Genomic DNA, 144,179 nt, shown 5'->3' with positions numbered 1-144,179 from the left:
CACCTGGAAGTCGGGAGCAGAGAGCTGGATATCCTGCATGGCATGCGAGGCTCTCTGCGTATACGACAGGACGGCGTGCTGGAAGCACGCGTGGCCCCACAGGGCCATGCCAGATAGTGCACCATCTGGCCCCTGGCCATGTTGGAGACTACGGTGTGGCAAACGCACGCCCTGGCTCACTCTGGGGTGGGAAGAACAATAAGTCGCCTCCAGCTGACGTGGTACTGGCCCGGACTGACAACCACAGTCAGACGGCTCATCAAGTTGAGTTGTGAGGTGTGCCAGGCTACAAAGCATGGAGGGACAAAGGCGGCCGGAGGGAAAAGAAGGCTCTATGCTGGGTGACCTTTTCCGGTCACGCCTAAGGGGAACAAGTGGGTGCTGGTCTTCACTGACCACTTCACTCGATGGCAGGACGCACTGGCACTACGTGATGCCGCAGCCCTGGTGGTCGCAAACGCACTGGATGAGCGGGTCTTCTGCTACCTTGGGTTACGCGAGCAGATCCACACATACCAGGGGGAGCAGTTTGAGAGCCAAATGATGGCTGAACTGTGCCAACTCTGGAACGTAGGGAAAATCCATATGACTCCTTATCACCCACGGGCCAACGGAATCGTTGAACGGAACAATCGGGGACTCGGAAACTCCTTGAGAGCACTACTCCTGACCCGGGGACAGGATGAGTGGGACCTGCTGCTTCCCTAGTCGATGAGAGCATACCGAGACACCCCCCACTCCGCAACCGGAAAGACAGCCAACATGTTGATGTTGGATGGGAGCTGAGGTTGCCGAACCAGCTGGAAAACCGCCCACCTCGACCGAGTTCTTTCCTGTCCACGAGCACGCCCTTAAGGTGCAGCGGAGGCTGCAGACGATTCATGAGGCGCTACGACAAAGTCAGATGGAGGTGAGGCAGGAGGAGCCACCGTTGTACACCCCAGGCAACTGAGTATGGCTCACGAATAGACGCCGAAGTCGGGGAGAAAATCCCAAGCTGCAGGCAAAGTTCGTGGGACCATACTAGGTCCTGAAAGCCTGGGGGAACCACACATATCTGGTGGAATGACAGGGCCAGTCTTCCATTCAGAGAGAAGGCCAAAACCTTATCATGCTTGCCCAGAAAAGTTGGGGCAAGCCCCGGCCACCCTGGAGCCAAGGAGGGGGTCCTAACATGAAAGGAGCTCGACCCAGCAGGCCAGAGAGGAGGCAGGAGAAAGTCAGAATAGACCCTGTTCCCATAATGCTACCTCCAGCTGGAAAAAGTTGCTACTAGAAGCTGCAGAAAAATGAGGGCAGAAGATAACTCCGGGAGTAAATCCTTCCTCCGGCCAGACCGGAGGAAGGAGAAAGCCAAAGACGCCCTCTGAGCTCCGAGGAAATCAATCCGGCCACATGGGAAAAAGTTCTGGGAGAACCTGAAGCAAACCCGGTGGAGACCGAAGAGACCACAACACCAGATCCCATCAACCCCGCAATCCAATCAACTCCGGTCCGGCACAATTCGAGGCCAGCCCGGATAACTAGGAAGCCGGAACGGTACGGAGATGGTGTATGTTATTCTATGGAATTGCCGGAAAACGGTCCTGATGTTGCACTAAAAAGTTGTAAAACGGTTCTCACGAACGCAACCAAGGCTTTTCTTTTAAAGCACTCGTTTTCTCTGAACAACATCAGAGCGCTGGAAAGGATAGATAGCGAAGGCAACACATCAGTACAGGACTTACTGACTTGGGTCACAATTAGCTTGAAAGAAGCTGGAGAAGGAATGGAGAGGCCAACACCGGCAAACGTGGTGGCCTACGAGGGGGATGACACGGAGCTGGATATGACATGACAACCAGACTCTGCCGTATTGGAAATTACCGAAAAAGGAGCAGAGGCATTGTTAGATGCAACCCTAACCGAGGAAAGAGTGGAGGATCTGCTCAACGAGGCCATGCCAGAAGAGGTGGAAAAGGAGTGCCGGGTGGCTGCGGTGCGTACTAAGAGGAGATGAGTCAGCCTCCCCTCACCGGAGTTGTCCTCTTTTCCACCGGCTGTTACCGTTAGAGAAAGCACACCCATAAGAGAACCAGAGTCAGAGGAAACCAGGCCGCGGAAGAAGGCGATAGTAAGGACTATGAAATACCTGTCTTCCCAGACGGTCTCACGAGCAGAGGAACGGGTGAAGGATGGGAGTCGCCGGATTTGTCAGTTCACAACCAGCACTCGGTGGATCCACTTTTATGTCTTACAACACTACGCCGTGTTTGTGTGCCCCAGTGACTGGCAGCACGTGTCGAGGGACCAAATGCTATTACACCACGCTACTCACCAACAGGGAGGAGTGGAGCCGGTGCTGTACCTGGTCGACCAGGACTCCTGGGAGCAGTTCTGTCAGGAGAACGGGCGGGGATTTCTGACGATGGCTGCCTGCGCTCCCACTACTAGAGGAAGGAGGCACCGTAGCCCGCAAAGAGGAGTCGAGCAAGCCAGGGCTTCCCCCAGCCCGGGTCCGCCCGGCCTCGACCAGGAGGAGCCGGACGGCCTTGGATCCGCATCCTAGCCGAGCTGGTGGGACGGACTCCAGCTAGTCGGACCCTCCTGCAGACGCAGCGCAGCCGGGCCCGGTTGTTAGCACAAGACGCCCAGGAGTGGACGAGGGCTGTCGAAACAATGCAGACGGTGTTACGGCAGGGACCCTTGGAGGGCCGGAAGCGCCAGCTATTGCTGGAGCCCGCCAGCATGAGGCCCTGGCCCAACTAGTGCTCCCTCAGGACATAAATTGGAGACCTTAGTCGCCAATGGGGGAATGTGTAGTGGATGGTGTCCCCTTATGTTTAGCCAAAGCCAAGCCAGAGCCGTGCCGAGTCAAGACTGAGCCAAGCCGAGCCCAACCAAGTAGAACGGAGGCGCAGCTTACTAGCTATATAAGCTCGAACATTTGTGTAAAAGAGCAGAGCTGTTCTGGGCCTGTTCAATGCCTGTTACTTGAGCATTCTTGTACAACTTATGAACTAAGCAGAAAATATATGTATAAACTCATGCACCGAGTCTTGTACTAGTGGAGGAAAGTTAAGGTCACACAAAACCTTTGCAATATTGTACAATGTCCTCGCTTGGGCATATGTTCCTCACTCGATATTGTACAATGTACTCACTTGGACCTATGTTCCTTACTCGATATTGTACAATGTACTTGCTTGGGCCCATGTCCTTCACTCGATATTGCGCAATATACTCAAAGGGCTTATGTTCCTCCCTCAATAGGTATCTCAAAAGATCAGCAACAGAACCAAGTAGTTACATCTAGCCGCTAAAGGATGACATTGTCTAGTAATTTATTAAGCGGAAACTAATAAAAGACATCCTCATGTAATATTAGTACCATGAGATGCAACAATTGCTTGTGGGAAAAATTTTATATCTGAAGTAGCGCGCATGCGATTCAGAGCAGGTTGTCTACTACTCACACTGAGTAGCACACATGCGATTGGGAGCAGTTTGTCCACTACCTACTGAGTAGCATGCATGCGATTGAGAGCAGGTTGTCTACTACCCACTGAGTAGCACACATGCGATTCAGAGCAGGTTGTCTGCTACCCACTGAGTAGAGCGCATGCGATTGAGAGCAGGTTGTCTACTACCCACTGAGTAGCACGCATGCGATTGAGAGCAGGCAATGCTTAACTCATGTTTCAGCATGCGATCATTCACAAGCAATATCATGAGCGCATCAACTAAAACCTCATTTAAAACATGCTGACGAACTCTATTTGTCGTATCGACTAAAAACTTGTGAAAGCTGTATCTTTATTTTGGATAGCAACAATTGATACAGTTGTTTTAAAATATTCTGGAATAACGGGGTCGACTCATACTTGGGTAATCCTTATAATAATGCAATTTTTGTCTTAAAAATGCCTATCCACTCGTAAAGAATTGCCATTTATACTAATGTAAATGTCGATTTCATATATAATTTTGTCAGATTCTACTAATCAAATACGCTATGTAGAGCTAACCCTCCAGGCATAGAACTGCAATGATTACTATATATAGCATTAAACAACTTTTACTGTAGTTTGATTATTAATCAGTAGAATAATTTCCACTCTAGATTTGATCGTTAGTCCCATCACCACCATATTTCGGTAATCAGGCGTATTTGCTTTTAAATAACTTTGTAATAAACACAACTGCTGAATCGCTGATCAGCAGTTGTTCAAATGTTTATCATGTTAAGGCAGAATACATTTTCACTAAGGGATATTCAAATGAAATTAATAAACATATGTAACAATAAAAATCTTCATTGCAATAATTATACTAATTTAATACAATTTACTCAAATGCCCAACCACATGATGTGGCGGAAGGGATTTCATACTTGAATGTTTTTGTAAGATCTCTAGTACATCACAATCTTTCTTGCATGCCAATTTCAAATCAAGAGCTGCCACCTTTCAAGAAATACTCTGGGTGAAGTGGAAATAGCACTCACATATTTCTACATTGGACCATGCTGCTGTTATTGTTTCATGCAGACGGATCCATAGAGTTATCTCCCCCCTAGAGTGATAACTGTGCCTTCAACAACACGAGCGTTTCCGGTGCCAACAAGGAGCGTTTAGGCCACGCCCCTTTTTTGTGCTAGTCGGTCGTAGTGATTGACAGAACAATAACATCAGCCATGAGAATGATCATGAATTTCCACAGTTAAGATGGTAATTATTGCTCATATTAAAGAAATGATGATTATAGTTTATTACTCTAATATATGCTTATTATTTAAAGCAATTCAATACCTACATGCCTTGCAAAGGCACTGAATAGATAATGTTAAGTAAGTGAGTTAATGCAATCAGTTACTCCAATGATATACAGCCCCCACACATGGGGGCTGTATATTATTGGTTACTCATAGATAAGCTAGATAGTCATACTGGGGTTGTATTACATTGGTGTAATAGGAAGCTAATCGATTGCCATCAACTGAAAGTATTGACATTGTATGGTGATAGAGTGATTCATTGACACCACAGTTCACAAACAGCCCTTGCATGTAATATTAGATTTCAATACTTATCAATCAAATACATAGACTAGCTTGAAGCAAAGATGTCCACTAGTTAGTGAACATCTTTGCTTGATGTAAGCAAGCAAAAAGTTTGAAAGTTAGAGTGGCAAATGTTTTTATATGTTAAATAAAAATAAATTATACTTGATTATAACAAATTATAACAATTTAAAAATATAATAGACTTTTTTACTACCTTATTTATTAAATAATTTTTTATTGTAATCATAGCTAAACATTATATTCAGTCATTACTTGCTAATTATTTCACATTTACATTTAAACACATTTGGAGTTTCATTTTTCTTCCTAATTCATTTAAAAAAAAACTTCTTTCATGATATGAAATTTAAAGGTTGTAGTTGTTTGAAAAAGCTTGAAAACATTTACAGTTGTTTGTATTTTCTCTTTTCTTTATTTATTTCAATTACACAAAACACTTCTCATAGTATGTAGTTTGAAAGTTAAAGTGGCAAATGTTATTATATTTGAAATAAAAATAAATTATACTTAATCATACTAAATTATAATTATATAAAAATAAAATAGACTTTTTATTACCTTATTTATTAAATAATTTTTCATTGTAATCATAGCTAAACAGATTATATTTAGCCATTACTTGCTAATTATTTTACATTTAAACACATTTACAGTTTTATTTTTTTTCCTAATATATTTCAACAAAAAACTTCTTTCATGATATGAAATTTAAAAGTTGTAGTTGTTTGAAAAAGCTTGAAAACCTTTACAGTTGTTTTCTTTTTCCTCTTAATTCATTTGAACTGCTTAAAAATATTTTCTCATGATATGAAGTTCAAAAGTTAGAATGGTAAATGTTATATAAAAATAAAGTTTCTGTCCAAAGACTTTTTTATTACTCGGGCAACTCGGGTAGTACAGCTCATAGTTGATGGCAGTCAATTAGCTTCCCATCACACTAATGTAATATAACCCCAGTATGACTATTTATTTTATCTATGAGTAACTGATTGCATTAACTCACTTACGTAACACTATCTATTCAGTGCCTTTGCAAGTCATGTAGGTATCGGGGATTACGTGTATGTCACAATTTCCATTTCCATAATTCATTTCCATATTATTTCCATTTCCATAACATTTCCTTACTTCATTTCCATATTACTTCCATTTCCATAAAATTTCCATAATTTATTTCTATATTAATTCTATTTCCATAACATTTCCATAATTCATTTCCATATCATTTCCATTTCCATAACATTTCCATATTATTTCCATTTCAATAACATTTCCATAATTCATTTCCATTTCCATAACATTTCCATAATTCATTTCCATATTATTTCCATTTCCATAACATTTTCCTGCTTCATTTCCATATTATTTCCATTTCCATATTATTTCCATTTCCATAAAATTTCCATAATTCATTTCCATGTTAATTCCATTTCCATAACATTTCCCTAATTCATTTCCATATTATTTCCATTTCCATAACATTTCCATAATTCATTTCCATATTATTTCCATTTCCTTAAAATTTCCATAATTCATTTCCATGTTAATTCCATTTCCATAACATTTCCCTAATTCATTTCCATTTCCATAACATTTCCATACTTCATTTCCATAGTATTTCCATAACATTTCCATAATTCATTTCCATATTATTTCCATAACATTTCCCTACTTCATTTCCATATTATTGCCATTTCCATAGCATTTCCATAATTCATTTCCATATTATTTCCATTTCCATACCATTTCCATATTTCTAAAATAAAATTTCCATATCCATTTCCCTAAAATTATGGAAATATTTATGTTCATGGAAATGGATATGAAAAAGTAAACATTTCCATAATATGTTTAGCGATCCCTGGTAGGTATGGAATTGCTTTAAATAATAAGCATATATTAGAGTAATAAACTATAATCATCATTTCTTTAATATGAGCATTAATTACTAACTTAACTGGAAATTAATGATCCTTGTTGAACCCTTCTCATGGCTGATGTTATTGATCTAGTCAATCACTACGACTGACTAGCACAAAAAAGGGGCGTGGCCTAAACGCTCCTTGTTGGCACCGGAAACGCTCATGTAGTTATCACTCTAGGAGGAGATAACTCTATGGACGGATCTCAAAGTCGCAAACAACCTCAAGGGCACTGAAGAATTCAGTGCCCTTGACTACCTTGAGCATTTACAAATGCATAAAGCCTTAATGCTTTATTATTTTTACTTGCCATTTTATTTTAACTTGCAAAAAGACAATGTTTTGAGAAAACTTGACCTCATATAATGTCATTACTTTGTGTGTTGAGACAAACACTTAATAAAAATTTCATGGCATGTTAAAGATATTGTACATAGCGGTGAGGATAAATCGTATCCAAAAAGTTAATTTAAAGAACTTGAACATCTGACTTAAAGTATTAAGTCAGACAAACAAATGGAACAAATGTTTACGACTACATGTATATAAATGTGGCTGCAATAAGACAGTTTGCTGGCATACCTTCCAATAGCCTTAATTTTTATGAGCACAAATAATAATGTCACAACAAAACTCATGCTCAACTGACGTTGGGCATAAGGAAAACTAAAAAAGTGAATAACAATTTTCAGGTTGATAAGCTGGCAGTTGTCAGTCCTGAATTAGTGCCCAGAAACCTGATTTATTTTGCTGGCTACGTGTTCAGTGGGATGATCAGCAAAGGTGCTTTTATAAAAACACGATAGGCATAAAAAAACGGCCATCTACAGCCATCGCTTCTATTGATGGTCCCCGATGATCAGACTCAGAGTTACAGAATCTGAGTGAGTATAAGTTAGCTGAGACGTATGACATCTCCATTGTTGCTGCTAGCGTAACCTTCTGATATAAAATATGATCTTTCAGCTTCCATGAACACCACCCAAGGACCCTGCATAAGCAAAATTAAAATAGAGTAGAACGAGAAACAGGACTTCCTGAGTAACCTACATTTATAATATCTTTAAGCGAGGAACACAGGCCCCAAACATACTCGCCGGTAGTTGCAAGATAAACTGCACCTCTTTGATCAATGGAAAAGTTTTTCAAAGCTGCTTAAAATGTGCTGTTGCTGGCATGGTAGCATGTAAACCCAAATATATTATACATCGCTAAATTCAAAATCTCATCACTACTTGGAATATCTCATCAAGCTATGGTTAGAATGCAATAAAATTAAATTCCCTGCAAGTTCCCAAACCCAAGTTCCTAAGGGTTATTGATTGACTTAATCATCATAAGGTTTTACCACAGGTTTCTGTGTTCTAAAAGGAAGGAGTATAAATGTATTACCCCAAAAATTGAGTCTTGAGGTCATTTATAAAGACATGTTTCGGGTAATGCCAGACAAAAAGATTTTTTCTGTAAACAGTATACATATCTGAATTGTCAGTTTCAGCATGGCTCAGCAGTGAGCAACAACGAGTTGTTCTACGGGAGTATAAGCAAGAAACATCCGGATGGGCTAAGCCAGGCATAGTGTCACACACATAGGCAATTTTTTTGTGATCATAATTTTCTGTCAATTAGTGAGTAAACTTGTTCAGACATACAGAAACATTAAAATTTTTATAATGAAATAATCTCTCATGATAATTTGGGGCATGCAAGTAGATTTTTCTGGTATGGTGTGTGACGCGCGGGACAATAGGTCATCTTCTCTCAAACTTTGCCATTCATTCTGAAATAAATTTTGCTTTTGTTTTATAATCAATAAATTTATCATAAATCTCCCAAACAATCGCTTCACTCGTCTTTGATCGTGGGATTATTAATAATGGGAGAGTATTTTACTGCTTCGTCAGTCATTGGTAGTGGCAGCAACTTTAGCTAGTAAGATTCGCGGGATTATCGGTGTGCAATAAAATAGATTTGCACGATCCATTCTTATTGAGATGTTGTGCATGCATTAGACCTCATTTGATGTTTGCAAACATTCTAATGTCGAGAAAGCCTGAAACTGTTTAAGAGGTATTAAAGTCATCCGCTAGGAATTTCTAAGAGTATTTCTAAAATTAAAACGAATAGCGAAAGCTTCTTGTGACACTTGGTATGATATATAAGATCAATCTTGAATACGGTATGTTTTAGACAGGAAGGCCATCATAGACCAACATTCCGCCAAGGACTCTTCTAGGGAATTGGATGGCTCCTCTAAAAGAGACTCTTGGAAGCTGGTGAGAATGAAGGCAGGATTTGCTTTGAAAAAATCTACAAAAACCGTCAAATGTGGTGAGTACACTTGCAGAATAAAACACGGCGGAGAAAGCGCTGCTGCTGATCTCACGTTGTTCACGGGAAGAAGCGTAGAGCATTATCAGAGCCCTCCTGCTAGATCTCCTGAGGAATTGTGGGTGTTCCACAGCAGTGAGCCGCAGTGGATAAAGGCTCCTCTGCAGAATACATGGGACGGTTTGTTCAACTACTCTGTAACTTACCTGCATGGAAGCGAGGGGGCCCAACTTACATTTGCTAAAAAGCTGCTCCGAAAGGCAAATGTGGAGAGCGTAAACTTTGCTGCGTTTCGTAGACAAAGAAAATTCAATGCCCTTTGGCTAGTATCACATTGCACACAAAAACATCGACCTAAGATTACAAGTGCAAGGGCTATGTATGCTCTCGAACTGGCAAACTATATACAAATCAACGTTTTTACCACATCAGATTCTTGCCGTGAGCAGTTAGGAGCATTAGTTAAAAATGTTTCAAAGACTCAAGATCAGTCAATGAAGGGCTACACATTTTACCTGGCTTTTGAGAACTCACTCTGCGAAGATTATATTACGGAGAAGCTATGGAAGGTTTTAGAAGCCAAACCATATACAATACCCGTCGCGCTGGGAGGTCTCTCCATAGAGGAGTATAGGCAAGTCGCTCCACCAAACAGTTTCATACATGTTAAGAACTTCACTTCACCAAAGGCCTTAGCAGATCATCTTAAACATGTTGCGGAGAATGATGATGCCTTTAATTACTACATGCAATGGAGAAATGAATATCGAATCATCCGAAAAGGGTACCCATCAGGTAGGAATTATCTTTTCATGTTGTGAAAATGTTTTTATTACAAGAACACTGGTTGTTTGCAATTATATATATATTTATCCCACGACCAAACAAGAGTGAAGCGATTGATTGGGAGATTTATGATAAATGCACATGTGCACACAACTCCCAAAAAATTATCCGTTAACGGCCGTCATCAAACCCTTGCAACGAAATCCTATCAACAAATTTAACTATTTTTCAGTAAAGTCGTTTAAGTATAATAATGATACAAAACGAATATAAACCTATTTAAATATGTCACCAAGCCATTGAAAGGTTACCGCAAATTCCTAAAACTAACCCATCTGATCGGATTACACACAAATAGACAGATTAATTTGGACGAAAATTGCCACAAAACGGTTGAAAAGCTTGGTTTAATAAAAGTTAAGAACAGAAATTGAAATGCCGAGCGACAGAGAATAGAACGATAAAGTCTTGCCCATTTCACGAAAAAAACGTGAACTTTTCATCAGTCTATAGCATTGTCGAATTACCGAAGGTTTCGGCAATTAACATAGGAGTACAGAAATCGTTTCATTCTTGCCGATTTCAATTTTTTCATTTTCAATTTCATTTGCCGACGCATTTGAGTACTTTCGTATTCTAACTGATGTCCAACGCAGTATAAGTAAAGGAAATGACGATATTTTTTAACAGTTCTTATGAGATTAGTACAATAATTAATTATAAGTTTGGATGACTACAGAACAATGACTACGTAGTACAGATTTTTTAAAAACCTATATAAATATCACAACTTCGTGATCTTGTTAGCTATGACGTTTTGAAATGTAAACAAAATTAGGCATTGGTTTTATATTATTACTATATTAATAATACTGGTTATTCTAATAATATCAGTGCATTTTACTTCTAATATTGGCCAATATTGCATTTCTCTTTTTGCAGGAAGAGAGATATAAACATATAATCTTTTCCTTTCATTATTGCTATTTGTTGTATATAATAACACCCACACCCAGTACATCACAGCTACCATTGCAGTTATCCTATTTGACTGCTAATATTGCAAATTTCTCAACCATCAGTACCCTTTCTTTTTTTCCAATATCACTTTGGTCGTGGGCTGTATGACAGTGGAATTTCTAGTATATATATATATATATATATATATATATATATATATATATATATATATATATATATATATATATATATATATATACTAGCTGTGCTACCCGACATTGCCCAAGTAATAAAAAAGTCCTTGGTCAGAAAATTGATTTGTATTTAACATATAACAACATTTGCCATTTTAACTTTTAAACTATATATCATGAGAAAAGTGTTTTGTGTAATTGAAATAAATTAAGAGAGAAATAAAAACAACTGTAAAGGTTTTCAAACTTTGTCAAACAACTTTTAAACTTCATACCATGATGTAAACGTTTCGTGCAGGTCAAACAACTCAAAAAAAAATTAAACGACTTTAAAAAGGTTTAGATGTACATATAAATTAGAAGTAATCAGCAAGTAATAGCTAAATTAAGTCGGTTTTGCTACGATGACAATAAAAGATGATTCGGTATTAATACAATTAATACGAACTGAGAAAACAAAATAAACATCCTGAATATGTTTAATTAATAATAACAATTCTTGCATAGAAGTGAGTGTGTATAAAAAAAGGTTACTGTTCCAGCAGAAGCTATCTATCAGAACTCTGAATACGGAGATACTCCTACTTTACCGAGACTCCTCTTACGGAGACAACGTACGACAATTGTTCACGCGAAAAGAATTGGCCTTGACCCCAGATATATTCATTGAACCTTACGAGAAATATTTTTTAACAGGGACAACGTAACGCGTGGCCGCATTAGTAAAATAATCAGCGTGCCCTATAGCTATATCTATAGCTGGACGCACCTACTCACCAATACTTAGAAATATATACCGTATTATACTAGTTGTACAACCTGGCGTTGTCCGGGTAATAAAAAAGAATTTGGACAGAAAATTGATTTGTATTTAACATATAACAACATTTGCCATTCTAACTTTCAAACTACATATCAGGAGAAAAGTGTTTTGTGTAGTTGAAATAAATTAGAAGAGAAAACAAACAACTGTGAAGATTTTCAAACTTTTTCAATCGACTGTAGGGACAGATGCATTTTGTGCAGGACAACTAAATTGAAAATAAATAAAACAACTGTAAAGGTTTTCAAATTACGGTAAATTTAAAATTTGATAATTTCCAGCGACGTATATCTTTTAATAACGTACAGTGGAACCTCTATGGCGCCTTACAGTGCCTCGCGTTGCGTGTTCGCAACTCGAGCTGTACAACTCGAGTTGTGAACTCGCAACGCGAGGCACTGTAAGGCGCCATAAACCTCGGTTCTCGAACATATTCCGTGCCAGGAGGTAGTTCAAACCGATTTTTGCAAGATCCTAAACAATTTTTCTTATTGAAATAAATGTATGAACATTTTAATCTGTTCTAAGGCGAGAAAACAACATCGGTAAAGTATTTTTTCAACATTTTACATCATAAACTGTACTGCATACTATAAATAAAAACGGGTAGATATAGATCGTGTTTAACATTAATAAAGGGTTTTCTATTTATGATGATGGAAAAAGAAAACAAATGTGAACATTTCGAATGTTTTTATCTTAAACATAAAAAACATTAAAGGGTAAGATACCGTACCAAAAATGGCAGAAATGGATAGTGAAACAGCGAAAAATGCAACAGATCAGTTACATCAAAAATCGTTGAAAATTTTTTTTAAACAGTAATGGTCAAGAACCAAAGCATTCGAAAACCAAAGTTCCTCTGTATATAATCAGTACACAAATCGCCAAGTTTTAATTTCAGGAGAATCTATTGTTGATACCGTTTTGCTAAAAACAAATTAGCCCTAGTATGGCGAAGACGAAAAAGCATCGCGTTTCATGGAGCTAAAAGTGTTCGTAGAGTTTCAATTAATACGTCATTTTTGTGTGAAAACGGGAAACTAAGTATACGTTGTGTAGTATGCGCTATATATGGCAAGAGCTTTTGTGGTCTCATGGTTAGAGAGTTTGATTGCAAATCTGCGATCACATTCTTTGTGAGTTCATATCCAGCATAATGTGAATCTTTAATTCCAATATTTTAATAGCTAAAGCCTGACATACCGAAAACCGACTTTGAGAAATATATACATATATACTAGCTGTGCTACCCGGCGTTGCCTGGGGAATAGAAAAGTCTTTGGACAGAAAATTGATTTGTATTTAACATATAAAACAACATTTGCCATTCTAACTTTCAAACTACACATCATGAGAAAAGCATTTTGTCTTATAAACAATGAGAAGTGGTGAGAGTTTTTGCTATTGGCCTGTGCACTATTAGCCAGTACGTTTAATAATGTGAGCAACAGCTTCTCATGACGTTATGCTATGACCCGCGGCATACGCAAAGCAGTTAGGTAGCTGCTCTCATATAATGACTTATATTGGCAAGCTAGCTATTCGATTTCTGTAGTCTAGTGGGTAAGGCGTCAGACTGGTGAACGGCAGGGTCCGAGATTGAATCCTCTTTGGTACAGAATATTTATTCCAAGAGTTTTAAGATCTATAGCCGAACAATTAATCCTACAAACTTTGAGAAATATATAAATAGAAGATGGACATAAGAAACATAAGATATATGTATACATGTATATGAATCTCGGTGTTTGTTATTCGTGTGTCCAGTTGGAGTGATAAAGTTATAGGAACGAAAATCCACTTCATATTGAAATTGAACTCTTAACCTCCATTTTTCTATACATGTGAGCTAACCACTAAGCTACCTGGATTGTTTGCAATGGAATAATTGTGCACATACTTATTACACTTGCCAATCTTTAATGGCAATTGGTTAATACATGTATGCTTCCCGCTTGAACTAATTTACTAAAACACAAAGTTTACAAAAAAAATACATAACCAGATTTCCTCAAAATCATATACAGTCAAACATGGATAACTCGTCCACGGATAGTTCGAACACATGATTAATTCGAACGGTTTCTTTGGTCCGTTCCCACGTAATGATAAATTGCTATAGATAACTCGAACTCAGCACTGTTAATTCGAACTGTTTTTTTGCCCAACGGCTACCGAAACGGTTGTTATCGCTTTAGAAAATCACTTTATTCAAAGCCATAGAGGTAAACCTCATCTTTTCGTAATTCATAAGCGTTGTTATTACCACCATCGGCAAAATATTTTTGTCAACGACTTTTCTAAAGGTTTGGTCAAATTTGATTTATACTGCTATACGATGAATAGCACGGGCTTGCCGGGTCACGCGCGCAAGGATTTTCGCCACGCACATACAAAACAAAAACAGCATGTTGTTTTGTATGTGCGTGGCGAAAATCCTTGAGTGCGTGACCCGGCTAGCCCGTGACGAATAGTTTTCCGACGTTGATTCCGTGTTGAATCAACGTTGGAATGTTGAATGTTTAAAACGTCTTAAAAATTGTTGTAAGTAATTAAACGTATACGTTGTCTTAGCTAAAAAACTATTCATCGTTTGACCTAAACACAGAATACGTATGTACATTCAATAAGTATCCATTCAAAAAGCGCGAGTGATATACAATGTACCGTAAAACCTCGTAAAACTTCTAATTGAACTGCCTCGGAGTGTTGCTCTTAACGAATCCCAGTTAAAGTAAGGTAATCTTTGCATAAACTTCAAGAAAAATCGGCAAAATTGATCGTGGGTAAAACGCTCAAAAGAAAAAGATGTCTTTTCTTTTGAGCATTTCAACAACGATCAAGTTTTGTCAATGTCAATCTAAAAAACGTCCTGGCAATAACATCACCTCAAACAACAAACCAATCTCAAGTGATAGAAAAATCTCTATACTTTTTGATGAAAACGTTTTAAACTTTACATTAGAAGCATTTAATTTGAAACAAGCCATTTGTGCCTTTGATTTATATTATAGTTTGCATATGTACATGTATCTACTAATAATAAGTAAATACATGGACTTGTGACAGTGCTCTGATAACTTGAACGCTCTGATAATTCGAACACTTTTGCTCGGTCCCATGAAGTTCGAGTTATCCATGTTTGACTGTATATATATGCACTAGCTGCATTACCCGCCTATGGGAACAGATTCACGTGCAGCAAGAGGTTTATTGAGAGTTGTCTTTCATACTGTAAAACAACTCCAAATATGCAGTCTACTGAAATTGTTGCCCTGATCAGGGTATGCATACACATATACATGCCAATAATGTTGGGGGGAACAACAGAAATCTACAATTTGTTTTACAGCTAGATGAGTGTAAAATCTAGTAAATATTCTAGATTCATGCGTCTAGATTCATGCATCTGTTCATACCCGTCTATATTTGCAGTTGATGATCGCACACTTTTGCCGCCGAACCGCTGACTCGGCCGACCAGTCTTTACCCACCGAGCAGTTGACAATTGCGCTCTTGCACTCGCTTCGCAATCACCTTGCACTCGCCTCGCAATCAATCGCCTCGCACTCAGTCACCTTGCACTCGCCTCGCAAATAATCGCCTCACACTCAATCGCCTTGCAATCAATCGCCTCGCACTCAATCGCCTCGCACTCGCTTCGCAATCAATCGCCTCGCACTCGCCAACTTATTCATCCAGAGCGCCGCACCTGGAGACTCTCGCTGCACTCGGGGCAAAAAAGGTCTCACGCGCATCCCCAAGTGATGCCACGGCTCCAAATGCGAACCGCTAGCTGCATTACCTGTCCACGGGAACAGATTCACTTACAGCAAGAGGTTTATTGAAAGTTGTTTTTCATACTATAAAACCACTCCAAATATGTAGTCTACTGAAAGTTTTTGCTTTGATCAGACTATGCATACACATATGCAGTCATACATGTCAATAATGTTGGGGAAAACAATGGAAATCTGCAATATGTTTTACAGCTAGTCTACAATGCATCAGTCTCAAACCACTCAAATCGGAGTTGCCCTATTTGTGTACAGAGAACTGATAATGAAATTGACATTGCTAGGCAAACTGAAGTTCTTCAAACTGGCAGTATTGAAGAATTTTGCATCTTTTAAGAAATTATACAAAATATTTTGCTATCGCCAGCATTTATTGAATGGAGACTTCTACATGCTTAAAACACTAATCATGGCTCACAAGTTCTTCGTCCATAGCCTGTGTTTTGACATGGTATATACAAACAGTAATGAAGTTGTGTCGATAAAATTTATATGTTTAACAGCACAGATAGTATGATGTCAAGGCAGATACAGCATTAGCACCTTACAATAATAAAACGTAACGCCAACATGATAGCTTTTTTATGAGATACAATAAGGAAAACAAATGCATGAAAATATATATATACTGAAAAATATGTTAGAAAATGCTGCATGCGGATAATATGTAGGTATAGCAGAACATGAAAAACATAGTATGACATAACAATAACATAATGTTAATTCAATGCAAGCATGGCATAACAATAACACAATGTTGGTTCAACACAACACTTATGGATAGGTAACATTTTTTGTTTTTCTGCCTGGTGTATGAACATACAGTTTTCGGCTTGTGCCTACTTTTGAGCAGGCGACGTACAGCTGGTCATGGCTAAAGCAGGGTGACAGTAAGTCGATACCAGCAGCTCTCTTTCTTCTCACCATCACCTATCGCAACCCTCGGAGTACCCGTGCAAGTTCTGTAGTAGTAAGTTACAGTAGGCCTACTCGTAGCTGAAAAGAAAATTAGTAACTCAGCTGCTGAAGGAATTGAACATGATTACTATCACGAACAGTGGCAAATCCAACGTTATTAAGTAGTGGAGGTGTGGTAATTCGTAGACAAGAAAACATTGAATGAGAAGTACTTACCTTTTTGAAGTAGAAATTTAGTAAGTAAAACACAGTAACAGTACCCGTGCAAGTTCTGTAGTTCTGTAGTACTCGTAGCTGGAAAAAAATTGAAAGTAACTCGGCTGCGGAAGGAAATGAACATGTTTACTATCACAAACAGTGGCAAATCCCACGTTTTTAACCCTTCACTGAAGTAGACTCATTTATGCATTTTCTATGGTCGAACGCAGTAGACGCATTTTGGCGACGTTCCCAGCAATTGCTAGTGACTGAATTTTATTATTCGTTGATAACATAACCAATGATCTTATGTTGATGACATTATAACCGATTCAGATTTTTGTGATTACACAAATAATTAAAATAGCAATAGCAGCACTGACTCTGATGGTGGTGAAAGGTTTTGTGAGAATAAGGAACATTGTAGAGGATCGTTTTAGCTTCGTAGCTTCACATCGCTTTATCAAATTATGCACAAAATATACAATGTAGATACAAAGAAATTTTGGCATAGCAGTGTTTGTTAACATGTTGGCAAAATGAAATATATAACCAAAACAAACGTTCTAGATAGAGTTTAAAGGTTGACTTGCAACAAAATTCACATTACTTTTATTTGGTATCAAAAGATTTACCATGTCTTACTCTGCTGTGTTGTAGGTGCCAAATATGTGGAAATGGGATTACAAGCTCTTAAAAGCTCAAAAACGAAAAGCCGCCGTAGATTGGAATCTCTTTATTTCGATGACGTAGTCATGAAATTTGGTTATTGTCTTGTCACGTGATGTTATCACGTGAATTGAAAGGCCAATAAAAAGCTCAATATAAAACTTATCGTAGCACTAGTTTATGACAAACACTTCAGGTTTTACCGAAGACCCCGTATCAAATATAGATGCTCGCTACTTTACAGTTTTGTTTCGGTTTGGTCTAATCAGCAAGTCGTAATCTGATCATGTGACCCAATACTTCGCAATTAATTTCTGCAGCACTTTTCAATTATCACAAGTGACCAACAGGCTCGTCATGATTATCAGACAATGATATGTACTTCTTCAAGCTAAGGCTAAAAAATTAAACGAGTTTTTACGGTAAGTTATAAGGTATCACTGCTAAAAGCGACAGCATTACAATGACGATAAAACAGACACGTAAGAACAATAGACATGGTTTTATTGAATGCGTGAAGTATATTTGTGAAAATATTTTGACGAATGAGGTTGCATGAAAGTGTAAACAAAAATCATCCTGGAACAACTACGTCCCATTTGAGCCATTTTGGAAAGCGAATCCAAACTATGGCGGTCTCGTGTGGCTGCGATTAACTGTTCGTTTTTTAGCTTTTAAGAGCTTGTAATCACATTTCCACATATTTTGCACTTACAACACAACAGAGTAAGATATGGTGAATCTTTTCATATCAAATAACTGTAAAATGAATTTTGTTGCAAGTCAACCTTTAAAATTGAAAAAATATTGTATACATATCATGAGCAATATCGGCAAAATGGCTGGCAGTAGGTTGATAGCTAAATCTGTCCGTGGACGCAAGTGAAAGGGTTATGTAGTGGAGGTGTGGCAATTCATAGACAATACAACATTGAATAAGAAGTACTTACCTTTTTGATGTAGAAATTTAGTAAGTGAGAACAGTGTTTTTTCCAGTGGCTGCAAGAAACAAATGTTCACGTGACCTTCTCGGTACACGTTGGCAGTAAATATTAATTGCATGTAAATTACTACTCATTAATTTATTTTATTTAATGAATAGTACATTTGTATAGCTGTATAGGCACCTTTGCATAGGCCACAGAACTCAGGACGGTGCTTTTCAACACGGCAGCAACTTTGCTGTTTGAAACGGAACAGTGCCGTTGGGCACTGTAAAGAGGAGTGCTAACCGGAGATTTCGGTTAATGCGCCCTAGCGGTGAAAGAAAAACCACAGAATTGCCGCACCTTTAATAAGCCGCTTGGCTCAAATCATCAGAAAAAAGTAGCGGAGAATAGTCCGAAAGTATTTACAACTCATATTAATTCAGTTGGCTTCGTACGACCTAATGGAAAAAAGAAAGACCGCTCTATAATTTATTTACTACTCATATTAATTCAGTTGGCTTCGTACGACCGAAATTCGTACAGCGAAAAAAGAAAGACCGCTCTATAAGATGAGCAAACATCTACACACAAAGATTGCCGCTTGTATAGTAGATACTAGCTGTGCTACCCAGCGTTGTCCGGGTAATAAACATTTTTTTGGACAAAAATTGATTTGTATTCAAGTAAGCAAATAAGTGTGTGTGTGTATTTGTCTCAGTAAGAGAAATAAAAATGTTTGTATATATGCTCATAAAAAACTGATGCTGACTGAAAAATACATAAATAAAATACAAATATAAAAGCATAAAAATCATGTAACTTGTTACAACGATGATTAAGATATGATATACACTTAGATCTAAAGCAGTGTTTGCGTAGGTTCACTTTAAATTTTATCGTAAACTGACATTCTGAGGGTAGTTTTGTCAAACTAATAAGATTTGTGTGGCATCTGATGTTATTAACATATAACAACATTTACTATTCTAACTTTCAAACTACATATCATGAGAGAAGTGTTTTGTGTAATTGAAATAAATTGAGAAAAAATAAAAACAACTGTAAAGGTGTTCAAACTTTGTCAAACAACTGTAACCTTAAAACTTCATATCACGAGAAAAAGGTTTTGTACAGGACAACTAAATTAAAAATACAAAAACAACTGTAAAGGTTTTCAAACAACTGTCAGTTTAAAATTCTAATAACTAATATTCAATACGATATTTGCTTTACTAGGGACTGATGAATAATGTTAGATTTTGCAGTGACATAAATGAAAAGTGCAATGAAACCAAAAGTTAGAAAACAACTACACATATTTGGAAATGGAAACAATCTACTCCAAACTAAAAACACCAAAACAAACTACAGCTTAACACAAATGACTACAACAAACTGAAAATCTAACTCGAAGTTTCTACCATTACGAAAAGATTTTTTAGTGTTGCAGTATAAAGCCCTAGTTCCATTGCTGTCTTCAATCTCAATAAAAAACTTTGTCCCATCCGACAACTTTTTGCTGTCACGATTAATGTGTAGTGGCTACAGACCTGCCAACCCTGGAGTGGAGAAAGGAGTGAGAGTCTATTTTGGGGGCAATAAAAACGCGAGGATTTGATAAGTGGGGTAAATTTTCATAGCGTATAAAAACACCACAGCAAAAGATAATATAACTCCATATGGAAACCACATGTCGTGGAGGTGGGGGTTATTGATAGATGAGAATGCCACAAATATGTTTATACATAGTTGTTTATTAGTAGTGAGTATATGATTACTACTGGCACCTACTTGAAGATTGGGGCTATAAACAGGTTTTCTTGGGTAAAAGCGGCAATTGCGTGACACGGGCATCAGATGCGTGAGGCATGGGGCAATCGCGTGAGTCTCACGCCCAATGCGTGAGAGTTAGCAGGTATGAGTGGTATAACACTTCTGGCTGCACATCTAATTAGTTTTGACACTGCTATATTTACCTGTAATGGTATATGCGTAGTATTTGTAGTGGCAGCAGTAGTAATTATAGTAGTGTTATTTATATAGTGTGCACACACGGGCCCGTGACGTGTTTGACGAGTACTAAACCATTAATCATAAAGTTACTCTAAGAGTCGTGAAAGGCTTCTTGTTGATTGTCTTTTTTACATGTGGATGATTGATAGTTGATGCGCATGTGTGTAAGTCTGTACGCATCAGTGTTGATAACTGATATGATAATGTAGAAGTAGATAACCACTAACTATGTGTAACAATATAACGAGAAGATAATTGCTAACTGTGTATAAGAATAATCATGCTAATGATACTATATACATTACAGACAAGCTAGTGTAAGAGGCAGTTTGGTATTGTACGGTACTAACACCTTATCAGTAGAAAGAAGGTTTTTTACTTTGTTTGAAGGCATCTTCACGATGTTCAGACCACTCCCATGTTGTGCTCTTACTAGTTAACCTATGTAGAGGATGTAGTGCGCTGACTAGATTGGGCAAGAATTTCTGGTAATAGTTTGTTAGGCCTAGAAATGAGCTTAATTCACTGACATAATGAGGTGTAGGTGCGTTTTGAACAGCATTCACCAGTGTTTCTGTGGGGTGCGGGCCATCTTTGTCTATCCGGTGCCCAAGGTAAATAATTGAGCTTTGTAGAAAAGAACATTTCTCTTTGTTAACACCCAGTTTGTGATTGTGAAGTCTTTTTAGTACTATGTCCAGTGTCTTATGACGGTCTTGATAGTCTTTTCCGGTAATAAATATGTCATCCTGGTAACGCATGACATTGGGAATGTCTCGCAGGATACAGTCCATTGCATGCCGGTAAATAGCTGGAGCTGTAGATGTACCATGTGGTAAACGATTGTATTGGTAGAGTCCCATGTGTGTGGTAATGGCGACATATTTTCAGATTGATCGTTAAGCTTAATTTGAGCGAAAGCTCGAAATAAGTCAAGCTTAGAAAATAGTGTGCCTTCACTGATTTTCTCTTGTAAGTCGTCTACAGAAGGCATAGGATACGTATCAGTTACTAAATGTGGGTTGAGTGTAACTTTGAAATCTCCACAGAGTCTGATTGTTCTGCTTGGCTTAATCACGGATCCTATAGGTGTTGTCCATTCACTGTGTTCAACTGGTGAGATAACGTTTTCCTGTAACAGCAATGTTATCTCTTCCTCAACTTTACTTTTAATTGCAAAAGGCACAACACGGTATTTGTGATAGTATTGCATGGTATATAACATGTATTGGTGTATAACATTGCATGGTATATAACATGTATATAACATGGTATTGCATCCTTCTTGAGGTTGGTACTGGCCTGAAGTCCCTTAAATTCGCCTAGTGAATAGCTGAACAGCTGTGGATACTTCCCTGTTAGTTCTAAGATAATGCTATCGTCACTTGGACTTGCTGACACATGTATATGATGCGTCTGACTCCCTATCTATGACCAGTCTAAAGTGAAGTGCTTGAGCATGTCCCTCCCAAAAAGAGGTACTCCACTGTTTTCTCTTATAACATACAATAAGACCTCTGCTTTTTGGTCTAGATACTGGACAGTGGTTGTTAGCTTACCTTTAGACACAAGATATTTACTAATACCGTAAGGTGTGACGTTAGCTGGCTTGAGGTCAAGTTCAGGACAAACTTGTTTATACAAAGTGTACGGTATTGTTGAGACCCCAACTCCAGTATCCAATTCCATCTTCACTTCATGTCCATTTATGAGAGTGTTTACCATTATCGCTGGTATTCTTCCGGATATTGAACATATGTGTGCAATTTCAGCAGATTCCGCATCCCTATCTTGTAGAGCACTGGTTGTGGCTTGAAGAGTATGAGTGTTCCTAGCTTGCATAAAAACGGTCTTTTGCCTTGAAGTCTCTGTCTTGATTCTGGATTTGCTGCCTTCCTCTCACAGACAGCTTGTAGATGTCCGTTTAGACGACAGTTGAAACACTCGGATTACAGGTGTGGACAGCTCTTTCTCGTGTGCTGAGTACTACCACATGAACGACAAGGTCCTTGCAATGTCAAGGTGTCCGTGTTTTTGCTGAGTGATGATACATCCATGTTAAGAGAAGTTGAGTTAAGTGAGGACACCGGAACAGTTTGTGGTGAATGAGGCTTTCCATTCATACTTTGAAAACTTTGTCGGCTTGTTCCATACCTCCAGCTATTTCTAAAGCTTCATCTAGTGTCAATTCAGCCTCAGACAGAGGTTTTCGGTGTGTGCTGTCGGAAGAGATGCCACACACAAACCGATCTCTCAAGACACTTGGTCTAAAATATGCATGAAAGTTACAGTGCTCTGAAAGTGATCGGAGCTGCGCTATGAACTGGTTCATTGTTTCTTCTGGTAGCTGATTCCTCTGATGAAAACGGTACATCTTCGCAATTTCTAGAGGTAATCGAGACAAGTGATTAGTTGAAAGCTGAGTAACTGCATCAAGATCTCTGTTTTTGAGTATATCTGGTGCTGTGAGGCTGCGCAAAAGACTATGTTTTAGGCCCTATCACACTTAGGAAAGAAGCTTTCTTTTTAGCATATGTGATCCCATTTGCTACAGTAAACATTTCAAATCTTTCTAAATAGAGACCCTGAAGAGTCATCATACAGGTCCATGTGTCCTATGGATCATGCCATTGTAAAGGGTTTATTTTTAGTCAAAAAAGAGAATTAAATGAAATGCACCCAGTTATTTTGGTTGTGTCGTTGAATTGTGTCAAACTTTATTATTTTACTGCACAGAACATAATATGTTAGAACTGATACAGTTTGCATTCTTCCAGACTTGGTCTGTGTATATGTTCGCTTTGTTGATATTTACATTAATAGAAGGTGTGTGCTCGACCAAGTGAATCCCATCCTCGTCGCCATTTGTTATGTTTACCTGTTATGGTAGATGTAGTGGCAGTAGTAGATGTAGTATCTGTAGTGGCAGTAGTAGTAATTATAGTAGTGTTATTTATATAGTGTGCACACACTGGCCCGTGACGTGTTTGACGAGTACTAAACAGTTAATTGTAAAGTTACTCTAGTAGTCGTGAAAAGCTTCTTGTTGAGTAATTTTTTTACATGTGAATGATGATAGGGGATGCGCATGTGTGTAAGTCCGTACGCATGCGTGTTGATAACTGATATGATAATGTAGGAGTAAATAACCACTATGTGTAACAATATAATGAAAAGACAATTGCTAACTGTGTATAAGAAAAATAATGCTAATGATACTATATACATTACAGACACCAAAAGGAGTAAACCGCGCATTAACTGTGGTCAATATTTATTATCAGATTCCAAATAGTGTGTTAATATTAATATAAACGAATTGGCCATAAATATGTCTTATATCGATATAAGCTTAGCATTACGTGGCCATATCAGTATATCGCGCTGCTATATGTTATAGCATACGTTATAGTGTGTATGAGAACACCCGCAAATACGACGTTTGGTATGGTGCAGTGGTAAAGAGCTTGGATGTAACACTTGTGGGCGCCGCTTTGTGAGTTCAAGTGCTTGAGATAGCGGAATACTATTTCCAAGATTTTAATGGCTAAAGCTGGGAGCACACGCAAACATTGAGAAATAAATAGATACAGCATAAACTTTATGAAACTTACTGCACACAGAAAGTAACAACTACCTTCATTTGAATGTTAGGTGGAACATAAATGTTGATTTTCGGCGCAAAAACTTTTTCTATTACGTATTCAGCTAGTTCAAAGATGTTTTTATAAAGTGAATGATACAGTGAAAAACTAAAATCACTCTATTATGCCAGTGTCATTGAGAAGTACATCTAACAAATGAAAAAACCAATTGATTTACTGGTAATACAATTAACAAAATGCGAACGATAAGATGCAAGTAGAATTGCAACAAGCAACAATTCTTAGATGTCATTGATATCTTAGTAATAGTTAATTTTTATCTATGGCTCATTTTAGAATAAGATATGAGACTTCCTGTGGTTAACTTTAGAACAAGATATGACACCACCTGTGGTTCACTTTAGAATAAGATATGACACTACCTGTGGTTCACTTTAGAATAAGATATGACACTACCTGTGGTTAACTTTAAAATAAGATATGACACTACCTGTGGTTCACTTTAGAATAAGATATGACACTACTTGTGGTTTACTTTAGAATAAGATATGACACTACCTGTGGTTCACTTTAGAATAAGATATGACACTACCTGTGGTTCACTTTAGAATAAGATATGACACTACCTGTGGTTCACTTTAGAATAAGATATGACACTACCTGTGGTTCACTTTAGAATAAGATATGACACTACCTGTGGTTCACTTTAGAATAAGATATGAGACTACCTGTGGTTCACTTTAGAATAAGATATGAGACTACCTGTGGTTTACTTTAGAATAAGATATGACACTACCTGTGGTTCACTTTAGAATAAGATATGACACCACCTGTGGTTCACTTTAGAATAAGATATGACACTACCTGTGGTTCACTTTAGAATAAGATATGAGACTACCTGTGGTTCACTTTAGAATAAAATATGACACTACCTGTGGTTCACAATAGAATAAGATATGACACCACCTGTGGTTCACAATAGAATAAGATATGACACTACCTGTGGTTCACTTTAGAATAAGATATGAGACTACCTGTGGTTCACTTTAGAATAAGATATGACACCACCTGTGGTTCACAATAGAATAAGATATGACACCACCTGTGGTTCACAATAGAATAAGATATGACACTACCTGTGGTTCACTTTAGAATAAGATATGAGACTACCTGTGGTTCACTTTAGAATAAGATATGAGACTACCTTTGGTTCACTTTAGAATAAGATATGAGACTACCTGTGGTTCACTTTAGAATAAGACATGACACTACCTGTGGTTCACTTTAGAATAAGATATGACACTACCTGTGGTTCACTTTAGAATAAGATATGACACTACCTGTGGTTCACTTTAGAATAAGATATGACACTACCTGTGGTTCACTTTAGAATAAGATATGACACTACCTGTGGTTCACTTTAGAATAAGGTATGAGACTACCTGTGGTTCACAATAGAATAAGATATGACACTACCTGTGGTTCACTTTAGAATAAGATATGAGACTACCTGTGGTTCACTTTAGAATAAGATATGAGACCACCTTTGGTTCACTTTAGCATAAGATACGACACTACCTGTGGTTCACTTTAGAATAAGATATGAGACTACCTGTGGTTCACTTTAGAATAAGATATGACACTACCTGTGGTTCACTTTAGAATAAGGTATGAGACTACCTATGGTTCACTTTAGAATAAGATATGACACTACCTTTGGTTCACTTTAGAATAAGATATGAGACTACCTGTGGTTCACTTTAGAATAAGATATGAGACTACCTGTGGTTCACTTTAGAATAAGATGTGACACTACCTGTGGTTTACTTTAGAATGAGATATGAGACCACCTGTGGTTCACTTTAGAATAAGATATGACACTACCTGTGGTTCACTTTAGAATAAGATATGAGACTACCTGTGGTTCATGTTAGAATAAGATATGACACTACCTGTGGTTCACTTTAGAATAAGATATGAGACTACCTGTGGTTCACTATAGAATAAGATATGACACTACCTGTGGTTCACTTTAGAATAAGATATGACACTACCTGTGGTTCACTTTAGAATAAGGTATGAGACTACCTGTGGTTCACAATAGAATAAGATATGACACTACCTGTGGTTCCCTTTAGAATAAGATATGACACTACCTGTGGTTCACGTTAGAATATGATATGACACTACCTATGGTTCACTTTAGAACATCGATCTCCTATTTTTTTGAATGACAAGGGCAATGTTGCACAGTTAGTTGAGAATGAGACAAAAAGGGTCATATTATAATAAAAAACATACATATTCGCTATTTATGAAAACGATATGTTAGTAGAAGGGCATTCTACAAAGAGTCCAACGTTTTTACACAGCAACATTAAAAAACTCACCCAATGCTCTTTGAATTTTTCCTGTCTCTTCTTTACATTATCTGATCAAAACATGATTTCTTTTTGGGGAGTGAAATGCGCCGATAATTTTTAGAATAGCTACTGTCGCGATATTTATTTTTCATGTATAGAAAAGATGAAATCTGGATTCACATCGCCAAGTTGTCGTGAATGGAACAAAATCTTTTAGTGCTTTTCGAGAGATTTGGATAACCCAGCCTTCACGATTAATTCATCCATCCCTACCAACAACAGCTCGCACCCCTAATTGGGATGCCTTGCCTTAGAATAAGATATGACTCTACCTATGGTTCACGTCGAGGCGGGTGGTGGTAATCAGTAATGTTGGTAGGAAGATTGGATGTATGTGGCAGGCTCTATAAGAGTAACTCGCTATAGCTTTGACAAATTATGCAAAAGTAAAACATGCTATTTCCTATTTTCAGGTATTGACTGTTACCTTTGCAAGCTAGCTCATGAGAGACCTCGGAGCACGTGGGAAACATTCAGTAAGGACTATGGATCACAAAACTGTCTCAACATTTTCTCTCCTTCTAAATATTGTTCATACTACAACTTGTCATGTGACAGTCACCGATCACAATGACCTCTTTAGCGTTTACTTTTCTTTAGACGTTTCCTCTAAAACACATTATGGTCATCAGACACTCATCATAGCCCTTAATACCGCAGCATCTTTGTTTTATGGATAACAGGAAATCCTTTGGCGGAATATTATTACCTGGCTAAAGTCTGACTTTCGTGTGTGTGTGTTTTATTTCATCAATTAGTAGAAATATAACATTAAGCAAAATAAAGATATAGTTATAATATTAAGTTAAACAAAATAAATGAAAGCTTAGTTCCTACTCGTTAAGGCATGATGAGGCCCACATGCGCAGTAGCACTGCATCTAGTTGAGGTGCTGGGCCCACAGAAATTGGTAAACTCAAACAGCAGGTCTGAATTAATCTAGGCTTAACAAATGGCTTTTCACATTAACTCCAAAACTAATAAATGCAGAGGTTTTGCGTAGTCTATTGGAAGACTGTTCCATTGTGATGGTACTCTGTATTCGATTGTTTTTTGACCTGAAGCAGTATAAAATAATGGTAAAGGTTGGATTGGTTTCTAAAAATCTGGTGTTATAGTGTGAAACCCTTCTTGAAAGCATTGGTTTCTCATAGCAAAAATTTATAATCATGGTTCATTGGTGTGGTCCTCTAATAAAAGAGGCTGCCCAAATAGATGTTTGGCTTAGAATTTCCCTATGACAGTGTTTATTAGAATTATATTGTAACTCATAATTGCTGACATCACAGACCCTTTGCATTCTCACTGATTTATACACTCAGTGATGTATGCACTCAATGATGTATACACTCAGTAATGTATATACTTAGTGGTGTATACACTCGGTGATATACAATCAGCGGTTATACATTCAGTGATGCATACACTGTGGTGTGCATTCTGAGGTAAGAATGTGTTAATATGCTAGCTAGTTTTTATAGAAATACTGGTTCCTTCTCTTTGAATAAGCACTGAAAGAAACTCTTTTAAATGGTTGTACCTTGTAGGAAGAGAGATTATTTGTTTTCTGTTGGTCACACTTTGTATAACTTTTATATAGCTAGTGAAGGAGTACTATGAAATATGGGAACACCATTTTTTTTACCCATATCTTATTACATTACAATATGCCCGCTTTTTTCACCCAAGAATGTGTCATAAAATATATTATCTAATTTTGCACCAAAGGTACAAATATGCATTGTCATGTTTGGGAACAAATGCAGGCTTTAGAATAAAAATTCCTTGGACCACCTGCTTTATAAAACAAGACATATTGAGCTTTAGCAATATCTAGGAGAAGACTTCTTTCAATGAGTTGACAAAAAGCTTTGTTCATAACAGCTTCATTGAATTTTGTCAGGTAGTAAGACATCCAATAGGATTACAGCAGACATACGGGACGCATTTTTAAGACCTTACCAATAATACTATGAACATGTCTGATAAACCTCACTATGAAGAGGTGCTAAACATAAAAGATAAGTTAGTCTTATGAGTTAGTCATAAACACAACGTGGAAAACCAAATACATAGATGTAATTGATAAAACCAAATACATAGATGTATTTGATAACACCAAATACATAGATGCATTTGATAAAACCAAATACATAAATGTATTTGATAAAACCAAATACATAAATGCATTTGATAAAACCAAATACATAGATGTATTTGATAATACCAAATAATACCTGTACCAGCACAGGTGCCAAACATACTAGAAATATTAGCTGAACTTGCCAAGTGTCAAATGTATTAGACATTACAGTCAACACTAGTCAACACTTACCATAACTATCAAATGTATTAAACATGCTAGTCAACACCTACCAAAAGTGACAAATGTATTAAACATGTTAGTCAACACCTACCAAAACTGTCAAATGTATTAGACATGCTAGTCAACACCTACCAAAACTGGCAAATGTCAAACTGTCAAAATAGTTTCCTAGGCATTGATATGTCTATCAACACCAAGGAAACTATTTTGGACAAATACATACTTCTGCCAGGTTTCAAGAACAGCGCATCCAGGGGCACAGATTAGATATTTAATGTTCAAAGAATGTAAAAGATTTATTGGATATAGCAGGGTTAACGCCAATGTATTGCCAAGCTGACCACAATCAGATCCAAAAAATGCAATGAAACAACATGAGCGAGAGAAGATAATCAGAGAAAAACATTCTATGTCCAGAAATGCTTGTCCCTCTTGTACAAGCCCATCAGGGTAGTGTCAAGGGAAGAGTGCTCTCTGAACCGCTCTGCGACTGACTGCACGAGACCGGCTGCTGATTGGTCATACTCGCAGAGAGTAACTTCACCATCTGAATTTATACATACACCTCATGTTTCTCACATAAGTTTGATTTAGTGAAACGGAAGGATTAATGATTGATGTTTGCTTATATAGACAACAAGCTTGAAGCTACTTATAGTCTTAGAACAAAATACTTTTGAATAGATGCTTTGAGTATTGAGAGCACCAGCTAGTTACACACTTCGCCGTACAAACTTTGGTGTACGCACCTCAGCATACACAACTCGTTGCATAAATCTCTTTGTGTAAACCTCAGTGTACAAATCAATCTAGTCTCAACATATATAAGGAGATGTGTACATACCACTGACAAACGTATTGCACTGAACAAGCATCTTTCGGGGCACCTTCCTGTTGAGGACAATCTGCCTCCAATCAGTAAACTTGAGTGTATCTGTGTTTGTCATGGCTGACAGGTCGTCTTGATACCATTGCTTTCCTTTAGTGTAATCTGCTGTTGCTTTGTACACCTACAAATCATACAGCAATAAAACATTAAACTGGAACAAGTATGTAGTGAGACCTACTGTTGCTTTCAATCTGTAAACTAAAAACATCCCAAAAACCTTAAATCATGAGCAACACCAATAGCTTTACATTGACTTAGCATGAGGGTTGGCAAAAACATCGATATTTAAAAAAAAAATCATATCACTGACATATATCATGATATTTATTGATATTTATGAAACATAACATTTTTGAAAAAAAATTTGAAGCTAGGTTTAACTTGTATGGTGTTTACATTGTGATTGGCGTATTTTATAGGTTGTATGGGACCAGTCAGCAATGTTTAATACCAAATACTTGATTTATTGTAGGCCTAGCATAATAATAATATTTATAAATATAAAACCATTCGTCAAACATTGGATTGGAAATCATGACATGAATGCAAAGTGCAAACAAAATAGTGCAAATAGTAAATACAAACTATGATAGTCCAAGCATGCTTTAATGTCCTATTCTTGTCTAGTTTGGGTATTTGTAAACAAACACCAGCTTGCCAGCCTTCATCCCACCAAGACAATTTCTCAACTTGCTGTGAACCAGTCCACATGATGAAAACACACACTCAACACTAGCAGTCAGAGTTACATCATCATATTTATAGATTTCATACTGAGCCAGAATCCTTTGAAGCTATTCATTGAAAGATTTTTACAAAAAATGATGAGATACTCTGTCATCTCAGTGAGTCAGTGTAATGTGCTTACAATTCTGTTCCTGGGGGTCAGATTGTTCAATTCAAAATCATGGACTATGAAGTTCAAAGGGTTTTCAGCAGGCTGGTCTTCAAATAAGGCAATAAAATATAGTTTAACATGAGATGAGAAAATCAGGTAAGGGAGATAGTGCTGGGACAATGGAATACAATTTAGATCTGAAAAACTCTTCTCAACTCAAACACTAATTAATTGGTCTAGCCAATGTCACCTCCTTGGTCTGGCTGTCTTTGTTTGTCTGTGTTGGGTAAGCCTAATAGGCCCCTATGCAAGTTTTTTATGATTTTAGGTATTATTTAGCATTTTTAGACTGTTAGCAACAGTTGTAAGGTGAAAACGGAATGATAAAATGGATATTTTTCCAAAATATCGATTTTTTTGACTAAAAAATATCATATCTATCGGCGATATATATCGGCGATATATATCGATGATATATATCAAGTGATATATATCAAACCAACCCTGCTTAGCATACAAGGGTATCAGCTTTAACCAACAAAAGTATTGATGCTCAAAATTGCTGAAATATAAATTACTAAACTAGAGGAAACGTGTATTAGCATTTAATAAGGTGCATGAGAGGTAGATTGCTATAATGTTGTAACAAATACATACAGTCCCACCGGACACACCAAGTTAATCTGTTCCAGTATTTGCTTCATATGTCAAAAACCACCACATGTTGGTGTAAATATTCCTATAACAACACATCACATTGTTTAGCCCTTTGAACCCTAGCCATTTTTGTCAATGCGTGTCAGTAACCCAGGGCAATCTGTCAAACGATCCCAAGTTTTTAAACTTTTATTAAATAAATCTAAACGTGCTCATAATACAATGATATTTGGTAAAACACCAGTAAAAAGTCGGGCAACTCACAACAAATGTCATCAAACAGAAAAAAACAGTACTTCACCATTATTCAAGCTAAAACCATAAAAGTTCGAAAGATTTTATAAAATTCGTAAAAACATCTACTGCAGTAGCATCATATCCATTGTGCACTTGTTTATTATCATTTCATGACATAAAATATACTGGAAAACTATAATTAGTATCATAAAATTTTTTATTTACATCACAATCATTTATGACCTACCAACAAATGAGCCATATCAATCTTTTCACAACATCGTTCTAATAAAATTTGTTATTAAAATGAAAGAAGTGGGTAAATATATTTGAAAACTGTTACAAATAGAAGTAAAATTTCCGATCTAACATCCTGTGCAAGAATTAATTTGATTGATTTCTGCTGTTAAAAACTTATAAAAAGCTTTGTGTAAACAAAGCCATGTGAATGCCGGAAATCCGGCCTTGAGGGATTATATATATAGCATTAAAATAAAGGCATTTTATAAAATTGGCTACAAATCTAAAGTAATAATCCAAAAAGTGTTTTTTCAAGTTTCTTTATCATAGAGACACAGAACTGGAAGTGTAGACACAGCGATACATAAATTTGAGTTTGAGTGATCAAAATTAGTTCAGTTTAATTTGAGATATAAGTTTACTCATACATTTTATTATTTTAAAGCATTCTGAACGTAGGTTGAAAATTATATAGTACATTGAGACAAAGAATAGATATAACTTTACAATCCAACTGAAACATTAGCAAGTAATGGCTACCAAGCGATTATAAATATGAATTTACTAGGGTCCAGTCTGAACAAATTTGTAAGCAAATTTTTGCTTTTCTTGCCAGTTAGTGGTTATGTCCCCTGCTCAAAAACGAACAGTTAATCGCCACCATCACGAAACTCCCATAGATTAGAATCTCTTTCCAAAACGGCCCAAATGAGACGTACTTGAACAAGATGGCTTCTGTTTACACTTTCATGCAACCTTATTCGTCGAAATATTTTCACAAATATACTTCACGCATTCAATAAAACCATTGTTCTTACGCGTCTATTTCATCATCATTGTAATTCTGTCATTTTGAGCACTGATATCTCAAAACCTACCGTAAAAATTCGTTTAATTTGTTAACCTTAGCTTGAAGGAGTGCATATCATCCTCTAATAAACATGACGAGCCTGTTGGTCACTTGTGATAGTCAAAAAATGCTGCAAAAATTACTCCACTGTTTGGCAGGAAGCATGGGTCAGATGATCAGATTACGACTAGACGATTAGACCAAGCTAAAACAAAACTGTAAAGTGGCGAGCATCTATATTTGGTAAGGGCTCTTTGATAAAACCCGAAGTGTTTGTTATAAACTAGTGCTAAGAGAAGTTTGATATTGAGCCTTTTATTGGCCTTTCCATTCACATGAGAACGTTACATGTCAAAACAATAACCAAATGGATTGATTACATCAGAGATATAAACTGATTCCGATCTATGGCGGTTTCGTGATGGCGGCGATTAAATGTTCGTTTTTGAGCTTTTAAGAGCTTGTAAACACATTTCCACATATTTTGCACCTACGTACAACACAGCAGAATAAGACATGGTGAATTCTTTGACACCAACTAACTGTAATGTGAATTTTATTGCAAGTCAACCTTCGAGTTAATACAGTTCAATTCATATTCATCGATTCCATTAAAACAAACTGGAGTCACAGAAACAGCATTCGGGTGGTCTAGTTAAACGAGCTCATTGTTTAAAATTTATTTAATATAGTAATTCAGGCAATTTTTTGTGTAAATACGGATGACTAGAAGCTCCACACTGACCATTTATTCTGCTCTGAAGATAAAAACATAAACCTGTTCTAAAGTCAACATCCGCTTCAAAGAATAAAATGTGATGCAATGAAAAATATCATATAATTACCTGAAGTTTCATTAGCATGTCAACAATAGCCTGTTTTCCTACGGTTGCAATCTTAGTTTTATCGAGACTGAGCAGAAGGTCTTGCTTGCCATCTTTACCAGCGCACTCAGTGATGTTAACCAGCCCCTCAGCCTTTAACATCACCTGTAGTATGGCGTACCTCGCCTGCATATGCGCCTTCAAGTAATTGGGAGACAAGTTGTATGAGGGGACATAGAATTATGGGTAACAACATAAAGCAACCAGACTCGCGAGGAACACCATGAGACGATTTACATCAACTTGTAATAAAGCCTACTTTTAGTTGTTCTCTCTGAACAATAAATGACAGCTGATCTTTGTAACACTATACTGGCTATTTACACCTGCATTGTATGTCTGTTTAGGTCTGTTTGCAAAAATAATAATATCTTATCTAAAACAAGCTAACATGGTCATTAAAAACCATTGCTAGGCAAATTGAAGAAGATCAAAACGGCAGGGAGTAATAGAAGTAAAGCGAATACTTAAATCAAATTGCCAGAAAAGCTTATTTTGTCAATCAGAATACAGACTGGACATCATTGAAAATATTGTGTTGAACACAGATACTAGATACTATTCATTATGAGAATGAATTGTTACCAGAGGCAATAGTTACTATCATACATTACTGAAGTGAACTAGCGCCATTGCTAGGATCAGAACTATCAAATCATCTACTGCTAGCGTATTAAAACAATCTGCATACACACAAACTCCTGTCCGTAGTAAGAGATAGAGCAAAGATAAACAGGTCTAACTTTTCATTTCATATTTTACTCTGGATTGTGAATGTTGAAAACTTCTTGATAGCGATGTATCTAAATTGTTTGCTTTTTATTGAACAAAGACACCGTCTAATGAGGGTAAGTTGGAAGACTGACCACTGATCAAACAATAATATGCTCAGCCTTCAGACACACAAACATCCTGTATTAAAAAAATCACAAGTATACCCAAAGTTTTCTACTAATAGCTGCCAACATTAAACCAAATATTTGTTAAACGGAATCATCAAATCATTGGCTACCAATGACTTTCTTACTAACACAAGGAACAGTGACAGGAACAGTGACAAAAACAGTGACAGGATGCCTTTTATCAACAAATATAAGTTCAAAAAAGTTATTGTTTGATTTAGCCTAAATGTAAGAAGCTCTGTTATGGCTGTTGTAATTCATTTATCATGAATTTGTCATAACTGGTTGCAATGAAGCCTGATGCAGGAAATACAGAAAATACCCCGGAATCACCAGTTGTGTTAGTTATGGGACATTTTTCAGGTAAATAAAAAAATTAAGGGATAGTAATTACTAAGACAAACACATAAACGTGTGTGGCGAGTGGCTACCCTAACTTCAAACCTGCAAAATCAAAATTCTGGTTTGCAGTTCAATTATTTCATTTTTGTTTATTTCAACATGAATTTTAGAACAAGATGCCAATTACTATAGAACTTTATTCAGTAAAAAATTCTGCTCTGGAAGACACGGCCCAAAACAGATAATGGCCTTATTATGGATGATTGTATTGGGATATGCTATGCATGCGTATTACCTGTCTCCAAGACTGGGTGTCAGGAGAGAAAAACTCCAAAGCAAGAAGCCCTGCCCTCGCCATACTAAGCCAATTAATGTATATTACGTGCTCAGCCTCCTCACCACTGTATCCAAACACGCTGTAAAACATTAACACAGTATATAAACACTAACACCGTAAATAAACCCTAACGTCGTATATAAACACTAATATCGTATATAAAGACTAACATCAGATATAAACACTAACATCGTATATAAACACTAACATCGTATATAAACACTAATGTAAATAAACACTAATGTCGTATATAAACACTAATATCGTATATAAAGACTAACATCAGATATTAACACTAATATCGTATATAAACACTAATATCGTATATAAACACTAATATCGTATATAAACACTAATATCGTATATAAACACTAACATCGTATATAAACAATAATATTGTATATAAACACTAACATCTACTATACGAGGTCTGTTAATTAAGTAATGAGACTTTTATTGCAGTGCTAAATATTTACAATTTATTCACAATTTGACTCTATCCCCTTCAAAGTAGTTGCCTTGGCTAGCCACACATCGCATGAATCGGAGTTTCCACTCCTCATAGCAGTGCTGGAACTCAGAAAACGTCAGCGCCTTTAGTTGCTCCGTCACAGCTGCCCTTATGGTGTTCAAGTCACCAAAATTCTGTCCCTTGAGGTGTTTCTTGACTTTGGGGAGTAGAAAAAAGTCACAGGGACTTAAATCTGGAGAGTATGGAGGATGTGGTACAACTGGTATGCTTTTCTGAGCCAAGAATTCTCTTACAGAGAGCGCGGCGTGGGAAGGCGCATTGTCATGATGCAACATCCAGTTGTCCTTGATGGCTGGCCTTGCACGAGCAACTCGTTTTCATAACCTTTCCAGGACTGTTTGGTAGAATAGGGCATTGATAGTTTGTCCTTCAGGTACAAACTCTTTATGGATGATACCTTTGCTGTCAAAGAAGCAGATGAGCATGGTCTTCACTCTTAATTGGCTCATTCTTGCTTTTTTGGGTCGAGGTGAGGCTGAAGTGCGCTATTCGAGACTTTGACGTTTTGTTTCAGGATCATACTCAAAAATCCATGATTCATCCCCAGTAACAACATTGGAGAAAAAATTTGGGTCAGTGTCAATTCTCTCTAGAAGATCAGAGCAAATGGCTCGTCTGTTCTATTTCTGTTCGAAAGTCAGATTCTTGGGAACAAACTTTGCCGCAACCTTCTTCATTTCCAGATCAACAGTTAAAATTTGATGGACAGTCACAGGATTTAACTGCAACTGTTCAGCAATCATCCTGACAGTTAAACAGCGGTCTGAACGAACTAATTCTCTGATTCGCTCAACATTTGCATCATTGTGAACGGATGATGGCCTCTCTGGCCGAGTGTCATCTTCGACAGAGTCCCTGCCTTCAGAAAATGCCTTGAACCACCTAAAAACCTGTGCTCTTGACAGAGCTGTGTCTCCATAAGCTTGTTGAATCTTTGAGTAGGTTTCTGTGGCAGTGTGTTGAAGTTTGACACAAAACTTAATTGCACAGCGTTGCTCAACTCTGCTGTCGCTCATTTTTGGAACGCATGTAGCAAATGTCCCTTACACTGCTCTCAGAGCCCACCTGTTACGAACGAGTATAACTGGAGTGGCTCAGAAGCTGGTCACTTGACGGGGGGGAATTTTCTGTTTTAGTCACGTCTTGCACATGCCCAGTTGCATTTAATCATGTATCATGATTAATATTAGACACTGGCCACAATGCTATATTCTATCACAGCAATATTGCAATAACCCACTACTAATAACCCAATACTGTTAAGAAATATAAGATAAGATATTATGCAAAAATGTGCATAAATAGTTGCAGAATCTTGCATAAGATTATTGTACACAGAGGGGTATTTGGAAAATGTATAGAAAAATAGAGAAATGTATAAAAAAAATATAAATCTCGAAAAAATTGGTAAGATTTGGCATGAGATATTAAATATTAGACAAAAACAGAAAATTCCCCGTCACGTGACCAGGTTCTGAGCCACTCCAGTTATACTCGTCCACTTGTTACACCTATGAGTTTCCTAATTGCACTGCTGATAGATAAGCACCTGCACCATTATGGTGCAGGTAGTAGTATTATGATAGTAGTATAGCAGGGGAGTCCGCGGGGAATTCCCCATTCTAATGCTATCTGACTTGGCTCATTACTTGAAACATAAATCAGACATGCTGATTCCGATTTTGTACTCAAAATAAAGATTGGTCCACTAACCTTCAAAGTAATTTAGGCTTTTTTAAAGCGTTCTAATATCCGTTTCGAAAACAACACAATCGGCATTACAAGCTCCGCCCATAAATATGTGACGGAACCTAGCTTTTTCAGGAACGGAAGTTAGGAATGTTTAGTCCGATTTAGAATGATAGAGATGGGTGTCTTAAAACCCATTATTATCTAACTCCAGCCTGAAAAATAATTTCAGTTTTTTATGAAAAGTATATAAACTATTTAAAATTGCTCATAGCTTGTTACATGATGTTCAAATGGGCTGAACGCCGAGAAAAATGAGCTCAAAAAGCGCGGTTTTATCACAAGCTAGCGTTGTTATCGCGCTTTTTTAAATATGCAATGCTAAATAGCTTATCTACCTTTCAGAAAAGACTGATATTATTTTTAAGGCTGAGTTTAGATATTAATGCATTTTAAAACACCCATCTCTATTATTCTAAATCGGTCTAAACATCCCTACGTAACTTCTTTCATAAAAAGCTAGGTTACGTCACGTATTTATGGGCAGAGCTTGTTGTGCCGATCGTGTTGTTTTCGGGACCGATATTAAAACGCTATAAAAAAGCCTTCATTACTCTGAAAGTTAGTGGACTAATCTTTATTTTGAGTACAAAATCGGAATCAGCATGTCTGATTTACCTAAAAAATACGATGAAAGTTGTTCGTGACAGTTATGGTTTAATTAACAGACCTCGTATAAACACTAACATCGTATATAAACAATAACATAAGATATAAACACTAATATCGTATATAAACACTAACATTGTATATAAACACTAATATCGTATATAAACACTAATATCGTATATAAACACTAATATCATATATAAACACTAACATCGTATATAAATACTAACATCGTATATAAACACTAACATCATATATAAATACTAACATCATATATAAATACTAACATCATATATAAATACTAACATCATATATAAATACTAACATCATATATAAATACTAACATCATATATGTGTCATAATCACAGAAACCATGGTTAAGTTGGGATTATAAGATTTAGAGTTATCTACACTAGCAGGAGAAAATTCTCAGTTATTTTGCAAAAAAAATGTTGAATCTAGCTTAATTACAGCAGATTTTATGGTCAAAAAACTGAATGCAAGTTTACCATTAATGCGAAAACATAGTTCCGAGAAAACTGGTGTTAAAGGTTGAGAAACGGAAACCAATGCACAATTTTGTTTACATTTCAAAACGTCATAGCAACCAATATCAAGAAGTTGTGATATTTATTTAGATTTCTGTATTTGTATTCGAAAAAATTATGCTGAATTTAAAAATCTAAACAGATTTCAGCTGGTTGTCATAGAAATAGCTGTATATTTATAAGAAAATGTATTACTTAATTTTGCAGATATTAAAAACGGCTTGACAGTATCGCGATATTGGGCACAGCCAAATCATCAACCAAATCTTTAGAAAAATAACAACAGTAACATATTGCACACCATCGATCACTATATACTTCGATCTTGTAAATTCAAATAAGTATTCCCATAATTAAATCTGATAATAATCTTATAAAAATCGAATAACTATTCTTATAATTAAATATTGTAATAATCTTGTAAGAATCGTTAGGAAAATACCATCGTAATTCCCTTTACTTTTCCTGCTTTTGACATCAGTTGAGATACCAAAGTACTCACTATAAGTGTCCAAAATGTCAAAGTTATCTTTAAAATTGGCAGAAAAGAAATGATTATATTTATCGGACGCCATTTTTCAGTACTTCCTGTTTAGCATAGCAACGGTTAACTCTTTAAGGACGAAGCCCGTGAAAGCCCGTCAAACGGGCAATGTCTCAGAGGCCGAACCCCGTGAAATCATGTTAAAATTCAGTTTACGATAGGCATTTTTAAAAATATTTTATTCTTTAAAAAGATCGTTAAAAATTAAAATTAATAGTTCCATCAAATTCGGTAGGCTTTATACTACTTGTTTGAGGCTACAAATAATCACTAATACGCATGTGCAAGCAAAACACGTTGTAAAAGATTTTATCTTCCTTTTTGGAAAGTTATTCATCGTGTACGCACGCGATTGTTCAAGCTCTGCTAAAAAGTTTGTTTAGAGGAAGACATCGGCTGGTTTGGAAGTGAAGAAGAAGATACTAGGTCAGAAAAATGTGGACAAGACGATGGAATTAAAAAAGATCAACAGAGTGAATTGGATTGCGAAAGTGACAGTGAAACGGCCGGCGACGAAACCGGGAGTATTTACGGATTTCCAAGAGGAGCTGACTTAAAACCAAAATAATTACGTTTTGCTGACAGCTTGGCAGGAGTAAAAGTTTGAATTTTTAAACAGGTAAGTTTTTTTATCATTTAAAGCTTTTTATAACATCGGCCATTGTAAATGTTATAATTAACGAAACGAATAAATATGGCTTTCAAAAACATTGCGATGCTTCGGAGCCTGTTGATGGTAAATACATCTGGCGAGTTATTGGTTTAGCTATGCATATATATTCTCAAAAAGCCTACTCTGTTGTCTTACTGCTCCACAATCCTTTATTATCTACGCTGATTTTTAATAAAAATTAAAAATAAAACAAAACAGAAACAGGTTTTCTTTTTGCTGACTATTTTGAACAGCCTGCTGGTAATAAATTGTTCAAGTTAGAAGATGTTTTTGCCATGATATACGACCGGTTATATTATGTTTTGCTGTCTGGTAAATTTATATCTATAGATGAAAGCTGGCATATGGAAAGGATGGCTCAGCTTCAGGCAGTGTATTCCATCTAACAGATCTAGATTTGGAATAAAGTTATTTGCACTCTGCGATGCTGTCTCTCGCTATGTGCACAAGTTGTCTGTATACATCGGTGAGGAGCGAGAGCAAGCTGAAGGCGCAGTGGAGTCACTTGTAGAGTATCTTTGTGCGAGTCATGTTTTGATCCTTGTCATGCTAACTAGATTTATTTACAAATTGTATTTTGTTTAGTTTCTGCAAATACTTCATTGCTTCGTATTGCTAGCTTGTACATCGTTGCATTCGCTGAAATGTCATAATCTATTGTATTTGTTGTGCATTAGTATGTTGTATTTGTGGTTTGTTGCTCTCCTCAGGGCACTCACCTAATCAAAGAGTTCAGTTCTTATATTGTTTTGCAATGTAGCAGTCCATGATTTGCTGTTTCTGCTTATAATAAATGTTGCTTCCTGTCTTTTGTTGCTTCACCAAATGTGTGAATACAGGCTCCCCACTCAATTTTGCTTGTACACAACCAGCTAATCTTTTCTGCAGCACACATGAATCTGTGCAATGAGTTTATATGCAAAATTGTTACTGGTACATATATCTATAGTTTCAATAAATACATATAAATCTGACTGCAGAAAATCATAACTGCGAATAAATAGATCTCGAAATGAAAAGACTTGCAAGCTACTTGGAGGAAAAGATCTCAGTCTGTAGGAAAATATCTCAGCTTTCAGATGCATAATCATTTGCAGTTTCATACCAATTTACATGTAAGTTATAGCGAAGCTTAGGCGACCCTGTCAGGACTCAATTTTCTGCTGGTCTTTTGGGTTGGTCGCTGAGAATTTCGCATAGCCCTCCCGTAATGCTTCGGAGCTCATAACTCCACTTTCAAGGCTCTCCAACGACCACTTTCTTTTGCAAATTGTTGTGAACCTATGAATCCTTGCAACCAGTATTTATAAAATATTGTCATTTACCTTTAACAATTAGAAACATGCAATGGAAAATGAAGCATGAAAATAAAAAAATCAATGCTTCAACAATCTGAGATTTTTGCTGGTAAGCATTTGCAAGCTATCTGCATAGAGAAAATATCAGCCTGTAGAGAAATTTCTCAGCTTTCTTAAGCATAATAATTGATGTAATTACCACAATTGTGATGAAAGTTATTGCAGTTTTTATGCAGCCATGTCGAAAGCTCAAATCGCCCTAGTAATTGCCCCGTCCGCTGGTACTTTCCTAGCCATAAGCCTCGCTAAAGGGTTAAGGGGGTTTTTCCGAGGATTAAAGACTTCTATTGGCTGAACGGACTTCGAATTCAGAAAGATCACTCTTTGATTGGTCCAGATGCACGTGTTACAAAAATCGTTACCAATATTATAAGTTCAGTTAGTGCAACTTCAAAGTCGGATAACTCAACTTCGTGATTTGCAACTTAACCATGGTTTCTGTGACCGCGACCCATATAAACACTAACATCGTATATAAACACTAATATCGTATATAAACACTAATATCGTATATAAACACTAATATCGTATATAAACACTAATATCGTATATAAACACTAATATCGTATATAAACACTAATATCGTATATAAACACTAATATCGTATATAAACAATAATATCGTATAAAAACACTAATATCGTATATAAACACTAATATCGTATATAAATACTAACATCGTATATAAAAACTAATATCGTATATAAACACTAATATCATATATAAAAACTAATATCGTATATAAACACTAATATCGTATATAAACACTAATATCGTATATAAACAATAATATCGTATATAAACACTAATATCGTATATAAACACTAATATCGTATATAAACAATAATATCGTATATAAACAATAATATCGTATATAAACACTAATATCGTATATAAACAATAATATCGTATATAAACAATAATATCGTATATAAACACTAACATCGTATATAAACACTAATGTCGTATATAAACACTAATATCGTATATAAATACTAATATTGTATATAAACACTAATATCGTATATAAATACTAACATCGTATATAAAAACTAATATCGTATATAAACACTAATATCGTATATAAACACTAATATCGTATATAAATACTAATATTGTATATAAATACTAATATCGTATATAAACACTAATATCGTATATAAATACTAACATCGTATATAAAAACTAATATCGTATATAAATACTAATATTGTATATAAATACTAATATCGTATATAAACACTAATATCGTATATAAACACTAATATCGTATATAAATACTAATATTGTATATAAATACTAATATCGTATATAAACAATAATATCGTATATAAACACTAATATCGTATATAAACACTAATATCGTATATAAACACTAATATCGTATATAAATACTAATATTATACATAAACAAAATACTAAACAACTGCATATGAAGAGTTAGTGTTCGCTATACGACTAACCTGAGTACATCAGGATCCAGACAAAGCAAAAGGCCCACACACTCCGCTCGACATTCCTCATAGGAAGAGCTCATGCCTGGGAACTTGTTATAGAAGGTCTCACCGGGCATATACCACGAGCTGATGGGTTCATTCGACAAAGGATTCAGGATTGTTTGATCAAAATTAAAGGTACCGTCAGCTTCCTACGAAAAGAAATTACTCGCTGAATGTTACATTATAATCGCAGATTCTAGACACATAAACGGCTTATCATGGAGAAGGTGCAGATGAGACGAGAATAGTAGTCAGAAGCTGGTTGAGCGATTCCTTCACTATGTTTTCCGGTTCCGAAAGGGTTTGGAATAGCTTCAACTCCGAATAATAGACACGTTAAATCCGAACGCATGCGATGCCATTTCGTTTTACTAAGTTAGTGTGAAGGCATACGCCGTGAGAGTACACCATAGAAAATAGTACATTCAACACCATAGAAACGCTCACTGCTGATAGATTTGAATCCACGATACTCGGCTAAACTCTCCAGAGAAGGTAAAACAATTTCAGCTCACAACCACGCGGGTCTCTGCTTGCTACTCACTAATGTTTCTGCTTCAGTTTTTCTTTTTACATGAACATTTACATGCCAAGGATGGGTTGCCCCTTCAAATATGACGGAATAATTACTTTTTAGATCTGATAAGTGAGACCAGTGACCATGACCCGAAAGCGAGTCTACTTAAACATAATTTGTTTTGAGGCATACATCATTAACCTTAAAAAGAGCTATATACAGTAATACTTCAACTTACGAGTGCTCCAACGTACGAGAAACTTGAGATACGAGCCAGCTTTCAAGCAAGTTTTAGCACTAACATACAAGCCATGTTTGAGATACGAGCACTTCAGTCAGTTGCCAAGTATGCTGGAGGTGTTTTATGAGAACAGCATCACTCTGTATTTTTCAACTGCTCAGGTTATACTGTTGTACCGGGTTTTTTGTGCACGATTTTCTGTGCAGAATTATGTGAATTAAACGTACTGTGCGTAGACCGAACGTTTGCCAGTAAAATGAAAGATAATACAAAGAAAAAGCAAATGATAACAATTGACATTAAACGGAAAAACATTGAAAAATATACGAAATGTGTATGCGTGATTGAGCTAGCTCGGCAATATGACAGAAATACATTCATAATTATCAAACAGAAGGATTATATTCAGGGCATTTAGTTCGCAAAAGGACTAACCATAGTTTCTAAACGGTGCAGCGATCTTCACGACCGCTGATGGCATTGGACAAACAATTGGCCGGTGACAGCGTAACTGAAACGATGCTATGTGAAAAGGCCGGCGCTATCTATCCAAACTGTTTAATAGACATTCGGACAAGCTGGCTAGTGGTCGTGCATTAACCATTTGTGACGACACCTGTGTTCGTCCTAATCGCAACATGTTGCAAGGACGACAAAGGCAAACGTCCTTAGATAGGTTTATCTTAAAATGGCCAGCTAGTCGTGAAAGCGAAAAAAAGGAAAAATTTCTCGCTAACCAGCAAGAAACTTCAAACTATGAACGCCGATGAAATTTTAATTACGTTTAGTTGAAAAGGAAAGTTTGCTTTTAGGTTTGCTTCTAAGTTTGTCTTTTAACACTTTGATAAAATCCAAATTTATCAAAGTCAACTGTTGTAATGAAGGATAACTTTTATCTCCCTCCCCGGCAAACGCGAGTGTTAACTGCTATTGTATGTATTTAATTTTACATTTTAATTTATCAAATTTCCTTGCATTATTTTTTATTTGCTGCTTTTTAAAAGCATGTAGTACGTAAGGAGAATAATTAATATGTTCTTTCTGTTACAATATCTTGTTTTGAGTGTTTTATTTGCTTTTTTTAGAGTATGGAATCCAATCAATATATATTTAATTGTTCTATATATAAATAAATTGCACCAACATGCGAGTAAATTGACATACGAGCTCAGTCTCGGAACGCATTAAGCTCGTAAGTTGAAGTATGACTGTAGTGCAACTCTGCATCATTGAATTGGTAGGGTGCAAATTCATCAACAGCGGGCAACTCCGAATGCATTAGAAGCATGCACGCACAGAGAAACATATGGTAAAGTACTATAGACTAACCTTACAGAAGAGCTTTCCACTACCATGTCCGAGAAGCTCGTGAAGTCCGACCTGGACCTCAAAGGCCTTAGATTTCCAAGCAGAAAGCAGCTCCTAAATGATCACATATCACTTTCATTTAAAAAATTTCAAACTAGCAACATGCTATCAGATTAAGACAAAGCGTAGACAAGGACAAGAATACAACACGAGTAAAGTATAAGTGAATACAGCTAATCACCTTATCCTCTTCAGCCAAGAATGTTATGTTCTCGAGCTTATCCTTTTTGTAGCTTGAGGAGAGTACATTGCCAAGAGAGACATTCTTAAATCCCTCCGACTGTCGAATCTCATCGTCTGCATGTCGAAACAATTGAATACATCCGACATGTCTGAGTATTCACACCAATGAGTAGCCCAGTAAGTGTGCTGTATTATCGTCAAGTAACATTTTTTGCGATTCGTTAAACCAATCATTAGCAATTTTATTTGGGAACAGATTGTAAACAGAAGTTTGTACGCTAACAGTGACCTGATGGCCCTTTACATATTTCTTTCTTTACTGATAATTAAAAATTGCGACAAAGGCAATTAAACAATCATGTTAATTAAACCAGATGACCCTGAACTGGTTTAAAATTGATACGAATCCAGTCCAGTTTTTGCAGGTGGTTGATACTTTGTCATAGATGTTTTGCAAGCTGTCCAGTGCTACACGACTCATACAAATAAGGTTTGTCCTCTAGGAAGTGAACCTGCGCTCAACAATGCAGCGCGGTTTTAAAGATTTTTAAAACTGCTTGAAATGTTTTAAAGCATAAGATAAAAACGCTTCAGAAGCACATTCACCTCATGCTGCAAAAAATGCTTTTAAAGCATGACAGAAACTTAAATTGCAAAAATAATTTTAATGTAACACGTAAACTAAGTGTTAAAAACTTCTAAAAATTTTATACAAAAACAAATGAGACATACATGAGGCACGAGCTGCAAAATACAATCACATCTAGCTACCCTATCATGTTTAGACTACCAGCCTAGGCTAGAAAAAGGATGTTGTGTGGAACTAGCGATAATATAATGCCTGACTCACAGTTTGGAATATTGATACCGGCAGGAATTCCACTGCCAGAGAATGTAAGGACATCAAGAGAAGTAAAGTCTGGCTTGAGAAACTTATCCTTTTCCAGCTCTTTCGGCCATGGTAGCAAAGCCAAAAACTTTGTAGCATTATCGACTAAGTTTGAAAACTTAGCGGACATCTCTTTATTAACCATGGCAACAAATCCTATAAATATTTACCACATACAGTGTATTTACCAAAATCATAAATAATGTAATAAAAGTATAAATAGAATATCTATAACAAAGAAATATAAGTATAAAATATGAGGTATGTAATAAATAGACAATCTTTACTTAGAGCATCATAACAATCATCGATCACAAGTGACACCTGAGTGGCCTTCAGAGATTACTAAACATTTCTTGAAATGACGTACTACTCTACTCTTGAAACACTAATGAGCTTTTTTATGGAAAAAACGTTACTTCTCATACATTTACTACTGAGCACTGTCTGATTAACAAGATAAAGAAACCCATCAGCCCAAAAACCTTAAAGGGTTAGCAAAGTACCAACAGTTATATGGGTCATTGATATTCATATAGGTCATATGATATTCATATAGGTATATGATATTCATATAGGTCATATGATATTCATATAGGTCATATGATATTCATATAGGTCATATGATATTCATATAGGTCATATAATATTCATATAGGTCATATAATATTCATATAGGTCATATGATATTCATATACATTGTAGGTCATATGATATTCATATAGGTCGTATGATATTCATATAGGTCGTATGATATTCATACAGGTCATATGATATTCATGTAGGTCATATGATATTCATATAGGTCATATGATATTCATATAGGTCATATGATATTCATATAGGTCATATGATATTCATATAGGTCATATGATATTCGTTAGTAACATTTCTGTCTGTTAGACGAGGACACCTTAATATATCTAAAAATGACATCCTTCATAGACATTTGACATCCTGTTATTACAGTAATATTCGAATTTAGCCAAACATAATTGCTTACTATGGAATGCTAACCTATTATATATTGGGATTATAGCTGAATAACACTGATGATTTCACGATGTGCAATTCTTTGCTGTTTTCTCTCAAAGGCTGCACTTTGTATAAAAGTTTGAAGAGATTAAAAATGAATATAAGAACTTACTGCACATAAGGAAGCATATTTACCTATTTCATAGGTATATTGTTGCAACTATGAGCAAATTTTGAAAGTCTAGAGTTAAAATATATTTGTTATTTGAAGATAAGGATGACAAAACTACGTCACTATTTTACTAGCTACTAGAGCTCATGTTCACTAAATCAATTTCAAAACAATTCCCAAAGTAACATGCAAACATGTTGCAGAATGATGTAAATACTTTAGTAAAAATAGAAATTGAATCGAGTCTGTCATTAGCTAGCCACCGCGAGCTAGGACATTGAATTGAGTCTGTTATTAGCTAGCCACCGCGAGCTAGGACATTGAATTGAGTCTGTTATTAGCTAGCCACCGCGAGCTAGGACATTGAATTGAGTCTGTTATTAGCTAGCCACCACTAGCTAGGACATTGAATTGAGTCTGTTATTAGCTAGCCACCGCGAGCTAGGACATTGAATTGGGTCTGTTATTAGCTAGCCACCACTAGCTATGACATTGAATTGTGTCTGTCACTAGCTAGCAACCACTAGCTATGACATTGAATTGAGTCTGTTACTAGCAAACAACCACTAGCTATGACATTGAATTGTGTCTGTTACTAGCTAGCCACCACTAGCTATGACATTGAATTGAGTCTGTCACTAGCTGACCACCACTAGCTATGACATTGAATTGAGTCTGTTACTAGCTAGCCACCACTAGCTATGACATTGAATTGAGTCTGTTACTAGCAAACAACCACTAGCTATGACATTGAATTGTGTCTGTTACTAGCTGACCACCACTAGCTATGACATTGAATTGAGTCTGTTACAAGCTAGCCACCACTAGCTATGACATTGAATTGAGTCTGTTATTAGCTAGCCACCACTAGCTATGACATTGAATTGTGTCTGTTACTAGCTAGCCACCACTAGCTATGACATTGAATTGAGTCTGTTACTAGCTAGCCACCACTAGCTATGACATTGAATTGAGTCTGTTACAAGCTAGCCATATCTATACGGTATCTACAAGAATAGAATATGCAAAACATTTATTTTTATAAATCAAATGTTTAACAACACCTATGCAATAGCCATGTACTGATTGCTTGTAACTACAAATAGTCTACAAAGGATGTATTTTACAGAACCTTTCTGCAAAATTGCATAGCGTAATCATTTAGGTGTAAAAGTTAGCCTTAGTGACTTAACAAAATACTTTTGTAACAATGTATGTAGTTATAAGCTATTATCATTTTATGAGTCTAGTTGTAGGGAGTTCAAATTTTACAAGGTTGAGATGTAGCAAGACTACCTGAGGGTTCTGTGTTCTCTACTGGATGCCCATCTAATCAAGCAGCAAGATAACAAATGAATAAGGAAAAGCATTAATAAAATTATCTTACCTTCGAATTCACCACGAGCACTCACTGGATCTCGATATACTTCAATGAAACCGATGTAGCTAAAAAAGATTTAAAGCGTCTGGAAACTGCTGCCTTGTATATTTGAATATCGACCTATGATATCTTTTCATACAAATTTCCCAACATACGACATAAAATTGAGCAACATGTGGTCTCAACAGAAGAAGCAATTTTCGGCTCACAATGTACAAAATTGTTCAAAACTATGCAGTCTTGCAAAGGAAAGCAAACATAAACAATATTCCTCCAGATGGGTTGGTCATGCTAGACAGGGCCTGCCTCCAATGTTCCTTTTCAAGTTTTCAAATGACAGAACCCAAGAAGGCTGGTGCAGCGGTGTAAAAGAACAAGACAATGCATTCCTTAGAGGTAGAACAAGAAATTATAGAAACATCATCAGAATAAACCGTGAAAAGAAATCGTTAGACGAATGTGAAAGGAATGTAATGAAAAACTGTAACTGGTGAAAACGGAGAGGCTGTATATCATACTTAAAAAATAAATGTTAAACAATATTACATTTCAATACATAAACATCTAAATATGCTACAATATATTAAGTTCGTGTAGACCAGGTGCGCCGGCTCCATATCTATATCGAGACATCTGCCAATGCATCGTCTGTCTTCTACCTCTTCAAGGCAGAAGACAGACGATTAATTCAACTTGTTAATTCAACCTGTCTTCACCAAGCATCCAGCGAAAATAAGAACAACTTTGTTCATTATTATTAGACCCTTCATGTTCTTACATAGGCTTTCTTTTTATATTCATTTTTATATAATGCATTAGTTTTAATGCTTTATATGCTTACCTGATACATTTATTGTTAAGTTTTGAAGCCAAACACGAACTGAATAAAATATGTAGCATATCTCCCTATAAGAATACTTGCTCTGATATACAAATATGTAGCATATCTCCCTATAAGAATACTTGCTCTGACATACAAATATGTAGCATATCTCCCTATAAGAATACTTGCTCTGACATACAAATATGTAGCATATCACCCTATAAGAATACTTGCTCTGACATACAAATATGTAGCATATCTCCCTATAAAAATACTTGCTCTGGTATACAAATATGTAGCATATCTCCCTATAAGAATACTTGCTCTGACATACAAATATGTAGCATATCTCCCTATAAGAATACTTACTCTGACATACAAATATGTAGCATATCTCCCGATAAGAATACTTGCTCTGACATACAAATATGTAGCATATCACCCTATAAGAATACTTGCTCTGACATACAAATATGTAGCATATCACCCGATAAGAATACTTGCTCTGACATACAAATATGTAGCATATCTCCCTATAAGAATACTTGCTCTGACATACAAATATGTAGCATATCTCCCTATAACAATACTTTCTCTGGTATACAAATATGTAGCATATCTCCCTATAAGAATACTTGCTCTGACATACAAATATGTAGCATATCTCCCTATAAGAATACTTACTCTGACATACAAATACGTAGCATATCACCCTATAAGAATACTTGCTCTGACATACAAATATGTAGCATATCTCCCTATAAGAATACTTGCTCTGACATACAAATATGTGGCATATCTCCCTATAAGAATACTTGCTCTGGTATACAAATATGTAGCATATCTCCCTATAAGAATACTTGCTCTGACATACAAAGGTTTTTACAAAGAGAGCAATTTTTGAACACATTAACTTTGCATGTGGAAGCTTGACCACAAAAAATAAAGCTACAGCCATTAATGCAAGCCATAACTAAAATGCATAAGAGTTGAGGAAAGAATATGGAGGGCCATGTGATGATACCTGAATAGATAGGCAGGCTACTCAATTGCAACTGCTAACATGGTGAAAGGAAAACAAGCACTATGTTTCCATGATACAGATGTTGCGCAAGTTTATCATCATCCGCAAGATGAACATTGACAAAAACTCTCAAACCGATTGAGTTTTCTTACTCGCAGATCTTTATATGTTCTGAACACTGCTAAGCGTGACACGACTGTGTCATTAATTATTTACTTATGGCACAGAATTTCTTAACTTCTCTATCAAAGCACTGGCGTTAATCCGCAACATTTGTCGCATAGTGAAGGTTGTTGACGAGAGAGAATGAATGAAAATGGGGTAGCACTCACCTCTCAATGACCGGTCCTTTGTCTTTTATCCAAGACCTCGAGCCATCCTTATGGGCATCCAGCGAACCACTGGTGAAACTCTCCACGTATTTTGCCAACATACACTGCTGATTTTCATTGGCAGCAAACTCCTAAATAATTCATGTAGTTACATCAGAGTCATTAATTTAGCGACAAGTAACTGTGATAACTTGTGACACAAAATAGAGGACACTACTGCTTAGTTTCCATACAGCGATAGTGTAGCGAGACATCCTCATCCGTGCTGCAACGCCATCATGGAAACAGCCATGCTGGGCTCATTCTGTCGTGATTCAGGGTTACTGTTTGAAATGGAAAAACTCGTGTGATGCACCATCTTTGTGACATTGGAAATAACCGAAACAACAAACGGCGTCGCACTTGTGCATACACATATGGGTTGCTTTCCTGCTGCTTCAATGCTGACATATGCCTTGATATAAGACGTCATACAACCATCACTTTACTGTAGCATTCTATGGAAACATGATCTGCTTGTTGACCCAGGATAGAGTTTTGGCACAGGAGCACCCAAGTGTTGCTTCACTACGCTATCTGTATAGAAATTTAGTGTTTACTATACTGCTTAATTTTATTAATGCATATTATTACCACATATTTTTTGCCCAAGATCTTTATGGAACTTCATTCAAGATCTCCAAACATGCATCAAGAAAGCAAATCTTGTCACTAACATAATTATGGTTGCATCGGTCTCAAATTTGAAACTAAGAATAAGTTTGACTTAAAGCAGAGTTCTGACAAAAGGCTAAAAGTAACAGACATGGTACAGCATGGTAACAGCCAAAAGGTTAGAAGTAACAGACATGGTAACAGCTAAAAGTAACAGACATGGTACAGCATGGTAACAGCTAAAAGGCTAGAAGTACCAGACATGGTACAGCATGGAAACAGCTAAAAGGTTAGAAGTAACAGACATGGTAACAGCTAAAAGTAACAGACATGGTACAGCATGGTAACAGCTAAAAGTAACAGACATGGTACAGCATGGTAACAGCTAAAAGGCTAGAAGTAACAGACATGGTACAGCATGGTAACAGCTAAAAGTACCAGACATGGTACAGCATGGTAACAGCTAAAAGGCTAGAAGTAACAGACATGGTACAGCATGGTAACAGCTAAAAGGCTAGAAGTAACAGACATGGTACAGCATGGTAACAGCTAAAAGGCTAGAAGTAACAGACATGGTACAGCATGGTAACAGCTAAAAGTACCAGACATGGTACAGCATGGTAACAGCTAAAAGGCTAGAAGTAACAGACATGGTACAGCATGGTAACAGCTAAAAGGCTAGAAGTAACAGACATGGTACAGCACATTGCTCCAGCTTTGCAATTCATCTATTTGATTGATCTAATAACATTTAGTCAATATCTGTGTTTGGCATCTACAAGAATAGAACTTTCATAGTGGCATGATTCATAAAATGTTTAAGATTTTTAAATCATTTACGGTAACAATGCAAGCAGACAAGCATTCATCAGAAAGTTAAGAAATTGAAACAATGCCAGAGTAGAAACAGTGAAACACAGTAGACCAGTGATTTTTTAACCGATGCGCCGGGGGTACACTGGCGTGCCGTAAGAGATCGTCAGATGTGCCGTGGAAAATTATCAATAACATTTTCTGAACTTCATCTATATTATTATCGGCTGTTGTCTTTCGTTTTGCTTTTTTCATCATGAAGCATAGAGATTAAGTATTTGCACAATTATTTTAGTGTTGAGAAAAGTGGACAATTGGAGCAGCTGGTTAGAGAGTCAGTTACTAAGCTGAATATGATGAGTGCGAGCACTATATGAAGCAATTTCTGGACTGGTATAATTATTTTGAGGCGTTGTTGGAAGGTGGCCAAAAGCTTGAAGTCTTTTTACCTACCATTCCTGCAAGAATATCCATGTTGTGTTTGCAATAGGCTCAAGTTTGACATTAAGTAGGGGAAGGTGGGGCAAGTTGGGCTATGCCACATACCGTAAAACCCTTAATTGAACGCCATGGCGCTCTATTTTTCAACCCTTAACTATGTTGGAGGTCAAATAGAGTCTGGCATTGTATTTTTCAAATGGCTCCTCATCAGAATTTTGGAAAGATAAATTTAGCCCTTTTACGGGCAAAGTGAGTGTCGCATATATTTTGCCCTCTTCTTCCGGTGGAGCGACATTAACCCTTCTAGATGCAATAAATCTGCTAACATATCTCCAACTTGTCAAAGATCTCTTAATAAATATGCATTGGGAAGCTGAGAAATATCTCTACCAGTTGACATCTATTGCTTACAATTAACCCGCAATTATATTATAGCCTGAGTCTAGCTTTGAAACTTGTTAGAGATTTCAATTTTTATTTCATTCTAAATTTGACCTAACGTATCCCACAAGCGGGTAAATCGGGTCACGAGACAACCAGTTTTCAAATGAGTATTTTTTTCAGTTTGACCAAGGATTAACCGTTGTGCATTTTCAGTAGAATAGAACACACACTCCCCTACTTTTATGAGAAGATTTATAATCCTAGAGCTTCTACTTTGGTCATATTTCGCATTAATGTGATTTTTGACCCAACTTGCCTCACATTCCTCCATGTCTGGCGGTGTGGCCCAAGAGTTTGTCAATGTAAAAATGTGCCATGGCTCAAAAAATGTTGAAAATTACTGCAAGTAGACTGATGAATCAAACTACCTTAACTCCGATCTGATACGCATTACTGACCTGAAACACTCTTAGTTCCAGTGATATGTTTGGTGAGCCTAGTCATGTTAGTATTTATAACTATTGGTAGCATTCAAATCTGATATAATAGTATTAGGTGAAAAATCAATTATCAACCTGTACTTTTGCATCAGAAACTAAACAATTCAACCCTTTCACTGCCATAGACGCATTTATGTGTCTTTTATGGCTAACTGCCGCAGACGCATTTTTGCGACTTTCCCAGCAATTGCGTAGCAAATTAATTCTGTTATTCATTGACAACATAACCAACGATCTTCAGGACTTTCATGGTATTGACAGTGTTGTCCGAGGATTTTTCTATAAGATTCGCTAAAATAACGAAACAATTTAAAATTTTTGTTTGGGAATTTCCAACTTAAAATTGAACAATTTTTCTTTGTGATGGTCAAACTATTTAGTGTTATTATGGCTTTTGTAAGTACCTCCCGGGTTAGAAAACAGATAATTACTGATGTTGATGACATTATAGCCAATTCAGATTCAGGTTTTTTTGTGATTACACAGATAATTAAAGTAGCAGCACAGACTCTGATGGTGGTGTGAAAGTAATAGTTTTGTAAGAGTAAGAAACATTGTAGAGGATCGTTTTAGCTTTGTAGCGATCGTAGCTTCACATAGCTTCATCAATGCACAAAGTATAGATGCATTGAATTTTTTGCATAGCCCTATTTGTTAACATGTTGGCAAAATAAAATACATAAATGCGTTCTAGATAGAGTTTTAAGTTGAAAAAAATTGTATACATATCATGAAGCAAAATCGGCAATTTTCTGCAAAATGGCTGGGAATATGCCAATAGCTAAATTTGTACATGGATGGCAGTGACAGGTTTAATAGCTCTGGACTATAAACAAAAGAAAGTGTAACCATAAAAGGTAGTCTAGTACGATCTTTTAATTAAAAATGCTGTCAAGGAAAGCTATCCACAATATGCATAAACTGCAATATATTGATTTTCGTATTGTACTTACTTTAGCTAATGTCAGGTTCTCTGCGACAAGTTTTAGCAGCTCAGAATAATCCCCTCGGGTCACGGAAAATTTGTGCTCTTTACTGTCTGAGGTTGTAAACACATAATCTCCCAAGTAGTCAAGATCCTCCTTAGTTGACTCAACTGATGCAAGACGGATCTCATATTTACCATCTGCATGTTTGAGACACCGTGTATTCCAACATGGAATTTTCTGTAATTTTAACGTGTATGCAAATGAAAAAAGAAACAAGTTGAAAAATTAGTGTAGAGAAAATACAAATGGCAGATAAGAGATGTGAGTGTAACAGCATGAACAACTCTAGTCAGCACAAATACAAATTTGAAAGGCTTGAAGGACGAAAAGGAGCTATGGAGAAACGGGGTGGAGAAAACCTGAGAGAAAAAGGGAGGGAAAGAAACAGAGTGGAGAAATAAGATCAGAAAAAGGTGGAAAAATGAAGTCACGGCTGAGCAGTGATGATGTTCAATACAACTACCATTGCTACGGGGCACACAAGGTCCGCCCTAAACATCAGACTGCTGGTCGCACCGTGAATTAGAGAAATCTTGCAATCAAGCTGAATGAAAGCTATTCTCATTGTGAACGTAACTCCTTACCTTATTTTTCATCAGCATAATAAAGTAGTACCATTATTTTTTACTATTTTTTTCAGTGATCAAAAATTCCATCTTTTACTGGTGATCATGAACAAAATGGCAAACAGTTACTGGCAAAATTACTTTATAAGATAGAACAGCAATGGGCACCAGCTTTCTTCTTTAATAAGGAATGCAAACCTTGTCTGTGAGAAACTCTTTGGCAATGGCAGCATCAGCCTTTGTACAATTGGAAGAAAAGTAAGTAGTGATGCCTTGGTCACCAAGACCGAGCTGTGTCTCCCGAGCGCTCAGGGAGTACATGCTTTCCCCCACATCAGTCCAGAGTTCTGTAATGAGCTCAGGTTCTTTTTTGTATGCATTGCTCGCCTTCATCAGTTTTTCCATCTGACTCTGCAATCATTACACAGTGCACCATCTGACTACAGATACTACACCTGGTATCATCCAACTCGACAGATACTACACCTAGTATCATCCAACTCGACAGATACTACACCTGGTATCATCTAACTCGAAAGATACTACACCTGGTATCATCCAACTCGACAGATACTACACCTAGTATCATCCAACTCGACAGATACTACACCTGGTATCATCTAACTCGACAGATATTACACCTAGTATCATCAATCTCGACAGATATTACACCTGGTATCATCCAACTCGACAGATATTACACCTGGTACCACATAACTCCTTGAGCACTAATAACTTATTATAGACTCTTTCAATTTCCTATTCATACCCTATAGGGAATATATACGTTGCTGAATTGTTATACAAAATGAATTCATTGAGCGTTATACATATTCACAAACTTGAGAGCTATTTTCTACAGACAACTGTCATCGATATGTAATCGATAAGGTAATTCATTACTTTATCGAATACTTTTGAATGAATCCAACACAACAATCTTAGCATACTACAAAAACCTTTGTTATAAAGCAAGGGCTTGGTTATCATAGCTTCTCCCTCCCTCTCTCTTTTCTCCCTCTCCCTTTCATTTTTCTCCCTCTCCCTTTCCTCCCTCTCCTCCCCCTCTCTTTTTCTCCCTCTCTTCCCCCTCCCCCTCTCTTTTTCTCCCTCTCTTCCCCCTCCCTCTCTTCCCCCTCCCTCTCTCCTTGCCCCTCCCTCCCTTTCTTTCCCCTCCGTCTCCCCGAGATTAATTATGCTGCATTGTTCATTATGCTGCGTAATCATGACTGCATGCATGCGATCTCTTCACTTGCGTTTGGTACACAATCGTAGCTCACAAACATGTAAAGCATTTAGAAAGGTTTTTCAGTGACAGCTTTTAATAATGCATCTGCCAAGCATACGCTTATCCATTGTTGATGAGCTTACTCTGACTCATTTATCATGTACCAACATTGTTTACCCAGAAAACTACTGTATTTCTCCTCAAATCCGAAGCAGTACGCCATTAGAATGCACATGTTTTATGTGCACCTCAACTGACTAGGAAACTAAAAACAGCCTCGCGGGAAGAATATGTGGTATATGAAGAATATCCTGTGAGGATATTCTTCATATACCACATATTGTAGGTTTTACATTAACAAATGAACAATAAACTAACTAATTACCCTTTAACCTCTTTGGAGCCATATACATGTCCATATCTTATGTAAAAGTAAGGCTGACATGAAGCCATGTCTATTATCAGATCCACAAGAGCGCTTTGTAACTGTACAAAATCTTTGTCACAACTCACCTTTGGAAGATTGGGAATTATCTTGCTGTCACCAAATGATTTGTAGTTTCCAGAATTTGCAAAGATGGCAGCAGCATAAACAAAAAACGCCTTCAAAACAAACAAAACTAGTTAATTTATTATCAGAATAGTCATAACTGATGAATTCTAACATAAATTGGTCATTAGTACACACAGCATACCAAAAAGATATGGTATGGTATCCCAAAAGCATGGTATCCCAAACAGAAATTTAAATCTGGAACAAAGCCCACCAAATCCTTATATGTATTGTACATCAATAGCACCTTAATACAATAGTAATTATTTGAATCATGCCAAATACTTCGAACATTAAAAAAAATTTTCTCATGAAGAATCACATGGCAAGAATTGAAGTGGAAGTTTATACAATGTTTCGCTCGCCTAACCAGCTGCGTGAGCCAGCATTCATAGGATGAAAAGTACACATTTTGTGAATTTATGGCATTTACGCAAGGTCGATCATGAAAAAGATGCTAAATGATGCAAAGGAATGGCTGGTGGTGATGATATGGGTCAGCTTTTTTGTACAAAAACTTCTTTTCTTCTTTACTCATGTAACCGAGCACCTGATCTGAAGGAGCATTAATTCGGATATAATCAACATGAAAGTTGTTTTGCACAAAATTTACTCTCAAAATATTGATAAAAAGAAGACATCTATATGAAGACAATAAAAAATCGCATTTGATGGCCCAACTCAATAGCAAAATAGTGAAGAAATCAGCTACTATACATTAGTGACACTTGTAGCACCAGCTGTATAGCGTAGAACTGGTGATGTGCAACACTTGTAGCACCAGCTGTATAGCGTAGAACTGGTGATGAGCGACACTTGTAGCACCAGCTGTATAGCATAGAACTGGTGATGTGTGACACTTGTAGCACCAGCTGTATAGCGTAGAACTGGTGATGTGTGACACTTGTAGCACCAGCTGTATAGCATAGAACTGGTGATGTGCGACACTTGTAGCACCAGCTGTATAGCGTAGAACTGGTGATGTGCGACACTTGTAGCACCAGCTGTATAGCGTAGAACTGGTGATGAGCGACACTTGTAGCACCAGCTGTATAGCGTAGAACTGGTGATGTGCGACACTTGTAGCACCAGCTGTATAGCGTAGAACTGGTGATGTGCGACACTTGTAGCACCAGCTGTATAGCGTAGAACTGGTGATGTGCGACACTTGTAGCGCCGGCTGTATAGCGTAGAACTGGTGATGTGCGACACTTGTAGCACCAGCTGTATAGCGTAGAACTGGTGATGTGCGACACTTGTAGCACCAGCTGTATAGCGAAGAACTGGTGATGTTTACAAACATCAACACTACATCACAAATTAATAAACTGCCAACTCTATATAAAACTTCGTTTTGTTCAAGTTTGCAGGAGAATTATTGCCAAAAAATGCATAAAAAGTTATGTTGCAGTCACCTAACATCTTTCTAAATTATTTATTTTATATAATATGTTCAGTGTAATGCTATGTGCAAACACCTGGAGTATTTATCATAGGTCTTTGACGACATTAACATCAAGCAAAGCTAAAACTAAATTAACTTAGTATGTGGGGTTTGACTGTATAACATTTTAATTATCTCTTGCTTCAATGGAAATATTTATAGCCGAGACCAAATAATCTACGTGGGAATCAACATTTTCCTTTTTTAATTTTTGCAAACTGATACAAAACTTGTTTAATAATAATTGAAATGAAATCAAAATAATCTAGAAACATGTCTGAAAAACATTCATTTAGGTTTGGCAGCCATTTTAATTGAAAGAATGCTAACCTCTCCAGCTTAATAGAGTCAGTCATGCTTTTATGGCAGCTAGTTATATGCGCCTACTCCTAATTGATGATATAGTCGAGCCTCTTACGAAAGATTCCACATAAAAATTTTCAAGCTACAAAACATGTTTTGGTAGAAATAGTGCTTCGACGTACAAAAGATATTTTTTCGATATGAAGAGCCTTTCATATTTTGACCTGCGTGTTGGTTTCGTGTCTTGGCCCATTGATTTCCCATGGTTACGACGTACAATGCATCTCACTGAGTTTCATTTGCTAGCCAACGTCAGCAAACAAAAACTGTTGTTTTTGTTCGTTGCATAATTTGGAGTCATCATATATCACAGACAGAGTAGGACAACTTCGATTTTAAGAAAGTCACGTTCTGTGGTTTCTGTATGATCACATAGTTATTCAGTGCGTGCCAATGTATATAAATCTTTCTACATGCATTCTAAAACAAATTTATTCCGAACAAAAACCAAACCAGCAATACAGCACCAAGTGACAGCATCTTCTGACTGCAGTCTTCGCTTAACCACGTGTATACAGCCAATACCAAAAGTAAACAAACTATTGGTAGTTTTGATTCGCCATTTTTCTGTTTTTTACCTTTTCCATGTCTAATTCTTCTATTTACAATGTAGTAACATTCTAATATTGTATTCTAACTCTAACAAGTATTTGGTACAGGTTTCAACATTACATGTATTTATACAATGTAAGTGAGTTTGTGGAGCTTGGAACAGGCTATGGCATTTCTATGTTGAAATGTGTTTCTACTTACAAAATTGTCTATTTGCGAAACAGCTTTTGGAACGAATTAATTTTATGAGCAGAGGTTTCACTCTAACGGAATAATGCTCTATCAACATAATGATGTTTTAGAATGAACATACTTATCGCTACGCAACATTTATAACATGTTTGTACTCGTTACATGTAAGCTAGCTCCTTAGTTCGATAAATTGTGATCGCCTAATTGGCCTCCTTTCTCTGAGCAGCCAACGAGCTCTTTCGGCAAAAAAGGTTTAAGTGAAATTATCAAAATAATACTTTGCAAAACCAACTTATATATCATTGATGGTAATAACCTTACAATCTGTTTGCAACATCTTAACGTACAGGATTAACAAACATTAAAACAAAGTTTATCTTAGTAGAAAGCAAATGATGCACTGTACATATAACTAAATCGAAATTATTCAACACTTTATATTTTAAATTGTGAAGTGAACTTTCATAGAATTTCATCAAAAGCAATTTAATTGTTGACAGTCGATAAAAAAGGGTACCTGCGTTTCCTGCTCGGAGAGACCAGCAACAGAGGCTGTCTGTTTCAGTTGTTCAACTGATTCATGACGAATGAGGTTGATGAGGAGAAGATGAATACATGGAGATTCAGGGGAAGTCTGTAAAAAACAATGTATAAACAAGAAACATATCATATACACGTATAACCAGAACGAACTGCTCTTCGATGAAAAATGTTTGATGTGAAGAAATAAGTCTAGCGATATATACTTGAAATGGCAGATAAAATAACAAAAGAGAAATGAGCAATCAACACAAGGTTAATATTTTCGTTGTAGATTTTACCATGACTGGGATACAACAATTTGTCTGTACAGATTTGACTGGGGTAAATGAGTACTGAGTCGTAAAGACCTAATTCAACAATGCAACATAAGAATACACTATCAGTCTTCAGAACATGCTAAAACATTGCTAATGAATTTTCTTATCAGCAATAGGTACCATTTCACATACTGTTCACCAAACTACTAACATCATACATGCGACACCCTATGTAGCCTACATGATAGGAGTTTTTTATCTAAAAGTAATAAAACTATTCGTATCATAAACATACCATGTAGCAGATTGGCTTTAGGCTGATTTCTGTACGCAAATAAAAGGCTGACAAAATAGAATAGCGAAATTCTAGCTAAGGTTGCTTTCAGAGTTTTCTCAATTACAGCAAAGCAAGTTTTCCGTAAAAGTGGATTCATCATGAGCCCAAGGAGAAGTTCTCTATCTGAATCAATTGTTTCAAGATGTTGTTTGAAGTGTAATGCCAAGAGAAGAGTGATAGAATGAGTTTAAAAAATTTTTATATTCAAATGGTATTAATTTTGCTTGTTTTTAATATTTTATGCCCCGCTTGCATGTTGTTCTTAGTTCAAAATACATATAATATACCCGATACGTCTACAAATACAATGCAAAGAAAAATACTCCATCGGTCGTCTACATATTACTATTATTTGTGCACAGTACAATATATAACAACATTGCTTAAAAACCAATTGGTCAAATGCAATTAACGGCAGAAAAAAATTGAGGGTGATAAGAAATCTTACCTGGAAGAGTACGATGAGGCCTCCATACCAGGAGGCTCTAGATAAGTAATGAGCATATTTCTTTTCTTTGGATGTTAGGCAGTTAAACGCTTCTTTGCACTCGAGGAGACAAAAATCTGTCTCATTAGGCAGAATGTGATTTGATGCGTCCATGAATAGATATGGTGTCTATAACATGAATTGCAAAACACTCAATAGTCTGCATACTTGTACTACAGCAACACAATTGAAAAATTTATGCAATTTAGCTAATCATAACTTTTGTTTAACTTGTATAACAAATGTTGAACTTATTCATGTAATTTGAAAATACATGATATAAAATTACATACATATAAAATACAAAAAATGATATAAAATATATGTATATAAAATTTTTCCTTTTATATCCACCATTAGAAAATCGCTGTGAAGGCTATTAGTTAATGGCAATTGTTTTTAATACCTTCTTACTACATGCATTGTGCCTACCCATATGATGAGGACTTTTAGTTTATGAACTTCTCGAGACAGTCTATTTCCTAATTTTGCACAGTTGATATTTTTGCAAAGAACGTTTGTTTGCCGGCATAAATGTGTTTGCCATTGCTATCCACACATTTTCACAACCCTAACGAGCATCAACTCTATAAACCCTTCTCTCATAGTAACAGTCAAATAGAGGTGGCGTTCCAATAGAGGTGTCAGACAAACAAAGGTGGCGTTCAATTTACGACATGTTAAATTTGGATGTAATAGGCTCTTGCCACATTATAATTTATGACAATTAATTCAAGAGGCAATATATCGTCTAATGTAAATTTACTTGTATTGTTTTGCTATCAAGCAGTAAAGTTTTATAGTCAGTTTTATATTTTGCTTTATAGTCAGAGTTTTTTTTAGCCAGGTGGGCGTTTTAGAGCTGGTTCTCAGAAACCAGACAGTCTTGAAACCAAATATTTTAGCGACCTATCATCATCGAGCAATCCTATTCTAGCATCATGTCTGTGTGAAGTTTCAATGAAATTCGGGGCAAAAATATGGAAACACATACCAGACTAATACACGCACAATGACGAAGTGGGATTTATTAATCTATATGTTATAATGCTGTCTCACCCTCAGCATAGGCTATAGTATTACAATCATACCTGCCAACTCTCACGCATTGGGCGTGAGACCCACGCAATCGCCCCATAGAAAAAATGAAAATGCTTGAGATTTTTGCCCCAATTTCCACAATTTTATATATACTATCATTGCTACAACAATTGCCCCAAAACCAAATCAAACGCATTGCCCCACTCTTGGGTTGGCAGGTCTGATTACAATACACTTGTGTTCTGTAATTGAAAGAATATGAATTAGCACTTGATACTCGACCTACTGATCTTTTTTGAATCAGGCTTAGGTAATTTTTAGTTGCACTCTTTAGAAATAGTCTTTGGGCTTATAGGATAATATTTTAATAGGAAGCACGGGTACTCCTAGCGTTGCGATAGGCGACAGTAAGAAGAAGACTCTTTCTTCCCACCGTCGCCTGTCGCAACGCTCGGAGTACCCGTGATGGGAAGGTTTTAATTTTAATGATACGAAGCTTCTGATCAATTCCAATTATATGTATTGAACGATCCACTGTCAAATACGTAGACTGCTCTTTCTGAACGAGTACAACTGTTATTCTATAATTTGATGTCAGTTGAGAATTTCTTGAATCAATGCTGGCTATAAGAGTTGCAATTTGAGATTGCACCAAAAGGAGCAAAAGTGCTATACATGTATATCTATATTTTGTTGCATTATTCTGCAGGCTAGGTTTAGATGATTAACTGTGCAAGCGGCATTGATGGAAACCCCTGACATGAAATGTTTTCTCGATTTTGACATTTTTCAAAACAGTATATATTTGATTTTTTGTATATTTAACTTTTAGAGGTTGGCATATCCACCATATAAAGTATTTAAAAGGATTGGAAACTATATTTTTGCAGTCGGCAGAAACCCACATTTTCACCGGATGGCGCGAAGAAACCTATGCGGAACACTTCCTGACGTTTATAAGTTCCACGGTATCTTCATACAATTTATTGTGTTCTGTGCCGATATATGACGCGGCTTATAATTGCGTAACGCCGATGAGATACTGGTAGGTAGGTAGGTAGGTAGGTAGGTAGGTAGGTAGGTAGGTAGGTAGGTAGGTAGGTAGGTAGGTAGGTAGGTAGGTAGGTAGGTAGGTAGGTAGGATTGCGATATCGCGGCAAATTTTTCATAACAGAAAAAGAGTACACTGTCGTGTTTTCTTGTCACAGACGAAATCAGCCCAAAGTGCTCAACTACTAAAACAGTTTTTTACTTGCAGTGTAGAACGTTGTGTTTATTAGCCCTAAGGTTCCTTGCACAGCAACTAGTGTTTATGTTATTTTCGCGTAAGTGCCAGCAATGATATAAAAACTCCCATCCCCAAAACTGGCGGTTTATATCATTAGTGTCAGGGTTTGAAACGATAGATGACTGGCAAATAGAAAGAAATAGTGAAGTGTGGGATCATAAAAACAACAACTGCCACAAAACAGCGCATCAGACACCTCAATAAATCAAGAAGCAAACGTGACAATCTAGGGCAATTGCTATGCTGCTATAAATTTCTAGCATGGGAGTTGTCCAACCATCACAGCTGATGTGAGTATATGGGACATCAGTCAGATCGGGAGTTGTCAGACCATCACAACGAAAAAGCGTATGAATGAAAAACAGCATGAAATTCTAACTAATTCATGATTATTATTGAGCAACACTACTTAATATGAAAAAGAATAACTGGCTACAGCAATTGCTAATAGATATTCAGTGAAGTAAAACACTTTACAGAGTGTCAGGCAATAGTAGAGGTATATCACCAATATTACAGGAGCCAGCCAAATTTACAACTTGTTGAAGCATTGTAGCAGTCAACATACACCAGATCAGCAACCAGCATACCTGCCAACTCTCACGCATTGGGCGTGAGACTCACGCAATCACCCCAAAGAAAAAATGAGAAATGCGTGAGATTTTTGTCCCAATTTCCACAATTTTATACATACTATCATTGATACATCAATTGCCCCAAAACCAAATCTCACGCATTGCCCCACTCTTGGGTTGGCAGGTCTGGCAACGAGTCATTAGCGAGACAAATATTTACAACATTTTATTTAGTATATTTAAATATAGTTTACAACATCATTTTATTCTAAACAATGTCGTATTGTATAGTAGTAGAAAAATATAACGATTGTTCATGAACTGCAATACTGTATTTTACAAAAAAAGATTGGCGAAATGGCCGTAAAAACATAGCGTAGAATAGTAAATATATTTTGCTTTATGTACATTAGCTAATTAGTAGCGTTTTAAGATGAGGATTACTGCAAAATTAATTTCATGATGTTACTACTGATAGTTGTTAAATTATGGCCAGTTTTGTACAATTTATCACCGGACTTGGAATATTTTTCATGTATCATGGAATTCTAACATCAATGAGGATTGTTAGCTCACTGCAGGTATCCTGAAATAAATATCACACAAAAAATGATAAAAAAATGCAAAGTAAAACACAACCAACCAATGACAGTTGGCAATGACTCAAGGAGAGGTATAAAGGAAGGGCAAAATCAATGAGAAAGCAGTGAGCTGATGAGCGGGCGAGCCGGCGAGTGAGGCAAGCGCAGAGGGGAGGCGCAAAGAGAGAGAAAGAGAGAGAGAGAGAGATCTTAAGACTGGAGAAAACTAATAGAAGCCCGAGATGGCCAAGAAGTCGGCAGCAGACAGCTTGCCGAGGATCAACTCAGCTAGAAGGAGTGAAAGAGTGAATCGTGTTTGCTGCTTTCTTCTCATGAGAGAAGAGAGTTTATTCAGCCCCTGCTAATAGAAAGAACTATCACTGCACGCCTAGTAGACATGCACTCATTGAACCTATAAAGGTCATAACAACTTGGGCTAAGTATACAAGCATATTATTATTTTTCATTGGGCTAGTAAGTATTGACAGAATAATTGTTATTTTGACCTTTTAAAAAAAATAAGAGTTCACAGACAGACACTTGGAAACAAACCACTGGCCTGTTATGGTTGATTGTAAGATAATTACCTACAGATACTCAAGGCCTTTAAAATAAAATTTGCTCTAATCACGGACCCATTAGTTTGCTACTAGTTTGCTACTAGTGCTAAGTAAGATAATTGAAAAAGCTGTAAATAAACAGATTATGGAATACCTTGAGAGTAATTTACTGCTTAACGATGGGCAATATGGTTTTAGGAAAAAGCGCAGCACCAAGGATGCATTAATTAAATTGACTAATAATGTTTTAAAATCCTTAAACGGTGGTAAATGTGTTCTTGGCGTCTTTCTAGATTTTAGTAAAGCCTTTGACACAATAGATTATAACATATTGTACTCAAAACTCTACAATTTTAATTTTGACATCGCAATTAACGGGATCAAAAGCTAACTAACTGAACATAAACAACACACTATTAATGGTAACACTTTATCTTTCATACTAGATTTAACATGTGGTGTACCTCAAGGTTCCATCCTTGGTCCAACTCTTTTTTTAATTTACATAAATGATTTAACACATGTCCCCAATGTTTTCACACCTTTGCTCTATGCAGATGACACTAATCTCTTTTCCGAATCCTCTAACATCAACGAGCACATAGATTGTTTAAATGACGAACTTCTTGCTATTCAAAACTGGTGCACTTCTAACAAACTAACCTTAAATGTTGATAAGAATAATTTCATGTTACTAAAAAACCGCCAAAATAAATTTCATCTAGCTAACACTCATCCCTTTTTCATTTTCAACAAACCGATTTGTCTGACAGATCACACTAAATTCTTAGGTATTTTCATTAATTTTAATCTCACTTGGAAAAAGTACTTTTGGAAAAGAGTAATTTTTGGAGAGGAGGACGATGTACTCTTTGGAAAAGACCCTTATCAGGCTTACTCGAGCGCACATCTGAATATTTACCCCGCACACCTCTGCTTTTTTTATACAATTCCATGGTTAATTCCAAACTTTGTTTGTTTGTTTGTTTTATTTCACATTAAATCATGACATAATAAAATTATAGAAAATTAAGGTGCAATGTGGGCCTATATGCCCAGTAGCATGGCTATTCCAGGCGCAGAGCCCGAGTTAACAGATGAGATTGGTTGTCAATGAAAAACAGCATGGGTTATCTAAGTAATAGAAATCGGAGCAAATCTATCCCAGAGAGTCTAGCAAGTACTGCTTTAAAGCAGCTCTGAAATCATCATGGCCACCAATTTTCCTTAGCCAAATTGACAAGGAATTCCATGCTGATGACAGACAATAGGTAACTCGTCTATGGCCACTAGTAAAGGAGGAGGGTGGAAAAGGTCATGAAAATAAGGAATGACGAGGGTTATAATGCGTTGACAAGTTAGTTTGAGATTTAAATTGTGTGAAGACTAAAAGACATATTCTTAGTTGGTAAAATTGCTGTATAGGCAAAACACGAGATCTTTTAAACAACTTTGCATTGAGGCATGGGGCAATGCAGCTCCTAACCATCTTAAAAATTTAATAACACTTCAAAAGCGCATAATAAGGACCATTCACAAAGAAATCCCGCCTCACCCACACCAAACCTTTTTTTCAAATCATCATCCATACTACCCATCAGTTCACTATATTCATACTACATTATACTTTTAGCCCATCAATAATTTTATTGTAATTACATCCCTCGCACAATATATTAAACCCAATTCTCAGATTCCTGTCTAAATCTCCCACAATCTTTTTCCCGTGCAGGCCATCACAGGGTGGATTTCCAACAGGCCATTTTTTGGAACCAACTCTCCAAGTCTATTAAAAGCATAAAGAAGGTAGCAAGTTTCAAGAGAGAACTTAGGTTGCATCTTTTAACAAGTGAATAAAACCTAATTACCCATAAAAATTGGCGTTGATTACCCGATGACGACAAGCCCAACATCACGGCTAGCTATGCTATTGCGTATTATGGGCTTCATCACTCTTCCAGCTTTTTTTCTTTTACTTAACTAATTTTGTTGATGAAAATAAATCACAAATTGCCTTGTAATCCTAACGCTGCTTGTTGTGAGCATCGATAATTGAGCTCACTATTGGCAACAGTGCATAATGTCAAAACACAATTTCAAGGAAAATTGTAGTAGTACTCATCTGCATTGATTAGTTTGTTGGTTCAATTTTGTTTTATAGCAGCAGTCTGATTTTTGTGGAGCAGAAGTGCCACTTTGTCTGGGGTCAAAAATTTGTCTTCAAGAAATTGAATTTAAGGTCCAGAGTCTAACCATTACACATTGGACCTTAGAACCATTTAGTATTTTCACTCAAAAGAAACAAAAATACAGTGCATTGATTCATTATTGTTATTTTAAAATAATTGACAAAAAAAGAAATTGTATATTATTTAATGTTATAAATATTATTATCAATATAAAAAGCAAAAAATAAGTACATCCATATGTTTTCTCCCTTGACACATGGAATTATTGCCATTGAAAGACCATCCACTAAGGATACTGGCCATATATTGACATTGGCTACATGGTTTTGCTAAAGAATGGATAGCCTGCTCATATTTAGTATATGTAGTTATCTTTAATTGTGGCTTTGTAGTACACTACTGTGTGTACACTACATGAACACTACTTTTCTGTAGATTTATCCTTCAGATTCCAGCGTCTATTACTTGCAACAAAAATTCTTCTTGCAACTATGTATGGCCACGTATATGCCAGCCTTGGAAGTATGATATGCAATGAAAGACATCTTTTCCGATATAGCTTATTAGAATGTATTTATAAATTATGCTATGATTTCATTTCCATGCACTCATGTCTAAACAGTGATTTATACTTGTGCTAATCCTAGCTAGTTGTTGTACAAGGATGAGAGAGACCAAATTATAAAAACAGCATAGTCCTAGATGAACCAAACAAACTTAAATTGGCACAACTTTTTACATGCGCTTTCAAAAGAGAGCTACTACTCATCATGCCTTGTAGAGTTTAATTTTGAAACCTTTCCTATCTAAAACTTTCATAACATCTCACGAAGACTTACCAACTGCAGCCCAGAGTAAGTTGAAGTTTTGACATGGCATAAATTTAGTTTTATTTTCGTTTCAAAATTTTCATTTGTTAATTAGAACCAACTTTTTCCGTAATGAACTAACGCTAAACTGATGTGTAATGAATTTTATTCAGATTTGAAGAGTGCGTTTAATTGAGATCAGCATCCTCAAGCCTTTCAATGCAACATATTTGCTTTTAATATGAATCTAATCACCTATGGCTGCAATGAATGCAATCTATTGCCATGGCAATCTAGAGGTTACCTGAATGGGTAGTTAATTTGAAATATTTCTATGAAGTATGTTGTTTTTAGTGGTAGTTACTAACTTATATCTTGTCAAATGGAGCCAAAAGATAATCACATAAAATCCAATTCTATTTCTTGAAAATTAGAACTTGCGTTGCAAAATGGGCAAATATCTTCAAGCTTGAAATGTATGCATAGATCTTACTATCTGACTGAAATGCAGTACATAGTTGCAGATCTAAATACAGGACATACCATCTGGCTCACGATACTCAAGATTGGGCAATTTGATTTTATTTGCTGTACGCTTAGCGATTAAAAGCTTAGTGTAGCTTTGCTTGCAAATCAACGTTTACAATACTGTACACTTATTAACTGTGCCCTCTCATTTTGTTTTACCACTAGCAGTTATTTTTTCTGTGATCGCCGCATATCTACATTGTGTCAAAACGTCTCCAACATCATGTGTCAGTCATCCAATGCAGTAGGCAGTTTTATTGTAGCCGTACAATCGAGAGTAAACCTCCCTTCAGGTCATCTTGAAGCGCTCGAGACGAAGCCGTGTCACATGATTGTACAGAATTGGGCCAACAGCCCATTCGATTGGTTTATAACTACTTTTCTACAACATATTCTTACATCCTATCCTCAGACACATGACAAACACTGTTTTTTATTTCATGATACTGCATCCACCGTTGTATGTTTCAGTTTATGAGCTTTCTGTTACTATCTTCAGGTCACTATCCAGACTCTCCGCAATACAATTAAAATATAAACTTTCAAAACCCGTCTGTTCAACTAACTCAACAATTCCTGATTTCTGTCTTTCCATTCTTCTTTCATTTTTTTTGGCATGTAATAAAGAAAATCATTTTGTTGATTACCAATGCCAAATACAAAGTTATACATTCATGCAACTTTGATCATCTATGGTGGGTAATGGTAAAATGCCACTATTTCTGTATTATTCTGAACCTGGTATTAAAATAAATCCCTGTACATGTAGATCAAGCCACATATGACCTAGCGATCCGGCATTCAGTAAAAAAGCCTTTCGGTAGGCGTTGAAATATCCAGCCAGGGTGAACATGCTTGTAAATATTGATTGGAGAGACGCGTTTTAGATAGCAACAAACAACAGATACTGCACCTTCTATTCAAGTCGCCATTCACTGTGCTGAATAATTAACAGATCAAGTTTTAAAGGATTTGAGCCCAATTGAGCTAGAATACATCAGAGACATGTTAGGAGGGACAATAAAAGGATATGGTATAGTGTATGTCGTGCCTATTAGTTGGTAATACAGAGTGAGCCAATCATATGTTGCGAAAGGTTACTTCAGGAAAGTTGCAGGGCTCATAGAAGGCTTAGTGCATAAAATATGAAAAAAAGAAACCCTAGTAGCACCAAATAGTATTGTTACACAATTTTGATAAGAATGAATATTTTGGCCACAACATCGCCTGGAATAGATGCGGGCAAAAATGATTGTACACATAAATATTAAGTGTTTATGGAAATATATTAATGTATGTAAAAAATTGGGGCTGTGAAATATACGTATACACATGAGTGTACGGAGTGCAAAACTAAATATTATAATACTATAAATAGATAGGGAGTACGACAAGTGAAGCGTAACTACGGTATTGCAATGTGGGACAATCGAAGCATTAAAACGATGGTAGGAAGCTTTCTGTTGACTGATGAAGTCACGAAAACATCTCATACGCTATTTCAACCATTCAGATGGCACCCACTGTGGTACAACTTCGAGACGATTCACTTCAGCGAGAAGCTCTTGGAAGGCTGTTGAAATGTTGGAGTTGTTAATGATGAAATCGAAATAGTGGCTGTACTTTATCTCCATCTCCCTTCCCTTGTCTATAATGTTCCTGCAGTGATCCACCTGTGACAATGACAAATATTTCATCCTCAAAAACACCTGAGGGTCGATTTATAGAATCTGTCGAATTAAAAAGAAGTTTGGTGAGTTGAATACAACACTAAGATGACGTTAAATGTGTTTTGTATAATAGCTAGATGACTAAAGACTTGGTTGATTTGAGTGCGCTTTCTACTGACATAGGAAATATTCATGTTATAAAGTGAAAATATAGCATGAAATTTTTGCATCGCTCCCATCCTGGGTTTACCCATACTAGAAGCAGCAAACGACAGCGCATTGCGTGGAAACTACCTTTGTGCTAGATTCAAAGATATGCGTTGGGACACATCCATAGTCCATGAAAACTTCTAATTCTGAATCACTGTTGATTATGGTTACCGCCCATCTGCTACAGCTGTACATAAACCTAAGATATTCACTTTACTACAACCAACGAAAGTTGTTAATGAATTGGGGATAGTAATTGTTTGTTATAAATATACCAACTATGAGCGTCGTCGATCTCAAGAATTTTATTTACCTTAGACCCTTTGAAATGGGCTTTAGAATATACAAACTTTGGAAATTGACAAGCCGCAAGATTAAACCACTTGTTTTTTTGCGAAAATAATAAATTGTCTTTTGTTGTATCAGTAAAACCAAACTGAGAAACAACGACAATGCTGAACGAAAAGTATAACAAATTTTGTTTTAGAGATAAAGTAAATCTCAAATAATACTTGAGTTAACGCGCATACACATCGTTTATATTCATTTTTAGCCACTAGTAATTTTGGGGTTTGGTCTGGTTGATGTAATTGAAGATTATGCACCGTAAAGCACTAGACACTTCCATCGGCTGGTGATAAGTGAGCCATGTACATGATACGAGACTCTATAGTCAGTGCTCCGAAAACAAGTGACAAATTTATTTGAAATCATATATGATGTAATATAGAGGGTGCTTCTGACCGTTGGCTCCTTTCCAGAGCTTTTGGTTATGTTCTCCTTCAGTATATGCATGTTAGGGGCAGCAATGAAAACTACATATGGCTTCACATCAGAGACCCTCAGTGACTTGATTGCCTGTAAATGAGACAGCGCAGGTGTGATTTGAGCAGTTTAGCTTGCTAGTTCTGGTTAGCTATCGACGAGGTGAATTTGGATGCCAATACAGTACAACTCCCATAGACAAATAAATTTGATGGTTTTGCTAATTCGGCTTTATGCACTTTTATGTTGCCAATATCGACAGGGGCATCGGCGCGAAATATTTGTATCGGGTGCATCAATATGACCAACACTTAATATACAGGTGTAAAACAAACCGACTTGCGAGCACAATTGCTTGTATTCATTGTTATCAATAGCAAGGTTGCATGATGAATGGTGCAAACACCCATTACAAAAGGGTTTGGTAAGTTTAACTTAATGCATGATCCCAACTGGTAGACAGCGTTTATGATTATGTAAGAATCCATGGATCAGATGTTATTTCGATGACATTGCACAGTGCGCATACAAATGGAAAAAGACTGCTGCCACCATTATACATTTTTGACAACCATTAGCCCTATTCACCATTAGGTCCAAGGTAAATGAAGTTAGCAAATGCAGGTGAAAAGCAACCCTGTGTTGGGAACACTCAAAAAACATGAAACATGTGTGATTGGAGCGAAAAGCTACTATAAGTATTTCATATTAACATCAACTACAATAATAACACACAGCAGTAACATGGCCAAACACAACAGCAACGGGGGATGGTGTACCTGCGGGTGAAGATTCAATACGCATATCTTGCCCGAGTTAACGACTTGTCGGATAGATTCCAAACTCGTGCCATAGAAGTCTTTCTGAAAATGACCATGCTCTACAAACTTGTTAGCCCTGATGTCAGCCTCAAACAGATGCTTAGCAGTGAAGTAGTAGTCCTTTCCATCCTCCTCATCCTCCCTCCTCATTCTGCTCGTGTCTACCGTAAAACAGCGATTTAAAATCAGACACCCTGATGCTGACCAATGATACAACAAGAATAGCTCGCTTGAACAAAACAATTTTTGGAAATAAGTATAATTCAAACCAAAGGAGATGTTAGATTTATTTACAGTAAATTCATGTTGCTACGGTAACACAAAACTGAATACTACTTCAACGAATTTGAGGTGAGATAATAGATCAAAACAGATCATACTAAGCACGCTGAGCCCAATGAATTAGAATATAAAATTTCAGGTGTGACACATGGAGAGTTTTACACCATAATGCGCACTTTAAGCTTCCTAAACCTTAACTTTTTAAATATTTTGTTTGAAACATTTTATTATAGATGGTAGAAGATGAATTGATACAGTCTAATTTTTGCACAAGTGCATATATACTTATGGATACTTTGATATATCAGATCTGTTAATGTTTTGCTATCATTATGAAGTAACTCATTAGTTATTCAAGTTCATGGAAGCGGTAATAAACCATGGAAGATAAAGGTATGAAGTAGTGAGTGATCACTGTTTCCCTTCTGATAAATAATAAATAATGCTATGATACTTCGACTTGTGGAAAGATTTAGCACAGGCATTTCTAGAAAAGTTTAGGATTAAATTCTGTCTATTACTTTGACAACATACATAGTTAGAAATAATACACAAGAGCATAAAAGCACCCAAAGCAACTACCTTTGCAAAAGGCTGTTGATAATTTGAGCATATGCCACTTGAAGGGCACTAAAATACTACAGCAGACCAGATACAACATTCTATGTGTAACTCTGCTTGACGGATCATAAACTACCTATATTTTTTCTTCAAACACTAATAACCATGACATTCAATATCGGAGAAAGGTCTTACGAGGTATGGCTGCCGCAAATCTTTCCGAATCTGTTTCCAGCAGCCGTTGCCTGAGCTCCTTCCTTCCTACATCTGGTGGGCCAATCAAAACGATCGGTCGTTTTCTGTTTGGCTGAGGAAAATACTGTGTCACCTCCTCGTAAGTAAGTATGTCATCAGTGTCAACTAGAAAAAAGAACATAAATATTCACTCGTGTTGCAATCTGTACCACACCGTGACTTCTTGCCATAGTATTCTACATTGACCTACTTTCATCAGCATCACACTGCGACTTTTTCCCATAGTGTTTTACATTGACCTACTTTTATCAGCACCATACTGCAACTTCTTACCATAGTGTTTTACATCGACCTACGTTCATCAGCACTACACTGTGACTTCTTCACATAGTGTTTTACATTGACCTACTTTTATCAGCACCATACTGCAACTTCTTACCATAGTGTTTTACATTGACCTACGTTCATCAGCACTACACTGTGACTTCTTCACATAGTGTTTTACATTGACCTACTTTCATCAGCACCATACTAAAACTTCTTACCATAGTGTTTTACATTGACCTACTTTCATCAACACCATACTGTGACTTCTTGCGCTTTTTCTTCCCAGAAGGACAACAGGCCGTCTGGTTGTCAGCCTCAGCTGTCTCGGCAAGTATCTGTAGACGCAACTGTTCTCGATTTTCCCAGAAAAGCTTGCTAGGTACGAGGCCAGCCAGCGCCTGGTCTTCTTCGCCTTCTCGATATGCCTAAAATAAGAGGTCACAACTGACACAAAGGGAGGAAATATAATAGGTAGAGTAGCAGCAGCCATGAGCGAAGTACTTCAGTTGTAGAATACGCTAGATGTAAAATGGTCCAAAAAAAGCAATTTTGTATACATTGTACACTCCGGCATTTCTGGATCGGAAACAACTCCCAAACATTCCCAAGTTGGATACTCATGTTTAGGATAACAAAACTGTAAAAGGGGAGACTATACACATAAAGCTTGGTGATATCGTAAGTGCGTATTACGATGAGATTTACGAGATGATTTATATGCATTATATTGGATTCCAAACACATACAGTTACAACTGTACGCAAGTCATCGCACATTTTGTAATGATTGGGTCAGACGAGGGTAGGCAACGATGGAGTTGGGTAGGGCCCGTTGATAGATACGCTATATTTTTTATTAATACCATGCAAATAAACATTCATAAATACCATAACCTCTATTTGAACAACACCTTTATTTGAGTGCCACCTCCATTCAATCGCAAATTCGACAATCTTTGATCTCTACGAGCTGACAATAGCAAGTGATCAGTGGAAAAGTGTGCACCAAATAGTACTAATGATGACTCGGTTAAATCAATAATAATTAATTATTTCGTTGTTGCTGATCGTATCGCTGTCAGTTTTCTAACTTCAAAGCTTTACACTTTCTCTTAAAAACTTTGAAAGCAACATCATAGAAATAATTACCTGTTTCAGACTAATAGTAGTTCCTTGTTTAACGTGGTCTTGATATTTTGATGTATATAAAATGGTTTAGCAATTGCGATGGACCCTGTACTACTATTTTGAGCTAAAAGTTGTACTCGGCGCGTTTACGTGCAAGCTGAGACACTTGACTAAATATTTTTTTGTGCAAAGTGTTCTAAATGGCGACGCGTAAAAGTTTTACTCACCTATAAAATAGTTTGGACAATAATATCGACTAGTTCAACGAAGCAGAAGGGGAGTTGTGACCAGAAAACACCTTGGATAATATTGAACAACCAGAAGATGGAATGGGTTCAAACGAAAGCAACGATCAGAATGCGACTGGCCGAGTGAACTAAACAAATATATGACCCCGGCCGTCAGAATGTACAATGGTGCGGTAATTCCATTGTTCACAATAGCGGCTAAGCGTGCTTCACGCTATTATATGACTCACCGTCACTATTTTAGTAAACAGTGGTTTACAGTGCATTCAACCCTGCTCTTTCACATGGTCTTGTTTATTTTTGTGTCTGACCAATCATAAAGCCAGAATTGCCATTTAACTATACTCATATCGGTGGTTGCTATGGAATTTTTCATAACCCAAGATCATAAATATAGGCTCTAACTGCGGGTGCGCATGTATGTGGCCATTTCCTGTTTTAGTGCTTCAGGCTAGAACAAAATAAACAATCGCAAAAATTACGGCTAGTTGATGCTAGATGAGTATTTCTACTTAGAATCTGAGTCAGCTGCCTCAGATCATAGTGAAAGCGATGATGAGGATTGTGATAATAGGGCAACCTTAGAAATACAGCTGCTTACGCAATATGTGGCTGCTAACGATAATGCGAATTAATTAAATCAAATTACAGAGAATAACGATCAGCCTATCACTGCTGATAACATTCCCATTCTAGCTGTTGACATCAAACTAATAAGTGGGTGCAAATGTAGGGAATTATGCGCCAGTTTTATGTCATCTGAACAATTAAGCCTCATTAGAACTGTGTATCAAGGATTGCCGGAGGAAACATTGGATATGGTTGTGTTGGGACAAATTGCCACTAGCATAACAAACAAATCTCTCCAATGCGCTACAATAAATCTCTGCAGCGTACTCGTGCTACACTGTGTGAGTGTTAAACTACATAAAAAGAGCTCTAGACTGAATATTCACTTGATGAGTTGGGTTGATATTTTTGCATCACATATTTTCCGCATCGTTGACCTTACCACGACCTTCTGTATAGGTGGACAATTCTGAATACACTTCCAGCTCTTTGTTAAGTTGTTGGACTGTCATTATATGCAGTCATAGCAATATAGCTTGATGAGAAGTGCCCAGTTTGAAGCATACCCTTTTAATGAATATCTCCAGGACGGTGAGCTTTTAGCCACATATATTGTTAACTTTACCATGACCTTTGGGAGGTCAACCGTCAATCGAATTGGAATAAAAATGCAACGATCATCTGTTTCAAGGTTTTATTGTGAAGAATGCCAAGTTTCATTAGTATAGGTTGAGATTAAGTGGTTGGTTGCTATGGCATTTTGATTTGTAAACAAATACCATGATTTACAGTTCATGAATCACCAACTTTATCCTGCTTAAACTCAAAACAACAGTTTTAGTTCATCACGAGACCTTCTCTACTGAATCTTGCATAACCTGGGCATAAAAAACCCGATTTAAAAAATTTAAAATGCATTAAAATCCTCAGAATTTGCTGATTTTAAATCTTTAAATAACTCAAAAATGTGGTTTTAGCACGATTTTACATTCTGACTGCCTGGGTCACATATATTTGTTTCAAAAATGTTTAACTTTTCTTTTTGCGAGTATTATTAATATGGTTTGTTTATATCAATTGTTCTTGAATATATATTTCTAGCGTTTTATAGATTATTATTATATACCTTATAAATTTGCAGATTTATAGCAAATTATTTGAAGGCATCATTGCCGTTATTTAAACTCGGCTTTTGATGGATCGATGCAGATAAATTAAATCTTAAGTCAGTTTTTGCAGCAAACATATCAATCAGTGCAATGAGCTTTTATGTAGCATTGCTGAATATAGTAATAAAATAAAAATACGCCGTAAATTTAAAATGAAACAAAAAATTTCATTTTAAATTTCATTACAACTCCAACCAGTTGCAACACCAGGTTATAAGATCATGATAGGTCAAGTGCAAGCAATGTATATCAACTGGTAGAAATATTTTTCAGCTTCCCAATGCATATTTAATTAGAAATCTACGACAAGTTGAAAGTAAGGCATAGCCGACTTCTTACATCTAAAAGGGTTAATGTCGCTCCACCCGGGGAAAGTGCAAAATATAGGCGATGTTCGCATAGCCCATAAAAGGGTTAGATTTAGCTTCCCAAAAATTCTGAAGAGTCATTTGAAATATACAATACCACCTTCTATTTGAACGCCATCTCTAATAAAACGCCACTATAGGGAAAAGGTTGAAAAAGAGAGCACCATGGCATTCAATTAGAGGTTTTATGGTAGTTATATATAAGTTTATCCCCAACAAGACAATGATATGTTTTACTTCTTAAAAGTTGCAAAACCCTGTCGAATTTTCTTTAAAAAGAGTATTTGAGAGCATTGCAAACAAAAATCATTAACAATTATCCCTCAGTGAGTCGATACAGAGGTATGCTATAGAAAGTCGTAGAATGCTCAGCTGAAATACCAAGACAAGAGCTGGGTGAAAACAAATGAGGCAAAAGTTAGAGATTTCTTGAGCATACCTGCCACCAATTGGGATCTTCCTGGTTGATGACATGCAGAATGTCTCCAGTTGTGAAGGAGACTCCTAGTTCTTGACAAGGAATAAACTGGTCCTCTTCTGGATCATAGTCGAACAGGGCTCTCACTGATGTCTACTGACACAAATAAGAAAAAAAAACAGAGAGGGAATTTAAAAGTTCTTTGAGAGAGAATGTTGGATATTGATAGTAACAGTTGGTGCTTAACCAACAGTTGAAGGGTGTCCTATTTCAACAAATACTGATCATTTCCAAGAACTATTGCAAACAAAGAATTTGTTAGAAGCATGGAGTAAGTTTAATTGCTGCACAGAATGCAACATTATTTTCTGTATCCAATATTTTCATATGTTGTTCATTTTTGATCAAAAATAGCAGAGTAACCAACTTTTATTGATAAAATGTGGGTGTGCTGTGTACTGTTATCGAACTGACTCTATCCCGGTATGTTAGAGGAATAGTTTTAATGACATTTCACATAAGTTACACTAATTTTATTATTATTAATCTGCAACAAGGCATTTTAATACAAAATAATCAATATCTTTAATTAAATTGAAGCCAGAATACGCAAAGCAACTCGTTAGCAGGATCATACCAGACTTCTTTTAAAACAAATGCTTTAACCCTGGAGAGCCCAAATACAGAAAACCATCAGTATATTTTTTTCTTTTGGTTGTAGGCTGTTATTTTAGGCCTACTGATGGTAATCCATTTATTATTTTTCGCATTTTGTTTATTTCGATGAAAATAATTTTTGTAACATATATGTAACATTGGGTCATTATGTCTTGGTTGGTCAGCATTTAAAGCATGTAACAATGGGTTTTACTAGCCTTTATTGAACATATCAATAATCTTTATAGAAAACTTGACTCAGCATGAAATAATGTAACAAATTCTGGTAAAACAATTCTGGTTATGACAGTGTTACAAATGCAAAACAACAGTTCTCAATGGTGATAGTCAAAAAAGCAATTTCGTCCTTCAGTGAAGCACAACTTCACTGCACATTTGGAGCATTGTGTATTAGTGAGATTAATAGAGCAGAGCTTACATCTTCCTCTCTTACTGTCTTTTAGTGGCCAGTGATCATGATTATCATGACTGGTGTCATAGGAAGGCCGGGTTTGCCGTTTTGGAGTTACCACAGTTGAAATACAAGATGCTTCTGAGGGCCGACCCCGTTTACGTTGAGCAGCAACGTGCACTAGACTGTTTGCAAGTGTTGACTGGAAGTGACGCTGAAGAAGAAGATCATCTTTTGGCAGTTTCAATAGTGAATGCTCTCTACGATACATATTCCACGCATTTACCAAAGCAACATTGACGAAGTGCCAAAATATATACATATACCACCGCCTAGATCGCATTTTGTACCTGTACTTGGCCAAGTAAGAATCAAGCAGATCAATTCCCCCCATATTACGGTTATAGTCACCTATAACTGATGGCATGGTAACATCTTTTTGTTGTTTAGTAGTTTTGTCCCAGCGTTTAGCAGAGACAACTGGCTCACAGCCAGTCAGGGTGGAAAGCATAGTGACAGCACGATTATCAAACCAGCGTACAGCACTGATGTTGTGCGTTCTTTCAACTCTTTCATCACTAGCTCCGCGACCTTGTTTTTTAAGTTCTTTTTCAGATTTTAACTCACATTTTCCCATTCTGTTTTGTCTCACTGTCCCGGTGTAAAACATACATTTTTTCTTTAGCTCAACCATCAATGGCAAGCTTGTGAATAAATTGTCGGCATATATTTTGTAATTTCTGCCAGTTTCCAGTGTTGAAGTAAGCATCATCACAACATCCCCTCCTTGCCCAAGTTTGGTCCTTGTACCACTTCCTCCTTGGTAAACATCAAAGTCATAGAGCATTCCAGCTGGATCTGCTCGACCCCAAATTTTGAACCCCCATGGATGAGGCTTGCCTTTGATGTATTGCCGTATGGAGCTAGTTTTTCCCCTGTAAGCACACATCATTTCATCAATGCTGCAGTGCTCGGATGGAGTGAGCTTGAGACAGTTTTCACGCATCTTATGTAACCAAGGCCTCAGCTTCCACAACCTGTCTTTCTTTTTAGTACAATCAGACACAGCCATGTTGTCCACAAAGTGTAGTGTTCGAAGAATTTGCTGAAACCGGTTGCGACTCATTACACTAGCTACCGGATCATATCGAGTGTTAGCTGCCCAATATTGCCGAACTCCATCCATGCGAACTAGGCCCATGTGAAAGTACATGCCTAAGACTTGCTCAATTTCTTTAGACGTAGTATTGATTGAAACTCCATTCTTCTGGACGCTGTACATATTTGTTTGATTCACTATGTTTTCAATCATTTCTTGCGTCACAAACCTTTGAAAGTAACCAAGGGGAGTGTCAGTTTTTTGGCTATCAGGAGCAGCAACTTTTGTTCCAGTAAATTGACTATCAGGAGGTTTGAACTTTCTGTTTACCCATGTAAAAACTGGCGTTTCCATGTTCTCGGTAGACGATTTTGTCAATATTTTAGCAAGCGGTACATTCTCATCATCATCACACTCTGAATCTTCCTAAAAAGCATGATAATGTTTTATTAGTAAAGATATTGCAGTGTGGTAACTATTACAAAGCTTAGCTATAGTGCCTGCCATTTTATTACTGCTTTGTACAAGTTATTGTAAAACAAACTGCAAGAAAATAGATACTAGTGAACTACTAAGCTTCAAACTCACCTCTTCGTTCAGTTCATCTGGTCTAAAGTCTTCATCAATTTCACTGTCATCACCTCCACCATCTTCACTTTCATTACAATCAATACTTTCCAAAATGTCAAGAACTTTGTGATGATCAAAGAGATGCTTTGAGTTGGCCATAGCTGAAAAATAGCATTTGGCAACCCTAGTCAAAATTTTAGCCACTAAAGCCCATTGTTACACTGGCGTAACATGGTATAGGAGTATCATTACAACATGCTCAGCAAAGTTATTATTTTCACAAATTGAAATTTTTAGGTGTATCTACATCAACTGTATACAAAATAATTAATCATTAACAAACTGGTACTCACCTTGTGTACAGTTTTGGGAAAAAAGAAGAAGCTGTTCTATTGTTCAAAAGCCATGCTGGAAGCCATGTTGGTTTTTTCAATAGGATCATGGGAAGTTACTGTCCAATCAGATTGCAGTAAGTTTGTTGATTAACTAGCACATGGCACTTTATGAAAACATAAGCATGAGCTGATGGAAAGCATTGCTAAGTCCTGATTTAAAGGTACAAAGTTCATGTTACATATATGTTACAATGGGCTTTCCAGGGTTAACTAAAAAACATGAAAATCAATTGAATAGCTCAAAAGATACATGAAGAAACATTGAGAATTTTATTCAAAAGTAACACGCTTGTCATAAATTCATTTTAAACTATGCATCCTTGTAGCTTTCTACTCATCTTGGCCTGATTCATATGGCAAGCAAACGATCTAGCAACTGGCCCTTAGAGAGGGATGAGCCTACGTACCTTGCGCTCTTGCATGTCTCTTGAGTACCTCTGGCTGCCACTAGGCACAAGAACAAATTCGAGTTCACCTGTCATGCCTGCGAGCAGATCTGAAACTTCATTAATCGTCTTTCCTCGCATAGGAATGCCATTCACTTCGAGCAGCTCATCACCCTCACAGAGTTGCCCGCTCTTGTCAGCAACACCCCCTCGAACTATCCGACCAATTATAACTGACTCTCCTTCATTTTTGACTGTTGCTCCCTGAAGTACAATAGCAGAGTGACTAACTAAAATTACTCAACTAATTTACAAGCAAACTAGCGAAACCTCCCCTCAGTCTAGTATAACAAGCATCTGCATCTATCGCATTTTTCAAAGTTGGTCGTATACATGTGTGTTTGTATGTGTATATGTGTGTATGCGTGTCCAGCTATAGCTATTATTTTAGGATTGAGCCCACGCGTTACGACGCCTGTTAAGAAATATTGCAGGAACTAAGTATATGCAACACGGTGCTTCTTCATCTTTTTTCGTTAGGGCAAATTTGTTCTGCCACGTCGGTATCAACAATAATTTATCTCGAACTTAAAATTTGGCGATTTGTGCACCGATTATATACGTTATTAAAAGATATACGTCGCTGAACTCGCCATGGCGAGTTATCCTGGCTTCCGATATATCGGATAAATAATAAAATTTTTGTTAAAAGTTTGAAGTTAACTAGAATACAAACTAACACTTTTTTCAAGTATTTGTTTAGTAAACTAAATTGATCCAAGTTAGATCCAGCATTTATGTTGCACGTCTGTCTCGAAGATAAGAGCTCTCCATGTACTACATTGTAATGTTATACTATCTTGCAGATCATAACCACAAAATGCACTAAAGTCATTGTAGGTACCTATAGTTACTAAGGTTAACATACTATTTTATTACTATTTTTAATGATGATGATTTTTACCAGGAGTTGTTTGCATTAGAAAATGACTACGGGTTTTTATACCATTCTATGTACGTTTATAGCCTACGATATTTTCGAATGCCAACAACTGCATGCGAAAATGGGCATGCCCATTTTTGCATGCCAACACTAAAATCATATAACTGTATACCAAATAATTTTTGATTGTATTCATAGCCAAATAGACTATAGTGATTTTACATTTAAACACCTTTACATTTTTATTTTCCCTTCTAATTTTTATCAACGAAACACTTCTTTCAAGTTAAGAAATTTTAAACTTACAGTTGTTTGAAAGCCTTTACAGTTGTTTTATTTATGTTTAATTTAGTTGTCCTGTACAAAACCTTTTTCTCACGATATGAAGTTTGAAAGTCACAGTTGTTTGACAAAATTTGAAAACCTGTACAGTTGTTTTTATTTTCTCTCTTAATTTATTTCAACTACACAAAACACTTCTCTCATGATATGTAGTTTGGAAGTTAGAATGGCAAATGTCGTTATATGTTAAATACAAATCAACTTTATGTCGAAAGACGTTTGTATTACCCGTGCAATGCCGGGTAGCACAGCTAGTCCATATCTATTAAGCACGGAAATAATTCTGCTATTTAATATAAGACATTCCAGGCAATGGGCAGTATGGAATTACTATGGCATCTCACTTAATCTCTAACAATCAATTTTGACTAGAAATACATTTCTCTTCTGAACCTAGTTCCTCCATTTTACAAAATCGCACGAGTTTTACATAAAATGACATAGCTTGCTACCACTGAAATTGTAACTACTAAACAATGTAAATTTGTAATCTTAAAGATGGTAACTAAATCTTAAAAAGAATCGATTACAACAGAACTAACACAAAACGGCCTGACCAGCTCTATCTTTACAACAAACTTCTATGACTTTGGTCCATAAAATAAACATCACTTACCAGTGGGTCAGCTGTTTTGCGCACATGAATGATGTCTATTTTGGATTCTCCATACTGGTCTGCTTTCTCCACAGCGCTGACCCTACTAGAAGAGCTAACAGGGCTAACAGGACTCTGGGTATCAGCGGAAATTGTTGAAAGCATGGCTTGATGACCTCTAGGTAGCAGCACCTCCTAGCAAACAAGCAATACAATGATTCACATTGCGAGATACAAGTAATTCCCAAAACTGGCAACTGCCAGAGTTGTAACATTCGGACTAGATTTACTGGCTGAGACTGAAAAGAGCATCACAATTGTGACAGCACAGACAGTCAGTGAGAACCAGGCAAACCAAGCTCAGGAATGGTATGAAGAAATTACCTTTCAACTCTGATACAATGCTACGCGCTTTCTGAGTCACCAATAGCATACACAATAGTTGATGTTTTCATGCACCGCCAGATAAATGCAAGACTGAGAAGTAAATTACACGACTGGATTTCGTAAAAATTGAAACAAACTACAGTCAAACATGGATAACTCGCCCTCGGATAGCTCGAACACATGGTTAACTCGAACGGTTTTGTTTGGTCCGTTCCCACGCAATGATAAATTACTTCAGATAACTCGACCTCAACTCCGTTAACTCGAACAGTTTTTTGCCCAACGGCTACCGAGACAGTTGTTATAGCTTTAGAAACTCACTTTATTCCAAGTCATAGAGATAACCCTCAACTTTTAGTAGTTCGTAGGCGTTGTTATTACCATCATCGCCAAAATATTTTTGTCAACGACTTTTCTAAAGGTTTGGTGAAATTTGATTTTTACCAAACATCCGCTTAGCGATGGTCCTACGAAGGCAAGGAAAAGCGAGGTAACCTTCACACAAACTTCAAGAAAAATCGGCAAAATTGATCGTGGGTAAAACGCTCAAAAGAAAAAGATGTCTTTTCTTTTGAGCATTTCAACAACGATCAAGTTTTGCCAATGTCAATCTAAAAAACATCCCGGCAATAACATCACCTCAAACAACAAACCAATCTCAAGTGATAGAAAAATCTCTATACTTTTTCATGAAAACGTTTTAAACTTTACATTAGAAGCATTTAATTTGAAACAAGCCATTCATGTTTTTGATTTATATTATAGTTTGTATATGGACATGTATCTACTAATAAATACATGGACTTATGACAGTGCTCTGATAACTTGAACGCTCTGATAACTCGAACACTTTCACTCGGTCCCGTGAAGTTTGAGTTATCCATGTTTGACTGTATTTTACTAAAAGCTTCCTGAACTAGAAAGAAATGACTGATTTATTTTATATATTAATTCTATTTAGACTTAGTTCAAGATATACAACCTTAGCTATTAACCTAAATAATTCTAAAAGCGATATAACCCTTCAATATTAAATATAGGTAAAATCAAGAAAATATTTAATTTAGTTTTAAAATACTTGAGATATCTTTGTAGTTACTAAAAGTAAAGTTTGATTAGAAAATAAAATATTGAGAATCTTGCTCAAGCAATGTAAAGTACAAAGCTTGAACTACAGTCATACCTTGACATACGAGTGCCTTGACATACGAAAACATTGAGATCCGAGTAGCATTTTGAGCAAGATTCTTTTTGGAGATACAAGTAATCTTTGAGATAAGAAGCATACAAGCCAGTTCTCGATGGCTACTATATAGTCAAGTATGTGAGGGACCGTTTTCGAGAACAGGATCGCTTGGTCTTCCTTGTTGAATCAGTTTGTAAAAAGTTTTTAAAAGGGCGGCTAAAAGTTATAGTGAACGAGAAGAAAACAGCGCCAAACCGGAAACAGATAAAGGAAAAATTAAAACAACAACAATAAAGCAAGTTTAACAAAAGATTAAAACTTAGCTTTAAGTGTATCTAGTAAGCTAAATTAAAGTAAAATTCAATGTTTCTGTTACGTAGCATCAAAAACGTGTGCCGAACGCGTTGCTATCAAGTCTCTGAGACCGCCGTTAGCTACTACTCTGTGTCGAAGGTGAAAACTTAGTAGTGTTCGTAGTACTGTCACATTTTATTGCAGATTCTAACAACTGAATAGGTATTTGTTACATTTTTAGCGTATGTACTAAATTACGATTAAAAATCGTTTTTCCACCAAAATATTCTGTCTTTTTGTGCTTTGTTCATAGTGTGGTAACAGATTAATTTGTATATATCGTAAGACCTTTATTTGAACGCCATGGTGCTCTATTTTTCAACTTTTTTCTTAGACAAGGCGCTTTATTAGAGATGACGTTCAAATGAAGGGTGTCATTGTATTTTTCAAACACCTCTTCAGAATATTAAGAAAACGGATTTAACTCTTCCACAGGCAAAAAGAATGCCGCCTGTATTTTGCAGACTCCTTCAGGCGGTTCGACATAAACCCTTTTGGATGCAAGAAATTTGCTAAGTTACGTTTAGTTTATCGCAGATCTCTTAACCAATATGCATGGGGAAGCTGATGCATGTCCCTAGCAGTTGATATCTATTGCTTGCAATTAAACTGCGTTGCAATTTGGTGACGCTTTCAAGTATTTTATTTCATTCTAAATGGCGTTCAAATAAAGGTGGCATTCAAATACAAGTTTTACAGTAGTTGTTTTATATAGGAAATAATGCCTTGAAACACGAGTTAAGTGACATATGAGCTCAATTCCACAACACATTAAGCTCCTATATTGAGGTATGACTACATTGCTGGTGTTTTGTTTTCGGTTATTTAAAAATATGCGAAAAATCTGTTCAAATTTTAATAGCTTTGGAAAGAGTAGATGCTAACAGATCTTATTGAGAGCAGTGGTAATAAAATTGAACAAAACTGTTACGGATCACTCAAGAGATCCGATTCATTTCACTATATCTGTAAGGGTTCATACTTCAGATATTTCAAAACAGTGTTGGATAGCATGCGTATCTATGATGGCAATACAGCCAAGGTTATATATATATATCTCTAACTACTCTATAAAATAATCTAAGGTTTTTGTATTGTTAATCTGAATGAGAACAATAGTCGCCATTTTAAAACATCAAATTATTGAGCAAATATATTGTTTTACACGTCAATCTTGGCTTCACTGACAAGCGCAAACAGGTGACCACTTGAAGATCAAGTTATTTACATTGTGCAATGCATTGTAAGTGTTAAGGATCGACGAGACATTGGCTGTTAAGCGGTAAGCCAGATGATCACACGTCGATCGTCGATTCGTATCTATTCAACCACACTAACCTGCTTAATAATTTTGTCCATTTTTATTATTGTTAATAGATTATTTCTTTAAGGAGACACATATAATGTAATCATTATTATTGCAGTTCACCATCTCGGACATTAACTGGTACAGAGGGTGAGTCAATGATTAAAATCCTTGTTAAACTCCTGGGTACCTCCCTCAAGACAATGAATGGCCATGATGAGTGAGAGAACAAGAAGTTGATTCCTCTGCAAAAATTTTAGTCCGAGGCCCACACTCTCGCGACAGCGAGGCCTCAAATTAAAATTTTTGAAGACTGGGCGAATTTTTGAGACTGGGCGAATTTTTGAAGAGAATTTTTGAGACTGGGCAAAGGTGAAGGAATCTCTACCTTTGGCTAAGTACTGAGCAACTATGATAATAGTATTATAGAGTGAAACAAGACGAAGTCAAAGAGCCTACCTTGAATGGAGGTCGCAGGAGAATATCTCTCAGTTGCATAGCTTGTTTAGACTCAGACCTCTGAATTGCTGCGTAGACATCAGGGGCTATTGGCTGGGGCGGCGAGGAAGTCGGCTTATCACCCTTTTTAGCTTTCGTAACCTGCATGCAGAAAGACAGACTAAAATGGCTTTTATGCAGTCCAGCCTAGATTTGTATTGGCAACTGAGATGTGAATGGAAAGAGAGACTTGTTTTAACTGTGTGAAGCAGCGTTCAATAGGGCAGGAAGGAAGATCTAAACTCGTCACGCTCTGCTAATAAACTGAAAAGAGCATCTAGTTGTAACCTTTTGGTAAGTAGCGTTTAACCAAAGAGTAACATGGCAAGCTTCAAGTTAATCCTTGGACTGACGCAAAGCAATGCATACTTATCAGATATTTGAGAGAAAGCCACATTCAACCACAACACACAGCTATGAGACTTCTGGTGCATTTACAGTACACCAAAAAGCATATGCACAATTCTTTTCAAAACTAAGATTGATTGGAGCAAATCTTCAAGGGTTAGCGAACCAGACATCCTAACAGTCAGCGACAGTGTAACACCGCTTGATTAAAGGGACAATGGCTTATGTCTACGGCAAGTGGTAATTGTCAACCTGATTGTAGAGAGTAACGGAGTCCTGGAACTGGACATTGTTAAATAGATTGTTCATGACCCTCAGCTCATTTGAGTTGTTGCCAAGCTTAGCTCTGAGTGCGTGTAGAAGGTTCAGTATCTGCTGCGTACCTACAACAAAAAACTATTTTAGTCTGTCTCTACTACCAACAAGGCGTTTACCTACTGCCTCCTAAAACTAACCATTATTTTAAGTAAAAAACAGCAGGCCATTGTAACAATCTGTGATTTGGGAGAAATGACAAAAACCATACAAGGTAATATAAATGATAGTAAACAAGACGAGAATCACTTTTAAAGCTGATGTCTGCAACCTAAAAGCAAAAGGCTACGAAACCTGTTGTAATATGAGACAGCTTTGATCAGCAAGTGAGAAGCCGACTTACTGACAGCCTTGCCGACGTCGACACGCGCAGACTCGAGCCACTTAGTCTTGTCTGAAACAGCTTCATTCATGCTCGCATACTCTCCACCATCCCTGTCAAATGCCTTGTTCACAAATCCATCTGGTGATGCACTGTTGCCATTAGCAGCTCCAGAGCGCTTTTCCAAATTTTGAAGTTTTTTTGACTCCCTTAAGCTTGCTCTCAGAAAGTCTTGTTCTTTTTGCAATCTGATAAATACAGAGAAATAGATCTGCTAGCGCTAAACACAAGATTAAATGTCTGGTGTTAGTCCCTTTTCATTCTCTACCAACTTTCTCATAATCTATTATCAAAAATGACCTGAAGGTGATGCCTGCACTACTAACCTGAGTTCTTGATCCTTACGCGCTTTTATATCATGTTGATATTTCTTCAATTTTTCTTCTTTGCCGCTGTTTGTAAGTCTTGGCCTCTCCTTAGGGTGAGGCACAAAGCTAGATGGTACATCAATAGCCATCTCTCTGTGGGCCAAAGAGTCGTCTCCCCGCATGTTCATCTCACCCTTGCTATAAGTGGCAATGACACTCTATTGCAAACATTCATTACTAAATAGCCAGTCATTACTGGGGAACAAATTAAAGGTAATGGTTCGTACTGCTTTGCTGTCTCTCGGCTCCAAAGAATAGATGCTGGTTCTAGTACAGATTTGTGAGTAACTCAAATATTGGCAGTGAACTTACATGAATTATAACTGTATGACAAAAACTTGCAAACTTGTATGCAAAAAATGTTAATAAGACAACTAATTAAACATATGTTAATGCACTAAGCGTTATAACACAAATTGAATTTTCTTCAAAGCATTTCTCAGTAGTGAAAATATGTATTATAGTTTACGAACAATTCTCATGTAAATCTGATTGATTTGAGAGCTGGTCCATTTGAAACCAAGCATCTGGAATATTTCAGTGATTCAAACACTAGTGAATACACGAAACATACCTGTAGTTAACACTTCCATTGTGTGCCTGCATCTGCATCATTCTTGCAACACCAAATTTAGCCAATTATTCTAAAAAGATCAGTAGCTAGTCATATAAGAATTTGGCTGCATACAAAAGAATGACAAGCGATGGAATGACAAGCAATAGAATGACAATTTCCAGTGTGGATTCATAAGAAACTTGACAGAGATACTGCAGCACAATAGGAGGCAAGCATGAGATAAAATAAAAATGCTTTGCACTTTAAGATACTAATAATACATAACAATGATGAAGAATCGGTTACATGATCGGAGTGTAACGTTTTTGTCATCTGACGTCATAGGCTTCCTTCACTAAAGCTCAGGCTGAGTGCACACACAAACTTTTGCTTTATTGCTGACAGCTCTTTAAACAGTTCAACACTCATTTTCTCAACTCTATCCGTGCGTCTCTAAACACCAAAAATGCTGTTACATCTAGCTAAAATATATTATATCTGTTATACACTGCTGACCTACAAAAGTTTTGATCAAATTCAATTTAACCCAATACCAACTTACGCAGCATACTCGCCACCATATTAATATGTTTTACGTATACAAAAATCAGCAATGAAAATAATATACACAATCAGATCATAGCAAAGGTCGATGAAGACTCAGAATGCTAAAAAAAAGTTGTTATGACCATTACAAGTCAGTCCTTTAAATACAACATGGCTACCATCGCACCCATAGAAGTATCTCCCTAGAACGCGGTAACGAGAAAACCCTAAAGCCCTCCCCTATCGTAATGGAACCCGAAACGGCTATCAAAACAGCGACTAAAGATAGTGCTATTTGCAAGTAACCAATTAACATGGAGCTCCGGTATCTACGTACTGTCGTGCAATAGGCTGGGTGTCGACGTCAAGTCCAATTATCTTAATCTTATCAAAGAAAAAATCTCAAATAGTCAAACGATTTTCCACTAATGATATGGTTGTATTGTCAAGCCTAAACAAGTTCAATTGAATTCACAAAAATGATCAATCAACATTTTTACCATCTTGCGATCTGGTCAAATTTCGACTCCTTTCGTAAGAAAATAATAATACATGTATAATAAAGCCATAATAAATGTTAAAGGATGAAAAAATTGTTTTTGTTTTAGTCCAATAAACTACAATGTTAAAATGAACAAATATCAATTCTCTTACAAAACTTTCCTGCTTGATAAGGTTGGGCAAGGTTGGGCTATTCTGATTGTTCATAAATATGCGAACAATAAAAATCGGTAAACAGAAGAAGAATAAAAATTATTAATATTTCTTGAATCGCTAGAATTAACGGCAAACTAATAAAGTTTTCTAGATAGCTCAGGGCTACGACGTTTTGAGTTGGGTACCTTTCGTTTGCGAATATTCATACGATGAACTAAGGCTTAACCTTTCTCGAATTTGTTGTACATGTAATGGAGCTCTGGCAAGTTCTTGTTGATGGCTGCAAGGCGTGATTCTTGGGTTCGGTGGTTTGATGTTACGAATCCAATTAAACATTCTGACGGATATACAATATATAAAGTTGCATCAAAAGTAAGCATTGAGTTTTCCCTGTTACAAACAACAACTGCATCAAAGTCTTCTAATGGAATTAAGTTTCTGCTATTGGTCTCTCGTTTTCCGGTAATCCACAGCAAACCATTGAGATACAACGCCGTGTGTTTCAGAACTAGATGTTGACTTTTATTTTTTGTTAAGTGTATTTGAGAGCCACAAGATCTGCTATTTATTCAACTGCTACCGTCTTCGTTTATGTCTTTTTCAAACTAAATGTTATACGTCTCTTTAATTTTAGTACTCTTTACTCTCGACCATGTTATCTTTTCCTTTCTTGTTTTGATATTTCCTGACTATTGTGCCTATTGTCTCTTCTGGCTCTTCTCGCCAGTCCCCTCTATTTCATGTAAGCCTATATTTATATTATATTCTTTCTGCATCTCTCTACCGCTTCTTCTGTCTCTTATTTCTTCCTTGCTCACTTCCCTCATTCTGTTACCGCCTTGATTCTGTCCCACACCTCTCTTTTTTTTCACTCTGGTCAATGTAAGTTTGAGCTAAATATCAAATGCTATGCGTTAATCAATTAATAAAGTATATGAAAACTAAATTATTTTAGTATTTCTAATTTATTGTGTATGGACTATGTCTGTATGTCTACTATGTTTACACATAGTATGTTCATACTATGTGTAGAACATAGTATGAACTAAATTCATGCACTATCTTTACCAACAGTTACAATTTTTTCTTGATAATCATCTTATACAAATATATGAGTTGGGCAACTTTTTTCCACAATTTACATCTATTGTAAGATATGAAATGGGTACATAAAACCAAACTTGGTAAAAGTGTATTCTATATATGCTAGCATAAGATGCTTTGGCAGTAGATACAGCGGTAATGAATGGATTGGAGTTTGATCTGCACTCGAACAATATTTTTAACAAGTCAAAAACTTAGTATTGGTTAATCTGAGGTTGAACGTGTAAGGCTAGGGCTGGGCAGCTGAAATAAGAGTGCTACATATAATGCCAGAAATTGATCAATTTGTTCTTCAGTCCGTTTCTCTTCTTAATTAGCTGGGCATGCAATGTAGCGAAGTTGTAGAAAAAAGTACCATGGTTGATCAACTTTTGCTACAGTCATGTGCTAAATTACATTTGCTCTAGATACTGGTATATAATATTTTGTTCATGCTACATACATCTGAGAGTTTAACTATGATGTAACTGCACGTATGATGGGTTGATTTAAACATTTGACCATCATCTAAGGAAACTATCATTCTAGCAAAACAACAACAGCTTACAAAAGTGGTCCTAAAAGTTTGAGCTGCAAAGCTTCATCAGCAAATAAACACGATTGGTGAAGCAGAATGGCAATTGGATTTGCTACCAACAAAGTATTACATTCAATTGAGGTTGTTAGAACCTTTCCATCTCATAAAAATAATTTGCTTTCTGTACTTTTTTCTTTTCGTGATAAATTTCTTTTTAGCTAATAAGCGATTCTAACTAACTAGTTGTTAAGAAATAAAAAGACTTGATTAACAATAATAAGTAATAATTTAAGGTTTTGCTAGAAATAAATTTCAGCTAGAGCTTTGGCTGTGCTTGTTTTTATTGACTTCAGCATGCACTTCGGCTTAAGCCGTTTTTCTTAACCAAAGCTCCTATATCAGAGGGTTTATCCGCTCGTACCTTCTACACAATGTTAGCACACAGTTTGAACCCGTAATGCCAACTGATGAGTCATGTAATACAGGCTGCCAAAGAAAAGCTGCACACATGAGTGTAGATTTACTAAACAGCGATGATGTGAGGCACCTCGGACGGCATTTTTTGAAAATTTTAATAATAGGCTGCTTACCGAAAAAATCGAGAGCTCAAAACATCTTTTTCATCGCGTTTTTTTGGGCTCATTTTCTCGGCGTTCATCCTATTAAACATCCTGTAACAAGCTACGAGCATTTTAAAATAATTTATCTATCTTTCATAAAAGACTGAAATTATTTTGAAGGCTGAATTTAGATAATAATGAGTTTTAAGACACCCATCTCTATCATTCTAAATCGGACTAAACATCTCCAACTTCCATTACTAAAAAGCTAGTACATGTCACAAACTGGTGGAGCTTGTTGTGTTGATTGTGTCATTTGCGAGACCGTTATTGAAGTTAGTGGACCAATCTTTATTTTGAGTACAGAATCGGAATCAGCGTGTCTGATTTACCTAGAAAAAACAATAAAAACTGTTCGTGCCAGTTATGGTTTAATTATTTCTATGGCATTGCTCTCGAAGTTTCAATGAAAAAAAACGTTAAGCCTTGGAGTTGGAAAACGAGAGAGTTGGTTGTTATTGATGTAAGCGGTTCATTATTAATATGATTTTGTAGACATTTTTTCTGACTAGCTATTATGGGTTCGAAAAAATCAAAGAATGTCAAATGGAGGTTCAATTAAAGGTCGACGCTCCTTCTTTCAACCCTTCTCCCATAATGGTGGTCAAATAGAGGTGGGGTTCAATTAGAGGTTTTAAGGTGTATTCTGCTAATAACGATTTTGGAATAAACATAACTACTGATATATATTATTGTATTCCGTCATTAAATAACTAAAATACAATAATGTACAACAATTGTTATTACATGTTTTTTACATTAGAGCTTATTGTACCATAGGTATTTCCTGTGCATTCACCAGAGGCGACAACAGAGATCATTGTCTGGAAGAGGTACAAAGACTTCCTCAAGCTACACAAAACGTTATATTTGGTTCATCGAAATCTTCATCGACCTCAAGCGTTTCCAGGATTTCCAAAACCTCAAATATTTGGTAATATTGGCTTCGCTTGTCAGATATTACACATGAAGCTATCAAGTTTGGGCTGCCTGGTCGACTAGTTAATTGAGGAGATGTATATTATTTGTCGAAAGATGGGCATACAGAATTGTCTGTATTCAAATTCATGTTATTTGTATTACGTAGAGGATTGGTACCAGCTAAACGTTTCAGACGTCAGACTTTGTAGTATAACCTAGTGAGACGCTGGAGAAGGTTGATTGTAACTTGCTAGCTGTTCACTTTCACAGTATGCTAACCAGTAATGTCTAATTCAGCAAAACATGGAAATCTCGTTGGCAAAACAATTCATTTGAAACACTTCGTATGGCCTTGAAAATGGCTTTTTATGCTGAGACTTTTTAAACGAAAGTTGATTTTATACCTTCTTTTGCGTCATATAGAAAAATAGCTTTGGTCAAAGAAAGATTTTCTTTAAACTCCACAATGTAGCACTAGAATTTTAAAGTAATTTTTTTCTATTTTTTGTTTTTTAGAATGTTCTTGTACATTCCAGTATCAATAACTCGGCAGACATTGCTGAGATGCCTCGTGTTTTCTGTATTCATGGTGGTAATTCGTTTACTCACACTTAATTTTTGTAGCTGTTCAGGCAGTTATGTTGTTGTACCTGATGTTCTAGCGTGCTTGCTATGCTTGTCAAGGATATATGTAATAATCAACCTGCGTGTCTAAGGCCTGTTAATAACTGGTATTATTAATTTTTTGTTATGAAATTAATATTGTATTTGCAAGTTTGTTGTTTTCTCATAATCTTTTATTAACAAATTCTAATGTTGGTTCTCACATTTTTTTTCATTGAGCTCTAGTTATCTATATAATTGAGCAAATTAATACTTGTAAAAAATTTGCTAGCTCTTTTATTAATGTTTGGTAAAAATAATTCAGTGAATTTAGGTTGCTTATGTGAACAGATTACTAATATATCGCTACTTAGCGTCCATATAATGTACTAAATTAAGAATGGTTTTTCTCTTTTAAAGCATTATTTAGGAAAGAGAAGACAACTCCTTCTATTACACAGGCAAATGGTTGTACACTAGTCTTTTGTACATTTGTCCTAAATGATAATTCATAAACCTGTTTTGTGAACAAGTTTCTAGTTTTCCTGTTGTTTTACATGTGATGTAGTCATCTGATATTTCAACCCTCAACTTGATAAATAACTGTTGCATTCTTGCAAGCCATTGCTAAGCAGTGTAGACAAAAAGGTGGTTTCTCGACTTGGCACAAAGAGCTTTTTGGATTAAATCGAGCGGTTAAATTGACAAATTAAATTAAAAAAGCCGCAAAACTGGTTAATATGGTTTTACTGGGAACAAAAGGGAGAGCAGTGCCAATGTTGAGCACTACTTGATATTCAACGGTTTTTCAGGAAGATTCGATGAAGCTATTATTGAGGAAAGACGTCAAGCCGCTCTTGAACTTTTAAATTTCATCGCATCACAGGCGCACCTCTTCAATTCCCTGGCAGTTCAGCAGTTTTTTGAGGTGAGTACTAGATGTAGTACAACAAATTGCCTTTTGTCTACTCCAATTAAGGTCTATCAAGTGATTTTATGTCATCTAGGGATGTAACAGGGTAACAATTTATTTAGAAGTCAGATGCTTCGGTATTGTGTCTATTTCCTTTTTAATAATATTTGTACATAAAGTTTTTCTTAATCTCTAGACGACTATTCCATACGAAGAAACAAATTCTACAGATGAGCCCAACATCCTTCAACCAGAAAGTTTCACTCCTTTGATTCAGTCTGAAACTCCTGACTCAGAGGGTGGCAGTGCGACTAACTCTGATGAGATAAACTCTGAAAGTACATCTATTGAGGATAGGATTCCAGAAAACAGTCCTCAAGCAGGCGGTCATCTAGAAAACAGCCCATTACAAAACAAGCCTCCAGGAGGCGGACTCCCTTCTGACCAACTTTTTGAAGGAACACCTCTTGTAGTTAGTTCCCCTATAGACAGGTTTTCAGTAGACAGTTCTCTCGAAGACAGGGCACTTGAAGACCGGCCTCTTGAACACAGGTCACCTGTAGAGAGGTCATCTGTAGAGGGACTTCCTTTAGACGATTCTATTGTGCACAGGCCTTTTGAAGAGAGGTCTTCTGTGGATAGGTTTAGCTCTGGAGGAGAGCCACTTACAGGAGATGACTTTGAGGAAGTGATAAAATCCCTAGCTGAGAATAACTGTGTAACCAGCGACCTGGATGATGGGTAGGCACATATGTTACACTATCTTGATTGTTTCTAAGACCGAAGTTGGTATTTGGTGTGTCTCGATTACAATGAGCTTACTTTATTTTCTACATGTCATTGTGAAGCAGACAGTCTGGGTACCTCAATTCTCATCATTGATTTAATTGTAATTAATTTTTAAACACTTTCGCTACCGCGAGCCACGCAGTACGGCTTGGCAAGGCGTTTGCATAAGGCCAAGAGCCGCATGATGCGTCTTTAACAGGCTTTGTACAAATGGTTTCTGATTAGTGAGTAGTTAATTAATTAGCCTATCATATCTGCGCTTAAATGAAAGGAAACAATTATATGCATGTGTTGAGCCAATAAAAATATGTTTACAACCTATTCTGAGTGTAGTTTCGCTTTGCCAAAATTTAATTTTTATCGCTAATTTTTGTTAACAATGACTAGTCATGTCAGACGCAACACAGCAATGAATTTTCACTAATTTTACATATATGGACTTGGAGTGATTTTTATTGAACAATAGTACTACTGAGAGTAATTATTTTGATCTTTATCAGTAATAATAATACTGTATGCTGTAATAATATTGAGAAATTGTCTGACTCTGTCCCACTCACGGTATCTCCATAAATGGCCGAAAAAGTGGTCGAGCGCTTTGTGCAACATATTTGTAGGATTTTTTATGGCATCAGGCGATGTAAAAATTTATGCTGATTATCAAAATATTTGGTATCAAAGCAGTTTTTATAGACCGTGTGGTTTAAAAGTTATGACATTTTATATGCGCCTTTGTCAAATATTAGATTTTACCGAATATGTAATTATGTCCTGGTGAAGAAATTAATTTGGTAGCAAAAGAGTTGGAGCGTTATACGCACTGTAAGCTTAAAATTAGGAAAGGTTTTAAAGTGCAAGATTTGCAAGTGATTGTTTTTTATGATTGCCGTTATTTTCATTCAAATTGATGTTTCTCTTAGAGGAGTGAGTTTGGAAATAGAAAGGACGCAGCTACTTGATGATTAATAAATTATTTAGAAGAATAGTACTACAGCACACTATAATACATTAGAAATTCAATCCCACATTCTCTGAACCGAGCATTATGGTACACCTGCTAACTGTTCTATTGCAGAAGTATAAGGTTTGGAAATAATAACAGTATTTCAGCAAGGTCTTCTATCGAAGTTGGCAACGTGTCGGAACTTCAGGATCAGTCAGTTCTTAGAGGAAGTATTATGAGTGAGTTTGACCCCTGCCATGGTACGGGCTTTTCCAGTCAGGTTGGTCAAATCTCCTGTCCGTCAACCTGTGTAATCAACTAGCACACTAGTGCACATTGAACCGCAATACGAACTTTATGCTTGGTCTGTAGAATATTGTGGTGATAATGTTTGTCAGCTTGGTTTTTGTAAGCATCATTTTGACAGAATGTGTTTCAAGTGCTTTTCTGCTGTCAGCTTATTTTGAGTCCAGCTTTTATACACCTCCGCCCCATCACCTCCGCCCCATCACCTCCGCCTCATCACCTCCGCCTCATCACCTCCGCCCCATCAACTCCGTCGCATCACCTCCGCCCCATCACCTCCGCCCCATCACCTCCGCCCCATCAACTCCGCCCCATCACCTCCGTCCCATCAACTCCGCCCCATCAACTCCGTCCCATCAACTCTGCCCCATCAACTCTGCCCCATCAACTCCGTCCCATCAACTCCGCCCATCAACTCCGTCGCATCAATGCAAATAATGCTCAGTTTCATAGTGGAAAGGAAAGCAATTCTTCTGGTAATGTAACCTATTGGAAGATAATATTATAGTACAATGTATTAAGTTTTTGCTAATGCTTCATGAAGTAAATCAATGCAGAATTGAACTTTCATGGAACAATGTCTTGTATTCCGTCCGACATCTGCTTTATTAAGCCGGTTAATAGTTTTAATGCCTAAAATTGTTACCAAGAAGCTTCATGTATCACAGTTTCGCACGCTACCAGTTTAATAAACTTCATTATTCTCCAACTTCTTCCGGCTTCAACCTTCGAGTTTTAGATTTGCTAATCCCACGACCAAACGAGCGGAGCGAATGTTTGAGAGTTTTCCCACGACCAAACGAGCGGAGCGAATGTTTGAGAGTTTTCCCACGACCAAACGAGCGGAGCGAATATTTGAGAGTTTTCCCACGACCAAACGAGCGGAGCGAATGTTAGAGAGTTTTTATAATAAATGCATGTGCACACAACTCAAGAAAATTATTCATCAACAGCGTCGCAAACCTTTGTACTGAAATCTCATCAACAAATTTAACCATTTTTCTGTGGAGTCGTTTAAGTATAATAACGATACAAAACACATATAAGCCTATTTAAATATGTTACCAAGTCTTTGAAAAGTGTCGACAGTATCTTAAAACTTACCCTTTTGAACGGATTATACACAAATAGGCAGATTAATTTGGCCGAAAATCATTATTAAAACTTGCTAAGCCTTACTTTTATTCAAATTAAGACCGGCAATTGAAACGCCGAGAGACAGAGAATAGAACCATTAAGTCATTTGCATTTCACGAAAAAAAGTGCACATTTCACCAGTCTATGGCATTGTCGAATTGCCGAAGGTTTCTATAATTAACGTAGAAGTACAGAAATCGTTTCTTTTTGCCGATTTCAAAGTAACTGACATTTTGGAAACTTTTGAGTACTTTGGTATTCTAACTGATGTCCAACGCAGTGTAAGTAGAGGAAATGACGATGATATTTTTTCTAACGATTCTTATGAGATTATTACAATATTTAATTATAAGTTTGGATGACTATTGAAGTGTTATAGTCACACTAACAACATCGATGATGGGCAATATGTTACTGTTATTATTTTTTCTAAATAGTTTTGTTAAATAGATTTTCTAAAAATCTATATAAATATCACAACTTCTTGATATTGTTAGCTATGGCGTTTTGAAATGTAAACAAAATTGTGCATTGGTTTTCTATTATTACTGTATTACTATATTAATAATATTGTTTATTCTAATAATATCAGTGCATTTTACTTCTAATATTGGCCAATATTGCATTTCTCCTATTGCAGGGGGAGAGATATAAACATATAATCTTTTCCTTTCATTATTGCTGTTTGTTGTATATAATAACACCCATGCCCAGTACATTACAGCTACCATTGCAGTTATCCTATTTCACTGCAGTGCCATTTGACTGCTAATATTGCATTTCTCAACCATCAGTACCCTTTCTTTTTTCCAATATCACTTTGGTGGTGGGCTGTATGACAGGGGAATTTCTAGTATAAATATAATTATATGAATATATGAAATCCACCAGCAATAAGATTTCTATGTGGAAAGTCGGAAATTCGACAACATGAATCATACAACATGCTGTTCATGTCAGCAATGTCATGAATCATACAACATGCTGCTCATGTCAGCAATGTCATGAATCATACAACATACTGCTCATGTCAGCAATGTCATGAATCATACAACATGCTGCTCATGTCTGCAATGTCATGAATCATACAACATGCTGCTCATGTCAGCAAAGTCATGAATCATATAACATGCTGCTCGTGTCAGCTATGTCATAAATCATATAACATGCTGCTCATGTCAGCAATGTCATGAATCATACAACATGCTGCTCATGTCAGCAATGTCATAAATCATATAACATGCTGCTCATGTCAGCAATGTCATGAATCATACAACATGCTGCTCATGTCAGCAATGTCATGAATCATACAACATGCTGCTCATGTCAGCAAAGTCATGAATCATATAACATGCTGCTCATGTCAGCAATGTCATGAATCATATAACATGCTGCTCCTGTCAGCAATGTCATGAATCATACAACATGCTGCTCATGTCAGCAATGTCATGAATCATACAACATGCTGCTCATGTCAGCAATGTCATGAATCATACAACATACTGCTCATGTCAGCAATGTCATGAATCATACAACATACATGTACATATTGCCATATTGTATCGGTTTGCGTAGACCTACAATCATTCTATAATCGTTTAGGATTCAAACATCACAAACTCTCAGCTATTGGCTGATTGTGGCACAGTGAGCCAATCAGAAGGTAGTGCGGATGAAACGAGTCTCCAACGTCTTTTCCCGGCAGATACTCTTGCTACATATGTTCAGGTATAACACTCAGCAGCACTGATGGGTGGCTGTCCACCTTACTCCTATTCAGCTTGACAGCCTATCATAACTGCCAACATCTATGTTCTGTATATGTGTCAATGTGATGAGACGGTTATTGCTGGTCTTGCTGTAACACGCATGAATCTTCCCGGGGCATGATTGTTCGATTCGTTTGCAATATTTAATGGTTGCACACAATTCGCAGGGCAAGCAGGACTATTTATATAAAGCTGTCAAGCAGATCCGCAAGGCGCGTAAGGAGGAGGGTCAAGGTCATTACCAAGTAGCCTTTGACTATTATAAGAGAGCTGTGGCTATGCTACTTACAGGGGTGCAAGGTATCTTCCAAATCTTTACTATAATAAGGTCTGTGTCCGTCGGTTCGTATCTTTCAAATTTCAAGAATACAGAAGCTGTCAACATATTTATTCATCTGATGTTGAACTTATTACAGGGTAATATTGTGTCCCATACAGGTGACTCAGAGTGATATTGTATCTCATACAGGTGACTCAGAGTGATATTGTGTCCCATACAGGTGACTCAGAGTGATATTGTATCTCATACAGGTGACTCAGAGTGATATTGTGTCCCATACAGGTGACTCAGAGTGATATTGTGTCCCATACAGGTGACTCAGAGTGATGTTGTGTCCCATACAGGTGACTCAAAGTGATATTGTATCCCATACAGGTGACTCAGAGTGATATTGTGTCCCATACAGGTGACTCAGAGTGATATTGTGTCCCATACAGGTGACTCAGAGTGATATTGTATCTCATACAGGTGACTCAGAGTGATATTGTATCCCATACAGGTGACTCAGAGTGATATTGTGTCCCATACAGGTGACTCAGAGTGATATTATATCCCATACAGGTGACTCAGAGTGATATTGTGTCCCATACAGGTGACTCAGAGTGATATTATATCCCATACAGGTGACTCAGAGTGATATTGTATCCCATACAGGTGACTCAGAGTGATATTGTATCCCATACAGGCAACTCAGAGTGATATTGTGTCCCATACAGGTGACTCAGAGTGATATTGTGTCCCATACAGGTGACTCAGAGTGACGCTGTACCTCATACAGGTGACTCAGAGTGACACTGTATCTCATACAGGTGACTCAGAGTGACGCTGTATCTCAAACATGTGAATCAGAGTGACCCTGTATCTTATACAGGTGACTTAGAGGGATACTTTATCATATACAGGTGACTCAGAGTGACCTGTATCTTATACAGGCGACTCAGAGTGATACTGTATCCCATACAGGTGACTCGGAGTGATACAGTATCCCATGCAGGTGACTCAGAGTGATACTGTATCCCATACAGGTGACTCAGATGAAGCAAGAAGATGTGTTGTAAGGCGCAAGACAGCGGAGTATCTTCTGTACGCTGAAGAATTGCACACTCGGCACCTTGACAGCACGGGTGAGGACAGTAATAGGTGGAGTGAGCAGAAAGTCCCGAGGCATGTGGCTAAGCTGAGAGCTGGACTGGCTGAGCTCGCTAATTTCAAGGTTATCACTATAACCCCATAATTGTCAGTTCATTTGTTATAGTTCTGTTATGCGGGTACTCGATACAGTCATACCTCGACATACGAGCCTAATTTTATTTAAAGTTATTAAAACTTACTAACGGAGCTTGTATGTTTATTTTTTGCATCTCAAAGCAGCCTTTTCTATATAAAATAACTAAATACAAATTAATCCGTTTCTATCCTATGAAAAACCACCCAAAAGCAGGATGTTACGATTGAAAAATTTGTTTTAATCGTTCACTACCTACACTCACAAAGTTACAAATACCTATCTAGCGGTTATGATCTACAATAAAATGTGACACTACTATGTACAGTACTGTATGAGTTCTTAAAGATGTGGTTGCGTCAAATTTGAGTTGATTTTATTTGAGTTATTGAGTTTGAGTATTTTTTTTGTCCCTTAGTTGATATGTTGTTTGTTGTGTTAGGCGATCTCAATGTCAAGATATTTGAAGATTAAAATCGAAAAAATTCGATCGCGATAAAAACGCTCAGGCCAAAAAAACATGCCCAGACTTGCCCAAAATGATGTAACGTGTGATACAACCTGTCTCTATCTCTCGTATTCACATCGGCTAATGCGATAAAAGTCTAGTCCTACGTGGCTCTATTGGCATATATTTTATTTTTTACTCATGTTGGCTAAAATAAAATTTTAAATCCAGCTACAGATAAATTATTATGAATGTTTCAAATGCCTCAAATAAGGGAAATTGAAAACTTGTCATATTAACTTCCTCTAAATGCTGTGTAAACATTTGAGTACCGACTACCAATTCTACCGGTCTACTGTAATTATGTCGTTGAGTTAGTTTATTTCATCACGGCCTTTGTATCAGCTAAGTTCTCAGTTGCTACACGCACACCGGAAACTAGCTACTAAATAAAATATGCACGCTGCCATATTTGGGAATAATGTGTTCAAATATATGGCGAAACCAAATGCATCCCAAAAAGTCATGTATAGTCTACGTTATCTAGTCATTATTGGTATCAATTTGTAAAAAATTTTACTGGTCCCATCCGATTAGTTAGTTCAAGTACAAAACAAATGATTTTATGAGTTGACTGAAATAGTGAACACAAAACAACGTTGAGTTCGTTGAAATCAATTAACCCACTGATTCTGGCAAAGGGTTAATAAAACCATTCTTGCACTTGGTTGGCGGTTTGTGGACTCAGCTGTTTTCACTTTGTAGGGTGGCGAATAAAATTTTTTGAACTTAATATTTAGTTCGTTGGAATCGAGTCGAGCTATTCAAAAGTACCTGTCAAGTGTCAATATCAATCCATCTATCAGAAAAGATTTCAGCACAGATGATAACAGGGCTATAATATATTCAATATGTTCTGCAAATCATGTTTTGCATTGTCTTCAACAATATTATTTTATTACATAATTTTTACAAGCAAAAAAATTTTCATCGCAGCACAAATTTTTTATTAAAAACATCCATCCAAGTCGTGGCCATTCACATAGTTTCAGTTCATATAATAGGACAAATTAATCTGCTGCAGCAAACTCAAACAAAACATATTATGGTTTGTGCAGCACACATTCGTGTTTCTTTCCCATTTATGGCAGTTTCCAGACCGACACGACTGCTCCGCTAGTAAACCTGTAAACATAAACATCCTGCAACATTAAAACAAATGTAATAAATGTCATTCATATATATATATGTCGTTCTAACGCGTATCTACTGAAGCTTTCAATTTGAGATTTACATAGATTGCTAGTGTAATTTTCAAAACGAATAAATGTTTAACAAAAGCATAAATATGCCAAGCCAACAATTCGAAGCTTTGTTTCTGAGAGTTGAAGATGAGCATTGATCAATCGATTTTTCTCACTTTTTACACACTGAACATAAATGCTAATCATAAATCTAATTTACTAGCTAAAAATGCCAAAGAAAATGCTATAGCTAGGTGAAATGATAAAAAGTTGTGAAACGATTAAAAAGTTATACAACGATGATTCGTGATCGCAAAAAGTTATAATTTTACTTATTAGTAGATGTATTCATGACTAGTAAAATTATTACCGTTAGCTTAGAAAATATGTCTAGGATACTCAAAGTTGAAGATAAATTTACCTCCATTCTCCTATCTTCCTTTGCAGCATAACGCTGCTGATGCCTGTCAGCTCTAACCATAACCTGTCTGCATGTCTGATGAATAATGTGAAATAAATATCTCAATGCATATAGCTACTAGAATCTACTAGTAGTCGATGTGCGTAACTAACTAGTAATAGAGTAATCTCCCTAACAACGAGAATCTTTGACATCACAGATAACTCGTTTTACGAGTGATAAAATTTAATATGACCTATATAAAAATTTCGTCCTGATAGTTGGCTAAAAAAGAGATCTTTTATTTATCGCTCGTGGGCTCTTTTCAAATGTATCACTCATTACGTCACGAATGAAGCACCCGCTGGAATCTGAGCTTTTTAAAAGATGGCCTCATTCAAACGCATATATCTCTGGACAGGGTTAGTCTACAAAGACAAAATTGACATCTAATTGTACCTGATGTTTTAGCCTTTGATTGGTCTTAATTCCATTAAATCGACCTTTTTGACGCAACCACATCTTTAATGTACCTTCAATACAGACTGTGGTGGCTAACTGCGGTGTGAATAATCTTAATTCTGATTTGGTTTTCGTTTTTATTTATAATATATTTCTCCGGTTTGGCGCTTTTTGCCTTGCTTTCAGTTTTAGCCAGTCTTTTTGAAACTTTTTTAAAATGATCCGACGAGAATGGCTGAGCTATGCTGTTCTCCAAAGTGGCCTCTTTCATACATACATTGTATATGTAAAAGGCATACAAGTATGCTCTCACGTTCTTATATGCCCTTATATGCTTGTATCTCAAATTTGTCTCATATCTCAAGGTAAATTTTGCTCAAAATTTAGCTTACATCCCAAGTTTCTCGCATGTTAGGGGATTCATATGTCGAGTTATGTTTGTATTTTGTTTTCCAAGGTTTAAGTTGTTTTAAATCTGTACAGTAATTGAAAGCTTTTGTAGTGCACTTCTTCCTATTCTGTTCAATTTTCTTAATTTGCAAATTCATTAGCTTGACAAATTGGTAATTGTCTTTCAATCCAAAAGATGTTGATAAGAATGCTGAAATATATTAGCAATCACGAAGCATGCCTATGCTGACTGTTATATCTATGTGGCAGGTACTTGGGCTGATTGGAGGCAACATGCTCGTGCTTGATAAACTTACTGAAGAGACTTCCGTTGTCAAGGTGATTATTTCTTCTTTTTAAATCTCAAAGTTTGTGTGTGATTCGGTTTGTCCAGCTATAGCTATTAAAATATTGGAATGAAAAATTGGTATCGCAGAAGATTTGATCTCGGAACCTCCCATTCTCCAAACGATATGCTAAACCATTGAACTACGCGAGATCGATGTATTCATTGGGCAATATATGTCGCTATGTGAGTGAAAATATTGCTTTATTTTTGGCGCAGCGTAATTTTATGCTTGCTCTCACGGCTCTTTATTACTAGCTTACTCAAATCAGCCATTGACAATGTGCCAGGCTAACGGCAAGTGGCAGTTTATATGTCACTGTTTATAAGCTGATTTTTAATACCCTGCAACGCCAGGCACTGCATTAGTACACGAATATTTTGTACTTACCTTCTAATTATACTTGAGTATAGTTGGGATCGCTAGTGTTGATCATTTTACAATCTGCTGAACTTTTGAGATGGTCAGTGAGATGAAGTGAACACATCTTGAACTTGTTTTAAGTTTTGACAATGATTGTTTTATGGCTTATATATCTTTGTCTTTTTGTAACCTAATGAACTATTTTATGAACTAATTGAGCAATAAACAGCAGCTGTATTAAAGTAGAGTTGTGTACTAGATGATTGAGCATTGCATGAGTACATTCCGTAGTTCACTAGCCACTGTCAGAAATGAATCTTGTTATTTCATTTCTATAAAAGGTTCTTCAGAAGAATGCTCAAGTGATGGATCGAGCCTGGTCGACCCAAGTTGTACCAACTAAGTGCGCTCGTACTGTCAAGCTCAAGCGGTACTTTGAAACGGAGTCAACGATCTATTTACTTCTAGAATATGCGCAAGGTTTGTTTTTTTTTATAACGGCATCTCATAAATTATGATTGTAATAAATACTTCATTGCTTTTTGTAGTTGCATCGTTGAGAACGCTACCAAAAGATAGTTTTTTTAAATTTATTTTTGTCACTGCCAAGTTGCATCGCATTTTGAACTTTTTTAGACCAATGTCATATGTATGGCGTGTGAAGTGTTGCGCTCTGCTATGCAAGCTCACGTAGGCGTGTGATTGATGTGAAACAAATAACTATGAAATTGTAGACTGACACAACTATTACATCCTATGAAAAGAAATGTTGTCACTGGCGCAATTGATAGCTGTACAATCTCGGTTTACTTTCTACTGGCAAGACACATAATGAGTCTGAGATTATGCTGCGCACTCGATTCACATCAATCTTAGCGTATTGATCCCACGACTACGCACAACCGCGCAGGACAATGCTCTTGTGGAATGCACGCAGGATTTACTTGCATCATTCTGCGATTTCATAGCTATTTTGTTCACATGAACCGCACACCTGCATAGTCTTGCATAGCATGCCGCAGCACGTCACGTACGACAGGCATTGATCTGAGCCAGGCTTTACAGACAGCATCAATCTGAGGCCTAAGAAATGCAGGGCTCTAAAGATCACAGTGTATGCCCTTTCTCTTAGCTTGTCCACATACCAGGAAACCTCTAATCGAATGCCACCTCTATTTGAACGCCAGCATTATTTGAGCACCACCTCTATTTGAACCCCACCTCTATTTAACCGCTGCTATGAGAAAAGGGCTGAAAAACAGCACCACCCACCATTTGAACGCCACCTCCATTTGACCGTCACCTTGACAATCTTTGATGTTTTGAACCCATAATATCAAGCGATCAGTAGAAAAGTGTAAAAAAACCGTATTAATGGCTAGAAATTCCCCTGTCATACAGCCCTCGACCAAAGTGATAATGGAAAAAGAAAGGTTACTGCCGGTTGAGAAATGCAATATTAGCAGTCAAATGGCACTGCAGTGCAATAGGAGAACTGCAATGGTAGCTGCAATGGTAGCTGTAATGTACTGGGTGTTATTATGTACAACAAACAGCAATAATGAAAGGAAAATATTATATGTTTATATCTCTCCCTGCAATAGGAGAAATGCAATATTAGAAGTAAAATGGCAAACTGCTGTGTAATATAATATACACAGGCTGGGGGCTGTATATCATTGGTCATAGCAACCAATATCAAGAGGTTGTGATATTCATCTAGATTTCTGTATTTATATCTAAAAAATTATGCTGAATTTAAAAATCCAAACAGATTTTAGCTGTTTGTCGTAGAAATAGATGTATATCTCTATATCTATCTATATTATTTTTGCAGATATTAAAAACAGCTTGGCAGTACCACGATATTGGGCACAGCCGTAGTATCATCAACAAAATCTTTAGAAAAATAATAACAGTAGCATATTGCACACCATCGGTCACTATATACTTCGATCTTGTAAATTCGAATGATTATTCTTATAACTAAATCTCATAATAATCTTATAAAATCGAATAACTATTCTTACAATTAAATATTGTAATAATCTTATAAGAATCGTTAGAAAAATATCATCGTCATTTCCTTTACTTTCACTGCTTTGGACATCAGTTGGAATTCCAAAGTACTCATTATAAGTGTCCAAAATGTCAGAGTCCGGTAGAATCGGCAAAAAAGAAACGATTACTTTTCAGTACTTCTACATTAATTACAGAAACATTCGGCAATTGGCAATGCCATAGATGGTGAGATGTGCACATTTTTCTCGTGAAATGCGCACGACTTAATGGTTCTACTCTCTGTCGCACGGCCTTATCGGCATTTCGTTGGTCGGTCTTAATTTTGATTAAAAAAGGCTTGTCAAGTTTTTATTGCGATTTTAGGCCAAATTAATCTGTCTATTAATGTATAATCCAATCAGATGGGTTAGTTTTAGGATATTGCATCAACTTTTCAAAGACTTGGTAACATATTTAAGTATGTTTATATGTGTTTTGTATCATTATTATACTTGAACGACTCTACATAAAAATGGTTAAACTTTTTGATGGGATTTTGGTACAAGGGTTTGGTAACGGCCGTTGACGGATAATTTTTCGGGAGTTGTGTGTGCATATGCATTTATTATAAAGCTCCCAAACAATCAATTCGCTCGTGTTTGGTCGTGGGATGAATTGTTTACATCAATAACAATCAATTCTCTCGTTGTCAAACTCCAAAGCTTTTCGCTTTTTTTCGTTAAAACTTTGAAAGCAATACCATAGAAAAAATTAATACCTGTCTCAGGCTAATAGTAGTTTCTTGTTTAACGCGGTCTTGATACTTTGTAGTACACATATTTAAAAACTGGTTTACATTTACAATGGTAGATTAACGACTAGTTTTAGGTCAAAGGTTACGTTTAGCGAACAAAACTTTTACGTGTTGCATTTGTGATAAATGCCACGCGTAAAAGTTTTGCTTTGCCAAAATATTATTTGGACGCTAATATCGACTAGTTCAGCAGTGCAGAAGAAGAGGTGAGGTCAGAAAACATTGTGGAAGGTATTGACTTAAGCGACAATCAGAACGCAGCCATCCGAGCAAACAATGCAAATATTTTTGTTTTGAAAATGTTAATTTTTGTTTCTGAATGTCATACAACTATAATGATTCATTTATGTCACTTGTTCATGAATATATATTTATAGCATTTGATAGATTATCATTAAATTATCACCTAATTATTAATGGTATGATTAATCTCATGTTTTCACGCCATGGTCAAGTGATCCAAATGAACATCTTAATGCCAATCGTGAATACAGTCAAACTTTGACTCTAAACGGAATTTTTTGGCAAGTGACATAAATTTTGGCAAATGTTTGACTGCATCAAAATTAGTTTTTAAAATACAGCACTGAGTTAGTAAATAATATATTTTATGCTGGTTCTAATCATTTCTTCTGACATTATGGTAACATCGAGGAATTTAAAGCATTAAGTTGTAGTCTACTTAATATAGCATGTAGTCTTATATACCGGATGATTTATGTAAATTACATATTTTGGTGCAGGACAGTGTTGGTATTAAATCAACTGGCATATCTGCGCACATCTCAGTAGTTATTTACTCAGGACTATATTTGTTCTCAGGGGGCACCTTATGGCAGTATGTACATAACTATCTACAAGCACCGGAGCCTCAATCTGATCGTCTTTTGCCAGATGGAGCTGACAATATTTATAGCGGTAAAAAGTATTCAACATCTGGTGATAAAGAAACTGAATTGAAGACAGGTGTGTGTGCAGTTGTACAATTGTACAGTTAATCAGTGGGTGCAGTTGTACAATTGTACACTTAATCAGTGTGTGCAGTTGCACAATTGGTTTGTCATTCCTTTTCATCGAACTCTTACACTATGATAGCTCTATTATCTATCTCACACTATGATAGCTCTATTATCTACATATGCATGTAGACTTTTCCTTTAATACATTATTCTCTATTTATCCAACATACAGTATATGTCATCAGGTGTTAGTGTAGATATTATTATAGAAACAGAACTCTAGGTATACTGTTTTATTTGGTGAAATAGACCAGTCGTTGCCAATTGGGATCTTGATCTCACAGCGAATATGTGGATCTAATTACTGGATTACTTCCGGCTGGTTGGTAAAAAAGTTTCTCATGTCTCATACCAGTATTATTATTCGTTTTGTTGAAATAGTCAGAGTTGATACATGAAACTAGAGGAATAGCTTACAGCCTGAGGAATGAAAAAGACGAAAACAGAAAACGAGAGCTTATTGAAATACAGTATATGCTCAATATAAAGTAGAGATCTGAAATAATCATTTTTATATCGAAGGCCATAGTACATGTTCAACGATATTATAGCTGTACCAGGTTATAAGTAAGGGTATGCGTCTACGGGTGCGATAGGACTAGACGCAATTCTTTGAGGTTGAATGGGTTATTTTATTATATGTGCCCATACTTGGTATGCACTGTGAAAGCTAAAATAAAAGTCACAATATTATGAGCAAAATTCGTGAAAATCGGCAAGAATTTGTGAATGCGATAAGAAATTATAAAAAAGATTAGTAATTACCTCTTGCCCTTTATTGGTCTGGTACGGCTAGATTTATGTTAGCTTATAATACTGTATGAGTTGTCTCACTTTAGCGGCACCTAACTAATAAAGAAAACAGATTTTTAAGAAAATATTAATACACAAATAATTCAAGTTGGTTTAAAAAGAAAATAAAATCAGAAATTGTATGATATATTAAATAGTAAATACCTTGTACTTAAAAATGGAGTAGTATAGTTGTCTAATTTACGGTATATTTACACAACAAAAATACAGAGACCAGTGTGACCAACTGATCTGCTCTAGATGAAAGCGTAGAAAAACCTAAGCCGTTCCGCATGACTCGCCCATAAAACGGCAGTGAAATTATCGACCGACACCGCAATGCCTCGTGATTGGACGCATCGCAACGGCAAGGCGCACCCCAGTCAAATCATTTCATTGCACCACTCACACACACTGACATAGCATTGTTAGCTTTGTTGAGGCATCAATGTTGACGTATTTGGTGTCACATGGTTAATTTGTTTTTATTTACTAAATAAGTTGAATAGAAGGGTTAGATAAACAGTCCAATATATAAAGCTGTCCTTTAAAGATATCTTCTAGATCAGGTAATGATGCTATCTAGGTCATAAAATGACGCCATCTAGGTAATGTAATGATGATATCTAGGTCATGCAATGATGACATGTAGGCCATATAACGCAGGTCTCTACTCTTATAATAAACTATGATTAAATCGAAATGTTAAGAAAGTTTAGTAGAAAGTTTAAATACAACTAAGTGATGACCATAAAATTATTTCCATGCAATCGCTAAGCAGCACGTTGTGAGGAGATAACTTCAGCTATATTTTCATTGACATAACAACTAGTGAGCTGTATTCTTCCAGAATACAGCTCACTAGTCATTACTATGACTAGTGAGCTACTATTACTATGACTTGCACTAATGAAAGTCATAGCTCTACCAAAGAGCATTACTTGATTGGGCAGCGATAGAATTTGTTCTCGTATAAGCACTATCCCTTTATCGCTACTCGATGTTAAAACTATTCTTGGCTTTGTATAATAATATGTGAGACAACCTAAAGTAGAGGCATGATTTGTTAGTCTAATAGTCACTATTTTAATTAACCTCCCATTATAAATCCTTTAGTATTTCTAGTTACTCCAGCATTTCAAATAATGGTATTTTTTCATACAGAAAGGAATTAAATTGCCCAATAAGATGCGAGTAGCCGTATGATGCGGTATTAGGATGTACTTCCACTGGTATGGTTCACAGCTTTGATTACAAGCCATTTTTGTAACATGGTACAACTGTCATCCTCCTTCCCTTTGGTTGTTTTCACTGGTTATTTTGCTTTCGTTCATGCCATTGTTAATTTATCATTCGCTTAATATAAGGCATCTCCCAATATATTTCAGCCTCTTAGTATCTTTGTCAGTTTTCTTCTCTAGGGGTGGATCACGTTGCTGCCGCACTTGCTCAGGATGAATGCAGTGAGAACTACCGTAAAGTAGTGTTAGGCATCGATTCCCCTTCACTATCTGGTTCAAATACCGGCAGTATAAATGAGATGGAGAGTCCAGATATGCAAGGTATATATTTACTTTCGACAAGGTCTCTCAGATTTTATTTGATTACTAGATGCTCGGAACAGTTGCATTATGAGGTTTTTCGATTATTAGGGATAAAGCAGTCAAAACTTCATATCTTACCAGGTTATTGACAACTGAGCAGTAGTGGCCTAGTGGTCTAGAGCTCCGGACCTGTAAACAACAGGTTGGAGTTCAATTCTCAAAAAGGCTACTGGTTGTGACATGAATGATATCCAACCTTAAATTGCTCTCTGCAACTGGACATGTTTTCAGTTGTTAAGGTTCCCTTGCCACTGAAATCGGACATGTCCCGCCAAGGTCACAGAGACATTGTTTGTACAACAATACTCTTAAAACTTCTGCTTGCAGCAAGCTACGCAGACGTCACACCAAAAAGGTTATTGTTCACACCAAAAAAGCACTATGCCTACTCAAAGGCATATGCATGCTATAACTTGTTGTGAACCATCCGTTTTTAGTGTCAGTTATAGTGACAGTGATATTCATCGCATCTTCAGATTGACCAGATGTAACTCACTGTCAATCTTTGAGGGTCTTTGTATTCTAACCTCAATTGTTATGTCAGCAGCTGCCATGCCTCAGATCTCCCCTCAAGCGCCTGCGTCTGATGACGTGTTTTGTGCAGAGGCTAACCGAGGACTGGCGAGTTCAGGAGATTCTTGTGAACATCCTGCTACGAGGAGAAGTAAGTGTCAACAATAGAGAAATAAACTCTGGTTAGCATCAGTAATGGTTGTAACTGCGTGATTCATTTCATACCGATCGGTCAAAATAAAACATCGCAGTTCACAAGTTTGATCATTTGACTAACTTATCACCGCTGCATATATAGCTGACAACGACCGTGTTAGTTATAGTAATAACAGTGACACGATTCTTGGCTTGAGGATAATAAGTCAGTAACATACAATAGTAGTCATACATAGAGTATGGAGGTGCGTTCACCCCTATTACAGAATTTTGAGAATTTACCAATTATGGCCAATACACTCTCTATTGCTAAGTAATGGATGAATCAATGATCCGACGTTGAGTCTTTTACACTGAACTGTATAACTTGTTATTTTAAAATTTTCATAAAGAATTTTGCCATCAGCTAATTGAAAGTAATACTTAGCAATTTTTCAAAATACAGCTGCAAATAAATGAAAGCAAATGTGCTTGCTTCTATTCAGCTGCATAATTGATCGCCCTGAGGAACGACCCTGTCACCCAATTATTGGTAGTAATGTTAGTGGTTTTCAAACTCACATTAAACAATCTTCCTGGTGTTTTGGATCGTAGTCATCCCCCTTCCCCCATTTACTTATTGTTCAAAGTGGCTTCAAATATGTACCTACTGTGACTCTGTCTCAGTCTCGTGCCAGCAGGCAATCTTCCATGTCTCATTACTTTCATATTAAGTAAGTCGTACTTCGTTTTATTTTTAAATTGCTTCTTTCTATCTTTTTATTTTGTTTTTTATTGTGTTATTGGAAATAAATTATGTGATTGTGAAGTATTTTATTTTATTAAGAATCGTTTCCTCGGATAAATAATACTTGGTTAACATACCAAACTATTGTCAAAACGAAAAATTAACATAATTTCCTTATAGGAACAAAGCATCTCCTTATGAGCGCAAAACACATATTTTTGCAATTGTCAACTCTAGAACAACCGACATAAAGGTACTCATGTGAAGGGCAAAATTCCTTGTCAATTTGGTGAAGGCTTTTCCTCTGAGCATTTCAACTACGATCAAGTTCTCTCGGTTTTAATCTTGAAACATCCTGGCAGTCAGATCACCTAAAAGAAAACACGAAGTATCAATTGATAGAAAAACATCTATACTCTCTTATCAAATCTTTGGTGATAAGTTAATGTGAGTGACCTTTTAATTCGATCAGCTTTCTTCATGGACATCTACATGTACCTACCTACCTTACGTTACATTCAGCAATGCAATCAGTTTTTCGTATTCTCCTGTAAGTTAACTTAGCTAGCTATCGCTAGAGTCTGTAGTCTTACAGCTACCACTGCCTAGTGCAAAATAGAACAAGCTAGCCCCAACTAGCACCATCTAGCTGATCTAGCTAGCAGACCACTTACCTACAATACTATAAATACTGAATTGTCACTTATTATTACTTCCAACCCTCACTCTATAGTCACAGTCATTAGTAGTCACAGTCACTCTCTAGTCACAGTCACTCTATAGTCACAGTCACTCTCTAGTCACAGTCGCTCTCTAGTCATATTCACTCTATAGTCACAGTCACTCTATAGTCACTGTCACTCTATAGTCACAGTCACTCTCTAGTCGCAGTTACTCTCTAGTCACAGTCACTCTATAGTCACAGTCACTCTCTAGTCGCAGTTACTAGTAGTCACAGTCACTCTAGTCACAGTCTCTCTATAGTCACAGTCGCTCTCTAGTCATGGTCACTCTCTAGTCACAGTCACTCTCTATTCACAGTCACTATAGTCACAGTCACTCTATAGTCACAGTCACTCTCTAGTCACAGTCACTCTAGTCACAGTCACTCTTTAGTCACAGTCACTCTATAGTCACAGTCACTCTATAGTCACAGTCACTCTATAGTCACAGCCACTCTCTAGTCGCAGTTACTCTCTAGTCACAGTCGCTCTCTAGTCACAGTCACTTTCTAGTCACAGCCACTCTCTAGTCAGTTACTCTCTAGTCACAGTCACTATTTGCACATTTTAGTGTCTCTTCGTCGCTCTAACAGTTCAAAGAGCCGTAGCGCTTCCGTCGAGAGGGCTAGTGATTCGGTTAATTCGGCCCGCCACCGCAATTGGTCGACTTTCATTGAAGAACTTGAAGTGTCAGAGAGGAGACATTCAAGACCATACCTTCCAGAAAGCTGCGTGCAGCGGTGGGCTGCAGAGTTGCTTCTGGCAATAGATGAACTCCACCACACAGGTCTCATTCTCGGGTTAGTGCATATGTTACTGATAGGCGATTGCAATGGCACACAAGCTGTGATAGGTGTTGCCCAAGCAACGAGACTGTGTAAGTAGAACTTTCTGACACTTGTACACAGGTTCATATTACATGCCGTCCCATAAGGTGCTATGAAACAAACTAACTCTTTCGCTACTAAATTCATTTCTTTACCAGGGCATAATTACGTATTCGGTAAAACCTAATATTTGAGAAGACGCACATGTATAAATTGTCATAAATTTAAACCAAATGGTCTACAAAAACAAATTTTGATAACAAATAAATCAGCATAAAATTTTACATCAGCTGATGCCATAAAAGGGCTATAAATGTGTTGCAGAGTGAGCTTGGACACTTTCGGCCATTTCTGCTAAGACCGTGAGCATGTTTTAGTCAGATGATTTATTAATATTATTACAGCTTATGACATTACTATTAGTGTTAAAAATAAAATGATCGCTCTCAGCTGTACTATTGTTCAATGAAAATCACTGAAAGTCCATAGAACTAAAATTAGTGAAACCTTCATAGCTGGAATGCATCAGACATGACTGGTCATTGCTGAGAAAAAATCGTGATAAAAAATAAATCTTTTGCAAAGCGAGACTCTGCTCAGGTTGTAAACATAATTTCTATTGGCTCAACACATGCAGATAATTGTTTTCTTTCGTTTAAGCGCAGATATGATTGGCTAGTTAATTAACTACTCACTTACCAGCAATGATTGTGCCAAGCCTACTAAAGCTGCACCATGTGGCTCTCAGCCATACGCAAACACTTAGCCAAGCCTTACTACGCGGATCGTGGTAGTGAAATAGTTAATATTTTCGTATTTAGTTAGCGGTCTCAGTATTTTGAGAAAATGGTTTTGCGAACTGCCAACTTTATTCTAATGAGGCGTAATTGCTACTGGAATAAATGTTAAAACTTTAGCCATGTGTAGTTCAATGAAAGATGTGGGTTATCATCATTATCGCTCTGTAACTGACAATCTACTTTTTTATTAGTAAAACTTGCGGTTGGTATTATGTTATTACTGCCCTCTTTTTATATCTGAGACTTCCGTAGAGGGAGGTTTAAAGACTTCCGTAGAGGGAGGTTTAAAGACTTCCGTAGAGGGAGGTTTAAAGACTTCCGTAGAGGGAGGTTTAAAGACTTCCGTAGAGGGAGGTTTAAAGACTTCCGTAGAGGGAGGTTTAAAGACTTCCGTAGAGGGAGGTTTAAAGACTTCCGTAGAGGGAGGTTTAAAGACTTCCGTAGAGGGAGGTTTAAAGATAAACTTACGCAACATTTAGTAGACTTCATCAGAAAGTATCGATATTTTTCTATTTTTAGCAATTGTGTTTGATGTGATCTGGGTGCCAGGATGTTTCAAGATTAAAATCGACAAAACTTGATTCGCCTAAATTGCTCCAATCAAGCGTAAGCGTATTCTTCTTCTGAGTGTTAATCATGATAAAGTTGTGTCAATTTTAATCTTGAAACATTCTGGCAGTGATCAAGTGAAAGCACAATAATGTCGACTATAGTTGTGAAGGGACCAACAGAATAGAGACGGGTAACATTGCAACTTGAACACAATAACTGATATCAACGATAGCGACGATAACAACTAGTAACGTAATTTCGCATGCATTTTTCTTCTGAGTGTTTTAAGCGTGATCAAATTTTGTCGATTTTCATATTGAAACATCCTGGCAGTCAGATCACCTCAAACATCAAAAATAATCAAATGATTAGATTAGATCTACGAAAATCTTAAGGAAGTTCATCATTAAGGTAGCCTGATCTTTGCTAAAAACAGATCCTACTACTGATATAATTGATAATCCTACTACTGATATAATTGATAATCCTACTACTGATATAATTGATAATCCTACTACTGATATAATTGATAATCCTACTACTGATATAATTGATAATCCTGCTACTGATATAATTGATAATCTTACTACTGATATAATTGATAATCTTACTAGTGATATAATTGATAATCCTACTACTGATATAATTGATAATCCTACTACCGATATAATTGATAATCTTACTACTGTTATAATTGATAATCCTACTACTGATATAATTGATAATCTTACTACTGATATAATTGATAATCCTACTACTGATATAATTGATAATCTTACTACTGATATAATTGATAATCCTACTACTGATATAATTGATAATCTTACTACTGATATAATTGATAATCCTACTACCGATATAATTGATAATCTTACTACTGATATAATTGATAATCCTACTACTGATATAATTGATAATCTTACTACTGATATAATTGATAATCTTACTACTGATATAATTGATAATCTTACTAGTGATATAATTGATAATCTTACTACTGATATAATTGATAATCCTACTACCGATATAATTGATAATCTTACTACTGATATAATTGATAATCCTACTACTGATATAATTGATAATCTTACTACTGATATAATTGATAATCCTGCTACTGATATAATTGATAATCTTACTACTGATATAATTGATAATCTTACTAGTGATATAATTGATAATCCTACTACTGATATAATTGATAATCCTACTACCGATATAATTGATAATCTTACTACTGCTATAATTGATAATCCTACTACTGATATAGTTGATAATCCTACTACTGATATAATTGATAATCTTACCACTGATATAATCTTACTACCGATATAATTGATAATCCTACTACTGATATAATTGATAATCCTACTACTGATATAATTGATAATCATACTACTGATATAATTGATAATCTTACTACTGATATAATTGATAATCCTACTACTGATATAATTGATAATCTTACTACTGATATAATTGATAATCCTACTACCGATATAATTGATAATCTTACTACTGATATAATTGATAATCCTACTACTGATATAATTGATAATTCTACTACTGATATAATTGATAGTCCTACTACTGATATAATTGATAATTATATTACTGATATAATTGATAATCTTACTACTGATATAATTGATAGTCCTACTACTGATATAATTGATAATCCTACTACTGAAATAATTGTTAATCGTACTACTGATATAATTGATAGTCCTACCACTGATATAATTGATAATTCTACTACTGATATAATTGATAGTCCTACTACTGATATAATTGATAATTATATTACTGATATAATTGATAATCCTACTACTGATATAATTGATAATCCTACTACTGATATAATTGATAATCTTACTACTGATATAATTGATAATCCTACTACTGATATAATTGATAATCTTACTACTGATATAATTGATAATCCTGCTACTGATATAATTGATAATCTTATTACTGATATAATTGATAATCTTACTAGTGATATAATTGATAATCCTACTACTGATATAATTGATAATCCTACTACCGATATAATTGATAATCTTACTACTGCTATAATTGATAATCCTACTACTGATATAGTTGATAATCCTACTACTGATATAATTGATAATCTTACCACTGATATAATCTTACTACCGATATAATTGATAATCCTACTACTGATATAATTGATAATCCTACTACTGATATAATTGATAATCCTACTACTGATATAATTGATAATCTTACTACTGATATAATTGATAGTCCTACTACTGATATAATTGATAATCCTACTACTGAAATAATTGTTAATCGTACTACTGATATAATTGATAGTCCTACCACTGATATAATTGATAATTCTACTACTGATATAATTGATAGTCCTACTACTGATATAATTGATAATTATATTACTGATATAATTGATAATCCTACTACTGATATAATTAATAGTCCTACTACTGATATAATTGATAATCTTACTACTGATATAATTGATAATTATATTACTGATATAATTGATAATCCTACTACTGATATAATTGATAGTCCTACTACTGATATAATTAATAGTCCTACTACTGATATAATTAATAGTCCTACTACTGATATAATTGATAATCCTACTACTGATATAATTGATAATCCTACTAGTGTAACGATATAATTGATTTGCCCAACTTTAATTTCTTTGGGACACATTTACAAGAAATTGTGGCTATTATGCGTTATATCTATTATAACAAGTCATATTATATTGCTATTATAATATTAGTCATTTTCTATCACTATTGTCATATTTATAAAATCAGTGAAATCTTCTACTACTCTATTGTCAATTTTATCAAACTGATTTTCTGTAAATATGAAATTCCTAAACCCTGTTTATTTTCTGCCGTATTGCTATTTGTGGCAAATTATGAGGAAAGACTACATCCAAAACCTTCATAAATGATACCAATTAATGACTTTTTTATTTCATCAAGTTTGAATATTTTTAATACTGTTCAGGCGCCTATTAATGTACTGTTATGCTTCCTTTTTATTGAAAAGAGGTGATGTTAGGCATGGTGAGAACATCTGCAATTCCTGTAATATTCATTCATTCAATAGGGACCTTAAACCGGACAACCTGCTGCTTGACTCGAGAGGCCATATTGTGCTCACTTACTTCTGCCAGTGGCCAGGGGTTGCTCGAGATATTCTTGGAAAGAGTGCTCATCATCTTTATGTTTCACCAGGTAATCTTGTACCTAGCGTGTTGGAAACTTGTACCAAGCGTGTAGGAAACTTGTACCTAGCGTGTAGGTAATCTTGTACCTAGCGTGTAGGTAACTTGTACCTAGCGTGTAGGTAACTTGTACCTAGCGTGTAGGTAACTTGTACCTAGCGTGTAGGTAATCTTGTACCTAGCGTGTAGGTAATCTTGTACCTAGCGTGTAGGTAACTTGTATCTAGCGTGTAGGTAACTTGTACCTAGCGTGTAGGTAATCTTGTACCTAGCGTGTAGGTAATCTTGTACCTAGTGTGTAGGTAACTTGTACCTAGCGTGTAGGTAATCTTGTACCTAGTGTGTAGGTAAACTTGTACCTAGCATGTAGGTAACTTGTACCTAGCGTGTAGGTAATCTTGTACCTAGTGTGTAGGTAACTTGTACCTAGCGTGTAGGTAACTTGTACCTAGCGTGTAGGTAGCGTGTTGGTGGTATCAGTTGAGGATGTATCATGCCTTAGCTATTACTGCTCCAAGCCAGTAGTGCTTGCATTATGACCGGCTGGCATAGGGTAATCCCGTACATGTAGTTGAATCAGATCCCTTCAGTTTAGTTTTATGGAATAGTTACTGTACAAATCTCTTGCAATACCTTCAAGGATTCTAGCTTTGGCAGCGGCTTGTTTCACTGCCATGGTTGTTTGTCATTGCTATTAAGTGTTGTCTGTCGCAACTTACAAGTCAGCAGATACACTTATTTGTGAATATAGCCAGTGTAACTTCATACTGCAGTCACTGTTATTATGAAATCCTTGGACTATTCCTAGGTTATAGTAGGGTGGTTTAACTGTTTGGTGGCGATTTTGATGGTAGGCGGTTTGAGATACACCACTATTTAAAGAGATATAGCTAATCGTATAAACAATATAACCGTGTAATGGTGATGTATGTCACAGCTGATGATTTTTAGAGTGAATAACACAGGAACTAAAACACGCCGGCCTTCCAGTCTTATAATATGCTCATTCCATGGCCTTCCACATACGCGGGCATTCATGATGTAAATGTTTCTAGTTATCATAAACACAAACAAGTTTTTTTCAAGTTGAAATATACAAATAAATATTGACAAAGAGTTACAAGTTTTTACGCATTATAATATCATCATGAAATGTTGCGACAAATCTATAAATAGAGAATTTGCGATGTACCGCGATATTGTTATTTTCTGACGATTTGCTAGTGAAGGAATATGGACATGTTTTTATTACTAGCAAAAGTAACCCCTGGTTTCTGGTTGACTCAAGCAATCATTGTAGATATTGCTGTGACAAGTCTGTCTATGCATATACAGTGCACCCCTGAGTTATGATGTCTCTGTTATACGGTTTTTCTCGTTTTACGACGTAAAACTCGCCGTTTTTCCTTCGCCATAGAAATTTTTTTGCCATACGACATCAACAAAAAATTTATCTCGAAATTCAAATTTGGCAGTTAATGTGCTGAATACGTCGGAATGACGAAGATGCTGGTATGTATTTGCCGAAATCCCTCCCACAGCGCATGAAAGAGATACGATGCTCAATCTCCTTCTCAGTTCAGCATTCTTCGTGTTTCATAAATTCTTGATATCGCGTGAGTGAAATGAAAATTAGTGAAAATTAAGCGAAAGTGAAAGTTTATTGTTCAATTTAGCGTTTAATTTATGATAAACTTCAATTAAATATGCGTATATAACTATATAATTACATATGTAACTTGAAATTGTTAAACATAAGTCCTACGTTTAATAACGACGTTAGAGGAAGAAGCAAGAAGAAGATTGCCATTGCAACAAAACTAGAGTTACTAGGTTAACTATAAGTTAACTAAAGTTACTATGATTTTTATACTATTTGGTTACTAGTTTTTAATATTTATCGTACGTATATAAAATTTTGATGTTTTTTGACCAAGGGGTGTTTGCATTAGATAATTGCTATAGGTTTCTATATATTGCAGTTTCGTCTTACAATGCTAACATAGAAACGAAATACTGTCATATGGCGTGGGTGCACTGTATTACACTTGAGGGATTTGTGGATCATGCCGAGCTTGACATGTTATTTGAACAGGTGTCCATTTTCTCCCATGGCTTGGAGTGATACAGACAGTAAAAATAGCAGCCTTGTTAGTTTAAAAAAATGTTGTTTGGAATGTTTGCTCTTCTTAATCTAAATAATTATATTTTTTTTAAAAGCCAACAGGTTATGGTAATCTAATGCACTCTTGAGCGGTACACTGTGTTGCGTGTAACATTTTATATGTAAGAAACCGCATGTTACGAAGTTCCTGTCACTTGTTTTATGTTGTATGGCAGTGTAAGACCTCGAAAACTTCTGCTTGTGTTTGAGTTGTCGATAGGCAGAGGGAATGTTAGGTTCACTCCTATCAGGTTCACTCCTATCAGGTTCACTCCTATTAGGTTCACTCCTATCGGGTTCATTCCCATCAGGTTCACTCCTATTAGGTTCACTCCTATCAGGTTCACTCCTATTAGGTTCACTCCTATTAGGATCACTCGTATCGGGTTCACTCCTACTAGGTTCACTCCTATTAGGTTCACTCCTATCGGGTTCACTCCTATCGGGTTCACTCCTATTAGGTTCACTCCTATTAGGTTCACTCCTATCAAGTTCACTCCTATTAGGTTCACTCCTATTAGGATCACTCCTATTAGGTTCACTCATATCGGGTTCACTCCCATTAGGTTCACTCCTATCGGGTTCACTCCTATTAGGTTCACTCCTATCAGGTTCACTCCTATCAGGTTCACTCCTATTAGGTTCACTCCTATTAGGTTCACTCCTATCAGGTTCACTCCTATCAGGTTCACTCTTATTGGGTTCACTCCTATTAGGTTCACTCCTATTAAGTTCACTCCTATCGGGTTCACTCTTATCGGGTTCACTCCTATTAGGTTCACTCCTATCAGGTTCACTCCTATCAGGTTCACTCTTATTGGGTTCACTCCTATTAGGTTCAATCCTATCGGGTTCACTCCTATCAGGTTCACACTCCTATTAGGTTCACACTCATTAGGTTCACTCTTATCGGGTTCACTCCTATCGGGTTCACTCCTATTAGGTTCACTCCTATCAGGTTCACTCCTATTAGGTTCACTTCTATCAGGTTCACTCCTAGCGGGTTCACTCCTATTGGGTTCACACTCCTATCAGGTTCACACTCATATTAGGTTCACACTCTTATTAGGTTTACTCCTTCTTTTGGTATTTGTTGTTTTTCGAATCGTGATCTAGAGGACTGATGAAATCCTGCCTCAAACATCTTGCTATCACCTGGTCCATCTGGTTCATTAGTTTTCTGAGTAGTTGCTGTCAGTGTAGTTGATTTCCCTCTTCTGTTAGTTGTGCCAACCTTTTACTTCTGCAGAGCCTCTAGGTCGATCCTTGACAGCGCGCAACAAAAAATAATCACTTTGAAATGCTTCAGTTGCTAAGAAACAACTAGTAATGTTGGATGGTGTCATTGCTGTCATGTACCCTTTGCTACTGTATTCCACGATATTTTACATAGAGAACATTTTTCCTTATTCGATAGCAATCTAAGCATGTAAAAAAGTGTTAGTGCTGCTTGAATGACACAAAGCCACTGATATCTAAAGGCTGTAGTTTATGGGCATGAGGGCTTTTACTGGAGGAAGAGATTTACTAGTGAGGGCAGAAGAGTAATAACAGTAATTGCTTTGAGTACGTAAAGAAACAAATCATTGGTTATTAACCATCTAGGATGGCTTATATTACTCCATCTAGGATGGCTTATATTACCCCATCTAGGATGGTCTATATTACCCTATTTAGGATAGTTTATGTTATCCCATCTAGGATGGCTTATATTACTCCATCTAGGATGGCTTATATTACCCCTTCTAGGATGGTCTATCTTACTCCATCTAAAATGGTCTATGTTACCCCATCTAGGATGGTCTATATTACCCTATCTAGGATAGTTTATGTTACCCCATCTAGGATGGCTTATTCTACCCCATCTAGGATGGTTTACTTGACCCCCACAGTAGCCTGTCTTGACAAACTGTTGTTTTTGCGGAGTCGTCCCCCGTCGAGCGGGTGAGCAACAACAGCCTGTCACAAGAAGTACTGCACCTGATGCATCAGCTGCATTGAAAGGGAGTTGTTCTCTTCCGTCTATGCGGCTTGGTTGCGATGTTATGTCGGTCGCTCCATTGGTAATCATAACGGATTTCGTGCAAAAATTTATGTAGAAAAATTAAGGTAAGAACATTTAATTAGCGACCCGTCTCTGCAGTAAACTTTAGTAGAATTTGAGAACTTAGGCAACAACAGCGACTAAAAATGTTGTAAATTGTGCGCTCAGTCAGTTTTATTTCTATTTTTATCAGTCAGTTTTATTTGTTGTTATTGATTTTATTTTCAATTTATTTTATTCTTAAGTTCTACTAAAGTTTACCACAGAGACTGGTCTTTGGTTAAATGTTGTAATCTTTTTTTTTTACATAAATTTTTGCATAAAATCCGTTATGATTACCAATGGAGCCACCGACATAACATTGCAGCCAAGCCGCGTAGACGGAAGAGAACAACTCCCTATAAGTGCAGCTGATGCATCAGGTGCAGTACGTTTTGTGACAAGCTGTTGTTGCTCGCCTGCTCGACGGGGGACAACTCCGCAAAAACAACAGTTTGTCAAGACAGGCTACCCCCACAGCTTTCAAGTAGAAAGGATCCTATGGAAGTTTGGGTGTTGTATGTTCATGCCCAAATATATTGTCTTAAAACATTCTGAGCTTTGGTGAACATTATGAACAAGTTTATTACTGATTGAAGCAAGTCCACACAAAATTCATTTGATTAAGTAAATTATTGATTTACTCAAATTGTGACAAGAACAGTTTGACCATTTCATATGCAGCTTGTAGCTGTACAAAAAAATAAGTAACATAACTTCAAAAAGAAATAAAGGGAGTCAATTGGTGAATTTTTTACCAATTGGGAAGTGCTCCATCATAGCCACTAGTCCATATTCTACCATTCTCCCTCAATACAAGCATGTATTTGGTACATTTGCGATATTAAAACAGCTGTTTACGGCATAAATAATTCTCTTATAGCTGTCTACTCGCATTCAGTAACTAATATACCAAACTGATTGCAGTAACATTGGAATTTTTTAACTATCATTTGTAATTTAATTGACTCTTTGTTCTCCTTGTGATACAGAGGCGAGGTTGCCAGGTGGAATGTGCAAGGCCTCCGACTACTGGAGCTTTGGGGTGCTTCTCTATGAGCTGCTAGCCGGTGTAAGTCTTGGCAGCGTTCATCCAAGAGGCATAACTTCTCACACAATACTCCACACCCCTCAACATCTGTCCACGGAAGCAGACCACCTACTCAAGCAGGTCAGGATGCAACATTGTATACATATAACTGTTGTTTTACACCATCATAACTATTGTATATGTGTGACTGTCGTTTTACATCGTGTTAACTATTATATATATATGTGTGACTGTTGTGTTACACCGTGTTAACTATTGCATATGTGTGACTTTGGTTTTACATCGTGTTAACTATTGTATATGTGTGATGTTGTGTTAACTATTGTATATGTGTGACTGTTGTGTTACACCGTGTTAATTATTGTATATGTGTGACTGTTGTGTTACACCGTGTTAACTATTGTATATGTGTGACTGTTGTGTTACACCGTGTTAACTATTGTATATGTGTGACTGTTGTGTTACACCGTGTTAACTATTGTATATGTGACTGTTGTGTTACACCATGTTAACTATTGTAAATGTGTAACTGTTGTTTCATATCATCTCATGTGCACCTACCATTAGCATGTTCACCTATCGTATCTTACCCATTTACCTATGATTAACATGTGCAGCAATCATGTTATTCCGTGTCCTTTTCAGCTACTTCGTTGCAACCCAAGAGAACGGCTAGGAGATGCTGCAGGGGTAGAGGAGATAAAGGCACATCCTTTTTTTCAGAAAATCGTGTGGTCAGCTATCTAGCGAACTTGCGGGAAAGCCTGAGAACTTTAGATAGATATTAAGGAATAGTATGTACGGAAATCTATGCATGCTTTTATTCATCGATTTCCATCGCCATGCACCAAAATCTTTCATTCTGGCTGTTAGTCATTTTTTGTAAACTCCCAAGCTGAATGTACACGCTTCTCAGATATAATTCAGACTGCTCGCTATGAATGTAGATGTAGGGGGTGCATGCTGATTTATATATGATAATGTAATGGCGAACGGTGGTTACGCTTCATTCTAGCTATTCATATAATTATTATTTTCATTATATATTAACATGTTTTTCATTATATTCATGTTTTTGTAATGAAACTCATCTATTTATTACATAACCTTGTCTATACTTCATCTGCCCTTCAAGGTGAAATAATAAAGTCTAACTGGGTGGTGTAACCATGTCCTATCTCCTTGCAGTCATGTTTCACACTGCTACAGGGTTGCATCTATTACATCTGTTGTCCTTGCAGTCATGTCTCACACCGCTACTGGGTTGCATCTATTACATCTGTTGTCCTTGCAGTCATGTCTCACACCACTACTGGGTTGCATCTATTACATCTGTTGTCCTTGCAGTCATGTCTCACACTGCTACAGGGTTGCATCTATTACATCTGTTGTCCTTGCAGTCATGTCTCACACCACTACTGGGTTGCATCTATTACATCTGTTGCAAGTTGAAAGGATGTACTCTTCAGATGTGATAACAATCATGTTATAAAGAATTTTGTAATAGCGCGTTACCCTAACTCTGCTATCCTAAGGGGGCTTTCTGTAGAAGCCCCGTGTTGTATCGAATCGCTTACTCAGTGAAATAAGATGTTCCAAATTATAAAGTCTATTTGTTAAAGTGCCACATGTAGACGAATCGAGTAGAAAACTGACAGACAGATTGACACACACGGAAGAGTATCAGTTGCTTATATATACTAAGCGGTGCATGCCATGAGCCAAACACAATGTTAAAAAATAACAATAGCATTACAAAATTAACTTTTGTTTCAGACATGCAGAGATAGAGGCAACAGGCATGTAAATATAGATGTTCTTTGTATAAACAGGTTTTGCTATTAGAGCTGACATGTTATGATGTCAGATGTCACTTTGCTATCAAAATCTATATATATATATTTCTCAAAGTACGTCTGTCATTCCGGCCTGAGTTTGAGATTATAAGAATTTAGACAATGGCGTCATAGCTGGTTAGCTGTGGCGGCGGAAGTGCCACGCCTCCAATTGATAACATGTTACTGAGATACTAACTTTCACCTTCCAAAAACCCATTTCAAAAAGTAGCTAGGGTTACTTAACCACAACAATTCTACTTCTCCATTCTTTTCTTTGTTAGTGATTCCCATATACGTGTATTAGAGGATTTCCTTTCCTAAATGTTTTTAACAAAAACTTCAAAAATTTATATCAAATAATTGGTGAAATCCGTTTTTGAATAATAATTTTTAATTATTATTAGAATTTAAACTTCTGTGTTAGTTTAGACTAATATAAAAGTCCTCCTGTCAATATTTATTTTTTAGCACTGGTTCTAAGCTTCTAAACTAAAGTGTAAAAAAATGCAGCTCAATGCAAGTGTATGCAAATTTTCTGAATGCATACCGCCACCAGAAGTGAGGCGTTATATAAAACAATGTTTACATGATTGTCTACACTTTTCTATGTTCTACTCAGATTCTGGCTATAGGTATAGCTATAGGTATAGCTATAGCGCACGCTGATTATTTTACCAATGCGGCACGCGTTACAATACCTTTATTAAGAAATATTTTTCGTAAGGTTTAGTTACTATATCTGGGGTCAAAGCCAATTCTTCTCGCGCAGACAATTATATTGTCTCAAGGGAAAAAGCCTCGACATGATCTTTCCGTTCGGTCAGACAAAAACAGTAGGATATCTCATTTTTACATTTGTACTGGTATCGAGAGGTACTAGTATAGTGGTATTCAAAGTTTTGATGGATAGCTCTGGAGGAACAGTAACCTACTACGCACGTACGCATGCACACACACCCACACACAGGCCTGTCAACCCAAAAGTGGGGCAATGCGTGAGATTTGGTTTTGGGGCAATTGATGTATCAATGATAGTATATATAAAGTTGTGGAAATTGGGGCAAAAATCTCACGCATTTCTCACGCATTTTCTTTTTTTCTTTGGGGTGATTGCGTGAGTCTCACGCTCAATGCGTGAGAGTTGGCAGGTATGCCCACATACGTGTGCGCGCGCGCACACACACACACAAACTTCTATGCAAGAAATGTTATTATTAGTTCTACATATTCAGGATTTTTATTTTGTTTTCTCAGTTCGTATTAACTGTACCATTACCGAATCATCTTTTATTGTAATCGTATCAAAACTGACTTGATTTCGCTATTACTTGCTAATTATTTCACATTTACATCTAAACCTTTTTAAAGCCGTTTTATTTTTTTAAAGTATTTGATCTGCACAAAACATTTCCCTCATGATATGAAGGTGAAAAGTTTTTTGACAAAGTGTGAAAACCTTTACAGCTGTTTTTATTTTCTCTCTTAATTTATTTCAATTACACAAAACACTTTTCTCATGATATGTAGTTTGAAAGTTAAGCTGTTGGGTCTATGTGCAAAGATACATATGTGTGTTCATTGCATGAAGTCAGTTTCTATTTTTGTAACATTTGACTTACTGAGTCTACCTTTGTATATACTTGCAACGTTATATCAATTGACATTGGGTATTTTATTCAAATGGTACTTGTGTCTAAGTAGCAAATAGTTGCATTTTACACGGAAAGCTATTTCAGTTAACCTATTAAAAGGATTGTACTTTCTTAGCTTATGGACAAGTTCATGCTGGGATTGTCAACAGCAATTAGCGAGGTTAGCGCTTCCATACTCGTTTTCACTGCCAAACCCCCTACGACTGACAAGGGTAATTCCTCACCCCATTGTTTTTAATGAAATAAAAAAGCTCAAAACATAAAGAAAAACATACATATTCAGAATTTATGAAAACAATATGTTATTGAAAGGTCATTCTAAGAAGTGTCTAATGTTTTCACTCAGCAGCAGCATATACAAAACAACTCACTTTATGATCTTTGACTTTTTCTTGTCTCTTCTTTGCTATTATCTGATCAAAACGTGTTTTTTTGTGGATAGAATTGACAGTTTTATGATGTTATTTTTTAATGCATAAAAGGAATGAGAATCCTGATGTATCTAGGCAAATTGCTGCAACGACAAATACACTTTTTCCGTTTTCACAATTGTTTCTTGTACCCCTGCAAACGGCAGTTTGCACCCCTTAGGAAGACGTGCACCCCAATCAGGAAACCCTGAGCTAGATGTCATAACTTCTTGTAAAGGAAAGAGGCTGATTCTCAAGTACTGATGGAATATAACTAACAATTTACCTCCCTATTTCACTCTTTTATTGGCTTGGAGTTGTTTCAGAGGTGTTAAGATAAAAACAGTCTGCCACTAAATTTAATCACTTTAAAGTAAACTTTTAACGAGTCAATAAAAATTCAATAACCAGTTAGTTACACATAATGACTAGACTAGCAATTGTTGTCCAAGAAGCAGGAGTAGACAACTGCTTGCATTACAGCACAGTTATGGAACCACTACATGTTTGCTAAAATAGTACGAGTAATAGAAACTGCTGACACTTGCAATAGATTTTACATGGCACACAATATGTGACACATAACCTCTGCGGTGAGATACAGGATTCTTGACAGGTGACACATGATTACTACTGACAGGTGACACATAACTCCTGGTAGGTGACACTTATCTGACAATTTGTGACATACAGCTTATGATAGCTAAAACATGGCCTTGATAGATGATACATAGCTGATGACATGTGACAGGCAACACATATTTTGGGGGCAATAACTGTATATATCAAATAGGCTATTATTTGCTAAATTCAAAGTTGGCTGTTGCACGTTTCATGATGTCTCGACAAGGTCCCAGCAGCCGTTCAAATGAGTCGCGAGAAAGGAATCCACATTTTACATCACCGATGGCATATATGCTAGCAGTTCTTTTTGAATTGTCCAATAGAGCAAGTTCCCCAAAGTATTTACCGTTGGAAAGCCTTTTGACCTCAACCTCACCAGCTCCTACAAAATAAAACAATATGGGATTTTGAGCTAAATAATAAAAAACTAAAAATTTAATGTCTGCAACCTGACAACTGTTAAAAGCTCATTAAGTGTTACTGAAGGTTTGTACATTTCCTAGTATACTACGTCTATCGCAAGAAGTGTTGTGTTTGTTAATAATGTGGTGGTAGTTGATTAGCAGAGTATGTTGCCTGACAATTGATAATCCATCTGACAATTCTATCATTGCGTGTCTATGTTTTTAATGAGTTTGGAGATGCTTCCACTCCAATCAAAGAAATAGTAAAATCTGAACGCATTCGACTTCACTTCACTAAATTTGTGCGAAGACATCTATGAGACTATTTATTACTTAACATGATAAAACACTCACTGCTGATGGATCTGAATCAATAATCTTAAACTATATATATATTTCTCAAAGTATGTGTGTCCCTCCAGCTATAGCTGTTAAAATCTTGATATTAAAATTCCGCAGTCTGATGGATTTGAACTCATGACGAATGCATCGACAAGTTTCTGATTCGGACTCTCTACCATGGGCTAAAACACCATAGTGATCAGATACGTTTTCATATAACGGATACACCCTGCGTGTGCTAATTATATTAGCCTTGCGTCCACGAGTTACAATGCTCCTGTTCAGAAATATTTTGTGACCTAAGTGTATGCAACACGATGCTTATTCGTCTTCTTTCATTAAAGCTTGATTAATTTATCTCGAACGTAAAATTTGGCGATTTTTGTACTGATTATATACGTTACCAGCATATATATGTTGAATCAACATTTCGTAGTTTACACACTTGCTATTTATTTTACATCTACATTTAATTCGCTAATAATTTATTCTAGCTGCTCAGAAAACTTTTTCCCAGCTACATTGTTTTTGGATTCTGATTTGGTATCTTGTGTTCCACAATAATTAAATACGAACAAAATCTTTGTTTGTTTAAAAAATCTTTTACGTTATTTCTTCTAAATAAAATTAAAAACATCTTTGTTTGTATGAATCTTTTTCAACTTGTAACTTAACGTTTATTTTAATAGCCATATAGTATATTAACAAGCGCAATTTCCTTTCCTCAACAGACAGATAAGGCAAGTTCGCCAGTTTCACAAAAGCTCCTAAAAGATAACCTGAATATATATTTAGATTTCCATTCTCTTATTACATTTATAAACTTTTTATAACTTTTGAAATTTATAATATAAGTTTTTAAAGTTTGTTTCATTATCGTTATTATTTCAACTTGCATGTTTGAAACATAATTTGAGTATTGTGTTTGAAGTTTAAACATTATTCATTTTCCTATCACTGTTATTATTACTTAGTTAGTTTCCGATTTTTATTATTAATATTAATTTTTCATTCAACCATTTTTGGCAGACATTGTTCTAATAAAATTTCAACTACAAAATACTACCATATTCTGTCATATTCTTTTATTGATTTGTTAAATACATGTATTTTCAGAAGTTACACATTGTCTAATGCCTCCAAAAAAAGAACCTTTACTGCACAAAATAATTTCCTCATGATATGAAGTTTAAAAGTTACAGTTGTTTGACAAAGTTTTAAAACCTTTACAGTTGTTTTTATTTTTTTCTTAATTTATTTCAACTACGCAAAACACTTTTGTCATGATATGTAGTTTGAAAGTTAAAATGGCAAATGTTGTTATATGTTAAAAACAAATCAATTTTCTGTCCAAATACTTGTTTATTACCTCGGCAACGCCGGGTAGCACAGCTAGTACTCACATACGCTCTCCGAGGTATATGTGGAGGTAAAACAATGTCAGCACACAACTTCGCAGGTCTTTGCTACGAGAATGTTCTACTGCTACTCACTACTGTTTCTGCTGGACATTTTCATTTACATGCCAAAGATGGGTTGCTCATACGAGGGTGATGAAATAATTACTTTTTAGATCTGGTAATTGAGATCAATATGACCTAGTGTGATCAGTGTAATTGTAAATTGGAAGAGAGTCTGCTTTAACATAATTTGTTTTGAGGGATACATCGCGAATCGTGGAAAGATCTATCGTATACAATGCAACTCTGAATCATTAATTGGTAGGGTGGGAATTCATCAGGAGTGAGCAACTCCAAACCTAGCCGAAGCGTAGAAACACGGTTATTGACTGCAGATGAAACAAAACATGAGCCACACCCGACAGTAGACAAGGTCACTATCTAGAGCTAACATAATACAAGAATGTACAATGTAAGAACACATACTTACAGAAGCAAAGCGATACAGAGTTAGCGATTGCAACTGATAATAAAATACGGCTCTGCATATATATACAGATATAAAGAAAGAAGGAAAGAAACTGACTACGCTTTGAAGACCTATTAGGCATTAGACATTTTGGTGAGCAGCTGTCAGGTTTAATAAAAAAACTAGGTCAACAAGTTAGTTGAGAGCATGTCTTTTATATTTCTTAGTTTATCAGAACAGGAACATTCTCATCATATACCTGTATGTATGCATGTATGTATATATGTATGTACATACATATGTATGTATGCATATATTCTTACATGTATGCATACATACTTCATACAATACATGCATATATACATATGTCCGTATGTATGTAGATACATATGTACGTATGTACGCACATACATACCTATGCACATGCATATGATTAATCGTATGTATGCATGTATTGTATGCATGTATGTATGTATATATGCATGCATGTATGTATGTACATGTGTATGTAATGTATATATATACATGTATATGTATTTACGCATGCATATATATGTACATGCATACAATACACGCGTGCATAGGCTACATATGTCCGCACATATGTACATACATACGTTCGTATGTACGCACATATGTATGGACAATTGTATGAATGTATGTGTGTACATACATATGTATGTGTGTACATACATATGTATGTATTTACATATGTATGCCTGTATTGTATGTATGTAGTATGTATAGATGTTCATATGTATTTATCGATCTATGAATGAGTGTATGTATGCATGCATGTATGTACATATGTATATGAACATATGTATGTACATTCGTTAATATGTATGTACATATGTATGTACATATGTATGTACATATGTACATACACATGTACATACATATGTACATACATATGTACATATGTATGTACATATGTACATACATATGTATGTTACGCTAAGAGTCTAAATGCTTTGTGTACATTACAAAAAGTCAGTATTCTAGTGAAAATGTATAGAAAAGGATAAAATAGTTTTAATGAAAACAATAAGAACTTTCTTGCAAGCTTTGAACAGAGATGCAAAAACTTAGAAGCATGAAACAAAGCTGAAACTGGAAAATTCTACATTAACAATAAACTACAAAGTCGATAGTATTATTTTGCGCAGGGCTTGCACTCGTTCAAGCTATCACACCCGGGATTGTTTTGCACATTTCTTGAAGATGTGCGTTTTATTGACTTTATTCTCAAACAATGGGCAAGCTATATGAGTTATAGAAGTTGTCAAGGCTAAAGGACTACAGTAAATTACCTTTATCAAGACGAACTGAGCAAACACCATGCTCTATGAAAAATATGCCATCCCCTTCATCACCACGCCGTATGATGACATCATTGTCATTGAACTCCTTTGTACACAGTCCATCTACTACTGAACTCCGTTCTTCTTCACTCAGAGCATTAAGGAAGGGCACCTGCAGCACACGCCTTAGGTATAAACAGTTGATTGGACGAATGATTCAGGCTAATATTCGCATGATTTCAGTAGAGAAGGCAGATGAATAATCAGATCAAACATACTTGAACACGTGATCTGCTGAACAGGAGCAGTTTAACTATTCAAATAAATATCATTTGTGTATTTTATACCCTATCTTGTATGATGTAAAATGTAATTAGCAGAAATGTACAGAGCAAAAGAGATAAGATCTCACATGAGATCTCTGTAGTTTTATTAGTTTGTATCAGTGTTTTTCTGTCATTTGTGACTGTTTTTAATGCTTGATTAACTGTGTTACAGCCGGCTTTTAAAAATGAACATACACAATTTTTTTGTAGATTTTATCAGAAAGTATCGGTATTTTCTATCATTTGCGATTGTTTTTGATGTTTGATGTTATCTGATTGCAAGGATGTTCCAAGATTAAAATCGATAAAACTCCATCGTAATTAAAACACTCAGATCAATCTAACATGCATCAATCTATAATTGCAAGAAGACAGACAGAATAGCGGAGCGTAAAGCTTCAACTTGAGCGCAATAGTCGATATCAACTATTGCAACGATTACAACAAGTGAAATAAATTGGCACATGTTTTTCTTCGGAGCGTTTAAATTGCTATAAAGTTTTATTGATTTTAATCTAAAAACATCCTTGCAATCAGATAACCTCAAACATCAAAAACAATCGTAAATAATAGAAAATACCGATACTTTCTGATAAAATCTACAAAAAAATTGTGTATGTTCATTTTTAAAAGCCGGCTGTAACACAGTTAATCTACTGAGTAGCTCTTGTGAGGAATGGACAGAGACAAAAGTTATTTCCATATGATAACTTCATCAAGATTACAAACTCATAAAAATTTATAAAACGCTTCATGCTGTTTTGTTTAAAAAATGGTAAACATAATGGTCTGAGTGCCAGAGTGAAAGGTATTGATTCTACTCATTTTTCCAGAGTGTGGAAACAGCTGGCATGACCATGCGTAACTGGTTAGCATCATAAACTGGAAAAGAGCAGTGTTAGTTGACAGTTAAATTGGTTTCTAAAAAAAAGAGAGGAGGAGAAAACTGAGAGAGGGATGCGTTAGAAGGACCAATGATGTACTCTTTACATTTGCATCGATACTTTACAATCAAAACTTTCTTGAATGCCAAAAAGTTCTAAATTTTGTGATGTTGCTAGCAAAGCAAGGAACCATAGCTCAAATCAAAATTCAATATTTTCTAGAGTTTAGCTGATGCAAAAACATAAAAGTTCTTTTATATCAGTTTAAATGACATGCTGGTCTAGATCTGTCAATTAAGATAATGCAACTGTGAACTTTGTCTAGCTTGAAATTTCAATGTACCTCACCTCACTTAGCAGTTGTTCGTACATCTGTCTGTTCTTATATGACTCCTTCTGTACTATCCTTTGAAAAGACTTCCTATCAAGTGCCCAGAGCAAACCTTGTGTTGAAGCTAAAATATATGGCCATGCACATCGCAGTCCACTGTTATGTATATATAGTTAATACTATAATGATAGTGAACTATTATGGACCAGTATGCTGCCATGTATATTACAGTGAGCTGTTATAGAAATACCGTTAAATAATTACCGGATTCATTATTAATACGATTTTGTGGACACTTTTCTACTGATCAAATGATATTATGGCACATAAAGATTAAATAATGCCATAGTGGCAGTCAAATGGAGGCGGCGTTCAATTAGAGAATGGCGCTCTATTTTTCAACCCTTATCTCAAGATTGCGGTCAAATAGAGGTGGCGGTCAATTAGAGGTGGCGTTCAAATAGAGGTGGTGTTCGATTAGAGGTTTTACAGTATTTACAACTATACACATCACAACGAACTGCTACATAAATATGTACAGCTATACACATCACAGTGAACTGTCATACAAATCACAGATATCATTATCAATCTTTCTGGTGAGTCGTTACAATCAGCAACTGTCAACTTCTCAAGCAATGAAAGAAATTGTTAGTTTGTCCTGTATAATGCAATCAAAACAATAAACTGTCTTTAAAACAGTAGCATAGATTTAGATGTACTAAGTTCATCTAGTTATAACACAACAGCAACTAACAACACATGGTACAGACCTATGGACTCACCTATGACTGTCGCGCTTCGTGGTTGGCTATACATAAGAGCTAATTCTCCGAAGCTTCCCTTTCCATTGAATGTGTGCACCTTCTTGTCTTGTTTGTTCTCATCATGTGTGTAGACGTCATAAATGCCATTTCCAATCACATAGAAGAAGTCCCCATCGTCTCCCTGCTGTATCACCACCTCACCTATTTAAACCACAATTGTAGTTGCCGTTTTTAGTAGTTGTTATATGTTAACATTACTATCTGAGAAAGGGTATTCTGGTATTACCTTTTCTAGACATGCTAGCCGCTGCGTCTTATTAATGCACAAAAGTATCGACACCCTACTTTATGAAATAATATGTGTGTATAACCTTTTATTGCCATTGGTAATCACGAACAAGATAATGTTTTTTGTTACATACCAGAAGAGAAAGAAACTGAAATCAACAATTATTGACTGAGTTGAACAAACACGCCTGAAATGTTGGTAATCTAATAGTATGTCAGGATAATGAATTGTAGGTTGTAGTAGCAGAAAGTTCATAAACTGAAACATGCGATGGCGGATGTAGTATGTTGGTGTCACGAAATAGAAAACAGTGTTGGTCATGCGTATGGAAGGATAAATATAAATATTCTGGGCATAGTTGTTGCAAGAGTTTGAAACCTGTAAGACAAATCCAGAAATGAGCAAGTGTGGGACAAGGCGATATGTTCAAATATCTTGTGATGTAATAGTTTAAATGATAACATTCAAGAGGATTGAAAGCAAGTTATATTTATTATGAGAACTTTGACTTTTTCTGTATAACTAAATGGATTAAAACCTGACAGTTGGGGAGTTGAGAGATAGGAGCGATTGGTTGTTTGCCATGAGAGCTCAATGTAGAATCAATTACTTTTAAGGTTAACTGGCAGCATTTGAAAACTACATTGATTTATACAAATATATGAATCATGATATTTTATTTTTCAATAATAATAATAATGATTTTGATGTTAGAAGAGCAAACCATTAGGTTTGGAGACCAAACCGTTTGCGATACAAGCTCCAAATGTGACAAAAGACAGCCATATTTTGGCACAACGTTGACTTAAGAATTACAACATCAACTCTGGCAATTAGCCGATGTGTGAATGCGAGGCAAAAGTACTTGAGTTGGCCACCATTCTTATACATTCTTCCCATCTAATCACCACACTACGTTGTTACAATGACCCAGCATGGCAGATAATTATAGTGCAAAGTTGAAGCAGATTCTGCAAATACCAAAAAGGTCTGTGTCACATTTATTATTCTTTTAATAGATAATTATCAAATTATACCAATTTGCTAATTCAAATCAAATTATAATTCAAATCAAATTATACCAATATACCAATGCTTTGGTTTTTTGAATAAAGATTTAAAAGGACCATTTTTAGATACTTGAGTGCAAAAAATGACCCATTTTAATATAATTATATAGCCACCACAACTGTTTTCGGTAAATTTTATGGAAAGATAGCAGATCTTTCTGCCCATTTTCACAACTTGAAGTTGTTGATAAAGCCTGGTATTTGGTAGAAATTACTCATAAATATGATTAGAGCCTCAATCTATAATGCTATCTGCTGCTGTTAGCGCAATAAAATTATATGCTATCAGTTAACATTTAACATATGCAAGGTATGTATGTAGCTGTTTGTAAATGTATGCAAGTGACAATAGTCTGTGTGTAAGTGACTACAGTACAGGCGTAAGTGACTACAGTACAGGCGTAAGTGACTACAGTACAGGAGTAAGTGACAATAGTGCAGGCGTAAGTGACTACAGTACAGGAGTAAGTGACAATAGTGCAGGCATAAGTGACTAGAGTACAGGTGTAAGTAACTACAGTACAGGTGTAAGTGACTACAGTAGGCGTAAGTGACTACAGTACAGGAGTAAGTGACTACAGTACAGGTGTAAGTGACAGTAATACAAGTGTAAGTGACAATAATACAAGTGTAAGTGACAGTAGTACAGGTGTAAGTGACTACAGTACAAATGTAAGTGACTACAGTACAGGTGTAAGTGACTACAGTACAGGTGTAAGTGACAATAATATGAGTCTAAGTGACCAATCTTTAGTATATTTAGTAACAGACTTTGCATATCAAATGTCGTTCTTTGTTCTCCATGATGAACGTTATTCCTCATGTTGTTCAGCATAGACCTGATATGTGAATATTGGTGACACAAGGTAAATGCAACACTAAAACAAGTCCTTGCTATTATTTTTGTCAGCACTTTTGCCATAGTAGATTATACTAGAGCAAAAGCCTGGCTAGTTAGAATTTGTATAAAGCCTCTGGTACCCACATATCTTTTTTTATACAAAACACTCACATTCTTGTTTCCTGTTGGCACATCTACACATAAAAGTTAGTCGCTTCTTGTTAGATTCAAAGTTCAGACAGTTTATGTAGAAACATTATCTAAAATTAATGTTTGTTTAGTCTGCTAATGACCAGGCTTGTATCATGACAAATACATGTAGTTAATTGCAAACGCCTACTTTGCACAATGTTTGCGCGTCAACTGGAAGAGTGCAAGGTAAATATTGCAGTGATATAATGGCCGTAAGATACAATTAAACAAAAGAACCAATATTAATAATCAGTGTGAATAAATATTCAAAATGAGCGGTCAATTGCTTTGAACGGCCGGCCAGCACACAAATCAAGTGAATAGTTTAAGTCAAAGTCAAAACTGGGAATTCCTGGTAATGAAAGGAAAATGAGAAGACTCATCAGATGAAAGGATTTTACGACAGCCAGCGGCAGCGGCCTTTCAGTCATGATGAAAAGAAGCCTACTCAGCAAGTTTTGCAATTCTCATTTTCTGAACCATGTGTAATAGCATTGCTGACTGCCATATTTTTTAAACAAATGATAATACTGGACAAGGCATCAACGTCATTAACTTTAAAGGCATAATATAAGCCGATGGCAATGTTTTCAAGGTAAATTTTCATGACCATTAGTCGCCGTATAGAATACTCGAGACTCACGGCTATCTATTATAATAGAGTAACCTGAGTTGACGTGCTTCTCCGTCATTGCGTTTATGACAGTCATTCTCTGTTCTCTGTCAAGTGTGCGGAAGAGTAATATGTTTTGGACAGCTTGTTTCAGGTGTTCTCGCTGCTCGTCTGTTTTAGGATGAATCGGGAGAGATTCCTCGTCTGAGTCATCCTCCTCCGGGTTGTATTTTTCAGCCGATACTGACTTGCGTCGAGCCGCTCGATTTTTTTCTGTAAGTTTCCTGTTGAAGACACAGCAGACATACATAACTCTGGAATTACTGTTGTATTGAGGCAGTTGAAGACACAGCAGACATACATAACTCTGGGAATTACTGTTGTATTGAGGCAGTTGAAGACACAGCAGATATACATAACTCTAGAATTACTGTTGTATTGAGGCAGTTGAAGACACAGCAGACATACATAACTCTGGGAATTACTGTTGTATTGAGGCAGTTGAAGACACAGCAGATATACATAACTCTAGAATTACTGTTGTATTAAGGCAGTTGAAGACACAGCAGACATACATAACTCTGGGATTACTGTTGTATTGAGGCAGTTGAAGACACAGCAGACATACATAACTCTGGGATTACTGTTGTATTGAGGCAGTTGAAGACACAGCAGACATACGCAACTCTGGGATTACTGTTGTATTAAGGCAGTTGAAGTCACAGCAGACATACGCAACTCTGGGATTACTGTTGTATTAAGGCAGTTGAAGACACAGCAGACATACGCAACTCTGGGATTACTGTTGTATTAAGGCAGTTGAACTTGGTGCAATAGGTTCTAATTTGTATCAGGGATTATGTAGTAATTATGTTATTATATTTTGGCAGATGACGAGAGTTTTTAGATGGTATTTAGATGAACTTTAGATGGTGAGATCTTAGCAGGTTGTAATACTATTATTACAAAGGATGTGAGAAGTGCTATAATGGCTAACTTCAACTGTACATCCTTAGCTTGAAATGAGTAGTCTAAACTCTGCTAGTTGGTTTCTAGAGAGATATATTTGACCAAAACTCCTTCCTTTGTTTCCCTTTAAATTTGTTACAATGAGCATTAAGTGGGAGTTGTGATATTTTTTAAGAAACAACAAAACTTGCAGAAATAAAGCACGACTACATGCACATGTACATGTACTTGAAGACTTAATAAAATGAAAATATGACACGGAAGTGCAATTCCGTTGATTGGCACTGTCTGAAAGGTGAATAGCCCTTATGTTATGGTTTTCTTAAGAGGTTTTATGGCTGGCGCATTAAAATAATGGTTCTGGTTAAAGTCAATTAGGGAAAAACAATTTATTAGCTGTGCAACTCGCTCCCAGCAAATCACATTAAAAACTACAAGCTGTTTGTCATGTAATTGACGTGGGCTGCCAGATATTACAAAACAGACTCATTAAACTTAAAACACTTATAGAACTGATAATAATGAGCTGATGAAAGGGAAAGTAAAAACATATATTTGTGTGCAATTTCGTTGATTAGTATAGACGTTGATGGACAGTCTGTTGTGTTGACCAGCTGTGTGACTATGTAGGCAGTATGTTTTGTTGACCAACAGTGTAACCGTGTAGAAAGCATGTCGTGTTGATCGACAGTAAAACCATGCAGACAGTATGATGTGTTGGTTTGAATTGTGTAAGCTTTCTGCTTGAGGTTTCTGGGGTAACGAAACATTTTTATTACAATCAGGCAGACCCACATTTTACCAGAATACATACCAAAAAATTGTATATAATCCATGTGATGTTTAAAAAACATCTTAATTCTTTACCCTAATAAAGAATTAAGATAATTCCAAAGCATTTAAGGTTATACAGCTTATTTTATAATAGGTGGTCTAGTTTGGAATTCATACACATGAGTCTGCGCACGGACAGATGAGTCGTTCATACTATGTACTGTAGTTACTACGAGGTTTGTATCACATTATTAAAACATATGAAACGTCAGCCTATGATGATACTGCAGAAGAACACAGCACAGTGGTAAAGTTATACTAACAAACTTTTGTCAAAATTTTCAGAAGGCGTTATTAGCTTTAGCTGGGTAACAAATACTCAAGCTAATGCCATTATAAGTATTATTTGGTTCTCTATAATAAGTTTGCTTCAAAAAGAAAAAGCCAGAAATTGTTTTGATTTTATGCTTTAGTTCAAAAAAAGGATGGTGTAGGTTTGGTATCAATTGATAGTTTTGCGTCCACAATGAAACCTACAAAAACCATCCTGCTATGGATACAGCAGCGTAGACATCTCACCATAGATATGACAGTATACTGAACCCCTCACCATAGATACAACAGATATTAACATCTCACCATAAATATGCCAGCATATTAAACACCTCACCATAGATATGACAGCATATTAAACACCTCACCATAGATATGACAGCATATTGAACCCCTCACCATAGATATGACAGCATACTGAACACCTCACCATAAATATGACAGCATACTGAACACCTCACCATAAATATGACAGCATACTGAACCCCTCGCCATAGATATGACAGTATAATGAACACCTCACCATAAATATGACAGCATACTGAACACCTCACCATAGATACGACAGCATACTGAACACCTAACCATAAATATGACAGCATACTGAACACCTCACCATAGATATGACAGCATACTGAACACCTCACCATAAATATGACAGCATACTGAACACCTCACCATAAATATGACAGCATACTGAACACCTCACCATAAATATGACAGCATACTGAACCCGTCACCATAGATACAACAGATACTGAACATCTCACCATAAATATGACAGCATACTGAACACCTCACCATAAATATAAAATGTAGAAGGTAGCTGTCAAAAAATCTAGTCATCAGAATTTACTTGAAGACACTTACTGAGTAACTGTCGATCACAGCCTACTGATAACTCTATACCATACCTGATTTCTAGTGGCTCTCCTGCTTCATCATCATCATCAACGATGATATACATAGGAATAGATTTAGTTTTTTTCTCTTCTTTCAACTTATTGAAGTAGTCAGCAGCAAATTCATGCAAGTTATCTGGTTTGTCAATGAGCACTGACACGGCAAACTCATAGAGCAACTCATTCAAGCCATCGGGAACTTCATATTGCTTGCCATCTTCTGACCCATTCTCCTCAATACGCTGCTCACTCATTTTGATAGCATAGATGAGGTAAACTTCGTATGCGCGTAGATCTCACTGACACTTCGTCACAACTGGTATAAAGTAGAAAGCGTTTGTTACAAAGTGATTTTCTGCCAGTACTCTCTAGCGAACCAACAAGTTGTCATTAACTACCTCTTCAGCTGATTAGTCTAAGCTATTAATAGCGAGAATGCATTTCTACATTTGTACATCTCAAAATGGGCAGGAAAATTTTCATACTCATAAGCATTGCTTAGAATAGAGTCATGGTAAATTTGCATTAAAGGTTGAAGGCAAATGTCTTTAGACACCTTCTTACCGATCCCTCCCCTCTTACTACCCATAGGTACAACTGTCAATGACCGCAGCTGAACATGCCACTCATTTTCATTTGGTTTTGTTTCTGTTTAGGGTTTTTTCCAAAATGACTAGAAGGTTGTATAAACTGATGCTAATAGAAGGCCTTTAGAAGTCATTTAGAAGGCATTTAGAAGTCATTTATTATATTGTAAAGTAACTCTAATGAAAGTGCATGTATTAAGGTGACAGTATATGAGCGGTTTAGCGGATTCTGAGAAAAAACAAGCTGAGCCAGGATCGACAATAAGTTAAGTCTGATTTAATAGGAGAGGGCTCAAAAGCTTAACTTTGTCATTCTGCAGATAATCTTTTGCATCCAAACATGAAACAGACACACCTGCTTTTGCTTTAGCCTTGTTAGGCATGCGTTATCTAAATATCTCTACTTTATTCTTACTCATAAGAAACAGGACGGTTGCTTTATGAGCGAATGTATTTATTTAAGATTTATAACCCAGTGATATTTCCGTTTGTCGTATCTATTGTAGCATATTTTGAACACGTGAAAACTATCGGTTGTTTGTTAATGGGGCGAGATAATTTACTTTTATAAAAGTACATGTTAAGTTGGTCCTATTAATTTGGGCAGCATTAGTCATCCCCACAGTCAATGACCACACCACACTTGACGAAATGAACTACTGATTTCTGTTATCACTGTTCTTATTATACTCATGTATCGTCACACATAATCTATTAATAAAAAAAATTTCTAATTGCCAATTATTTTTTAGTGTAGAATGCTGATTTTTTTTAGAACACTCTGCTGTTCTGCTGTTACATTTGCTGTAATACAGACCTAGACCACACTAGTGTTCTGCTGTTATACTTGCTGTGATTATAGGACTGCACCATGCTGCTGTAGCGCTGTTAGACCTGCAGGCCTACCGGGGGCCTACCCTTTCTGCAACAGCTTTAAAGCAACTATAAAATGGCAATTATAATTACCTATAAAATGAAATCCTCTTACATGTCCACTAGCGTTTAATTCTTTTCTAGAACTGCATAACATTGCAAAAATCTTGCCAATATTACATCGCAAATCGGAGGCTCCAAGAAAAATCTTTAAATCATCTATTGATTACCAGCAGAGGAACATTTCAATATTGATGGCTGCATATTTGACACTCATCTGCCTTTATAATAACTCTATTCCTTAACTACGGTAGACTCTGACTCATCTACCTTTATAACAACAGTATTCCTTAACTACGGTAGACTCTGACTCATCTACCTTTATAACAACAGTATTCCTTAGCTACGGTAGACTCTGACTCATCTACCTTTATAACAACAGTATTCCTTAGCTACGGTAGACTCTGACTCATCTACCTTTATAACAACAGTATTCCTTAACTACGGTAGACTCTGACTCATCTACCTTTATAACAACAATATTCCTTAACTACGGTAGACTCTGACTCATCTACCTTTATAACAACAGTGTTCCTTAATTACGGTAGACTCTGAGGGGAGACAATTCTTAACATCATATATTGTAGAATGGACAAATTAACTTTTAGATTTTAGAATATATTGCTGTAAGAGATATTTTCTACCACTTGTACTCTCTTGACAAAATATTCAAATACTTGCATGATTTTATTTATACATAAAGTGACAGATATCATTTTATATTAATATTATATAGCTTTGTTACACCGAGTACAATAGAGTCAATATATTTTATAATAAAAGATTCAACAAGGCTGTTCCCTTACTTCTGACAACTGACACCATAGACCTATAAACTATAGTTAACAGGTCTATGACTGACACTTTTTAAAAATAGTTATGGAAAGCGTAGTCTTTGCAGAGGAGCCCTTGCACTCTTCTCACAACCAAAATCAGCCAGTAATCATGTTTCAATATTTTCTATCAAGATCGTGATATATATAATCGTTGTATATATATAATGAGACGATATATATGCATATCTCATATATATACATATATGTCTATATATATATATATATATATATATATATATATATATATATATATATATATATATATATATATATATATATATTATATGTATGATATACATATATGATATATAAATGCTATATATGATATATAAATGATATATATATATATATATATTTATATATATATAATAGACATGTATATATCATATATATAATATACATTGTATATAATATATATACTATATAAATATATGTTTGTAATATGCATTACTTTCATTATAACACATTTGAAATTAAACAAGGAAGAATTAAAACTGCTTGAGTTGGAGTATACTTCTTATCTCTTTTGATAAAACATTAAAAGAATTAGCAATACAATTGTTGTCTGCATCTTTTGGTAAGAACAAAAAAAATCATCATGATGTGTATATCTGGTATATCTGAGAATTGAAACATATCAGTGACATATGAAACATATCAGTGACATATGAAACATATCAGTGACATATGAAACATATCAGTGACATATGAAACATATCAGTGACATATGAAACATCAGTGACATATGAAACATATCAGTGATATATGAAACATATCAGTGACATATGAAACATCAGTGACATATGAAACATATCAGTGATATATGAAACATATCACTGACATATGAAACATATCAGTGATATATGAAAAAGTCAAACCATTGAGTATTTTGAATTCATTTGGAAAGTATGTTCCTACTTACGGTTATAATGAGAGTGATTTTTTGAAGAAGAGTGTTGTCAACTACAGTTGAAGCTGTGAAACTCGAAAGGTAGTTAATGAAAATTTGTGGGCTCTTATCATTACGGTTTGTTTGAGTAATTGATATCAATATGTTGCTTTCCACACTCATTATTTATAGCGCCTCTATTAAAATCTTAAACTCTTTGATGACTGGCTACGTATTTACCAGATGATTAAATATTAACGATAACTCTGGGCTGTTGCTAATATGCCATTTTGTTGGGCGATAATTTACCGTCTGCTCTGTTTAACTGATGATAAGAAGCATTGATTATTAGCTGCTCCTCCGTAGGGGTTGTAGTCGCTGGTCGTAGTGGCCGGTTGTACTGGCTGGTCGTACTGGCTGGTCGTACTGGCTGGTTGTAGTCGCTGGTTAAAGTCGCTGGTTGTAGTCGCTGGTCGAAGTCCCTGGTGGTAGTGGCTAGTCGTGATCGCTGGTTGCGTGTGTTGAGTTTGTTAGATGTTTTGTTCAGACATTTAAAGAGCAGAAAATTTACACAAATGAGTAGAAACACGTATTAAACACGTGTTATTCTTTGGTCAAAATTGCTCTGATATGAAGCTTTTAGACCTTGGGATTTTGTTAGCAAAGAGGCAGCAAGCATAAAAAGCGCCTATGTACACCGATCAATGTATATGAGATAGCAACACTAAAAGAGCTGTTTTGAGAATTACTAGGCCTTCAACAGCTGTACTTTAATACTATACACTAACTCTAACCAGAATGAAGATTCTTTGAAGTAAATACCTCATGTGAATCATTGCTTGGCAGGAACAGCAAGCACTGTAAATTATAAAATTACGTTCAGCATGTTTTA

At 36.2% G+C, this 144,179-nt stretch overlaps 5 protein-coding genes across 6 annotated transcripts; 2 read left to right on the top strand and 3 right to left on the bottom strand.

Annotated features, from left to right (window-relative positions):
- The first annotated feature begins 2,786 nt into the window (after positions 1-2,786).
- Positions 2,787-10,139, top strand: LOC137400773 (alpha-(1,3)-fucosyltransferase 11-like). The gene is made up of 2 exons (XM_068087110.1): positions 2,787-2,883; positions 9,178-10,139. Exons 1-2 carry the CDS (start codon positions 2,787-2,789, stop codon positions 10,137-10,139), a joined length of 1,059 nt encoding a protein of 352 aa, XP_067943211.1.
- Positions 10,140-29,239: 19,100 nt separating this feature from the next.
- LOC137401092 (dipeptidyl peptidase 3-like) lies at positions 29,240-62,839 on the bottom strand. The gene is made up of 16 exons (XM_068087448.1): positions 62,804-62,839; positions 60,819-60,986; positions 59,751-59,867; positions 56,643-56,732; positions 55,100-55,312; positions 54,300-54,512; positions 50,555-50,685; positions 48,382-48,440; positions 45,809-46,003; positions 44,957-45,072; positions 44,737-44,829; positions 42,614-42,798; positions 35,097-35,217; positions 33,519-33,695; positions 29,807-29,972; positions 29,240-29,509 (listed from the first exon to the last, which is right to left on the bottom strand). Exons 2-16 carry the CDS (start codon positions 60,969-60,971, stop codon positions 29,370-29,372), a joined length of 2,169 nt encoding a protein of 722 aa, XP_067943549.1. The 5' UTR covers positions 60,972-60,986; positions 62,804-62,839; the 3' UTR covers positions 29,240-29,369.
- A 6,610-nt stretch (positions 62,840-69,449) lies between these two features.
- LOC137399194 (protein PALS1-like) lies at positions 69,450-89,485 on the bottom strand. Its single transcript, XM_068085189.1, has 14 exons — positions 89,459-89,485; positions 88,277-88,346; positions 87,661-87,840; positions 87,296-87,522; positions 86,890-87,020; positions 86,251-86,391; positions 82,580-82,753; positions 80,700-80,942; positions 77,181-77,312; positions 73,501-73,684; positions 72,933-73,097; positions 71,853-72,055; positions 71,053-71,166; positions 69,450-70,101 (listed from the first exon to the last, which is right to left on the bottom strand). The coding sequence occupies exons 2-14, from the start codon at positions 88,315-88,317 to the stop codon at positions 69,925-69,927; spliced, it is 2,112 nt and encodes a 703-aa protein (XP_067941290.1). The 5' UTR covers positions 88,318-88,346; positions 89,459-89,485; the 3' UTR covers positions 69,450-69,924.
- A 215-nt stretch (positions 89,486-89,700) lies between these two features.
- On the top strand, positions 89,701-124,475 carry LOC137399688 (ribosomal protein S6 kinase-like 1). Of its 2 annotated transcripts, none has more exons than XM_068085882.1 (17): positions 89,701-89,833; positions 92,483-92,636; positions 94,039-94,154; positions 94,336-94,880; positions 96,004-96,151; positions 98,917-99,042; positions 99,251-99,383; positions 100,389-100,576; positions 103,803-103,871; positions 104,584-104,722; positions 107,880-108,023; positions 110,290-110,430; positions 111,020-111,136; positions 113,162-113,390; positions 117,893-118,020; positions 123,250-123,428; positions 123,954-124,475. In XM_068085882.1, exons 1-17 carry the CDS (start codon positions 89,738-89,740, stop codon positions 124,053-124,055), a joined length of 2,754 nt encoding a protein of 917 aa, XP_067941983.1. In that variant the 5' UTR covers positions 89,701-89,737; the 3' UTR covers positions 124,056-124,475. The 2 variants fall into 2 exon arrangements, with proteins under 2 accessions (XP_067941983.1, XP_067941982.1); XM_068085881.1 differs by having other exon boundaries at positions 111,017-111,136.
- Positions 124,476-127,523: 3,048 nt separating this feature from the next.
- LOC137399871 (cAMP-dependent protein kinase type II regulatory subunit-like) lies at positions 127,524-143,352 on the bottom strand. Its single transcript, XM_068086122.1, has 7 exons — positions 143,321-143,352; positions 140,055-140,358; positions 137,119-137,348; positions 134,078-134,260; positions 133,310-133,416; positions 131,761-131,923; positions 127,524-128,214 (listed from the first exon to the last, which is right to left on the bottom strand). The coding sequence occupies exons 2-7, from the start codon at positions 140,294-140,296 to the stop codon at positions 128,006-128,008; spliced, it is 1,134 nt and encodes a 377-aa protein (XP_067942223.1). The 5' UTR covers positions 140,297-140,358; positions 143,321-143,352; the 3' UTR covers positions 127,524-128,005.
- Positions 143,353-144,179: the final 827 nt, after the last annotated feature.

The sequence above is a fragment of the Watersipora subatra genome, chromosome 7, assembly GCF_963576615.1.
Source record: "Watersipora subatra chromosome 7, tzWatSuba1.1, whole genome shotgun sequence".
NCBI lineage: Eukaryota > Metazoa > Bryozoa > Gymnolaemata > Cheilostomatida > Watersiporidae > Watersipora > Watersipora subatra.
This window is presented reverse-complemented; position numbering and strand designations above follow the sequence as displayed.

Excerpts from the sequence above, each read along its gene's own strand:
- LOC137400773 (XM_068087110.1), top strand. The coding sequence starts at position 2,787 with ATGGGGGAATGTGTAGTGGATGGTGTCCCCTTATGTTTAGCCAAAGCC. Across the intron at positions 2,884-9,177 it reads GCCAAGCCGAGCCCAACCAA|ACAGGAAGGCCATCATAGAC; the intron begins GTAGAACGGAGG and ends GGTATGTTTTAG.
- LOC137401092 (XM_068087448.1), bottom strand. The coding sequence starts at position 60,971 with ATGGACGCATCAAATCACATTCTGCCTAATGAGACAGATTTTTGTCTC. Across the intron at positions 59,868-60,818 it reads GCCTCATCGTACTCTTCCAG|ACTTCCCCTGAATCTCCATG; the intron begins GTAAGATTTCTT and ends TGTTTTTTACAG. Across the intron at positions 54,513-55,099 it reads AAGAGTTTCTCACAGACAAG|AAAATTCCATGTTGGAATAC; the intron begins GTTTGCATTCCT and ends TTAAAATTACAG.
- LOC137399194 (XM_068085189.1), bottom strand. The coding sequence starts at position 88,317 with ATGATGCAGATGCAGGCACACAATGGAAGTGTTAACTACAG. Across the intron at positions 87,021-87,295 it reads CGACGTCGGCAAGGCTGTCA|GTACGCAGCAGATACTGAAC; the intron begins GTAAGTCGGCTT and ends TTTTTGTTGTAG. Across the intron at positions 72,056-72,932 it reads ATTTGCGGCAGCCATACCTC|ACACGAGCAGAATGAGGAGG; the intron begins GTAAGACCTTTC and ends GTTTTACGGTAG.
- LOC137399871 (XM_068086122.1), bottom strand. The coding sequence starts at position 140,296 with ATGAGTGAGCAGCGTATTGAGGAGAATGGGTCAGAAGATGGCAAGCAA. Across the intron at positions 133,417-134,077 it reads ACGAAGCGCGACAGTCATAG|CTTCAACACAAGGTTTGCTC; the intron begins GTGAGTCCATAG and ends CATATATTTTAG. Across the intron at positions 131,924-133,309 it reads ACGAACAACTGCTAAGTGAG|GTGCCCTTCCTTAATGCTCT; the intron begins GTGAGGTACATT and ends CGTGTGCTGCAG.
- LOC137399688 (XM_068085881.1), top strand. The coding sequence starts at position 89,738 with ATGGCTGCAAGGCGTGATTCTTGGGTTCGGTGGTTTGATGTTACGAAT. Across the intron at positions 89,834-92,482 it reads TATATAAAGTTGCATCAAAA|GTATTTCCTGTGCATTCACC; the intron begins GTAAGCATTGAG and ends ATTGTACCATAG. Across the intron at positions 94,881-96,003 it reads ACCAGCGACCTGGATGATGG|AAGTATAAGGTTTGGAAATA; the intron begins GTAGGCACATAT and ends GTTCTATTGCAG.